This window comes from Corvus hawaiiensis, chromosome 5 (genome assembly GCF_020740725.1).
Source record: "Corvus hawaiiensis isolate bCorHaw1 chromosome 5, bCorHaw1.pri.cur, whole genome shotgun sequence".
NCBI lineage: Eukaryota > Metazoa > Chordata > Aves > Passeriformes > Corvidae > Corvus > Corvus hawaiiensis.
Genome location: NC_063217.1, coordinates 25,630,631 through 25,753,635, shown reverse-complemented (window position 1 = coordinate 25,753,635; position 123,005 = coordinate 25,630,631). Strand labels below are relative to the sequence as shown.

At 37.9% G+C, this 123,005-nt stretch overlaps 1 protein-coding gene across 1 annotated transcript; it reads left to right on the top strand.

Moving 5' to 3' along the window:
• Nucleotides 1-1,425: 1,425 nt before the first annotated feature.
• Nucleotides 1,426-95,616, top strand: KCTD8 (potassium channel tetramerization domain containing 8). Its single transcript, XM_048304882.1, has 2 exons — nucleotides 1,426-2,335; nucleotides 94,297-95,616. The coding sequence occupies exons 1-2, from the start codon at nucleotides 1,492-1,494 to the stop codon at nucleotides 94,755-94,757; spliced, it is 1,305 nt and encodes a 434-aa protein (XP_048160839.1). The 5' UTR covers nucleotides 1,426-1,491; the 3' UTR covers nucleotides 94,758-95,616.
• Nucleotides 95,617-123,005: the final 27,389 nt, after the last annotated feature.

Below are 123,005 nucleotides of genomic sequence, written 5' to 3'. Positions count from 1 at the left end.
CCAAGCTTTGCATGACTGGTCATCTTGATCACAGCACACCAGTGAGGAAGTGACAGACTGCAGCTATCCACCTGCGAACTGATGACTTTTACCCCCAGGCCTGAAGTCACCCTTGTTTAAATGAAGAACAAGTTGGGCTCCTGCCTATGTGGCATAATTAATGGTTGAACTGTTAGCATTTAAAGGATTATAAAAAAACAAAGCTAAAATGTTCCCATGTATGAACTACCCAGCTTAACAGTCACGCTTAGACCTGGCACTGGTAGTCAGAGAAATGCAGTCAGGTTTAGACCTTGGTTTTCACTGGCAAATGCAATTGTACATCTCTCAGCCAATGCATGAGCACAAATCTGGGCTCTAATATATTCCAGCAGCACAGCCTGCAAATACATGCATCAGAAATCTGGATGCAGGTGAGCTGTGGCTCTCGCTAGAAACAAATAAATAAAAACTAAAACCTCTACTGCTTAAATAGAGTACAAATTGAGGTGCTTCACAGCCAAGAATCCAGACACTAATGTGTTCCAAATCAGTGTCTGTCGTCTGGATCCTAAAGGCAGCTGACTTTTTTTCTGCTCTGAATCACCCCAATTCCATAGTCAAGATAGAGAACATGTTTAGCTTCTCTGAAAATCAAGATCCCAGTGTGCCCTGCCACTGTAAAGCCTCACAACATCAAATACAGCATTTGTGTCCCACCAGGACCCATTACATTTGTGCCACCAACACAGCTGAACGCTGGTTTCTTCTGTGCCCTCAATCAAAAGTCCTCTTCACTCATATTAAAAGCATGCTGATAGAAAGAAGATGGGGGAAAATGCTGTCATATGCATCCTGCTGGATGCTACTCTTGGAAGGATGACCATCATTCTAGCACTGCAAGTGTCGACCGGAGCGACAGTGTAAGAGAGGCAGAGGCATTTGCGGGAGGCTCGGAGATTTTCATGGGGGGGAAAAAAAATAATTTCAAACCGAAGCCAGTCAGCCAAAGCGAGGGGAGGAGCCGGGCAGGGGCTTGGCTCTTCCCTGGGCCGAGCCTGGCAGCGCGGCAGCGCTTTGCCAAGTGGCAGCCGGCTCCGGCGGCCGCTCGGCCCCGAGGCCAGCGCGGCTGCGGGCCCCGCGCCCCGCCGGGCGGAGCAGGCAGGGCCGGGGGGCGCTCGGGTCGGGTCGCGCCGGGCCGGGCCAGCCCAGAGCCCAGCCCAGCCCAGCCCGTCCCGCCGCCGGGGCAGCGAGGGGACGCCCGGGCCGGGGTCCTGCCGCCCGCTGCCGCGCCGGAGGGCGGCGGAGCAGCGGCTCCGTCCAGGCGCTTCCGGGCGCGCCGGGCGGCGGGGGAAACAGGAGAAGGAGGAGAAGAAGGAGGAGGAGGAGGAGGAGAAGGAGGAGGAGGAGGAGGAGGAGGAGGAGGGAGGGAGGGAGGGAGGGAAGGAGGGGTGGAGGGAGGCCGGCTTTTTTAGGAGGGAGACCCTCCTTCGCGGCCGCCCGCTCGCAGCCATGGCTTTGAAGGAGGCGGGCGGCAGCATCCTGCCCATCAGCGATATGGTATCGGGGCCGTCGGGCTCGCCGTTCCCCGAGGTGGTGGAGCTGAATGTGGGGGGCCAGGTGTACGTGACGAGGCACTCCACGCTGCTCAGCGTCCCGGACAGCACGCTGGCCACCATGTTCTCCCCGTGCCGGGGCGGCCCGGCAGCGGCCCGGCAGCTGCCCAGGGACAGCCGGGCTCGCTTCTTCATCGACCGCGACGGCTTCCTCTTCAGGTACGTGCTGGATTACCTGCGGGACAAACAGCTGGCGCTGCCCGAGCACTTCCCCGAGAAGGAACGGCTCCTGCGGGAGGCCGAGTACTTCCAGCTGGGCGACCTGGTGAAGCTGCTGTCGCCCAAGGTCACCAAGCAGAGCTCGCTCAACGACGAGGGCTGCCAGAGCGACCTGGAGGATAGCAACTCGCAGGGCAGCAGCGACCGGCTTCAGCGGGCGGCGCTGGACAAGCGCTCGGGCTTCCTCACCGTGGGCTACCGCGGCTCCTACACCACGGTGCGGGACAACCAGGCGGACGCCAAGTTCCGCCGCGTCGCCCGCATCATGGTGTGCGGTAGGATCGCCCTGGCCAAGGAGGTCTTCGGAGAGACCCTCAACGAGAGCCGTGACCCCGACCGGCCCCCCGAGAAGTACACCTCCCGCTTTTACCTCAAATTCACCTACCTGGAACAAGCCTTCGACCGGCTCTCCGAGGCGGGCTTCCACATGGTGGCTTGCAACTCCACCGGCACCGCCGCCTTCATCAATCAGTACAGGGATGACAAGATCTGGAGCAGCTACACCGAATACATCTTCTTCAGTAAGTGCTGCCCGCGCCCCGGTGTCGTCCCCCTCGTCCCCGTCCCCGGCGGGTGCATGGCGGTGTACCCTTAAGTACAGCCGCAACCCTCAGCCCTTGCTGTCCCAAAGCAACATGTAGCTGGAGAGAGTTGGGGGCTGCCCCCTTTCCCCTCACTCCGCTCTGGCACCGCCATAGTTCAAATTTCATTTTGCGCGTTGTGGGGGAGGGACAGGACTGCCTAAAATGCCCCGTCCGGAGCTCGGCGTGGGAGTATTTCCCCACACACACTCCGTGGGGCAGCCTGGGCTGCTCCCCCCTTTCAGTGCCGAGGGGAGAGCCAGCCCCCATGTGTCGGGGTGTCCCGGGGAAAGTGTCGCTGGTTACGGATCGGGGGGCTACGGTCCCGGGGGGTGTCCCTGCCCCGCTGGGCGGGCGCGGTGCGCCGTGCGGGGCGGGCGCGGCTCCGGCTCCCTCGCGGAGGGTCGCGGTGCTCCCCGCTAGCGAGGCGGCGCAGAGATCCCCGAGCAAGGAAGGGCTTTAATATTTTATCGCTGCGTTTCCTTCAAGTGAGCGCACTGCGCCTGGGCACGGTCCCCGTGAGGGAAGGGGCAGCGAGGGCACAGCCAACTTCCCAAGGAGCAAGAAAGAGTCTGGCTCCAAGGCAGACGAAAATTGGAAAAGAGAAAATAAACCACTCCGTAGCCAGTACACAGCTCCTAAGCAACTTCACTGGTCGGCTGTGGGTAGCCTTAAAGGTTTCAGGTCACTCGCAGATAGGGAAACCGAGCGATGACGAATGAGTTTCAATCTGGCAAAGTATGTAGTGCTATGTAGGGCACTGGCTGAGCAGCGGGTTCGGGTCATGAAACCGCAGCTGGATGGAGAACACCATCCCCTGGCAGAGATTTGTCTTTGAAAGGCAGAGGCAGCCTTAAACATTACAGATGTGTTTGAGAGTCGAGCGAGCCGCTGGAAGAGAGAGGTGTTCTGTATTCACTTCTTTCTTCTCCTGCCTCTGTGCGGTCTCGAGCTCCCTGAGCAAAGAAGGGATGAACTGGCAGAGCATCTGCCTGCCTCTGTGGTGAGGTGGGAGATACAGCCTCTAACTAACTTCACTAGTAAGGCAGCTCAACAGAAGCAACCTGTTTGCCCAGCAAAACTGAACTTAGGCACAGTATTTAATAGAGGAGGGAAAGATGAATGGTTTTCTACTGGGAGGAGAAATTCATTAGTTTACATTGATGTGTATTGTATAGGTGGTGACTGCCCTTTGCTGAGCAGACTTGAGTACTCAGATCAATCTTTGAAACTGGATTAAAACAGTGTTTGAAGATTCATTGCATAACTTAACACTGGTCATATTTCAATAGGATATGTGGAAACTGAGCTCTAGAGGAGCTTCACATTCTCCTGGATGGAATTCTATCAAGTATTTTACATAATTATGAAACCTTCTTTCTCAGAAAATTTAGCATAATTATTTTCTAAATAGTAAAAATTCCTTATTGAAATAGTATGTACTGTTTGCTTAGAAATAGATTTGAAAGTGCGTAATTTTTTCTGTGCATTTGTGATGCTCATAATGTTTTGGTTATTTTTTTGTGTATATGTTGTGATGAGGTTGCTGTATAGAACAGTCCTCTAATTCACATCAGTGTTGTAAATTAATCCCCAGTGTAATACCACTGATTTATGTGGAATAATGCCAGGGAGGAACTGGATGTTGTATGTCATGATTTTTGTTTTGGTTTTTAGTCTTCAAGCTTCTGATGTTGTGAAAAGTAAAACAGTTAGTTAATTATTTAAATTGATACAGTTAACTAAAATTTATGGTTTTGCTTAATTTTTTGGGTGAGGTTTTGTTTTGTTTTACTTCTGAATGCAAAACAATGGCTAAGATAAAAGTAGGCTGAAAACATGTTAAGCATATTTTCATTTTGGTTGCTTGTTATGCATTTAGAAACCTTTTCATATAATGACTTTATACATCGTTGTATGATCAGATACATTTCTCTGAAATATAGCAAGATGGAAACAACACTTAAGAAATCACTGAAATGGGAACAGAAACATGTGAAACAGTGCCTGAAGTAAAAAATGCTTTAGATTTTTTGTTGTCTTTTTTTTAGTCTGACTAGATGTCCAATTGATGGAGACTGTTGATAAAATAACACTTTGTTATAATAATAATTATGATATGCCCTGGATGGATTGTGTGTGTGCTGTTGCCTTGCCTGACAGCTGCACAAGAATCCAGCAAAGGGAGAGCAAACCTTCAAAGCCTTAATGCTCTGCACCAGGAGTGGGAAGAGGGATCAGGGCTGGTGGTTGTAGGCTCTCCAACAGCATTAGCAAGGGCCGTGTTCCTTCCTTGCTCACAAGCAGAGCTTAATACACAAAGAAAAGAGCAGTTGCTTTTCAATTTATTCCTTGCCAAATGTCCCATGAACCCCAAAAAGGAAGCAGTTTTAGATGGGAAGTTGCTGATTTCAAGAGCTCATGTCCAACCCAGCACTGTGTCTTACAGGCAAAAAAATATCAAGACAAAAGACTTTAGGGAGCCTATTCCAGTTTTGGACAGTGCCTGAGACTTAATTTGGTGCTGGCAAAGAAGAAACCTAGTTTTATATCCCACTGGAAAAAACTATACCTGAATTTGCATTTGTTATTCACAGCATGAGCATCTGCAACCAACAGCAACTGTATTAAAATCCATAGCAGTCACATAAACTTCTTTTTCACCGTTTCTCCTGAGGACTGTGGACAATTCTGTTTCCTAGTAATGGTAGATAGGAAAATGATTGGAAACATACATGAGGATATATTCATTCTGTCCATTTTTTTAGGTCATAAGTAGTTGAATGAGTTTCTCCCCAGGACCTACTAAAGAAAGACAAAGGTTAATCTGTGGCTTGTGAAATATATTTCAGGTCTGTTTCTAGAATCTTTCAAAATCTGGTAGGTTTTTTGAGTTGAAATGATTATCACTTTTCTAAAAAATTGTAAATTACTTTATATTCTTAAACATTCTGGAAGATCAAATTCACCTGGAATACTGCATACGTATTTAACTCATTTATGAGCTGCTTAATATCTAGGGATGGATGAGTTGTTGCAGACTAATTCTGATTGGAGAACCAGAGGTTGTTTGAAACTGCTTACCAGGAAATAATGCTTCAGCCTTTGGCAACGTGTCATGACAAATACAAAACCAGACTTTCCTTCTTAGTATGTATACATCCTATAAAAGAAATATTAAGTTCTCTGCCCCCAGTAGGGCTATTGAGCTATCATATATGCAATGACAGATTAATTTGTCTACACAGTTAGTACATGGCCAGAATTTAGCCTGTACCTTGCACTGGTGGCTTAGTCCTGAAAAGTGCTCATAGACTTGTTACACATGTCCATTAAAAATCCTGTCTCTGTCTCTTAATGGTCAGTTAAAGGAGTAAACTTCTATGTCGGAGTGAAAAGGCTCTATCAGAGAGTACCACAAACTTTTTTCTTTTTGTTTTTGGTTTTTTTTTTTTGGCTCCATGCTATTAACACTCTCACCTTAGTACACGAGGATGACTTGGTTAGTGTAACATGAAATGCGTTTGCAATTTGGGAAGGATGCTCAAACTCCTCTGCTGCTTAGTTTCTCACTGCCATAGAGGATTAATTAATTACCTGTTGATATGCAATAGGTTATGGCCTTCACAAAAGTTCCTTTTAACTGGAGACAGGAGACCTTGCTTCTTCCTGTGGCTGCAAGCACTGTAACATGTCTTCTGTTAGCTGACATCTTGGAGAGAAAAGGGTGAAATTTACATGTTTAATGTTTTTTGGGGGATTTTTTTTTTGGTGGTTCATGGTATCTCTCAGTACTGTTGTGTAATGCAAGACTGCCTGTGCATGCTATCACTAGTTTTTTTCTTCTGTAGAATCTAATTGGTCCTAATGGATTTTACATTTAACATCTGCTATGCAATGTGACTTAGGGGTGTTGAGAGTATTGTGCTCAACTGAAAGCTTACTGTGCTGAACTGACATCTTTATTATAAGAAGAATACAGTAATATTTCCTGAAAACTTGACATGCTTTCTTATGTTGACACTCCTGTTTCACCTATGACAGTTTCTGTTTTCCTTTTCTCTTGTTTTTGTTTTGTCACAGGTGACATTAGCATGGATTTGTGGTGCTTATTTTCCACTTGAAATCACAGCACTCTGAGATTACATTGGATGCTGTGGAAATTGTCATAATCAAGTGATAATAATTTTGTAATCAGATGGGGAATAAGCAGTTGGAAGCAATGAAGTTTTAGGAGACAATATGGTATTTTGACAAAACAAAACCCCAAACTCAAACAAAATGATACCAGCAACCCCCCCAAAAAACCCCACCCAACAACAACAATGAAACCTAACCAACATTGTTTGTGTCACTGCATGTAAAATACTTTGAGGTGTTAGTTGCTCTGTAAGTGCCAAATCCAGTTCAGTATCCTACTGGGATAGTGAGGGGTTGGGGGGTCAGCAGATAACCCTAATCTGCTCTTTCGAGGGTAGAGTGGTGTGAGAGCCATCCTGCAAGTGGTTACTGTGACCGTGTCAAGCTGTTCTCCATGAATGGCTGCATCTTTCGTAGAGTTTTTAATATATGGAGTGTATTTGTGCTATATTTTTTAATCTGGATTAAATATATGTAAGACATTGAGGAGAAAAAGGAGACCAAGATAAAAAAGAGAACGGTATTACTTCTCCATGACACATGGAGATAAATTTGGACAATTTACTTTGAACCTGAACTAGTGCCTCAAAGAGTACAGGTGGGGCAGGATGATGTGAAGGATTAAATCAGTATCACAAGCACTGTGTAGAAAAGCTTCAGACTTCTAACAATATCACAATCTAGAAATGTTGTTTCTGACAGGACTATTGAGCAAAGCCCTTTAAAGAGATATTTTGTTGGCAGTCCTTTGGCTTTGGAAAACTGATGCAGAACTTTAGGATATTCTTTCTTATGATTCCAGCTCAACTCTTAATGCAGCTTAAAAATAAATAAATAATAGACTGATCCTTATCTTGTCATTCTTCCAAAATATATGTTCCTGAATGCAAAGGGATGAACCAAAGTGTGCAGTCATAATTACTAATATGAGACTATTATTCTTATGCTGCCACTTGATATAACATGTGATAATCTAGTCTATTGAAACTGGTATTCTGATGTTAGTCATTATTTCAACCAATAGACTTTATTTCAGCATTATTTTAAAATATGAGATTAAAAAGAACTTTGAAAAAATTTGACTTTTTAATAAATAATGAAAATAACCTGCGTTCCTCTAAAAATGGTATTAAGACACTGCTGCAGTGAAAAACTATGCCAGGAACCTCTTGATTTTTTTACACTTCAATCAAAATAAGCATAACTCAATACAATGCTTTGTGATCACATTCTATCAATTGTCTCCAGTTTCTGGTCTTACTACAATAAAATCACATTTTTAAGTATTGTGGAGCCTTTTTAATATTTAGAGCTGAGTGTTAAAAATTTTGTGTGGGATTTTAAAAATATAATCAGAGATTAACTAAGAAAATCAAGTATCCTGGATATTATATACTAGGATCAATGCCAGATAAGGAATAAGAATTGATGGAAGCAGCTCTTATTTCTGATGTCAGGAAATGGAAACACATTGGTTTTGATACTATCCCAGATTGCTACTTCTTGTGGATTACTTGGGGAAAAAAGTGACAGTGTTAGAAAAGCTGACTTTGCTGGATCTGTAGTATTTTGCAGGAAAACTGCTCCTTGGTGTCAGATCATTTCATAGATTTTCAAGGATTTATCACAGTAGTTGCAGGGAAATGTTTATTTTTCCACAGTAAGATGAGCAAATCATATTTTATTTTTTCTTTAGTGTCAACATGAAATTCTAGTTATCCACTGTTCAAGCACAGAAGTTATGCATACAAAAGCTTTCCTTTGAATATTGTTCCAGGCAGATGATTTAAAATTAAAATATTACTGCTAATAAAACATATTTTGCAATATGTTTGCTCTCTCACTATGATATGGCTGGTATTTCACTATGGCTGGTCTTCTCCTTTGTTGCAAATACCACATTCATTATACTCTGGTGAGAATTTGTGTGGCAAACAAAAATTCACAAAGTTTTGCACCAAGAGGGAGTTTAGTGATTGTCACATTATCCCATTTCCTGCCATAGTTCCACATTTTAACACAGGTCTCCAGAAAAAACTCCTCAGGCAGTTCTCTTGGAGGTCAAAAGCAAGATTCTGTGGGTGCGAGGAGAGAAGAGGCACAGGAGAGGCTCTTCCTGGTCCACCTGAACACCAGCATGGCCTGGACAACGCGGCCAGAAGCAATCAGTCATCTTCTGGTGTGTTCCCAGTTTAAGGGCAAGCTCTGAATACCCAGATGGGTCGAGAAGGAAAGTGCACGGGGTGGTGTGCATCCATCTCGCCCCGCTGGGGTCCTGAGCAGCTCAAGGCTGCTGTGGTGCTTAGTGGAGCTTGCAGCCAGCTCAGCATTGCCCTACATTGTCTCAGCAACTCGGCAGATCCTGGGTGTCACACACTGCAGGAGAGGCGAACGGCGCAGCTCTGCTCTGCATTTGCTCTCAGATTTTTCTTCAGATTTTCTGTCTCCAGTTTTGGAGTACTTTACTGCTAGAGTCATGTAAGAAGTCTGTAACAGAGTTAAGCTGGCCAGGGTCATGTTTGCACGGCTTTTTCACACTCCAGACTGGTTATTTGGTTGGTGGTTATTTGACTATGATTGAAGAAAGTTGGAGGCACAATACCAGCTAAGATCCTAACCCAACAAACTGATGTTATTTTCATATCTAAGGATGATTTTCTTTCATTTCTCCTTACAAGACCTTTATTTCTTAAAGCGTGTGGAGTACTAATGCCAGTCAAATCATAGCTCTTTTATAAACTGAGCCACTGGAAGTCCAGTGGAAAATTCTTAAAAAAAATTACTAGGCAAATTTCATTTTGCTTTAGCAAATCAAATGCTTCATGATGGATTTCCTGGGGAGGTTGTTCACTCCAGCTTGATCAAACTGCATGTTCTTTTTCAGAAGAAGTAATTTATACTCTACTTAAAACTCATATATTGAATAAACGTTAGGAGAAAAAAGTGCTATGTGTAAAATATTATCAGCAGAGATGAAGTACTTTCATTTAAAATCAAATGTATTATTTTTATTTTTTATTTTTAAGCCAATAATGGCCATTGCAAATTTAGCTTTTACCTCACATAAATTCAAGAATATTCAGTGAATTAATTCCTTTTTCTTTTGTTTTCTTTGACCTAAATGGGACTAATCATGTATATAAGGACTAACAGTGTGTGAAACTCAGAATCAAGTTCCATTCAAAATTGCAACTTCAGTGGGACTGAAGCAACAAATAGTCTTGTGCTAGTCCCTCACATAAAAGTGAAATTCAAACTACATGAGTGGTTATTTGGTTTCATAACTCTTTTTAATACACAAAATCCTGTCAAGAGTTAAGCAGTGATGAGTTGTAATTTTTATGGCAACTTTAGAAACTAATGCCATCTATTTTGGTTGCATTTTATCAGATTGTAGTAGCTAAACTTGTCATGTTTGTTACATTTTGACAGTGTAGCTTCAGAAGACATACTTAAATTAAAGAGTGCATCTTGCTGCAAGGTGCAACGTCATTCATATCATCACATCTCTAAATATTTTGGGAACTTCACCAGTAAAAACCACAGTGGTGTTAATGAGCTTCACGTTTCTAGCAACAAGCATTGAATACAATGCTTTAAAAACTTTTGTTTAAATATTATTTCTTTGTGAAATTACTTATATCTTGTCTTTCCCAGAGTTGCACAAAAGAGGAGATATGGCTTCAAAGATATGGTACACAGTGTTTGCCCATTCTTTGTGCTATGAGGTCTGCCTGGCCTTAAGCAGTGTGAAGACTGCTCTCAGTTACCGCTGGTGCAATGATTCCTTCATCAATATCTTGCAGCTGAGAGTAGCTAGGTCAAAATGTAGTTGTGCCCTTTCTCATTGTTCCCAATATGCCTGAACCCTGTAGCAGAGGCTCTGAGCAAAAGAGGTGCAGAGACAGGAGCTTCTGCCTCTGGGGACTGCCACTGCCTCTGGGTTGGCTTTGTACTGCTCCAGTCACATACCCTGTACCTGACCTGTTTGCTGTCCCAATGACATGCACTTAGCAAATAAAGAAAACTAGAACAGCTTGTAGAATAAAAAATAATAGTACTTTCTTTTGAAGGGAATGGTACAACACTTTTTTAAAAAAATGCTGTGAATAACTCAGTCCAGAGGCAACAATTCAATTACAAGTGCAACTACATGTGGCAACCAGTGCACTGAAATAGGTATTCTGTGCACCTCTTCAGGGGTAGAAGGTGTGGGCTGGGAAACTGAGGGGAAAAATCAACATCATCATTGACTTTTACAAATGAAATTAAATATTCCAAGTTTTCCCCTAGCATACATTCAGTTGTATTGTATTTAATATTTGCAGAGATGTTCTCTTTACATTAGCAGAAAGATATTATTCAGAAACTAAATCAGTCAGTATATTTTATTTTTTAGATAAGCAAACAACAATAACCTTCAGATGCATTTGTATCTTTTCTCTTTCATCCTTGCTGGGTTTTACTCTTTAGTATTAACAAATATTCCCAAAGAGAGAAGTGTTAGTGCTCAGGGACTCCTGTCACATTTTGTTGTAAACATTCTCCTGCAACTTAAGTTAATAGTGAAATTGTTCTATATTTTATTGAGTGTAGATGTATAGAGGTTCTTTTAAGGATTACAACTCTGTCACTGTATTCCACAGAAGTTATTAAAAGTGTACTATCATTCCAAAAGCTTTGTATCAGTGAATATTTTATATATGTCACAGGGATCTGTGAAACTCATTTTATTTAATGATAGGAGCAAAAAGGCCCAGAATTGCATATATTCATGATTACACAAATAATTTTTCTGCAAAAGGGTTACCTTCATAACCTCTTACTAACAGTTTAATTAAATTAGATTCCCCCTCTTTTGTTACTCAAATCATCTTTAAAACCACCATACCTGCAAAACTATGACAGCAATGACAAATGTTCATTTTGTGTATACAGAAGTGTTATTCTTTAACACTCTCGTTCTTATTCCAAGCTTTTTCATTCTCATTGAAACTCATGAATACAAAATAATATGAAAATCAACTACAGAAGGGCTGGAAGGCAGATAAAATATATCAGTAAAATTGAGTGCCAACAATTTAATCAGTGTAATGTGTAGATAATACAGTAGAGAAAGATTAAAACTAAACAACACTTTTTGCTAGTTTTTCTTAGTAAACACATTTTCTTTCCCTTTCTTCTCATAGTCACCCTTTTATAGGCAGTCACTTCTCAGTATTGTCCTTTTCAGACAGCTGTTACTATTTCTGTTGTTAATGCCTGCTGTGGCTTTTGAGCAGATCTGAAACAAAGCAGAGGCATGGCTACTCTTGCCTTTCCATCTATTTTTGTCTCTTTCTAGTGTTTGGTAATAAAAATATCACTCATTCTGTCCTTCTAAAAATACCATTACACAGCTTTATAGAAGTGTGATCAATATTGCTGAAGCCACATGGACTTCAGGGAGAAAAAAGCAAGAACAAAATAATTTAGCTATTTATGATGCAAGATAGAATGTGACTGTTGTTAAAGCAAGGTTGTTTTTGTCCTCTTTTGATTTCAGAATTTTGGCATCAAATCCCACACCTGCCTTTCTGCCTGACTTACCCATTTGAAGTACCCCTTCTTTGGAGCAGGAATTTTCAGAATCTGTATGTGTAGTTAAGCCTTATCATATTTAAAGAGTGAAACAAAACTCTTTAAGGAATGGAGCTAAGACCACTGTAATTAGCAATCCTGCTTGGAATTTTTACTTTCCCAGGACCCACAGACTTTAATTTTCTCTGTTACCAATCCCTCAGAAAGCTGTGCTTGTTCCCCTATCTTAATGTTGTCATAGCTTGCAAACATAAATTTCTCATCTTCACACTGTCAATTTGTTTCTGGGGATGCAGGAAATGAATATAACCTCTCCAAATCTTATAGACAGAGATAGACACAGTCTCTGTGGTTTTGTACCCCACAAAACATATGCAGTAGCAGATAATGATATCCTTTGGCTTCAAAATAACCCTGTAATTCTTTAGGATAGAAGGGACGAACTTTTCAGAAATGCTTATTTAGATATTCGAAGATTATTGGAATTTTTGAAGTTTTACCTCATAACCTGCTAAGTTTATGTCTTCATATGACTTTTAGCTGTCTAGTATTTCAGCCTCTAGTCATAACAACACTCACATTTTTATTCCTCTACTTTCAGTATTTATTTTTCCACCTGTAGCTGAAGTAGTTTGGTGTCTAAATTGGTGGAATTATGCCCCTAAGTAATTGCATCTGTGATCACATTTGATTACAGGAAGCAGAATGTGCTTGTGGCAGAGGAGATTAGGTTAAATGCTGTCTGTCTAATCAGATCCCCAGTGACTGTCTTCTGGCAGCATTTCCTTCCTAAATCCCATTTCTAGGGATGCCATGAATAAAAGCTGCATGGCCTGTGCAAGTCCATATCTTCAGAAGATGGTTTTGCTTTTCTGATTTGAGGGGTCTGACATGGACTTAGGAGCAAGGCTGAACACTGGCACCCTTGCCAAAAGCATGTGTGGGGCTCATGGTGCTTTTGGGTGGGCTTGGCAAGGTGGGTGTAAGGCCATGGGGAACTGGAAAGTGTCTGTGCCTAGGCGTCTGCCATCCCAAGTGGGACATCTGGAATGGCTTCTGGGCGGGTTGGGGAAACCCAGTGGGTCTGTCAGGGCTCATGCAGCCCTGGGGGTGTCCCTGGGGGCCATATCTGCACTCTGTGAATACCAGCAAATAAGCCAAGAGCTGCATCCTCCAAGGACCTCTGGCCAGGCACCATAATCACAGGTCTGCTTCAGTGCCAGAGCAGTGAGTCGGGGTGGGGTATTACACAATTTCAAAAACTTGTTATAATGGAAAACACACAAGAAATAACTCATTGAGTTATTTTTATGCAGGAAAACCAAAGGGTTCTTGGTCAAAGGCACCAGTAAGACCAGTGTTGCATCTAACTAATATTTATGCAGTGGTATGGCACACTGTTTCTGTTCCTGCAACCATGCTGCTGAAGTAGCTTAAATCCTATAGTAACCTCAAACTTAATATAGTTAATCTAAATATTCTTTATTTGTCTGCAAACTATGGAAGGACAAAAGCAGCTGTTATAAGAAATTGATAACCTGGGATAAAAAAAAAATGGAAAAAATTATTTGCTTTTTAGACTATGGCAAAATGTTTCATTTATAATTAATATTAATGATGTATGCAAGACTTAAAGGTATGAAGGAACCTGGGGTGGTTGCTTAGCTGCATTTTCTGAACACAGTAAAAATATTCTGAACTTTGAGAAGATATCCTTTGTTTTTTGAAGATATTTTAGTACGTGATTTTGGAATCAGGATTATCCTTTGTCATCATAGTGAGATTACTAGCAAAAATAGTTAAGCTTTTTAATGAACCATATAATGAATCACATTTGAGAATAATATGAGACTAAAATGACCTCCAAATCAATGCTTTCAATCTTGAATGTATTTTCAGAAAATCCAGTCAAGTTCACTGAAAATTTCCATCTGCACTTTGAGAACTAGGCAAGCAGCAGGGATAGACAAATTTGAATTTAGACTGCTGGTTTGGAAAATTTAGTTTTTCTTATCACCTCTGTGACTGGCAATAAACCTCACTTACTTCTTTCCTTCCTTATCCTGTGGTTATAGCGTAGGTATAGCAATCCAGAAATTGACATTTACCGAAGTTCACCTTGATTTCTAGCAATGGTTAGCTCTCATTCATTAATTTGCTTAATTAAGTCAGTTTGTAACAGTGAAAGCAATACTAGTAAAAGCTATTTGCTCTATTATCAAGCAGTCATATAGCACCAGTGTTGCAAATTACGAGATAATTCCTGCTGGTCCAGAGCATGTTGCCATAATTTCTCTACAAAAAGGTATATGGTTTTAGACTGTGGATCAGGAAATTAAGAGTGTTAAATGTTACATGTGGTAGGCACATAACACTCAGCTTTCAAGCTTCTTAATAGACTTAAAAGTTCCTTGATAAATGGCAAAACATTTCCTCCATCATGGCAGTCAGGTGTTGGAACAGGCTGTGCAGTGATGCTGTGCATGTTGCATCCTTTGAGGCTTTCAGGACTTGTCTGGATCAAGCCCTGCTAAGTGTGGGTGCTTAAGTGACCGTGCTTTTGAGCAGGAGGTTGGACTACTCCTAAGTTATCCCGTAGTTCTCTTCTCTGATGTGATTTACATTGGCATTGGCTATTTGAAAACACTTCTCAGGAAAGGAGAAGTGAACTGCAGCAGGTCAATTAAGTAGATGCTAGAAAGCTATAAATTCTGATTATTCTCAAAGTCAAAAACTTCAAAGCTTTAGCTTTATGTTGTCTTTTCACTTACATCTGTGTGTCCTATCAGAATGGAAACAATTGCTTCAGGATAAAGTTTCTTATAGGATCTTCTGGCCCAAATTCAAAACCACAGAATGTTAATTAGGCCACAGTTAAGAAAGTACCTGAAAAAAATCATCAAACTGCATGTTGAATAGCACTGTGGTTGTTGGTCACACATTGCTTGAAGAAAGGACTCTCACAAATTTAGCAAATCACCACTGTTTAAACCTTTAATCATTTTTATTGTCATTCTTCAGAGGGATTCTGGTGCTATCTCTCACAAAGGTGACAGACTGCCTTGGATTTCTTTGGGTTTCTCTCCATTTTGATGGTTTTAATCAGTGTTGAGTCCCCTTATTGTGACAAATTTTTTGCTGCTGTTTTTCAGCCTCTGTATTTGTCCCCTAGCATAGCTTGAATCAGTTTATGTAGCAACTGCAAAAATGCTGAAGAGGATTATTTTGGTAGCCTGGAAAACTTAAAAAAAAAAAAAAAAAAAGGAAATATGAACAATACAGAATTACTTGTTAGAAATGCATTGCTGAATGGATGCATAGCATGAATACAAGCTAGTAAATTATTAGAATATTTCAACAGTTTGAATTTTTTCCTTCTTGAAATTTTAATGTAAGAATAGAACATGAGGCACTAGTAACTAGGATTATAAAAAAAAATGTTGGATATTCCTCTTCCTTTTCCCCCATTACTGAAGAGATTGGTGAAGTGATGTAGCTGGAGGTTCTTTGTGCTGTTAAAAATTCCCTTATGTCAACAAACTAAAACAGAAGTATTGCTTGCTTTGACTGACACCTCATAGATAAATATAGATACATGGTCATAGAGAAGCAGCATAATAAAAAGATCTTAAGTGAGTTCTTTTGTCAGTTGTAGGTTGTCAAACACTTTAATATGAATGAAATTGTGTCAGTTATGCCTAGTAATATGTTTCCTTCTCAAAAGTTATTCTTCTAGGTGGGACATATGTTGTTAAGGTATAGTGTATTGCCATCACTATTTATTTTGATGGAGGGATTGGGCAGATTGGTACACATGCCCTTGTTACGAGCTCACCTACATCCACTTAGAGAACATTTGGATGTCTTGATGGCATCAGCTAGTCCGTCCCTCTATGTCCACATTAAATATAAGTCAAAACTTAGGTGACACGATATTTAAAGCTCTTTGGCTTGGCTGTGTTTTGCTTGGTGGAGATGGCTTCCCTAGAGAGGCGACGAAGGGATGCTGAGGAACAGCAGCCACAGGGTTTCAGTGTGTCTCTTCTCCTCTTCCTGATTGCTGCAGTGGCCTCTAAGCAGTGGCTTGTGGAGCTTGCTCCCTCAGGGATTTTCATGGGCAGCCTCATTACTTCAGGACTTCTCAGGTTCATCTTTCATCTTTTAATTAGTCTCTTACATTTGCTTATGTCTGCATCATGAGCTACAAACTTTTCATCACAATCTTGAGCACCAGATAACTGCTTTATATTTCTAAAGTTAAAGTCTGAAACTTATACATGATCATGTGAATCAGTAGCCTAGTGTGTACTGTGCTAAGTTTCACTATCTTTTTAGTGCCCTCTTTCCACCCTTACTTGTAGACTAACATTGGAACTATGATAGTAATGCAGCAATAAAGTATTCCCAGATATTTTCTTAAATCTAAGATATCAATCTTAAATCTATGCATCACATATAAATCTCTCTGTATGTAACAGTTTAAATATTTAAAGAAAAGACCACTAGATTGCGATATCCTGGCTAAATATTGTAACTAAGTTATATTATGGGGGCTTAGGAGACATATAACTAAGTTCTTTGTGGAAAGTATAATGTTATATATGTTATTATATAATGTTATTGACAGGCTGAATAATTGGCAGGATACCTTATTTCTTTTTACAACCTGCATGAAATAGAAGGTGTTACCAGTATAGCTCAGAATCACATTGGCATATGATATATAATTGTTGTCAATTTGTAGATTTTACAAAAGTTAAATTAATACCTCCTTGATCCGTGGTGAGTATTAGAATGTTTTTAGTGTTGCAATGTCTGTTTTGCTGTATGGCTTGCTATATGAAAGAATTCCTAAATTATTCTATACAAACTTGTGTTGTGTGAACTTTCAGTCATTGATAGAGCTTGTATTCTAAAGAGGGTTTTGTTCAGGATGATACAGAAGATCTGCACCAGCCAAACATAAAACCGTCTTGCTACAGTTCTGGAAAGAAGTAGACAATAGTGTTAACTCAAGTGTTTAAAATTCTTGATCATCACAGTGGTAATATAGAGATAACAACAAGTTGTAGAAATATTAAATAATACATAGGTGTATATAATCACTGGTCTTTATGAAGGCTCTGCAACTTTTGCAAATTTATCCTATCTAGGCTCCATTGGCTCATGTCGTGTGTACGTAACTTCATCTGTACAAAGCTGGTCCGAGTGAAACAGGTCAAATCCTTTGCATGTTCACTGAACAATTGTAGGTAATTTCACAGGACACAAAACAGAGGAAACTGGGGCTGCATGGACAGGAATGTTTGGAAGGCAAGAGAAAATCTTCAGCTAGTACACAAAGGGGCAAAATCCAGAAATTTCTGATTTTCTGGTCTTGCAGATTGCCATGTTGCAATGATTTCCATATAATGTGATTTAGAGGATCAAGTCTTGAAACTGTAAATTTGCAGTAAAATATGTGGCCATTAAGAAAAAGCTCTTTTTTACCAAGAGATTCCTACCACTGAATACTGTAGAATTTTAGTTTCACAGAGTTACACCAAATGAGGCTACTGGGACTAAGGGCTCTGCTGGGTTTGTCTGACATGACACAGAACCATCTAATGGAATCCATTGCAACCTATCAAGTCAGGGGTTTTCCTTAAAAGGGAGGGATTATGTGATTTTCCGTAAAGTGAAATGATGAATTTTGTGAATATCATGTGTGGGTATTCAAAATTGATGGAAGCCAATAGAATTTCATCTGCCTTTTTGTAAATGCTCTTTATCTGTTTTTTTGGGTTTTTTTCCTTTCTTTGTTATATTGATTTTCCACACTAGATGGCAGTGCCTTAGCACTAGTGCATGACAGGGGAATTGATTTAACTTATCCGGGGGGCGGGGGGGGGGAATCCTTCTGTTTCATGTTTCCTTCTACATACATAGCTTAAAGAATTGCAGGTGGGAGACTGGATTTTGATGAGCCACATATGGATGGGCAAAGAAAAATGCTTTTTTTTCCCCTTTTTCTTTGTACAAATGGAAGTCTATTCAAGCTGATTGAACCAGGCTTGCATTGGCTGGATGTGAGATGAACTGGGGCTGTCTTTCAGTGCTGTCCCCAAGGAACTGCATTCATAGAAACTTCAAGTGAAAAGCTGTATTGAGTTAGAGCTGAGAGTGCAGCCAGACTCTGAGCAGATTGCCTCACAGTTTTGAGCCATATGTTGTCTATACTGAGAAGTCAGTGAGAGAAAACACAGCTTCCTTCTCTTTCCAAGAAAACCAAGTGCTGGAGAGCTGGGAGGTGCTGGGGTGCACTTAGATATTGCTGGTTTAGTGCTGGAATACAGCTGGGGCTCATACATCCACCTATGAGCTGGGAAGCAATCCTGGATTGCATGTGAGTTGAAAGACTGGAAGTTTGCTGACTTGAAGTATTTTAACTAAAAGGTCTGTGGAATGAGGACTGAGGGGAGACCATGATTAGAAACAAATGGGCTCTGGAGGAGTAAATGTGGCAGTAATAGGTGAAAGCTAAAAGCTGGAAGTTTGTAGTTCGAGTTCAACTTAAAATTAGGAAACAATGTTCAATATTTCTGGATGAGGTCCTTGTAAACAGAGGGTTATTAAAACAAGCAGGTGTCTCTGTTGTTCATATTTTCAACCTTCTTGAAAGAAAACCTTCAGTTAATCCTCTGAAAGGAAGAGACAGGAGTTTTTAAAACAATAAATATCAATTGATTCTGCAGTGAAGACGAAAGAAATAGACATGTCATTATTGGGAGAAATTAAATACCTTAAAGTACAAGTAATAGTAGGGAAAAAAAGAAAGAGACCTGACATAAGATTGATTGACTGTATGAGAAATAGCTGAAAGAAAGAAGGTATAAAAGCACCTGGAAAAAACCCCAAAAAATCAGAAAGTCAAGAGTTGTCAAAGACATTTTCTCTTCGTAAAATTTATCAAGAGTATTCTCATTGTGTGGTTTGTTCAAAAATAAGATGGTTTCAAGTTTCAGTCCAACTTATACTTCACAAATGTAAATTTGATGCAATACCTTCACTTTTTCCATTGGAGTTCAACATTTAAGAATCTGTAAGGCTGTCTTGAGGCTGGGAAGCATACTGCCATGAATACATTTTCTTAAAGAAAATTTAACTTAACTTGGTGTCTCCTGGGACCTCGCTGCATGCAGCTTCTGCCTTATTTATTCAGTTTTATTTTTTGCTACATCCCTCCTGAATGAGCTGGATAAAACCAAATTGAAATACAGGAAAACAAATTTTCCCTTACTTTTTTACTGGATCTGCCATAGCAGCTGAAATTTCATTAATACTGCTGGAAGGAAGGCAGGCCAAATAGATGTTTATCTGTCTTCTACTGCAGCATTCACAGAAACAGAGTATTTTTTCAAAATATGCTGCTATTTGCTGTCATTTTTTGCATGTCACAGCAAGTGATAGTCCTTTATAATTTATTACATAACTCTGCCAGAGAAGAAGATGCAGATGGCTTACTATTAAAATGCAATTCAAATTATATTTGATAGTACTGCTTAGACAAGTCCTTACTAGTTAGAGGAAGCAACAAATGGTTCTAAGTTGGAATTCAGTGCTGGAAAAGGAGCCTCAGTCTTGGGGCAGTTATGTGGGAGGTAGAAGTTGCCAGTTCTTTAAATCAGAGAGAACAAATAATTGAGTGCAGACTTCCCACCTCCGAGATGAGTTTTCTAATTGCCAGGTCAGATTGTCAAGGGATGTACCTATTCATTTTGCAACACTAATTTTTTTTCTTTCTGAACTTGAATATAAATATCTTCCCTTAGAGATTTTCATAAAATGGAAACTTGCCTTCCAATTATGCTTCTTCACATCAATGGAAAGAATGACACAGAGTTATTTGAGAAAAAGTTGTTTATATGGACAGTATTACACAGAAATTTGAACTTGGGGATGTTACTTGTTGATTGTTTTTGTGTTCGGTTGTGGTTTGGTTCTCTTTCATCTGGTGATAGATGGTAAAAACATCATTTTCCCTTGGTACAAGGAGTTTCAGTGTTGCAGAGCATGCAGTTTTCCAGACTGGATTATAGAGAGTATTCAGAGATAGGGAGGCTTACTGGATACCTGTAGCCATTCTGTAGCCATTTTCCCTTTTTTTTAATCAGCCATGCCCAGCACTTTGCAAAACTAGAGGAACCCTCTTTTTTTTTGTTCATGCAACCTGAGAGAAGTTCACTATAATAGAAGATTCTTATCTTGCTCATGTGTTCTGATTGAATCTGAAGAACAAATGAATGCCAGGGTACTTCAAACCACCCAAATGATTTTTCTTTACTCATATAGATGATTTAATTGAGAGCAGGAGGTTTGTCTTCAAGAATTGGATTTTGTAAGCATAAGGATTACCCTTGTTTGTTAAATTAAACACCTCTAATTCAAACTTCTATTCCCTAAAAAAACCATTGTGCTCTTCTAGATTGTTTTCTTGGCTTTACTCTGGCTGTGTTCCTGAAAAACACACCCAAACAAAATGCCAAGTCTGTCCAGTTTTGATAATCTAGTGTTCATGAGGTAAACATTCAAGGTGTTACCTTTAGCTAGTGCTGCTTATGGGTTTGTACTGCTGCTTCCCCTCCCCACTATTTTGTTGGCCTCCTGATTCTAAAAATGTAACTTCACCACAGAGGCAAGAGAGCTGCTGCTCTTGCCAAGTTAATGTTAGCACTCCTCATTGCAGCTTTTATGCCATCCTCTTGGTCAAGTTCTGTAGCTTGCACTTGAATTACTCCAACCATTGCCTGGAAGATATCCTTCTGACTCACTGTACTTTGGAAAAGCATCTTAATCATAAATTCAATCTTGAATGGCTTTTCTTGTCAGATATTCTTGTAAAATACTCATTAAGTACTCCACTGTCTTCCTGATTTTGCCTCCTCCCCCTTACTTGGATATATACGGCTTCTATTCTTCTCTTGCCATCACAGAACAATTTGCATTGAAAGTGACCTTAATGGGCAGGGACACCTTTCACTAGACCAGATTGCTCTAAGTCTCATCCAGTCTGGTCTTGAACACCTCCAGTGGTGGGGCATCCACAGCTTCTCTGGGCAGCCTGTTCCAGTGCCTCACCATCCACACAGTGAAAAAATTCTCCTCAGTATCTCACTCTTTTAGTTTAAAGCCATTCCCCCCAGTCCTATCACTACATGTTCTTGTAGAAAGTCCCTCTCCAGCTTTCCTGCTTGAAGTGCTAGAAGGTTCTCCCTGGAGCCTTCTCTTCTCCAGGCTGAACAACCCCAACTTTCTCAGCCTGTCCTCCCAGGAGAGGTGCTCCAGCCCTGTGACCAACTTGGTTCTGGGATTGTTCCAACAGGCAGTAAGGCCACTAAAACCTCACTTGATGAGACACTTAAAAGGGCTTACTTTTCTTTAAGTACTCTTGAGTTAGACTCATGGGAGAAACACCAACAGGATATTCTCAAGAGGTCAAAACATCAACAAAAAAAAACCCTTTACTGGAAACTTAGAAAATCAGAGTCTTTTGACCAACATTCAACCAGCTTAAAACATTCCACAGAGCATTAGATTAGCCCATTCAATTTAGCAAACTCCATGCCCATCTGACTTTAAGTTTCTCAAAATGTTACTCAAAATACTAAGAACAATTTAGAAGAAGAAAGACAGAAAAGATACAAAAAAGAACAAACATTACTACTACTGCTGGTTCCAGTGGTGTTCAGCTGATAGAAATTCCAAGAGGAGGAAGGGTCAAGATGTACTTACCTCATGTCCTGCATTAAATACCATTTGGCTTTCCTGTGCCCCACCCCCAGGTGGGACTTCTGGTCATCTGGCCACTTACAAGCTGGGTTAGGGGCCCCAGAGGTGGGGAGTGGAGCATTGCCTTGCTGGGCCAGTGATTGGCAGCCACTGCTGGGTTGGGATACAGGCTCTAGGGAAGGGGGGTGTAGAGTAGGACTTTGCCTCAGCAAAGGCAAGGCCTAACCTGCTCCTTTCCCTCACACAGACACAGACACAGACATGGACACATGCACACACCTGAAATGTTTTGAGCCAATAATCTCTTTGAGTCTCTCACACAGGCCCACATCCTTCTCATGCTGGAGACCCCAGTGCTGGATGCAGTGTTCCAGGTGGTGTCTCACAAGGGCAGAGTAGGAGGGGAGAGTCTCCTCCCTCAGTCTGCTGACCATGCTGCTTTTGATGCAGCTCAGAATCAGGTTGGCTTTCTGGGCTGTGAATGTGCATTGCTGGATCACGTTGGTCATACTCCTCTTCAGAGGTTTATACATTAATTCATTATGCTTTCCATTGTGATGCTGTTTTTCTTTTACATTTGGGGTTTTTTTGTGTACATTTTGGTGGTTTTGTTACTGTTAATTAAAAAATCTGTTTCCTCATACAATTTCTTCTAACTGGAATACATTGTTCTACCAGCAGTTGAAGACTGTGTACTCATGTGGGATTTTCGCATTGAGTCCATTCTATCACATTCTATTTCATTTATAGCAAAGTTAAAACCTTTAGAAGACATCAGCTTTGGTTGTTTCTTAATTGTCTTTTTTTTCTCATTTCCATCATGCCATGCATATGGAAAACAGCTAGTTCCCTTGTTGGCGTTCCTTAACTGTTACTTCCTATTCCTTAACTGTTACTTCCTTAGTTACACGCTGTTGTAACTAAATGCAAGTTCTTTGGGTGGCACAATAGAAACAAGAGATTGGTATTTTCTTTATAGAAGGCTATGCTTCCTTCTTTTTCTTTCAATTCATAGTTTTTTTTTTTTTAAATAGGGGCTGAATTATGTAATTTCACTGTTTATGCTTTCTTAATTTACTGATTTATGAGTAAAATTCTGCAGCATACTCAAAACCATTTACTACTGTTGTTGGCTGCTGTAGATACAAATCCTCAGTCCAGCTAAAAAAACTGAGTTGTTTGCTAGAGAGAAGGTTCAGATGCAAATGCAGAAGTGCAAAACTTCTGCTATAGTCTGCAGAGCTCTGTGACTGTTCTGCTAGGGGATCTACAACAATAGCCAGACTAGCAGTTTTCAAGCTGTCATTTCAACTGCCCTAGGTTGTTCTTAGTCAGTACACTTGGTTGGCAGCTTGTGCAGGTCCCTCGCTGATGGGTAAGGACAGTTTCTCATTGGATGTAGCCACTTTTCTAAAAAATTTAAAAGGGAGTTTATGGGCAGCAAGATGCCTTGGGATGTCCAAGTTCCCACCAACCCAGCTCTCTGGTGAATGTTTTCCTGCTGTACAGGCAGATGCCTGCACCAGCTACATCAAGGCAAGTATTTGGCCCTCCAGTTTCCCATGAGTGCTGTGGCTACTATTGAAATCTATGTGTAGGGGTCTTTTGGTTATTTAGCAAATGCCTGTTTACTTCAGATGTAGAGCAGTTGTGTCACTTTCTTAATTGAAGACCTGAGGATTGACATGACATACTACTCAAAGGTTGGTGCATGTGTTAAATTGTGGCTGGCCTTGCAGTGCACAAGTAATAAAGCTTTATGCATTTTTATTTTTTAAGACAGACGCACATACGAAAAATAGGCAAATTATTAAATAACAGCTAATAAGATGTTGGAATCTCTATTTTGGTCCATTTTTTTTTGGTTTTTTTTGCAGTTTTTAAACTTTCTGCCTCATTTCAGAAATTCACCAGAATTTATGTAAGTGTAGTGTCTAATGATAAGAGCAAAGGTACTGAGGTAGATGTCCTTCCCACTGTTAGAGGCAATAACTTACAAAACAGAAATGTAATAATATCTGTGCTAATATTGCTACATCATTATGTAGTGAGTTTTCTTATCTTTTAAAAAGTTTCTAAGAAATTAAAGGGAAGATGGCCAATTTTACTTAACTTGAAAGTTATTCTCTTAAAAGAATTTTAAAAGCTATCCTAAAAATTAAATATCCATTGGCTATTTCTGTTACTCGTACTGTATCCTGTGGACTTGGTTTTCCAGTTTTAGGTGTGTAATTTTAGCATTGCCTCATTGTCATTTTAGCTTTGTGAAATTTTATATTGAAGTGAGTGTTTGTGGAAAATACGCTTCTCTACAAAGATGACAAGAGAATCATGAAGCATTAAAATTCAAGAGGAGTTGTCTGACGGGGAAGGGAACATCATATTCAATCATGCTATTTCTTAAGAAGTCAACAACAAAAGACACAGGATATTTAGCTGAAATTATCACAGCAGTGTATACAGACAGAAGGCAAAAACAGATCTGGCATTTTAATTTAAATATCCAAAATGGCTGGTCCTGTGGAATTTGGTTACCACTATTAAAATTATTCCTTTTCTTCCTTTGGAAGCTTGTTACAGTTTGGGATGGTGAATGTTGGCATTGGCTGTGCAGTTCCCCACTTCTCCATTTCTGTCATTTAGATACAGTGGGTAACCTGGGGTGGTGCTGTTTCTCCTGGCACTGGGATGGGCAAAGCAAGCTAGTGTCCAAGGAGGGGATGTGAGATACTTCCTGGAGACAAAAAGTCAGGGCAGACATAGAAGGCAGAAAACAAGAGCAGGGCAAGGTGAGAGAAAGTGTGTTCATTTTCTAAATGGCTAAGAATTATTTCATTGATCAACTGCTGATACAAAACCCAGAACACAGTGGAGTGACAAGTACACTCCTGTTGGACTTTGATGGACCTGCCTAATATTTATCATTTGGGGTCTTAGTGTACTCAGTTTCCTCTTTGACATTCAAAATATCAGTGGAATTAAATCTTATAAAATGAAATATCCACCCTAAAGCATTCTCTTCCATTAGCTCTAATCTATACCTTTTAGTACCAGTCACTATTTATTTACTGTATCAGAGAGAACAATTAAAAATCTTAAAAACAGTGAGAAGATTTGTTCGACACAATGAAGAGACAAAATCCCAATTTCTGCATGTTTTTGCCAAATCACATTATAGATTTCCCTTCATTCTTAAACCACATATCATGTATTTTTCCTCTTTTTTGTTTGCATTTTAAAAATCATTTAAGTTGGGGATGGTGTTAATTTTTATTTGAAGCATTTGCCAAAAATCCTTAGGCACGGGTTGCTGGATTTGTACTCTGAGTAAGTAAATCTCTTTTCCCTGTCTAGAGGGTGGAACTTCTTTCTCAGTATGATGGTTTTTAGGAAAATAAATAATGAATGTTACCTCACGCCTCCTTCCAGCTTACAAAAGATTTTGAATCTTCCTGGAAGACTTGCCTCAGTGGTGGATTTGGCAGTGTCAGGTTAACTTCATGATCTTAAAGGTCTGTTCCAACCTAAATAATCAAGTGTTTTTATGACATTGTTTGATTTTCTAGCAAATGAAAATGTGTGAAAAGAAAAAGGAAGGAAAAAAAGAACTGCTTATTAAGTTTCCATAGTAACATGTATAGAATATTTGCAAAAGTTTGATTTTATTACATGCTTCTGTTGTCTGGTATGAATAGATCAGTCTGGCATAATGAATTTTGCTTCACATTTTACTGGGTTCTGACTCGTCATAGCAATATAGGCAGCAGTCAGTGTGACATGCAGATGAAGGCAATTTAACTTCTCTTTGTCACAGTTTTATTCATCTACTGTATTTATTTAATGGAAGAGCCTAGTGAAGAAAGCTGCAACCTTTAGCTTCATGTTGTTGCAGTTCTCTTATGAAAAACATAGAAAAATATGTAAGGTTTGAAAACCTATTTCTTTACCTTAACTATTGGTGTTGTATAGCTTTGTGTTTCAAAATTGCTAATATTTGTTGCCCATTTGGTGACGTAAGGATGCTCCTTATTCTGTTCTCTGAAAGTGCAATGGGGCTGGTCTCTGGAGCTGGTACAATTCCTGCAAATACAGCAGTGAGCCACAAACCCACACATTCATGATTGCTTGAGTAGCTCTGCTGAGAAGCACTATGAATGATTAGCTCCAAATGAGGTCTGCCAGGGAATCAGTCTCAGTCTGATTGATTTTTTACTTTAAAGAGTATGTAAATTAATGGGATACCGTAATAATTTTATTTCTGTGAGCTAAAATAAAATTGATCATATCATTATAATGTGGTCTGCAAAGATCAGAGATTCTCAGGTCTTTCTAGTGCGGCTTTGTGGGAGTGGAGTGATAGATACTCCTCTTATCACAGGATAGGTCTTCCTTTCTGCAGGTTGGCAGTGAATCTTACTTTTATATATAATACTGCATCTCCTTTTATAGGGAAACAATAAATTATCATACAGAATTGGATGACGTGGATTATTTCCTCTCTCAATCCTCATTTAGGAATACATTCCGTATCTTAAGACGAAGATAAAATAACAGATGTCCTCTAGTAACCCACTGAGAGACCTTTAGCTTTGTCTTTTACTGTTCTCTCTGTGTAACTTCCAGCTTTACTAGGTGGCTTGTAGGAAAGTAGGATGCAAGTGTGGGAGCGATGTTCTAGATGCTAAAGAGCTAATATTTTGCATTAGTAAGTAAATGTACATCATCCTATATCAATTTAAATGTGTATCTGCATGAATTTAAGAACTATCACTTCGTTCCCTATCACTACTTTTGTTGGTTAGAAAAGACTTTAAAATGTCCAGCCTTTGCTTTAGTCAGTCAATTTATTCTTTTTAAGTGCTGCTACTGCTTCAGTTTACATAGGTCTTCTTCCACTAAAAGAACAATCAGATATTTTATGTGTTTTGTTTTGCTAGGATGCACAAGATACGATTTTGTCATGTGCTGCTATTTGATTCCTCTGATCTGTAGTAGATTTATTTTCTGCATCTGATTCTGTTTAACTGTTCATTTTCTGAAGACAGAATTGTTTAGATTACATTTAATGAGTTTTTATTGCTGCTATGGCTTTTACACATTTTAGGATAACATTCATTATTTTCACAAAGCCAAGTCATTCAGACATTATTTAACCTGATAAAGATAGTCATGTCTTTCACATGCCTTGTTTTCTTCAGATGAGAAATTTCTTGTCATTAGTGCAGCAATCAGTTTACTTGGTAGTAGCACTACATTTTATCCCATTACATTTCACACTACTTTGATTCTTTCATGATCTTCTGGTCCTACGTTACTGACTTGTCTGAACCCTCTGTTGTTGGGAAGGTTTTTATTGATCTTTTCTGTTTCTGGGTGTTTTTTCTTGTCTATAAGCTACTGTGTCTTTTTACCACCATGTTGTAACCATGCTGCAGCTCTCACAACCTAGAGAATACAGGACAGTGTGGCCAGAATAAATGCAAGGCTACTCTCCTTGTATTTTAAATATAAAATTCACACAATCACAGCATCATTTAAGTTGTAAAAGACCTCCAAGATCTTTGAATCTAACCTTTGACTGACCACTACTTTATTAACTAGACCATGGCACTAAGTGCCACATCCAGTCATTTCTTGAACACCTGCAGGGATGGTGACTCCACCATGTCCATGGGCAGTCCATTCCGATCCTTAACAACCCTTTTTGTGAAGAAATTTCTCCTGATGTCCAAACTGAACCTCCCCTGGCTCAGCTTGAGGCCATGTCATCTCATCCTGTTGCTGTCTGTGTGGGAGACCAGTTGCCACCTGGCTACAACCTCCTTTCAGGCAGTTGTAGCGAGCGATAAAAAAAGCCTCCTTTTCTCCAGGCCAAAAAACCCCAGCTCCCTCAGCTCACAAGCCTTGTGCTCCTGACCATTCCCCAGCTCCACTGCCCTTCTCTGGACTCTCTGTAGCACCTCAGTGTCCTTCTTGTACTGAGGGGCCCAGAACTGGACACAGGATTTGAGGTGTGGACTCACCAATGCCAAGTATAGCGGGACAGTCACTGCCCTGGTCCTGCTGGCCACACTATTGCTGATACAGGCCAGGTGCCATTGGCCTTCTTGGCCACCTGGGCACAGCTGGCTCATGTTCAGCTGCTGTCACCAGCACCCCCAGGTCCTTTCCTGGTGAATAGCTTTCCAGCCACTCATCCCCCAGCCTGTAGCACTGCAGGGGGTTGCTGTGACCCGTGTGCAGGACCCAGCACTTCCCTTCCTATAAACTATTTTTTTAACACATGGTTTCAGTGGCTACTTGACTGGGGTAGTCCAGATACTTTTTCATATTGCTTTAGATCCACTGTTGTTTGTCATACTGTGCAGGTGTTTTGACAGTCAGTCTTCATTGGGGATTTTTTTCATTATTTTTATAAGAACGTGAACCTGTATTTTTTAAAAAAATATAGGTTTAGTGTTGGGGAACACATTTAAGAATAAATTTTGGACATCATATATATACGTATATATATATACATATATATACGTGTGTGCATGTGTGCGCAGGTATACATATATATATATATCTGATCTCAGCACCTAAGGTTACAAAAGAAATTTGGGAAGAAGGAGTCTGTGAAAGGCAACAGAAAGTCACTGACTGATGTTTTTTGGTTGTGCAGCAAAACATCAATATGTTATAATGCACAGGCTCTACTTTTGGTGTTATGTTTATTCTGTCAGCGTATAACACTGACAGGTGGGACAGCTGACATTCTCATTAATCTCACTTTATTTTATGTAGAATTAAAAGGAAATATAGATAAGAGCTGCTGACTGTGGGATTTCAGAAGTTTCTTTTTGACTGTTCTGGTGCATAAACTGCTGAGCACTCTGTAGTTATAAAATCTCCTTGCTCTTTGAAATTGCCAAAGCTACTATAGGAACAATGTAAGACACTTAGAAAAAAGTGTCTAAATACTAACTAAACTAAATACTATAAACAACTAAATACTATAAAAGAAAATTCCTTACAATGTGATTGTCATAAACATCAAATGCAAAACAAATATTTTTCAAATTTTGAGTGCAGTTTTGTTTTTCCGTGGGAAACATAGTTTTCTACTTTGATTTTTTTTTCATTAGACCAAACCCCTCAAGTGTTAACAGAAGGTACAAGAAGCCATGATGAATGCCAGAATGAACTGTGGGTAAGATTAAGCTGAGAATAAGGAACAGCAGAACACTTACTGTCATTTATCACAACTTCCTAATTGGCAGTTATGTTAGTTATGGAAATCTTATGATAAGTATAGTTTTGTGGGGGTTTTTTTCGAGATAATTCCTTGGTTGTACAATTTGGAATAATCTCTTAACTGAGCACAGTGTCCTACTATGCATCTGTGTTATATTTGATTTTTTGAGTCTGTTACCAAATAATGTGTTTTTTGTCAAAAAGAAAGCCTCTTGTCTTTGTGCATACCAAAAGGTGTCGAATGGTTATGTTGGGATTAGTGGTGCTCAAAGTGGAAGAGATAGCTGTGTCAGGCTTTTGCCCTTTTCTAGTCAAAACAGTGGTTTTTGTGTTCTAAGACTCTAGAAAGTGCTTAATAATGTCACTGATACTTTTTTTTTAAAGAGGCATCTCTTTTTTTTTTTTTTTTTTTAAAAAGGATGGATTATAGAATCATAGAATAGTTTGGGTTGGAAAGGATCTTTTAAAGGACATCTGCTCCAACCCACTTGCAATGAGCAGGGACATCTTCAACCAAATCAGGTTACTCAGAGCCTGTCCAACCAGACCTTGAGTGTTTCCAGGGAACTGAGCATCTACCACCTCTCTGGGCAACCTCTTCCAGTGTTTCACCACCCTCATTGTAAAAAAACCTCTTTCTTATCTCTAATCTAATTTGACCCTTCTTCAGTGTAAAACAATTACACCCTGTCCTATCAAAACAGGCCCTCCTTCAAGTTTATCTATGACGCCATAAGAAATCATGTAGTTTGACTTGGAATCTCAATATAACCTGAACACAGACGCAAGGGTTTCCCCAGATATTTGGGTTTTTTCAATTTTTAGATGCTTATTTTTCTATTATTGGTAACTAAGAGTCTTTAATCATACCATTAAAACGTGGCTTGAATAATTTGTAGCATTCATGCTTTTCATGATTTAATATTTGCTGCTCTGTGGATTATTTTGTCCCTTTGCTTAATATGAAATTACTTTAATTATATCTTGAACTCTACTTGTTCCTCTTACTTGGTGCTAAAGATATCCATTAGAAAGGGATGCTACAATTCTGACAAAAATTAAGCAACAAATTTGATACCTGCTGTGAGCGTTCAGAGAACTGCTCCCAGCTGTGATATTAATATTGCATTGTTTATCAGGAAGGTAACTTGCAGAATTATTTCAAGTTAAAGGCCAGGGTTATCTCCCACTGAGATAACAGCAGCATATTTCTTTGTACAAAATTATTGGTCTAATTATGTTTTTAACTGTGCTTTTAACTATGGTAGCCATATAGCTACATGCATTAGGGTTAAAATGACCCTAAATTTTCCTGGATTGAAAATATATTTTTAAGTTTTTACATAGTAGCCTGTTGCCTTGGTTTTGGATATTGTTGTTACTGAAAGTACTGAATGTTACTTTAATGTTGTGATTCAGGAAAATTAACTGCATAGAATTCTTGAACATTTGAATGTTTTAAAAGCAAAGTATGCTTTTTTGGTGGATTAAAGAATGGTACTAATTATATTATTTTTTAAACATTAGAAATTTTAAGGGGAAGTTATAAATTTAGCATGTGTTAGAGGGAAGTGAGCACTCTAGGTTGTAGTCTGTCAGAATTCTAAATTTCCCAGGAGTAAATAAAAACAACATTAAAAGAATATTTAGTCAAATTGGCAGAAACTTCAGCAGCAGTCTTCAGTCATATTGTGTGTTTTCATAGTGGCTCCCAAAGTTTGTAGTAAAAATGTTTCTAGACCCTTTGACTGAAGCTAAACAGGTAGGCTGACAGCAGCATCTGTCACCAGAGGCAATGGTATGAGAAGGTAAAAGCCATCAATGTCTTATTTCTCTTGGTGAGTATTAGTAATAATATTTTCAGACATGTTTAGTCTCTCACAGTTGAAGATTTTAATGCACTTTCAATATATAATTTAGTGCTCATGTCATCTCCAGAACGTGTGGGATTACCATTTCCTTTAAATAAAGTGTAATAATGCAATCAGAGAATAAAATACAAATCTGCAAGGCATTTTTAAGGGCTACACTAAGCATGTGAGAAACTGGAAACTGTACTGCTTTTCAGAATCAAAACACAGATGAGGAATTACATGAATAAATTTAAGTGTTTGAAATAGAAAGAAAAGGAAAGAAGAAAAATACTTTTAGTCTTTTCAGTGCAAATTAGTTCTCCATTCTGAGCTTATGTAAAAAATCAAAAACTAACAGTAGCGAGATGACAGGCTAAAGCAACATCCATAATACTGGGTAAAGTCATTATGAGAAGTGTTATCTCAGCTGAATAAGCAGCTAATGCACTGAAGATTTCGAGCATTTGAACCTCATTCAGTAAACAGCATATGGCAAGACATAACTTCCCTTTGCTTGCTGTAGCCACTGTTACAGGTGACGTGTTTAATAAATGGACTCAGCTCATCCAGATACAGTCAACTCTTGATTATCCAAGGATAAACCTTTCACACTCAGGGTTCAGTGTGCCGTTGATGCAGAGACACCAGAGCTGGCTCTGCATGAGCTGGTTTCATTTCAGGAGGAGTGCAGGCATGCCCAGGCTGAGTGCACAATGTGTTCTTGGCTGCTTGCCGGGTGCCAGCTGGGGGATTTCCCCGCTCCACACTCATCAGCAACGCTGACCTTTCCCCACTGCACCGTTGCAGTGTGTTCTTATGACCAAGTTTTACATTTGTCTTGTGTCATATGTGAGCTTAAGTTATCCAGGTTATCCGGCCCCTTCAGAGTCTGAGAGTGTATAATGAGGACCTGATGGTTGCCTGCTGTTTTCTCTTTACATTTTTTATGTACCAATATTCCTACCAAAAGTAGGAATGAAATAAAAAATGCTAATTTCAAAGTTATAACTTACATGTGACTTCAAAATTAGGCTTGCTGCTGTGTTTTAGTAATAGAATTCATTTTCTCTTCTGGAGTCAAAAAGACATTCCTACTACTATTTACTTAGACCTTTTTTTGCCTTGGGCTTTTGGTACACAGTGAATTTAAAGCATTCCTGCAATGTAGTTCTTCTGCACAAAATTCATGACTGTCCACTTCAAAACTTTGAGTGGAATAGATGCACTCTGAAATAAATAGGAAGTAGTGTGAGATTTAAATTTCATATGGTTTTATTTCAGCTCTTTTTCACAACAAGTATTAAGTTCCATTTTATGGTATTTCTACATCTATATTCAGGATTTAAAAATTCTCATCAGTTGTTTTCAGTGCTTCACCATAACATGACATGCATTTTGGAGTGCCAATTGTACACCTACATTCAAATATGTAATTTTTGGCTGTGAACTATATTTATTTCTAACAGAAGGCATCATTGGCACTGTCAGACCAATTGATTCTCAACCACAAAATCCAGTCTGTGTCTTGTGAGTTGGCTTTCTATTTATAGATTATAATAGAAACAATCATTTGGGAGTAGTCTAATGGAAATCTATTTATGAGAGGCACTTATGTTGCTATTAAATGAAATTGTATATTTTACCAATAATATGTAGGTTTTGAACTACCTTTTTTCTAAGGCAAACTCTTCAAATGCTTAGCATGAGCATTTACGTTTGAGTTATAGTACAGCATGTAAGATCTAACCAACTTTATCTAAAAAGCTTTTGATTACTTTCATGATGGAAAGTGTGTCAAAACAATGCACAGGATGACTTTACCTACAAGGTTAAAACTTTGGAGTCATTGATACTCTTTCTGTGAAATGTCTATAACAGAATTCTTGGTCAATCAAAGACATGATATCTCTAATCATACGATGCCATTTGTTTCATCAATACCATCAACTGCCTCACGGAGAAATATGAAAGTGTAGTATTACAATCAGTGAAATCATGTGAAGTACATATCTGAAAGGTTAAAATCTACATTTTCACTATTTCTTCCAGGGAGTAGCTGAGCAAGGAAAAAAAAAAAGACTGAGCATTTTGAAAAGTAATCTTTTCCTCTGGCCTTTCGTTCCTCACAATATGCTAAAATGATAGCTGCTTTTGAAATACCAAGCACATTTTTCTTTGAAAGATTTCCAACTTTTTCATCTAATATGTAATATCAAGCTCCTGTTGAAATGGAAATGAGCTGGTATCAGTATTTTTGCTTATTAGTCCACCTGTACTTCAACCCACCTGCATATGTCCCTCTGGAATTGGCTATAATATGCAAGCTGGTCATTTTGTTACAAGGCCAGGGCATTTTCTTATTAATTTATGTAACTGTACTTGTGATATATTCCCAAAGGCTTTTAAAAGCCTTCCTCTGTGTCTTTGAGCCAAATGGAAAATGTAATACTTCCAGAAAAATTTCAAAAGCTTTGATGTTGCTAATAGCACCATAGGTAGGATTTGTTTTTGAAACATACGACAATAAAGATAAGTAGGTGTTTCATATTTAAATCGTCAGTTTTCAAGATTCCTCATTAGCAGCACACAACCACCAATAAAGTTTCTGCCTTTATAATGAACTATTTGTCTTTGATTTCCTAGATATTTCAGTCACAATCTTTAGCAAATTACTATATATAAAAAGGAGAATTGAGTGAAGATACAGATACTTCTGTTGTGAGAGCACTTCCCTGGTAATTCTCACTCATACAACTGCTCAGATTTTAGTCTTCTGACTGCTTCACAGCAGAATGTGCTCTGCTCATTTTTCCCGTGCTACTTTAGGCTGTTGCAGTTGTGACCTATTTTCACACTTGTTTCAAGCAACTTTGGCATAAATAATAAGTTCACTTTGGCTATGTGTTCACAAAGATTGTCTCTTGCTGAGTAGGACTGAGTTATTGAATCATCATCCTTCCCAGGGACAACCAGCTGCCTTTTATCTATGCCCATTTATTTAATCCGCCTTTTCTCTTCCATCCCTATTTACAGTCTGTCAGCATTAGTGACTACTCTTCTAGCTTCAGCCTTTCCATTCCCATGTGTTGTTGGTAAAAATTATTTTGCTATGTTTTGCACCTTCCTGTGCTCTTCCCTCCTGTTGAGATCAATTTCCAAGCACTGTCCTCAACAGTACCCATCCAGCATGAGTATTTGCAACTTTTTGTTGTCTGTATACGTCTCTATGTCGTAAGATGGAAAATGAGATGTCTAAGATGCAATTAAACGCCACACAAGCTAAGTGCTACATTTGATCATCATGCAGCTGCTTCAGACCAGGCCAGACAGGCTAATTTCACTGTACACAAGATGTACTTGAGAGACCAAGGCATCCATCTCGAGTAATACCTCATCCTTTAGGAGCACCAAAATGCAGAAGCTGCTAGGAGCCTGTAAAGTGGGCACAAAACACATGGAAAGCAAGGGTGCAGCTCTCTGTCTCAGCAATTATGTAGTGAGGGTTGGGCTGTGTTCTCACTGATAAAGCTTCACCTTACAGACACTGCCCTAGCAGACTGGTGAGCTCCACAGCACGAAGATGTCACCAGAAGTGTACAAAATATGGCCAAGCTGATAGGAATAGGAGAAACAGAAAGAGGAGGACAGAGAAAGAGGAGGGACAAGGCAGGGTTGGAATAAGAGCTCTAAGGACCATGAACTGTTTTCCCAGTCTTTAGAAGCAGCCCATATAGAATTAATGGAGATATAAATTTTACCAAAAGCTGCCATCAGTGGCAAACCTTCCAAACAATACTTTTGTTCCTTATTTCTTGTGCTCACTCTCTGTACTCATATCTTCACCTTTAGTTGCAACTCCTCAAGCCTGCTACAGGGTTCTGCACAGATGACTTGATTTGTGATTGCTGTTTCCGTCTACTTAGGCGTGCAATAATCCTCTGCCTGCCAACAGCTGGTGAAGAGGGATGCATTCAACTCTGCTCATCCCTCCCGGCTCTGAAACTATATGGGGCTGAAAACTGTATTTCTCACCAGAGCATGTTTGGCAGAGGCCCCTTACTGAAAGAAAAGCGTGTGGAACTAGGAAGAGACAACATTCTCTCCATCCTTGCTTCAAGTATTCCCACACTCGACGCAAATACAGAAGAAGAAGGATACAAATCATCTGGACAGTGTTTCATTCCTCTAAACCAAATTATGTGCAGAAATAAAGTTTCCTAAAATTCTTGCCCTGTGCTCCCAGATTCTTTGAAACTTGCAGTGCGCATGCTGATAGGTTTCCTGCAGTAGTGAGAATAAAATCTCCCCATCTCTAGCCTGTCCCTCTTAGCCAGGACCTTGTCCATTGATGACAGAGTGTCTCCGCAGCAGATCCATAGAGCTGTTTTACTAGAGCAGCTTGATGGTTAACCCACACGCAGTGAAGCTCAAATATCTACACAGGGTAATTCCATGCTCTCCACCACCACTGCAATTACCAATTACTCACAGCATGAAAAAATATACATACCAGGTATATATAACTTCCCATTTCCTGCCTCTACTGCCTGGTCTATCTTTGAGGTTTCTGGGACAATCTTTAAATCCAGATTTTACTCTTTCATCTGTATTTTTATTACCTCCCTACAAGCTGTGTAAACTTTCATTTTATTCACCAAAATTGTAGTCTCTCTTGTAAATACACATTTTTTCTCTTTATATGAAATACTCATTTCTTCAACATGCACATGTAGCACATATCTGCAATACATCTACCTCCCTCAGCTGGGCAAGTTTTCTGGGAGTCTGCAAGTCCCCCTGTACTGCAAGCACAGCAGCACTGTGTCTTTCTGAGTAACAAGAGTAAGGAGAGTTGGGCTGTGAATCAGGACTGCTTGGTGGTGGAATAAAATCCCACACATTCAACAGAGACATAGGTGCAGTCTGTGTTCTCGTACTGCTGCTCAGAGATTGTCTTTGCCCAGCTGTGGATGTGACCTGCTACTTGTCAGGGATCTGACAAGTCTCATTGGCTGGTCTCCCTTGGCAGTTCTTTATAAGGCACTTTTAACTGTCTGCATCATTTATTCAGCCTGATCATTTGATGGTGTTAGCTTAAATGAGTAAGATTCCTAGCAAAGTCCTCAGATTCATTAGAAATGACGGTCTGTTGCTAGATATGACAGGACCTGGTAACTCATTAGTCACACCAGACAAAGAGCAGAAATTGCTGCAGTAGTTGTTTGTGATCTTGACTCATTTCAAGTAAGAGTCTGCCACAGTCTGGGTGTTTTTTTTTGAAAAACACGGAAGCATCAATAAAGATTCGAAACAACAGCTTCTTGGATAGCATCTCACGTGTCACACAGAGTAATCAGTGAGTGATTCACTCATTTAATACTTTCCCCTGGATATGCTTTGAAATGCAGAATTTTTGGGGTATGCTGTAACATGGCTAATGTTGCTCAACAACTGTCTCTTCAAGAATATAGTGACATGATTTTTCTTCCAAATAATTTTTCAAACAGTTTTTTTCTCTTAATATTCAGGAAGAACCTGTTCTGGTGGTGGCTATGTGGTGGTCATTTCTAGGACTTGACTAGCCAAGGAGGGAAATGCATATCCAGACTTGCTACAGGGGGAATGGCAAAATCCTGCAGCATTTTGCAGTGGCAAATCACAAGGATGGTGATTGAAGCACTGCACAGAGGAAGTGCAGAACCACAACATGTGGTTGAAGGAATGGCCAATGTTGCAGCATTCAGAGATTCCTCAGACCTCAGCAGTGGAGGCAGAAGTACCTTTATCAGTTTGCTGAATTTTTGGAACTGAAATATCCAGTCAATGACAGAGGATGTAGGCAGAAATGTCTCAACGGAAAACTGGCTATGATTTCATCTTATATCTTCTTCCATACATCAGGTGCAATAAGTGCCTATAATGGCAAACATGGCCAGTTGAAAGAACAGCATGTTTTGTTTTGGGAACAATCTCTCTTGTTTCAAAATTATTCTTGAATTCAGAGAATTCTGAAATCAAATTCCATGATGCATAAGGACTTACATTGAGTTGCTCAATGCATCTCAGGTGTGCTGATCCAATTTCCAAGCACTCTATTTCAGTGACTGGAGCAGCTCTTTATGCTATGAGTGCTTGCTGCATGTTCTCAGGATGACTGCTGCTTCCTTGTCCAAGGAGCAGTGCCACACTCCTGCTGGTTCTGCTCATTCTTCTGCAGGATTACACACTTCCTATCAGAGCCCCAGAGCTGTCTGTGGAGTGGGACATGTCTTGGTGAAGAAGCAAGCAGCAAACAAGCGTGACTTCTGGTGGTTTGTAGTATGGACAAAGTTGCCTTCACAGGGAGGAGCTGTGTGTGATAGAGTGTCTTCATGGGCCAGAAACAATATTTTGCGGATGCAGTAATGGCATCTTACCTGGATGTTTATACCCCATATAATTTATGCATACATAAATTTTTCTGCCTCCTGCTTTCATTTCCATGATTGTGTAGGAGTCTGGTGTCTTTTTCAGAGAGAAAATCAACAAGTCCAACATGACCACTATTGCTGTTGCCTCTTTCTTTGCATTTGTCAATATCAAGATTTTTGTTAAGCTTGCTTTCTTTATTCATTGCATCTCTTTAGAAACCAAACTGACAGCCTGACATGGCAAGTGCTGACTTAGATTGTTATTTGCTCTTCAATTACCTTGTTGCCAGCTATCAGCCTGTCTGTTTTTATGACCATATGTAATTTCTTTGCAGTTTTGGCATTTCTGGCACTGAAGAGAGAGATTGTTTGCAATAGATAAATTGGCTGCTTACTAATTGCCTCTTGTAATTCTTGAAACTTTACAATATGTTTATAAATTAATGAAAAAACATTAATATTAATGTAATTGCTTTTTTTAGATGCTTATCTAAAAACACCAGTAGGTCATTGCTATAGCTGGACACATGCTCTGCATGAAAAGTAACACTACAGAATTAAACAATATACAAAATACACCTAAGGTAGTACACGTCACCTTAAGTATATCACAAACAGTGATCCTTATAATAAATTATGCAGATGTCAAGTCTTGCCGTTTGTGTTTCAAAACCATCACTGCTCCTAAACTTCCTATAAGATGAACTACTCTGTTCCTAAATAACAGTATTTTGGGAAGACATTGCACATGCTTTGTTGTATTGTTGCTACAGAAAGCTGATTATTCCACCTGGGGATCACGTATTTGTGAAATAAATTTATCACGTATTTGGAAATGCTCCGAAATAAACTCAGTGGCCTTTTCCTTTTAGAAGACTAATTTCAAGGTACTTGACTGATTTTACTTGTTTTTATATGAAATGACAGTCCTAGTTGGGAATAGCTAATGGTTTTTGTTTCCAAGAGGTCTATAATAAATAAAAACGTTCTTGTATGGAAAGTATGAGATACCTAGGGGAAATTTGAAAAACATCAGGGCTCAGATGACTCAAAAATTAATTTAACTGATGGTTTAGAAAACTTGAATAACAAGGCTGTTCAGTACTATAGTAGCTTCAGGTTTGAGATGTAAGTTCTAGTGATAATAGTGTCACTAAAAACCAGTTTACTAAATTGTTTTAGCAAGAGTTTCTGTTGCCTTCATAAATGATGTTTATAAAGATTTACTTTTAATTCTATTTATTTCAATACTGTATTGTTTTAGTGCTGCTATGGCTCTCTTTTTCACTTGTGACCATTTTTGCTATATTTTTCAAAATGTAAGTGTGAACCAGCAGAATAGGGAGAGAAATAGAAAGTACAAAGGAAATCTAAAGTTCAAAGCTTTCACTGGATGCCTTAAGGTTCTTGAAGTCTTTCAAGTAGAAAAGTATGAGGAAAATTAATTACTTTCTGGTAACAAAACATAATTAAGAAATAATAATGCATAGCACAATATTCAAAATATAAACAAAAGTCATAATATATTATTAATATCTAAAATATTTATCTAGAAGCAATTTTTCAACCACACCCCAATAGTTTGTTTTTTAGGCACACAGATACAATTTTAATGAATCAAAAAAAAGGTTTCCAAGTGAAAATTGATGTCTTTGGAGCTATGATATTCTTGCATTTAGATCACATTTCACATAAGACCTTCTTCACTTGTAATTTAAAGCCATCTCCAGGAGCAAATGGCTTCCTCACACATAATGGTAACTTGAGAAGACAAATGCTATCACTCCAAACATCCCCCTTCCTCCTCCTTCCCCCCACTTTATACAGTGAGCATGATGTCACATGGTCTGGAATATCCCTTTGGTTGGTTCTGGTCACCTGTCCTGGCTGTGTCTCCTCCCAGCCTCCCACATACCCCCAGTTCCCTCACTGGTGTGGCTGTATGAAAAGCAGAAAAGGCCTTGGCTCTGTGTAAGCCCTGCTCAGCAGTAACAAAAACATCTCTGTGTTATCAACCCTGTGTTCAGCACAAACCTAAAACACAGGGCCCACACCAGTCACTGTGAGGAAAATTAACTCTACCCCAGCCAAAACCAGCCCAATCTATTTTAAGATAATGACATGACCTCCTTTAGTGTTAACTTGATTTCAGCTGGGGCTAAATTCATGCTCCCAAAATTAAAACTTCATCTGAATAAAGCTGTAATTTTTTAACGGGTCTAAAATTTTTTTTAAGAGGTGATACAAAGCTAATTATAATGTTGCAATACCAAATGAGATGTTTAACCATTCCTAAGAAACAGAGTTTGAAAGTATCAAAATTAAAATCTGCTGGCAGAAGGTGTCCTGTAGTAAAGTGAAGTATACATGGCCTTAAGGCTTATGCTACGAAAGAGAGAGTCATGAGGAATAGGTAAGACCAATGTCAAATAGCAAATGCCCAGAAAGGTGTATGAATTCTGATGACCCCATAGTGGTACTTCCTCTACTTGTATATAAAGGTGTAAAAATATTTGGCTGTTAATATTTGAAATGTAGATGCTGGTGCACCAAAACATGAGACCTGAAAATAGATGTCTGGATACACTTTGGGAAATAATTTTGCTAACTATGTATTTTCCTTAGAACTTAATACATCTTGCCCAAAAGAAACTTGACCAGGAAAAGGTAGACAATTTTGTTGGCAAATGATAAAACTATTCATTTTAAAGTCAACATTAAATTTTACCTATCTAAAATACTTTTGAAATAACTATTATTCACAGATCCTTTGTAATATCTTTATGACTTGATCATTAAATTTTAAAATATGATAATGTTTTATGTCTAAAGCAGAGGAAACTTGGAGACACCAAAGAACGTCACTTGGTGTCCTGAAAAAGAGCTGAGAAAATAATTCATAATTTATCTGCAGGATTTCATCTTTTTTTTCTCTCCTTCATGAATACTTCACATAGAACACTTTCTGAGTATCAAAATTCAGGTGTTGGTAATTGGGTTAGGTTTAAGTTCATAATTTTGAGCCAGTATGCTTTTCTTTTGTTAACCATTTTTGAATTTACAAATGCTTGACATGTTTGGACTGAGAGGATATTTTTGGCCCTTAGTTGTGACTCTCTACACCCCTCTTCTAGAAGAAATAAGAATAAATAACAATTTTTTTTTGTGGATGTTAGCATCTCAGTCTTCAGTTGTCTCTGTAATTTTCTGTCTGGAGTTCTAAGGACCCCTGATACTGAAATTCTTTCATTGGAGAATGCTCATGTAAAATAGAATATATTATTGTTTCCCTTAAAAATGAAATACTATAAGGTTTGTGACAATGAAAAGAAGTGTTAAGTGTACACGTTTATAAACTTAGAATAAGTTTGTTTATTGGTGAATTACAACATGAAAAGTAGAAGAGAAAAAATAATACTCAAAGGATGGAGATAGAAATGCTTTTATAGAATGCAGGAGAGATGGAATTTTCCACCCTTAGGTTTTCTTCATCTTATGAAAGATAATCCATTGTCTAAGATATTTATTCTTGAAGAGCAATGGTGCTGATTAAAGTCTTGGTTGTAGGTAAGCATCTGACCCTGAAAATGAGAAATAGTCTCCAAGTTCTAGTGTTGCTATGTAGTTCAGGTTTTAAATGGCACTAAGATGGTGAAGGACATTAACATAATTTTCAATAAAAAAAATTTATAACCCTTTCTGCATTTGATTGTAGAAATATTTATCTAGTCTTATATATGTAGTTATGTAAATCTCTTTTCAGACACCTACTTTTACTTAGAAATCTAGGCATAGTGTTTGCTCGTGTCCTGTGTTTCCACTAGCACCGAGTATCTCTTTCTTCACTCCCAATCAAAGATTGTTTTTTATTTGTTTGATTCTTTGATTTATTTGTTTGCTCAGGGGCAAAGTGGAAAATAATTTTATCTTGCTCCAGCTAGCTGAAAATCCCTGCCTTCAGGGAAAGCTCATCTGTGCTGGAAGGCTTGCCCAGACCAGTAGTTTGCACTTTATGCTTTAATGATGATTGCAGCAGCAGCTCTTGCAAGGACCATTGTAATGTAATCTAACCCTAGCGTTCTTCAACATGTTGACCTTAAAACATAAAATATGCTATACCACTGGTAATCTGAAATAATAGTAACATGCAGGGCATTTCCTCCTTTGTGAAATACCCTTCACTGAAAACAAAATCTTTTTTAAAAAAGCCAGCTCTGGAAATAGAAGACAAAGTGACTTTTGCTGTATGAAGCAAATAAAGCAAGGTTTCCCCTCTCACAGTTTAAAAGACATTTGCCTGTGAAAAGTGTATACCTTGGCAACTGGATTCAAATGAGAAGATACTAAAATGCAGAATCATAGAATGTTAAGGTGTTGGAATGAGCCTTAAGGATCATCCACTCTCTTCCTCCCTTTGCAGATACAGGTAAAGAAGTTAAGTTACTTTTGGGTAGATAGCTGAAAAAGCTGAAGTAGCTCTTTCTGCTATTTATTCTTGCTATGGTTGTGCTTAAGAGAGTGTGATGAAGATGGTACCAGTGTTTTATCCCAGCTCTCTGGTTACCAGCAGTTCCTTTGGGATCTCGGAGTTCTCTTGTGCTACAGCCAGCTGTGGAGTGGTATCACGCAAACATTAGTATGAGGTGCTTCAACTGACTGTCAGAAACGTCTCTGAGCTCTCATTCAGTACTGAGCACAGTTAGTTTCACAGCTGGTTTAAATGAACAAAAGAAATAAAAACTTATGATTGAAGTTTACAGGTTTGAAATATGCCTGATATTACTATAGTAGAGTATTTACCAAGCTGCTGTGCATGCATATTTGCCCTGCTATTGAAAATTTGTTGTCTCTGAATACTTAGCTCATGAGATTGCATGCAAAAGCCCCATTTATGACTCTGATTCTTTTGTTCTTTGCACCACTGTAACTTTACATTTGTTTTGTTTATTTCTTTGTTTGCATGAGGTGCTTAATATTGTCAGAACAATGCATTTTTTACCCAAATATTTTCTTTGATGTAGGTGACAGATTATTCCATCACTTATATACCTTCTGTTTTCAGCTGCCTGTTTTTGCTATGCCTGCTGTAACTAAAATCATAATGTTGTCAGCCTAATTATTCCATATACCTTTTTCCATTTGCTCTAATTTTTAAATTAAAGCACACGAAAACTTTGCTTTTCTAGGATTTCGCGACACCTCATTTCTTGTCCTGAGAGCCAAATTCTCACTGTGAATAAGCTTATCTGCCAATAATGAATTGCCTGTCTTTCTGTCTTGACTGTTTTCTGGCTTAATTGCTGTGAGTCAGCAGTAGGAAATTAGAAACATGCTCCATAATGAATGGAAGCTGTTTATGAATATAGCCTTTTTCCAGTTCAGAGTCTTTGCAAGTATAAGCTAATTTTTATGCTTTATTTTATAGGACCATGCTTCCTTTCAATTTTTTTTTTCATTTTCAAAACTTAATGGCTTGTCATATGTGAGAGGTCAAAACTAGGCAAGAGTTGTAATCTTTAAATAATCAACCAAATGATCTTATATTTTGAAGTCTTTAAGATTTGTAAACATGAGCTGTAATTCTGAAAATTCTGATTATTTTCATGTCCAGCTTTTCCCAAGTGAAGTGTTCTGGTGCAGTTTTGGAAATGTTGCCTTGTTAGCCCATGTAGTCAGAGTGAGCTTCCCAGGCAAAGTTCCTATTCCAAAAATAATGAGAGCGATACATTTCTTTATATGGTGACACACTGTTTTATATCACAAGGATTAAATGGATGACTCAGACGTGATCCTGAAGATTTATGCCCACAGTAAACTTTAAGCATTGTAGTAAATTTAAGTTTGCACATAAGTCTTCCCAGGATTAAATCATAAAATTTAGGAGCTGATTGCCAAATATTTGCACTAAATAGTGACAAAAGTGTTCTACTTGGTAAACCATGTCTAATGATATACTACTCCTTGATTTTTTCCCATCGTTAGGGCAAAGACAGTGTTATTACCTTGAAATCATCCTTTCTTCTTTCCTCTTTTTGTACTTTGCCTTTACTTAATTTTTTGGATGTCAGAGAGTCAAAGCAATTAGAATTTATTTGGTGTGTTTTCACTCTAATTGAAGACCTGGAAGCTTTACATATTCAGAAAGACAATATGAACAGGTATTTATATTTAGATCAGATCTGAAGCTTGCAGGAAATGGTTCTTATCATGTGGTTATGCTAAGCATAGAAACAAGATTTTTAGAAAAAAATGGATGAGAAAATTGCACAATACTACACAATAAGCTGCATTTTGTTCAGCTTGGACATTTTATTGTCTACAAGTAAAATGTGTAAATGTAGAAATGCCTCTTTTGGGATATTGTTGGGTAAGGATACTTCTGATTTTTGAGCTATAAGGTCAATACAAGGAGTTTTCTGGCGGCTCCCTTTGTCTGATGGTTTCAGTCCTTTGTGTCACAGTTTTTCCATCTGTAAAGTAGCTGTTTCACCGGATAATTCAGAATTGAAGCTTTGTTTGTTGCTGTTGTTGTTATTACTATTATTACTATTATTATTTTTTAAAGTGGTTACTGGCTTTTGTAAATTAGAAATAAATGATTGACAAGTGTACCTTGGTAGCATGAAATGAAGACAACAAATCCTTTTCTGCTCTTCCTTTCAAGACTTTAAAGCCAATGTCAAGATTGTGGGCTTATCTTTTGTATTTAAATGCTTGGAATGAGTATTATTTGTTTAAAAATTCTTTGTCTCCCTAGAATAGCCATTAATTACAGTTCACCCTTGTGGACTTATGTCCCCTTATGTTTCACAAATGAGACAGAGCCAGAAAGTTCAGCTATTAAGTCCATCTGTTAAAATATATTAGAATAGCTAAATCATTTATGGAGACTGTATGGAGAATTGAAATATTCCATAATGTTTTCATAACCCACAATGGCCGAACCGCCATGGAAGAACAGTAGTTATTAGGAAGTAGATACACCTTTAGGGAGAAACTCTTCCAGTTTACTAGAACAGATGAGGAGGCACGTGTTCAGTGATGTGTCTCATTCTGCAGAATTGGCAAACTCTGTCTTAAGTTGCAAGAAAAGTAGTAAAAATTCAGAGCTGTTTCTTGTTTCTGAAGAGTTATCAGGTTATTAACCTTTCTTAGTGCTACAGTTTTGTGGCTTTCAGCCTTCCCCCTGCTTTTTTGGCCATGTAGTGAGCTGTGAGTGATACCAGCTACTTGTCACCCACTGAAAACCTTGGTGAAATTATGCTAAGTTGCTTGAAAGCAACAAGAGGTAAAATTTAGCTGCAGGCATCCTTTTCTCTTTTATGTCTCTGTTGTCTCTTTTTGCTTCTGGCTCTCCCCACTAAGGGGGTGGAGAACCTACCTGTAGTTTAGTATTTATCCAAGACGCCAGCACTGGAAAGTTCAAGCAGCCTGCCCCAAGCTGAAACAGTAAAACCTGCTGTGAATTTTTAAAATTTTTATTGAACTGAAAAGTACTTGAAAAGCAACCATGTCCATAAGGCTTCTGCAACATAGGGGTTTCAGGAAGGCCTGCATGCACGTGGAAACAGAATTGGATATAGAGAGAGAAGAGAATGGTATAAAGAAGAGTTCTTGGAAAGGAAATCTAAAACTTAAAAAATGGCATTCCAGAAACCCTACTCAAAATCAAGGCCATTACACACAATCCTGTAAAAGAGCACAGAGGAACTCAAGTTGTCACAAACTCCTGTGATGGGTGAAAAATGCAGAAAAACAATCAGGTTCTGAAGTCAAAATAGGACTTTTCCAAATTAATTAAAATTTTTTTTAATGTTCTGTTAATGTCACAGGATCAGCTCATTTTATTCCAGAAACAGATGTGAAAATAAACCGGAATCTCCAACTGACACAATGGTGATCCTCCCATTTTTACCAAGGTGAATGGAAGCCAGTCGCCTTCTCTTGGCAACTTTATTACCAGATTCAGCGCATTGTAAGGAGGTCTCGTAATATGTATCCTCTTACTCCAGCTGAGCTTCAGATCAGAGCATTTACTCTTTCACTGTTTGTCCTTGCCTATGACAAAATGTGTCCATCTGGTTTTCCTGCTCTTAATTGGTTCCTTTAACCTTCGGTTGCCTGCAAGTTCCACAAATTCAGCCTTTTATGGTGAACATGCAGAAGACCGAGGCATTAAAAGAAAAAGCTGGTTTCATTTGCTAGCAATTAATATTAGGTTATTCATGCATGTAATAAATTGCTCTTTTTTTCTTTTTCTGACTAATTATAAAGGTCTATTTTAGCTTCAAAGTCTAGAGCGTCTTCGTAGTCACTGGGTTCCATCCTCACAGGCAGTGTTCAGCAGTGCTGAAGGAATGGTCTCAGGGCTTGCCTTGAACCTCTTGGAAGAGTAAATCTTTACTAGAAAGAGATTGTATATTCAGTTCCATTTCTGTGTAGGTATGTTTCTAACTTGAGAAGTAGTCAGCATACATCAGAGCTGAGTGATGAATACATGAATGAGAAATATATTAGTTTGGAAAGTTTTGCAGCCACTAAAAAGAATAAAGTTCCATCTGCTGTCTGCAGATAGCAGGCCTTTGGGAGTTATTTCAGAATAAAATACTAACATAATGGACAACAAAAATACAGCGTGTGTATCTAATGTATCGTAAAGAAGCATCATTCACTTCTTTAGAAAAATTATAGCAAAAGGAAATGGCTTTATTATAAAACTGTTAATAATAACAGTAAGTGTAGTAAGATTAAATGGGATATAAGATTTTTCATTTTTATTAATGAAATGTTTGGCTTGTGTTGAGGAGCTCTGCAGTAAGGTTGCTGTCATTGGGACATGATATAATAGGCATTACTGGCTGGTACTATTACATATAGTTTTTTTAATTTTGTTGTAATGTGCAAGTTTTCAGCCTGGTGGTTGCTGCTAAACTTTGCATCTTACAAATGGAACAGAAATCTATTTCAATATAATGATTCATGTATAGGAAAATGTATGTTCTTTTTACAATCTTTCTCTGATGCATACTTGTAATTCAAGATCTGTGGAAATACTGCGAAGAACTTGTAACAACCCTTATTGAAAAGGGTGATTTTTGTAGCCATTTTAGATAGTCAAGGTATCCTACATATTAAGCTAAGGGTTCTCCTTAACAGAAATTCCCAATCTTATGGCAAGTTACAGTACAGGTAAAATTAAATTAAAAAATTGAATCTCAATTACAATAAAAAAGAGTTACCTGTAAAATCATGTACTTCTTTCCTTGGTCATCACTTTTTTAGAATGCACTGCAAATTTTTTTTACAAGAGACTGCAAACAATCCTGTGTGCACGTACTTTTATGTCTTTTTAATTCAGCAGGTGTTTCCGCATGGATGTGGAGATGAGGAGGAACCAAGAAAAAGCTGATTTTGCAGTTTACTTTTCAGCATGGCCCACAGTCATTTTATCTTTCTTCACATAGTGAGTTCACTTGTTTTTTTAGGTTGTAGTGAATTTGTAGTGTCTTGTATTCAGAATACTTTACTGTACCATTTCAGGGGAACAGAAAAATTGTAGAAAATCACCATTTCTGGGAAGGGAAGAAGGGAAAAGGTGGGAAAAATCCTACAGGAATGCTCAAATACTGGGATACAGCAGATGATTGAGACACTGTTCACTGAAGGTTGCACACAGGGACCAGACAATTATCATAGTATCTTCAGAGTCTTGTGTTACAGTACAAAGCTTGTACATTAATTGAGATCACTAAATCTGCAGCCCAGATCCATGGTTGGACATTATCTCCAGTAGATGATATGACACATAAGGCATTTGTTACCTGAGCACTCATGTCTAGCACTGACATGAGCACTTTCTTTTCTGCTATGGATGTCTAGATGTCTTGTTAGCATCCTGAAATCCAGAAGATTGAACTGATTGAATTAAACGTGGATAGGTCAGTCAAAATATATGAATGATTATGCTTTTTAAACCAGTTTTGGTAGGAAACCAAATAGTTTTATTTGAAATTAATTGGAACAATGGTATTTGCTTGTTATATAACACACTATAAAACACACTCATACCTACTCTGGAACCTTGTAAACAAAATCTACTGATAAATGAATTACTGGGAAGTTACAGGTGCTCAGTAGCAGTATAACTGAGGCCAGAAAGTGGTCATTTTTTAAAAGATTGGGTATAATAATCTGTTAGTTTATCAGAGTAATAGAGTGTTGTCTTTGTAGCAGGAACTATTTCCACTTCACTGTTTACAGGACTCTCAGAAGAGTATGGCCTGAACTCGGGGGTTCAGAGCCATTACTCTTCAGTGCTGTGGCGGCATATTATCAGTTTAAGGCTGTTTTAGTGGCCATACAGGCATCATGCCTTCACAGCTGACATAGTACCAGTCTAACACCACATCTGTACTTCTAACCTCAGGAGTGCTGAGGGCTTTCCTATACCTCATTAGCTGTGAATAATTTAAAGTTGCTGACAGCTATCATAATTTAGAGGGATGAACCCCATTCACACCAAAGCAAACACTGGGAGAGTTCATGGAAACCTTTGCAGATGCTCTGTAAAAGTTTAATTGAATTTCATGTATAGAATGAGAGACAAAATTTTATATTTGGTATTAGCTTCATGTCATTCTGTTGTAATTATGCAAAAGCTCTTTTGTATCAAAACATCGTTAAACTTTTAATCAGATGTAATAAGGTGTTCAAAACAAATCATGCTAGGAATGGAAGATGTTTCATCTGTATGGAAAAAAAAATCTATAGAGAAAGCTTGATTGGATGGGAGAACATTGTACATAGTTACAAGCTGCTTGCGTGAATAATTTTTAAGTCAGACTATATTTTGTTCTGCATCTCTGTGAATTCTGCATGAGAGCTCACGGGAGGCTTTTTGATTATAGAGTTTTCCTGTGGCAGAAGCAGCTCAGAAGCATTTTGTTTCGAGCAGTGCTGGCCTGTTGGGCAAACACACTGATGATATATCTGGGCACAGCCTCTCCTGAGACTTGGCAGTGTGCTTGTATCTGCTTCCCAGCATCTGTGGGCCCAGGGTGGATGATGAGTTTATTATGATTTAGTGAGATGGGAAAAAGGAAATACAGAAAGAATGTAATAAGAAGAAATATAAATACGTACGAGAACCTCCTTATCTTTTACTTTTTTGCCTTCGTAGCTTCAAGTCACAGTATTTGATAACCTGCTGTGACATACACCATGGATTGGAGAAATGTTGAGCTGCTACAGAAAAGGAGACATACGCCAAGGGACATGTAAACACCTAGCCAGAGAAGGAAGTATTCAGCTGAAGGAAGTGTTCAGAAGGAAGTATTCATTGTCTGCTGCAATGATTGCTTTTAATGGAATGTAAAACTAGTATTTCTTTATCCTGAAAAACAAAAAATAAGCCTTACTTTTAGGGACAAAGTGCACACAAAATATTTCATTTAAATGTCATTCAATTAAGTATGTTGATAGCAGAATTGCACATTAGCATCATAGTTTTAATTCCTCAGGTGCAATTAAGGGAAATTCATCTGCTCTGTATTTGACGGCAAGACAAATAAAACAACTTCGCTTTTAATAATTGATTTGGTATTGTTAAGGAAACGTTTTTCCCCATGTTTTGATCTCCAATTTGATCTCTTATTAGAAGATAAAGAGAATATAAATACAAAACAACTGTTCTTAACAGGCAGAAAGGGAAAGAGAAGCCAGTTGAGCAGTCCCGTTCACCACTGTATCACAATGGATTTAGTCCATGGAAGTAGGAGTTTTCCTGGTCATAGCCACATAGCAGTTACTCAGATTTAGAGATCCTTCACTAGAACTCTCTTTTAAGAATGCATTGCAGCTTTTCAGTTCATTATCTTCTTCATTCAACAATGGTGCTATGTATTTTTAATGGTACAGTATCAACCCATGTTGATCCAACTGACATGTGGAAATCCATCCAACTGACAGTGGAAATCTGTCTGGCACTGCACTGTGAATGCAAACGCACCAAAGCAATGTGGCCAGGGACTCAGCTGAAGGAAATTACTAAAATCACTGCCTATTCTTGAAAAAGAAGTGCACAGAATATGAAAGGGCAGCATTAACCTTTTTTGTAGTTCTTAGTAAATGAGAAGTGATTAAAAGGTGCTACATAGGTACCCTTGGGATGCACGGGGAATAGTTATGTGGTTAGAGATATAAGTAAATTTTAAAACACCACCATAAATTAAAACTTTACTGTTGTGATTTTTGTGTCAAAATATTCTTTATCTATGATTACACTGAAGATTTTCAGTCACATGAAAATTCCTGGGACTTAAGAATATTTTTTAGAATATTTGTTGTTTAAAATTCATATAAAAATAACATTACTTGTATCTGTTATTCACTATGCAAGGTCTATAGAGGGGAATATGCACATCTTAAACCTTAATTTCAGGGTGCGTTTTGGTAGGTACTTCTTGAAAACCATTCTCTGCTTTCTGCTCCTTTATTTCATTATTGAAAAATAATTTCAAGAATTATGCCAAAAATAAGGAGCAAAAACAGTCCAGGCAGGCTGTTCTTGATTTTTTCCAGCAGAAGTTTATCCAGCTAAACTGTCTGAATCATGAAAAAATGCACACATTTGGAAAACATGCACCTGCAAATGGTTCATTGTTTCCAAAGAGGCTTACCTGCATTTGTAATGCATGTCTTTTCTAATGAGTATTTAGCTCTGTGGTTTCAGCCACCCGAAGTGTCAGGCTGCTCTGCCCATGACAATAAAAGCACAAGGTAGTATTTTTCCCTTGTCTCAGCCAGATGTGGCTGTGTTCATTCCCAACACAGGGTGTATGAACACATTTAGTTTGTTCGTTGTATGATTCAACCTACTATTGTTCTGAGGGCCTAAAGGAGATAATTTTGTAATCAGCTTATTATGCATTATTTTTTTCTCCATAGTACAATCTTCATTCATTCTTCCTTAACGTTTTTCCATAGCTGACAGATGCTATGTGATTGTGAGATTAATTAATAAAAACATTACCCTAAAATAGCATCCCAAAGTGCCTTGCTCTCCCTTTCCTGGCCGTATTACACTTCGCTTTATTTTCTCCTCCTCTTTAAATTCTTTCTATTCATTGTAAAAATTCATATAATCAAATTATTTTTGACATATGAAGATGATACAAATGCAAGAGTCCATTCAAAAGTAAATGAACATACATTGTTGCCTTTCTTAGAAAGGTTTGAATATTTTTGGGTTTTCACTCTAGTCCTGTATCAGGAGAAAAGCTGCCTATTACCAGCATCAGTAAATTTTTGATGAATCTTTTGTGTAGGCAGTCCCAGAACCTCTGTCCTAAAAATGCCAAACCTGTTTTTACTGGTTGCTGTTGGAGGGTTTTTTTGTCAATCTGAGCTGTCTCATTTGCCTTGAGGGTAAATACTATGCTAATATTTAGAAGTGGTGAATTCTCCTTTATTTCAGTTAGTCAAAAACCAAACAATTGCCTCTTTCCTCATCTTCCAAATTTCCTTTCCCTGTTTCAGTGTACCTGGGAATTTATTTTTCTCTCTGATTCCTTTACAGAGAAACCAGCTAAAGGGGAAGGTCAGGCATATTTACACTTGACTGTTACAAGAAACAGTATTTTAACAAACCAAGCGTACCAGTTTACTTCCCTTTTTTTCTTTAGATGCCTTCGGAAAAATCCATGTCCTTTCAGTGACCTCAGAAAGGCACAGTGTGCAGATAATATGCACCTTAAGGAACATCTGTTGAAAGAGATCAGAAAATTCACTTCCTTCTGCCTTCCCAAGTATTTTCCGAGCAGTCCAGAAACTTCTCTCAGGGCAAAAATGCATAAAGAACAGCTGTGTTATTCAGTGTCAGAGCTGCTGTTCTTCCCAGGTGGGTGCCCAAGAGAATCTAGGAGGATTTATTCCCTTCTGCAGCTCTATGCAGCTAGGCACCATCTGACCCATAACTGCTTTTTGAAACATATATCTAATGCAAATTTCTAAGCTGCCACATTTTTATTTGAAATGTTCATGTGTGTCTCCTGAAAGATTTGAAAGCAACAGGCAATACAAGCCTGCACTAAAAGAAAAGAAAAATCTAGAAGCATTAAAATGGTGTCATCATCAATGCATCTTTCCCCCACTAATTTTCTGATGACTTGTAATGACTAGCAGGTCAGTCAGGCAGACTTGGCCCCCGATTGTTCACAGTTCTTAGAAAAGGAGGAATCTTTCTTACCTATATATATAAAATTATTCACTTGATAAATAATTTCTTGAATGCACTTTCCATTTTATCTCACCACAGATAATAGTCATATTTTCTGCTTCAGAAGTAGGGAGAAGGTTGTAGAATTGAACAGAGGAGACCTTGCCAGATTAAAAATGTAGAATACACCCAATAGGTGGCTACGGTTTTAAAAATTAGTGGAGTTACAGGTATTTATTATTTAAATAAATACTGTAAACAGCATGACAAAGCTGTTTCTTAAGTAGGCATCAGTATGGTAGCATCACTATAGCTGCAAATAATTTTATCCTGTCATCTTAACTTCCTGGCATTTCACATGCTCCCAACCCTCTCCAAATACCTATTTGTTAATCCATTCAAGAAGAACAGGGAAACTTTGTTACTTTACAGCATTTTAGAAGGGCTGGCAAAACATAAATTCATAAAAATTATAAAGATTGCTTTGAGGTGAGCTTTCCTAGGTGTTTGTGACAAATATTGGCAGGGACAAAACGTGACTATGAATAACTATATAATTCACAGGTTCCAAAAATAGCTTTATGTGAAGAATTACTATAGCTTAAAGGTTTCTTTTTTGTCTCTACTTTATGAGTACTTCTACCCTATTAGGAATTGTAGTTTGCATAAACAGAGTAATCATAGCTACTTTCTTCTATTATATCATTGGCATATTAAAAGTCCATGAACATCCAATCAATCTCAGACATTATGACATTGAAATCTAACTTTCCAAAATTTGGGATGTTACATAATTACACATCAATTTCTAGTGGGTATGAGGTATTTATTGGCAGTTTTATTTATGGAAAGAGAATAGTTTCAGAGATTCTTTTGACAGTACTTGTTTTGTAAAGAATTTTCTAAGTAGATAACAGAAAAGGATATTAGTAGATTTAAATCAAGCGAATTGTAGGCAAAAGCATCCCTTGCAGACTTGATGTGTGATCATGTTTCTGAAGATTTCCTTCCTGACTAATATTGTACCATACATTTTTGACTCTTCTCTTGAACAAAGATTTCTGTAAGAGCTACAGAAGAGATAATCCTTTGTTATTTAAATTCAAGTAGTTGTTCCTTGAATAGATTCTGAATTTTCTACAAGTTCAGGTCTCTGAAGTGGCATAAAATAGTAATTTTTGTAGCTCTGCTGTTAGGTTCCTTCCTGTCCCATAAGACTATGATATGACTTGAATGTTTCTTCCATTTTTATTTTTAAATCAATAGGACAGTCAGAACAGTGGTTTATAATTGATGCTTATGTCCTGAAGACTTCACTCTATCCAAAATCAGGACTGGTATTTTAATATTTAAAAAAACTCTCCAACAAACTGATTGATCAAAATGGCAGAACTAAGGTTTAAATATAACTACACCAGAAATACCAATACTGTAAACAAATACATTTAAATGCCTGTCAGGGTAATTTCGAAACCAAGTTCAAACTTAAAATGTAATTGAAGTTGCATCTTTTGGCTATATATTAATTTTTAAATTAGTTTTAAATGACTTTTCTTATTATTACAATGTTTATTCCTAAGAATTATTTTCATGAAAAAAAAGTTTAAGCTTATATATTACTGTTTAAATCTTTTAATACTTTTCCTATATATATGAGGTGAAAGAATTTTTTATTTTAATTCTCATTTATGTTGCTAGATATGTAATATGGTTCAGGCATGACATTTTACTCATCTGATAGAACATAAGATTTACATTTCATTAAAATATTATTCATAAGCAAATTGACTGAATCCCTTATTGGCCTTCCCTTTAATTTTGAGATTTCAGAAGCTTTAAGAGTTGCAGCTCATTCTTATTTTTCAAGGTCAGATATATCTGACCTTTATTCTGTTTCACATCACTTTTAATTCTTTGATTCAAAGAATCCCTTATAGTGAAATACTGCTTTAACTTTTACATCCCATCAGTCAAAGGTAATATCTGCGAACTATATTGATAAGAAAGCAAGGTCATTCCACAAAATTAATTTGTTCATTTTCATATTGTTAATATGTTAAGATGCTCCAGTGCAGTGCTTCTATATTCTGCTTATGCAGAATGAAGTGGGGTTTGAAATAACTGTGTCCTGAAATAACCTGAGATCTAAGAGTTGCTTTATCATACTTTATGTTGCTAAGACAGTCCAACATCAGATTACTGATGTTATTTTTTCAAATTACTACCCACAGTTAAATTCCTTGATTTTTTTCTAGAGCATGATGAGTTCTGACACAGTATTTTGATAAATCCTCATTTGAAAACTATGATTTACTGCATTACAGCAAAGCCCATTCCAAAGTCTTCCATTTCCTCTGTAGCTTTTGACGAGAACCAAGTCGTCCAATTTTGTGTAAGTATTTGCTCTTCTACCTTTCCTTGTTAGCAGTAAAAAAGTGGGTAATACAGAGTGAATAAAAGAAATTGGGATGCATTAATTTCACTGCAGGTACCACTTCTGCTGTTGTCTGTTGCACTAACTTTGAGTGAATCTGCACTTACTTGTACCTCTGATAAGCCTTTATTCTTAGCAACTCCTTGTTATTCCTAGTGGTTAGCATTAGTTCAGTTCTCATTCTGCATTACAATTTTTTTCCATGCACAGAGCAAAATTTTGGTTCCAGGTTAGAAAAAAAAGTATCTTTTCAAACTCCTCTCCTCTGACTGTGTATCTCTAACCACTCATTCAAAGCATTCTAGCAGGACAATCACATCATTATTGTTACTGTCTTTTGATGAAATACAAAACCCATTTCCTTATGGCTGCTTGCTCTTCCTCAGGCATCTTCAATCTGTCACAGCTATGTGTTACTGAGAAGGGGAAGTGGAAAACCAGTCTGCTGCAGGGCATTGAGCCTAAAATCCAGCAGATAAAGTCTTCTAGGGTGCTAAAATAAAACATAGTCCAATTCAGTATTTAGTTATTGTGACAGGTATTTAGTTCAGCCTCGTTCAGTTTTGTGCATGACAAGAGGCAGTCTTACTTGGGTCTTGAGTCTGAACTCAGAATAGTGACCTTAGGAATATTCAGTTGCCAGAGAGAATTTTTGGGGTGAAGCTTTGGGTGGAAATACTTCTACTCTGCTCAAGTCCCATTCTAGATGTCCATTTTCATGGGATAGAAAAACTCCTGAAGCCAGTCCAGCTCAATCATTGTGCATGTATAAACACACATTAAAACATTCTATTTGCAAGTGAGAAACAAGTATAAACAATTGGCAGCTCACTGGAAACATGGAAATGGCAAACAGCAGAACCAGGTATATTAGGGATTTCTGAGAGTGGTCATTGGGATTGTCCTGCAAACCTACACATCTGAATGTATTTCTAGAATATAGAGCAGCAGTGTCATCAGGTTTGTTCCTGAACATCCTGAAGGTGTACCTTGGTATTGCTATTTCTGCAGGTGAGATTGGATCCCTCCTAACTTCTTGCAGAAGCTAACTTGCTGTGGTAGATGAAGTTTGTCTAGGTAGTGGCCATTTGTGATGGTAGCCCAAATGAATCTGATTATGGGCTGCCTTCTCAACATGCCCTTACCATACTGTCTGTTTCTAGAGATTGTTGATTCTAGTATCCATTTAGCTACACATCAAATCAGGAGTGGGAAAGGATTAACTCTGGAAAGCCATTTCAGTTCACATGTAACCTTATTTCAGCAGCGGCGCTTTTGGGACCTAGCCCTTGCAGACATACGTTTAAAAATTACTCAAGGGAAAGCCATGGAATTGTTTATAAAACAGATATCTGCAAATCATCTGCTTTGTTTTAGGAGCAGAGTTGCTGATTTTTTTTAATTCTTTGAAATTCAGCCTGATGGTTCCTGGAATTACTTGCAAATGAATTCCACTGTGGTTTAGTATCATCAGTGGGAAGAAGAGTGTGAAGCTGAGCAAATCTCTTGCCATCTGGAATGTAACCCAAGCACCTGATAGTTCCATTCTGAGTCCCCTCAGGAAGCTTACAATTATATAAAATGTTTAATCAAAGCTGTTATGCCAAGTATAACTGCAAAGCTGACATCAACATAGGAAAAGAAAAGTTAAATGGCTCCATATGAGCTGTTCTTTTCACTAGAATTTTTAAAAGACAGGAAGAAAAGATAATGCCAACTTAGCTTCCTTTATCTGTGAGTTACCAAAACCGCCCTTTTAGTAAATAGTATCCTTTGACTCTACAATGTTATTGTCACTTTTTTTAATTACAGAATTAATGACAGTAGATACATGGCTTTGTGTCATAAAAACTGAATGTTTTTTCAGTTGCTTAAGACATGCTAATTTCTCTATTCTAGCAGTTAATCAGGCAAAGGTGCCTTAAACCCAACTGGCTTAATGTGCATATTTTGATTTTTTATTTCAATTCTTTAACAGAAAAGATTGACTCATTAGAAGCAGTGATTAAAAAATGAACACATCTGATGAGCAATCTTCATGTAATCTGTATTTTAATAGAAAAATGATGCTCGGGTATTAGAAATATTGTATCAGATTTGGGAGATGAGAAAAAATCCGATTTGATAAAAAAGTTCTAGGTAAAACATACTTTAAAAGTATTTTGTAAAAATTTTTTTTTTAATTTTTGTCCGTGTAAGGTGAATTTGCATTTATAAAACTGTTGGAATGTAGGTCTCGGGAACATCATTTTTTTCATAACAACAAGTGATATTTTCAATAAACTTGGTTGGAAAATTGTTTGCATAAACAGCCTTTCAATAAAGCTCAGTTTGAAAATTACTCATTCAAAAGAATAAACTATAAAATATTTTTGAACTTCACTTTTTTTTCAAAAAAAAGAAGTAATTGTAGATTTCCAAAGCAAAATATAAATTAGTGAAGAAAAATACCACCGTAAGAGATTTTGGGGCTTATTGTTCTTTATGAAATGGAATTTTATGAAACATTTAACTTCACATCATATTAGCTACTTCAGGATATTTTAAAAATACTACCGCTTAAAATGCTTCAAGAAAAATCTGAATCTTTTAAATACTTGCTGAAATAATTGTGAAATATAGTATATGTTTTCTGCATTTTCCTTATTTTTGTGTTTGCAATGTATGTCACAAAATCTTATGGTGTTGAAGACTTGATCCACCAGAGCAAGACTGAAAGTGCTGAAAAGCTTTAATGTTCAGTAATATAGATAAATTTCAGCTAGGCTAGTCAAAGAACTTATTATTTATATAGCTGTTAATTGCCTTTATGCAAATTTAAAATAGTGATAAATATTCTGTCAAATGGTGGTGTTGTGTTATCAGCTGAGGCTTTGGCTGCTGTATTACCTCAAGTAATTGTTAAAATATGGATATGAGAAATTCCAATTCAGGATAATGAAGCTTCTCTGGTACTTTTTTGCACTGTAACATTGGCATTGGCAATGGTTTTAAAAATGTGAGAATGGAGTATAGATCTCATGTTCTCAAAGTCACTAAAGAAGCTACAGATTCCTTAAAGCTAAAGCTTTATTATGCTAACAAAGTTAATAGACCATTTTGACTGTCTGAAGAATATCAGGACATGCTTAAAGGACCTAGTTAGAGATAAATTCATCATCCCACAGGTCCCACAGATAAAGAGCAGATTCAAATACCTCTGTACCATCTGACAGTTCTACAGATACAGTTCTTGTTGCCTGAAGGCATCCAGCTTGGCCTTTATAAGTGTACAGTGCTCACTGAATGCTGTAAGGTTGGCAGGAACCTCCCAAGGTCATAGAGTTCAACCTGCTGCCTGAAGCTGGACAGTCGCTGACCTCACAGAAGGTCAGCCAGCTTTGTTTAGCTGTCTTGAACACTGTAAAGGAAATTGCTTCACAGCTTCTCTGAGCGGTGTGTGCGGTGTAAATATTTCTCCCAATGTCCAGCCTGAATCTCCCAACGTGTTGCTGTGAGATTACATCATGTTATTATGTTATCTATCTCTATCAAGGAAGAGTTTAGTTCCATCACATGGATACCTAACCACCAACTCACTCTGGGGTTAATTAATCTCTACAGGTGTTGGACGAGATGGCAGGTATTGCTAAAATCCTTTCTCTCCACTAACTAACAGTAAAGGCATAGCACCATGACTGACTTTTACAATTTCTCATAGGAAGGCAGGGAAAGAATCCATACAGAATGAGGAGGAGATGCAGTAGTGACTCAGTGACTCTGGTTTGTGGAATGTCCTTTTTTTTTTGTATCAGGAAAGCTTCACTTGTCCTGGGCAGCAAGGAAATCTTCACCTTTGTCGAGAGGCACTTTGGTTCAAGGGGGAAGGAGCTTGGCTAGATCCCCACCATGTGGTGGGTGAGGTGTACCATCTCAGCTAATTTTGAACAGGAGGTTGACTTGAAATTTTCTAATCCTCTGCAGCTCCCTGGGTAATTACATTGGCCTAATTAGAGGTATACCAGATCTTCAGTTACCACTACGTCTTTTTACCTACCCCCATTTCTTTAATAAGGAGGCTGAAATTGCTGTTAAGCTAGTGTAATAGCAGGCTTATCCTGCTGCTTTAAGGGTTACTTGTATTTCAGTCAGTGTGAACTCTGAAGACAAATGAACAACTTTCAGAGCACCTGAAGAAAGTACATTAGGTACATCTGTGCTAAAAAGGAAAAGGGCTGCATTAACAGTCTTTCAAAGAAGCCTATACACACTGAAGGTATGTAAGCACTCACCTTCATGAAGCTATATTTGAGAGGTACCAGTATTAATAGAAGCTTTTAACTGCTAAGAATTTGAAACATTAAACTAGTTAATCAGAAAAAACAGAACAAAACAAAAAATCCGTGTGAAAGCTTGTGCAGGAAAAGTGAAATATCTCAAAAAACTTGAGTGGTGCTCTCTGTTATTTTCTTAAATGTAAAGCACCTGATTGCCATGCCAGTAAACATCTATTAAATTATGCAGAGAGTAAATGCTATTATTTCTCCCTTTCAAGTCTCTATGCCCTTTCAAAAAGCCTCCAAAGACTTGTGAAGTGACCCATTCATCTTAATGAGATACTGCCAGGCAATGAGAGCATTTCAGGGATGTGGATACAGATAGAAACCATCCCTGGGATGTCTCATTGCTTCATTTCAGTGGGTCTTCTCATTTTCCCTACTTTAATTTCATCTCTTATGAAGCTTGCTGGTAATTAGAGCATAAAGCTTTATATTTAGATAAACAATTTTGCAGTAACACATTATTTCTTCTGCTTTTTTAATCTTTTATAAGACTTCTCTATGTGCATGCATTGGAGACAGGAAAAAGAATTTGATTTATTTACCATTAAAAAATCAAATAAAACACCTGAGACAATGTTCCTCAGTATTGCACAAAAAATCCTAAGATTAGTGGGAAATTCAGACTTTGAGCTACTCCCTTCTCAGTTGCATGGTATCTTTATACATCTTTTTGCTGACATTTACACAAGACTATGTGAGCTGTGTAAGATCATCTAAATGTTTTCATTAGAAAGAAAACTTCAATCACTAAAAGCACCTCAACTTACGACTGAAGTATGTTTGCAGGCTGCCCTATCTTATTTACTAAGTGTTATGGTTCTTCAAGTTTCTGTCTTTCCTTTCTCTTTTGTTTTATGCTGTTAATAACTATTTAATTGCCTAATTGGCAATTATTTTTTATTTGTAAAGTACTAGAAATATGCTAGGCAATCACTAAAGTGATTTTACATCTGTCTCTAACTGCTTTCATTTCCAGTGCCCTTTCTTTTAACTATGATTTTAATCTTTCTCATTTAGCTCTACCACCTGCAATTGATTCCTTGAATTCTATTCAATTTACTTCATAGCCTTGTCATATTCATTGACGGTCCTTTGTATAAAACATGCTGTCATTTAAATTATGAATGCGTCTATTGCTTCTTTGTAGCACTTTTCTGAGTTTTACAGGGTACACCTTCAGGTAAAATAAGTTTGACCTTGTTTCATGTGATCAAAGAGCAAGCAAGACTTTAACTGGAATTAAGATCAGCTTCATCTCTAGTGCTGCCAACAGCAAGGTTACACTGTCTGGATTGTTCCTTACAAAATAAGGTCAAAGAAGTCAGCTTCTGAGCCCAACATTGAAACCTCCTATTTTCTAAAGAGCAGAGGTGATCGTAGCAATTATAAATAATTATTTTGTTTTTTATATATGTTTAAGGAAATAATATCAAACAAACTAAACATCTCTGCCAGGCATTCATTTTCACCTAATCCCACTGATTGATGGTGGCAGGAGTTGAATCAGCTTTTTTAGACATGCTGGATTCAGTCCTGCAAAGACCCATAACTGAGGTCATAGATCAGTTCAGGTTTTTAAGCACTTAAACCCTCTCATTATCTGAATTGGTCATGTACCTATTTGATTCATGATTAGCACACCACAGCCATTTGTTTCAAGAGATGCAGGGACTTGATACAGCAGTTCCTAGCTAAGCAAGCAGTTGTTAATTGCTATTCACTTTATTTGGTTAGTATAACAGGACTTGTAAATTTGGGTTTATTTATGAGGATTTTGCTGTCATGAACTTCAGACCCTGATAAGAACTTGAATCCATCTAAAACTTCCTTGGAAGTTTTTGGAAATCCAGAGCCATATGGTATGGATTAAAAACCTTGAAAATCTTTAGACCATGATTTTCAAGCAATATATAGCTTTCTTTAAAAAAATTACAGTTCTATTCCATTATATTAAAGATCAATTACCTCTCCCAAGCTTGTTCCAAGCTGGACATAGAAAACAGTGGTCCTGTTTTATCTTTTGTCTCCATCCATTGTGTACATTTGTCAGGGAAAATCCCAAATTTCTGAGAATGCATCATGAAATAGTTTGCAATTTTAATATGACATCACCAAATGGAAGAGGTTAAAAAGAAATTATATAGGAAATCTTACCAAAAAGGAAATGCAGTTTTAACAAAGGCTATCAGAGGTGGGGCTTTTTAAATACAATTAAGTATTGTTAGACCTCATATTGCAGAGAAAATATTTTAAGTATTCTCCCACTTTAGAATACAAATATTTGAAAATACATTACAGCCTACACTGAACACTGTGTAAAGAAAAACATCAGAAATAGTTAACACGTTAAAAATATAACTCTTTAGTCCAAAAACTAAAGAAACTCTGGGTTTTTTTCTATTTTAAGGATTAAGAGATTTTTCATTGCATGGAAAAATCTTATTTCAGGCCTTCTGCCCCTATTGCTTTTTTGGGTTTGATTTGGCATTAGACTAGTATCTGCTCCTGTAATTAGGATTTGAAAATCTACTGGTTCCAGTAGATAAAGATAGAATTTTTCTGAAAATGACACTATTTTTTCAAGGGTGCTCATAAATCTTATAAAATTAAGAGAAGAATATTAAGACTTTAGTGAAATAAAGCATATGAAGAATTTAGGGTTAGCCTCTTGGTCTCCATCTATAGCTTTTGCTGCTGTTCAGTTGGACTTTTTCTTAACCTTCTTTGAAGAAATACTCACATAACTGCTCTGACAGAAAAATCTTTACCACTGTGTATTTTGGTTTTGAAAATTGTACAGGTAGAGGTGCTGATTTTCAGAAGCTGTTCAAAGGCAGATGGTGGTGACTCTGGGCTACTTGAGGTGAGTAGGAGCTTGAGGCCCCTGCAAGATGCATTAAAGCACCTCTAGTCTGCACATCCTATCGCAGGTGGTCTCTCTACCAGGGTAATTTCCTCTCTGAGGCCAGAGGTGGTAGATTTCAGGCTAACGCAGATGAAACCAGCCCAAGTTTTGAGCAAGCTCTGATCCAAACATTGCTCAGAGTTTGGCATTTCAACACGTGCTGAGCCTGGTTTGACAGGAATGCACACTCTCAGCAAAACTCATTGTCTGGGACATGTGTTCCTCTCATGTCACAGTTTCCCACCTGGTTTTGTCTCAAATTCAGGTGACAAGTGCTCTGTGTGCATGTGTGTGTATCAGTAGGAAAATTCTGTCTATATTTAGTCGTTCTTGATCTCTTACAGGGAGGCTTCACATGAGAAAATTGGCAAAGTCATATAGTGCATTGGAAATCAATATCTAATGGTGTATTTCTGTATTTGGTGAATTGAGAGTGCTTTGTCTTTGCTGGAGGCCTGCTTACTATACGTCGTTCAAGTTTAGCCAACAATTTAATGAGATACCAATAGATTTTTTTTTTTTTTGCCTTCTTTACAGGCAATGAACTCCAGAATCATCCATTGAAGAGTTATGAATATAATCCTGTCTAAGTTTCACTTAATGCCTGTTTTATTTTCGTGGTTTGAGGCTTTTGTTGGAGTTTTTGTTCTTTCTCTTTGGGAAATTCTTTCCTTGTGTGTATGTATTACTCCTTTAAAATGTTTTTGCATCTCATGCTACAGCAGAGGATGTGGAATATTTCTCATTCCGCTTACAATAAAAATCGTTTTCAGACAGAATTTATAGACCCACTGGTTCTAACAAAATCATGCATTCTGTTAATCTTCCTCCTTAGAATGAAGTTCCTAAAAAATTAACAGAGTATTATTTGGTGAGAGATAAAAAGAGCTATTATTAATTGAGCTCTATGATTACAGTACCTGTAACCATCGGGGCTTTTAGCTGTATAAATAAAAAACGGCAACCCTTTCTGAAGTTTGCCCCTTAATTCCTTTTTCTATACCTTCTTTAAAGAAAATTATGATAATAATAAAAATAATAATAATATAGAAAGAAATAAAATACATTTCTTGAGCTGGAAAATAACATAACTGCTTGATTATGTGAATATTCTGACTTAGAATTCAGATTATTTTTATATAGTTTGAATATGTATTGACTGTATTCTTAAAGTGGAAGTGACAGCAGCAGTCATTCATGAAGACTGGCTTAGGAGAGAAAATGTGTTGGTGACCTGAAAGACTGTTCTGTGTTTGGGATTGAGGTACAGTGAAGATCAGGAAAATGAAGTTGAGAGAGACCCTGGAAACACTGTTTCAGAGCTGTCTGCCAAGTACTTGATCATTTGGTCTATAAATTATATGTAATAATTTCCTTATTTAGAATATTATGTAGAAAAAAAATATTCAATTTGTCATTTGCTCTTCAAAACCTGCCCATACAAACTGAAACTAATGAATTTTTTTTTTTTTTTCAAAAGAAAGTTGATTGTACTGCCTGATCTGAGAGGATGCTTCCTTATTGCTTGAATAATAAGAGCCAATTTCAGCAGTACTGGGTTGGAGTGGACAAATAACTATTCTTCCTGAATGAATTCTCAGGAGAAAGACGGCCTGAAGCATTAGTGAAAGTGAATTATTCAACTTTTATGGTTTTTATTTACTTATGATAATTTAAGCATTCTTTATCTATCAGTTTTCATCCCTAAAGTGTAAATCTGTTTTGAATTAGTGTGTTTTGATAAGAACATAAAACTTAATGTACCATCCTACCAAACACTGCTTCTTGAGAGTTAAATCTCTCTGACAGCTCTTTTGCTTCTGACTGCAATACAAGTTGGAATTTACTTCAGAAAGTATAATTTCTGAGACTTCAACCAAACTACTCCTTCATTTATCATCTCTCTTAAGTCAATGGCTGTCCATTCTGTCTCTTACACACCAAAAAGAGGAATAGGATGAAATTCGGGGTGAATTAATTTTTTTTTCCTGCCTCCCAAACTGAAGATGTTGAGATGATGCTGCAAGATTTATATCTCTCTTCATTGCTCTAGTAAACTTAACACCTTCATTGCCTTCTTCCAGGAATAGGATTCATTTCTTTTGCAGTCTTTGCTGTTGCTTGCCCTGGCTGCAAGACAGGTTTGTAGCTGTGTTCACAGCATTGTTCAAGGAACACTTTGGTGTGAGATTTGGCTCAGCTCTACTAATGTAGTTAAATGTCTAGTGGAATAGGATCTTGGTAGCTTTAGGTTAACTAAGCTAAATTGTGCTTCTACACCACAGTGCAGTCATCACTGACTTTGGTATTGATCTCTAATAGTGGCTTTCCCATAACCCTGCAGTGTTTAGCATCAGCTGCTGTATGTTAGGTGAAATTGCCTGGGTCAGCCTGACAGCTCAGTCTGTAGGTCACATTTGCTATTAGGTTACATCAGGTAGAAAGGTGGGGATTTTTTTGTTTGGTTGGTTTTTTTGTTCACATGGATGTATGTTTGCAAATATAGCTAGAGAAGCATGTGTTCTCCTGTTCTGGAGAGATTGTTCCATTACTGGAGCCCATGGGATTCAAAGAATATGGAATTTAGAATCTGAAGCTACATGCAGAAAATTCAAACTCTCTTTTAGGTACTGCATTAGTAACCTGATTTTGAGGAAGGCAAAGTACCTTTTACTCTCACTTGCAGGAACTCTTCAGAAGAGATTCAGTACTTGTTTTCCTATTTGTATTCTTTTTTTTTTTTTTTGACAGCTTACTTGCGGAGTGGACTCTGGCAACTGGTAGAATAGTGGGGAGAAATGGAACTAAGCATTTCGGTGACTCCAAAAAGCATAAGATTATTGAGCTTAATTTCCCCATCACTGCAGTGGTCTAGAAAGTGACTGATGTTCTCTGACTCTTCATTAATAAAACATGTTGTGTCCATGTGCTATCAAGGACAAGCATATGGACAATTGTATTTCTTTTTCTTGAGAGGTTGATAAAGCTTCACCTCTGTTGGGATGACATGGTTGTCAGGTGAGGAAAGGGTTGTATTTCACACAATCTCATCATATAGGCTGAAAATACTTCTGCATCTAAACGGAAACAGAAAAAATCTGATTGCTGCTGCTGATTACTGGCACAATATAGTGGCAGGAATGAAATAGGTAAGTGTATATAAGTGAGATCATTTGAAAAGAATTTTTAATTGCTTTGTTTTATATGAAAGTGAAATAATTATTTCCAAAATATGCCTTTAGGATATGCTGGTGCTTCTCATGCTACTGAGTTCAGCTGTTACAATAAAGGACTTAGCATTTTTGCCCTTCAGTCCAATTAAATGTTATTATTTTGCTATTTTCAGCATCCAGAATATAACTGTAGTAACTGTAAAATTCATGAGGAGGAGGGAAAATTATTATTACTAGACACTAGATTTTTTTGTCATAGATAGTATCCACTGTAAAGTTCAGTAATTTAAGCTCACTAGGATTCATTCTATAAGTCTTATTATCAGATGGTTTATCAGCCCCTTACAGGAGATTTAGTTATTAAGTATTGGTTTTTCTTGGTCTGTGCTGTGGGGAATGGAGATTTCTTATTTCTTCCACTTAGCAGCTTTCTAAGCAAAGACTGTAGCAGAGATCTAAGGACTACCTCTGGGGTATGGCCCTACTCATCACAATTGGGAAGGACTTCATCTGGCTCAATAAACAATTATAATTAATTTTCTGGAAGTATCTATAAGCATTATTTGTGTAATACATTTTCAGTTTTCAAAAGTTAGGATGTTTAGGCAGAACATAGCCTATACAATTTTATTGATAGAGCAAATCTTTTAGCTGTTTGACTTTGGATAATCAAAAGAGGTTTATCCATAGCAGAGAAATTGCAGCTTACTTTCTTTCCACACAATTGAGTAAATAATGAACCAACCTGTCTATGGATAATTAGTAAAGTAGAAATAAACACCCATTTCACCAAAAATTTACTCATTTTGTGGTGTTTATCCTGCACTAGTTGTTGATAAAACTTGAATTGAAACTAGAAATCTAAATATTTTGCATGTGCAGTGAAGGGCAAAGAATCTGGTGAAGGGTCTGGAGCACAAGTCTTAGGAGCTGGAGTTGTTAAGTCTGGAGAAAATGGAGGGTCAGGGGGAACCTTATTTCTCTCTAGAACTACCTGAAAGGAAGTTGTAGCCAGGTGTGGGTTGGTCTCTTCTCCCAGGAACAAGTGATGAGACCAGAGAAAGTGATCTCCACTTGTGCCAGGGGAGGTTTAGATTGGATATTGGAAAAAATTTCTTCATCAAAAGGGTGAGCAAGCACTAAAATGGGCTACCCAGAGATGTATAAAAGATGTGTAGATGTGGCACTTAGGGATATGGTTTTGTGGACTTGGCAGTGCTGGGTTTATGGGTGTACTTCATCAATTTAAGAGGTCTTTTGCAACCTAAGTGATTCTATGAAATTATTTTATCATTAACCTTGTTGCTCTTTTTTCCTGTAACTTTCTTGATAAAATTCAGTCTACTACATCTAGGAAAATATATCTTGATTGCATGTTTGTTCTTAAATGTTTTCTCATTTATTTAAAAGACATGAGAAATCAAGACTTTTGTATTTGATGAACAGATTAAATGAAAATAGCCCCAAATTATAATGATTTATCATCAAAGAATATAGCTATCAACTTTTTTTGCTCATATGATTTGCATGACTCAAAATGTTTAAAAGATTGAAAGCAGAAAAGCGAATCTCAAGGATTTCAAAATATTACTCTGTATCTTTTTTATGACTTGATTAGTGAGAGTTGCCTCTGCCCAAATTAAGGTGCAAATGAGACCATATGCTGAAGTCAGTAATATAGGTTTATTTAATGGTAACTGTGAAGTAGCGAGATGGAAGGAAATGTGGGTGGGGAGGGACAGAGGGCAGAAGATAGTCACCACCAGCAGACCCATTGGTCCTTCCTCACCCTGGGCTTGTCAGTGGTGGGGGTCCCAAAGTTGTTCTTTGGGGGGTACCGCCTTTATACAGTCCAAGTTCTGGGTGTCCATGCATGAGGCGGTTGCTGGTGTTTCCATAGCTTGGGGTGGCATGTGTGTAAGCAGTTGCTTTCTTTCCCACAGTTCTCCACTGTGGGAATTTTTTGACTGGATGCATTAACCAGGATGTGCTAACCAGACCTCACAACTGTTAGGCCTGGAATTAGCGCCTTCCTGCTGAAAATTTCTCCCATCTGTGCTTATCTCAAGTTCCTGCTGTCGTGGCTTATCTTATGGCAAGTTCCTCTTGTGGCCTTGGCAGTGTTTTGAGACAGGCAACTGTGATTTTTAAGTACTTACAACTTTGTATAAAGAACTTTGAAGTCATGGTCCGCAGCCTGATTAATATCATCCAGCCTAAAAAAACTCCTTCAGGTTTCCTGTGCCCTACCATTTTTTAAAAACAATTTCTTTAAGCTTTAAAATCTTCTGAACTTCAGAAAGTACTAACCTTCACAATTCTTTAGCTTCTTGTAGAAGGATCACTGCGGGGAAATTGATGTCCCATATCTGCAAAACTCACTTCAGTATTCAGTCACAAATCACAAACTTTATACCACACATGATTAGTATCAATTTCTCATCATGGAATTTGTCTGGATGCTGATACTAGTTAGGTAGAACAAATGAATGAGTATACACCCCAAAGGAAAAGCATTTTCCTTCTGAACACTTACAGGTATTAAATTTAGCTTCATTAGAACATATTCATATTATCTGGCTGAATAGTCAGTGAATAAAAGAAATTAACTGCTGTGTGTAACATTCAAAATATTTCCAATAGGCACTAAATTCAGAGTCACTTATTTTCCATTTTCTAAATAGATGTTTATTCCCCACATTCCTCTGTTAGTAAATAAACCACTTTTCTTCACAGTCTAGTAGTAATGTCATATAGGCAGTGATGCAGTGACGCATGGTATGATACATAGCAAAAAAGATACCTAAACCAGGGATACTTTGAATTCTTTTCTGAAGCACAAATTTCTGATGAAACACAGAAATGTAGGGGTAGGAAAATACAGAATCTTCCTCATCTTTGTATTTATCAGGCATGGCTGTTACAAATGGTTTAATATTTTGATAGAAGTGACAATTCGAAAGAAGTTTTCCTTCTTTATAACTATTAGTTATTAGAAGTATCAATGCATTTTACTTCTTTATCTGAAGGAAAGTTTAAGGAAAGATGATGGGGAGTATACTAATAGAAGTACAGAAAACTTTGAAGTAGACGCAGCAACTCTGACCCAATATATGAAGTTGTAAAATTCTTGAGGTAAAAAATGTAATAACCTATTAGAACACTTCTATATCTTCTGCCCTTTCCCATGTTCTGTACTAGAAATAGAGACTAAAATAACCTGCTTCTCCCTGGTCTCTCCAAAAGTAACATACATTATTTGTAAATTTTGATAAATGTCCAGCCGCCCAGCAAATGGTAGGAAGCAGCTGTGTTCGTGGCCAACTATGTTGTGAATCTCCAGGAGAAAGTAGTCAGTAAAGCTCTTTTTTCTTTCCCCTGTCCAAGCTCTTACGCTGATGCCAGCTTTGGGTGCATCTTCTGCACTGGAAATGCAAAGGCTCTGTGTCTATGCGCAGTTGCTTTCTTTCTGTCTGTGAAGGGTGGCCCTGATCCGATGCTGACTGGAAGCCAGTATATGCCACTAGATTTCACTGCAAGCCTGTAGCAAGGCTAGAGCTGAGGCAGTAATCCTCACTGGTCCAGAAGGTGAGGCTAGACACAGGGGCACTGTGCACCCTCTGCTCACAGAGCTCTTTCTAAAAAGAAACTCAATAAGTCTCATTCTAACCCAGGAGGTGATTAGGAGGCATTAACTCTGATTATGTGACTCAGGTGTTACCTGGGTGGCTTTGACAGCTCTTCCTTGAGGAAGTGCTTTAGTACTGCCAGAAGGCTATGCTCTAACAAGTAAATTACATTCTAAAAGGTAATAATAATAAAAAAAAATCCAACAAATAAACTTACATGGAGATTTAAACCTTTCTCAAATATTTATCCAATAGGGAAACCTCACCAATTTTACCAGGAAATTTATTGAAAAATAGACGTTTAGGTGACCTTACTTATCAGAAAATGGCAGGGAAAGGCTCGAGTCTTCCAAAACCCACACAATACCAAAGAAATCATTCAGCAAATTTCCCCTTGCTGTGTGGACTCATTGGATGTTGTCATACTAATAGTGCATTTAAACACGGGAAACGTGCAGAGGTCACATGGGTATGCTACCATTTCTGAAAATTGAAAATAAAGAGGACATCTCCAAATTAATAAAAACAAAATTAAGAAGAATGAGCTGCTGAAGGCATACTGGAGCTTGGATGCTCTTTACCTCCCACAGGACAGGTCTACACAGAGCAGTAGAGCACATCTCCAGCAAGTGCTGATGAAGCTTGTCTGATGCCAGAAGTGATACACTTGATGCATGTTAGTACTGCCCTGGTGCTCAGGTGTAGCGTTGAAAATATGCCGTGGATAATTCTTGATGTAATGTGTTATCTGTCAGTAACTTAGTCTCAAACTGAAGAGTAGCACAGAGCCAGTGAGTGTTTTGTACCTAAATTAAGAAAATAAATCCCTACTCCTGGCTACCTACCTCCCTACCACTGAGCTTATTTCATAGAATATTAATATACAGTTAAAAATGGCAAACACAAAGTAATGGTTAAATCTAGAAACGCTTGGAGAACTTTGCCTCTCTCTTCCTTTCCACTGTGAAATTTCACAAGGACAGATTAGGAGCAGAAGTTTAAAAAAATATGGAATTTTTTTCTTGAAATCCAAAAATCGTAGAAACTTGGTCTTCAACCTTCCCTTCTCATGACACTCATTCTATTTGTCATATGCAAACTAAATGCCTGTCTCAGGACATAATGCAAACTGTCATAGCATCACTTTTGAATAAAAGAAGACTATTTATTGCTCTTTACACATGACTAGAGGAAGTCTGTCCTGTGGGAAATGGCACTTTGTGTCAGTTCTATCCAAGTTTCTTCAGATCCATTTTAAATAAGCTGAATTGACAACTATTGTGATTAGGTTGCAAAAAACAAAACAAAACAATTTAAAAAATCACTTTTTACTTTCTGAGAAAATCTGAAAATATGTTTTCTTGTATCCTCTTACTCCTATTACACCTTGGCGTCCACCAAAAAGTAACCTTTCTTTTGCTTCATGTGCTCTGTATTTCACGTGTTTTTAAAGTTTTTTAAAATGTCACATACTCTTTGCAGACATCTTTTTAATGAAGAACTGAGAAGAGCCATGGAAAAAAATAAAATTCTATTGTTGATCTCAGCAAAAAACCATAGTTTTAATTCTGGCAGATGCATTAAATTCTGTTGTATTTTTGCTCTTCAGTGCTACAAGAACTACTGTTTGTATTTTCTCATCATCATCTCCCCGTTTTCTGTTTGGTTTTGTGTGCTCAGCCAGCACGTGTTGGACTTGCTGCTCTTCTGCTCTGATTCTGCAAATGTGACCACCAATTCATTTGCATTTCATTTTCCATGCACACCCTGTGAACTGTAGGTTTTAATCCAGTTGATAAAATGTAGAGGCAGCTCCATGGTGCCCTGCTGAATACAGGGTGAAGCTGCAGTGTCCACCTGCTGCACAATAATCATCACCAGTTTTCAGAATAGGGCTCTGTGTAAGCGGCCCAGTTTTCCGGTCTAGTGCTTCCCTTCATTTGAGTCTTTCTTAATACTTTTTTATGATATCAATAAATGAGATCATAATTTAAACTTGAGTAGATCAACAGTGCCTTTGTGTGATCTCTTAATCCTGTACTAATATTAGACATTGCTCTTTTTTTCAAATCTTCTGTTTAATGTGTCTGGGCTAGTTATTAATTTATTCTATAGATTAGCCTTGGTACACCAACCTATGAGTGTTTCCCAGCAGTCAGTTGACTTTCTCAATTCGTCTTTTACATGATTTATTGCTTGCTGAGAGAGCCTAATTAAATCTAATGGACTGCTGGTATACATCTATTGGAATATTGACATTTTACCACCAATTAGGCTGTATTCCTTATCTTACTGTGCTCTTAGCTGGCTTTATATCACTTTATAGGATTAGGAAATTCTTCTTCCTCTGTTTTTCAACATATTTGTTTTCAATTAAGGTGTTGAGGTGTTTTATTTGGAAAATAGAAGCTTTACATGTCAGAAGATAAGTACAGGGCATAAAGATGTATGTAATTGGAAGGCATAATCATCTTAAATATGCTTCTCCTTTGCTTCGTTTGTATTCTCTCTTTTTCCAAAATACATCCCACAGTTTGATAAATTAAGCTCCTGTATGCAAATCTGCTTTCAAACTAGAATTGCTTTCTTTGTTCTAAACCATTTTTCAACAAGCAACTCCTAATCATTTGAACTGTAATATCTTGCTAAACTTTAATGCACATGTGTTTCATTTGGAGATACCGCTGGAGAAATGACTGTCCCCTCACTTCATGTCCTGAGTGTCTTGTACCAGTGGGTATCTTTAGACTTCAGAACAGTGACTCTGCAGCTCACTGCAGCACTGAAGGTGTGGGGGGCTGTTGTGGAAAGCTTAACCCAGTGTCAGAGCTACTGTGGGCTTACATAATGCCTGTTAGCTCTCCATCTCTGCAGCTGGTCATTAGAGAAGAACAGCGGCAAAACAGATACAAGCAGATGTGCTTGTACAACATCAGTTAGATTATTGTATGTTTTGGATCCCTTGTGAACTGTTTCTTAGGCTTCTCAGCAAAGGAATAGAAGAAAGCTAAGCAGAAGTGAGTGCTAAGTCAATTTTGGCCATCTGTACTGTGTTCTTTGTACCAACTTAAAAAAACCCAAACTGTTTCTGAGACAAAAGGTCCCCATTTATACACTAAACATCTCTTCACCCGAAACAGTGTGGCCGTGTGCAACTGACCTTGTGAGAACAGACCCTGACCCACACTCTTTAAAGCTGTGCCCAAACACTGTCTGAAAAAGAGCTTGTTGGTGTTGTATATCACTGTTCAGGGAAGACTGCCAAAAGATACACTATCTGGCCAATCCTTGACCGGTAGAGTTTTCCATGAGTTTTCTTATATTTATTAATATATATTTATCTGTAGAGGTTTTCTTTGCACAGGTCTACAATTCAAAGATTTCACTGTATTCCATTAATTTAGGTTGTAGGGTGAAGAAAATCACCACTGGAATGTCTATGCAGAGTAGTGAAAGTGGGACTGGGCTGCATAAAATTCTGAAAAAGAAAAATAAGTTCAAATTGATATTTTCAACAGTTATAACTTTACAGATATCAGTAAAATCAATGAAAACTGTTTTACGTGGGCACCATCTTGTATACTATATCTAGTGTCCTTATACAAGTCATCATAGATAATCTTCACAATAGCTTTCCATAGTATATGGTATGCTGCATTTACACAGTGTTTTTTGCACACACTGTCATGCTAATTAATTAGGAGCTATACCTATCTACATTTTCTCTTAATTTTCAGTAAGTGTTAATGATGAAATTATAAAGAATATAAAGTCATAATAGTAAATATATTCTGTTATGGGTAGCGTATTTGCTACACATCAGAAAACCTGCTCACCAAGAATATTATCTATGGACTACAGGATTATTGAGCAAAACAGCTTCTAAAATATAAATTAAAAGTCTGCACTGTTGTTTACATTAGAAGTACATGGTATCTCAGTGATAAAAGGAACATCCCTGATCTACAATGTCAGAACCAAACAAAAGTGATATTTTTTAATGCAACACTGAAATATTATTTTATTAATATTTTTTTTATTATTATTTTTTTATTAATAGATTTGGTTGTCTGGCTGTCAATTGAGGCACCAGAGGTGCAAGCATATTATTTTCTTTACTGTTTCAGGGGGCAATAACCTCTTCCAAAGGTGCAAAGAGAACAAGAGAGAAAGAGAGTTTAAACTTTAGATCTCTTGTCCCCCTTCAGCAAAATCCATGAGAAGATGTCTGCCCTTGCTGCTTATATATGTCCCTTGATTTCTACTTTTGTTGACAACCACTTGGTTGGTGTATGCCAGGTATCTGCCTTATAAATATATTACAAAAAAGATAAATTTCTTTGGCTTCCAACGGGATTTTAAGTCTTAAGTTTCCCCCCTGGAATCATAGCACAGGTGTATAAATATAAATGTAGGTTTTTCAAGATGAATATGGAAGGAACCTTAAAGGTTCCTCTTCCATGGACTGATATTTAGGGTCCAGTGGCAGCTAATATTCTATTCAGTTGCTGCTGAGACCTTCAAAGGAGAAAAGTATGTTACATGTTGTCCCAAAAGTAAATATAGTATACTATTTTTTCTAAACACAGTAATTGATCCTTAATGCAGATAAACTAAGGAAACAGGTTATTAACATAACCCCAAAAGACCTACCTTTCTGAAACAAGAAAGGTTTTCATATGTGTATGAATTTACTTCATAACCTATAGCACTAATGACTCCAGATTACAATTATTTGTTTTTGTTCAAGACTTATAGGCAGCTCTATGCAAATTGTAGTGATGATGGAAATTAAATATACATTAAAAATACCATTACTGAATAATTCTAGCATAATAAGTAGCCTGCTTCATAATACATTATTATTCTCATAATGGTTGAGCAACTTGTATCACAGATGCATTCAACGAAGTAGCAACAGCAGTGGAGATAGCAGCATAAACATCATGCTCCACTGCCTGCCCTGTGCTAAAGAAATTACAGTGTGGGAGGAAGGAACATAACACTGCAATTGCTGAGACTGACAGCCAAGAAAGTGGTGAAGTCTTATGAAATCAACAGCATGTTGGGTATATACTCTCCAATTATGATGACAGGGTTTCACTAAAAGGTGGACCTGCTATCATTACACACAAACAGAGCTGTTAAGACAGTTTCCAAAATATCAAGAGCAGCATATATAGTTTTAAATAGATAGTAAAAGTTGTTTGAATCCAGCAGATCTTCTAACACAGTCTCATCCTGTCTCCTACCAGTATAAAGTTTGTGAAATATCCTTTTTAGTTTGGATTATTATTCTCATCTGCCTTCAAAATATTTTGCAGCCCTTTCTTGTCAGAATGGCATGCTGTCTTGATTCCACACGCTCTGCTGAGAGCTTGGCTGTTAACCACCATGTTCATAGCACCGTGTGTACAATGCATGTGCTACTTCCAACTGTAGAGCAAATTCCTGGAAACACCTGTTGGGTAGGGGTTTCTTGTTTGTTTTTCTGGGCAGAATGCAGGATTTATAAAATTTTGGGGTTTGTATGACTGACCAGCTTCATTGTGAGGCATGACAGAAAGCAGGTTGCATTTATTTTTCTGTAAGCTGGTGTGCTGCACTGCTATGCAGGCTGGGCAAAGGGAGGAAAGACTGCTTCTGCTGGGTGCCCTCACTGGGTGTACTGAGAGTGGACATGAGCTGCAAAGCTGCTAAGGGTGCAACTCCCAGAAAAATTTTTGTTGGTCTACAGCACAAGCAATTCAAGGAAAACATGTTTTTTATTTTGTTCTTCATTTTCACCTTAATTTATCAAAAACCATTGAGAAGTACCTATAAGGAAATTGTCTATGCAGATCCAACCCAAAGGTGTAGCTAATTTGGGGATCTCATCATAGATGTGGCTGGAAGGCAATTCCCAGTTTACTGAATTTATACTTTCACAAGCAACCACATGTGTATAAACTTATCAAACTGAAAAACCTTCTTGTTCTGGCTTCTTAGAAAGCTTCTGAACTCATAATTGGTTAAAATCAACCTATTTTGTACCAACAGTCTGTTTGCATTGCTTTTTCTTCTTTTGGGCTTTCAAATAAAAAAAAATATATTAAAAGAAGAAAGAAGAAAAAAGCTAGAAGCACTTTCTTTAATTTGAATTGTCTTTCACAAGCGTGGGAAGGCATAATTAAACACAGTATTCTGGGTCAGGTTTTACCTGTACTTTGCAGAGTGGTACAGTATTTCCTTCTGGGTATTCCTCACTTGTTATGTTCTGGAATTGCATATGACTTCTTCTTTAATGACTGCATTACTTTGTTCGGAGGAACTATGATCAATTAGCACAACCAATTCTTTGCTCTCCTTTTGTTTCCACTCAGACACTTGAAGAAGAAGTTTTTGTTGATAATGTCCAGGATGCATTTTTGTACCATTATCTTTCATCCTGTTTCTGGTATTTAGGTCTTCAGCATCACCTCATTTTTCCAGTATGATATTTCCTCAGTAATATCTTAGAACTTTTTGTTGCCACATTTTTGAAGCATGCTTCTTTGAGAAGGTCATTACTACAGATATTAAATGAGACTCACCTCAAGTATCATTCTGAACAAAAGAACCCAAGTTTCTCTAGTTCAATGATTCAATTTTCAGTGCATCTTCACCTCCCATGTAGTCAAGTCTGTGGCCACCTTTGTATTCCTGTATCAGTCCTCTACTTGTCTGGCTTTTTGCAGGTCATTACTGCACGTGTTTCACAATACTTTTCAAATGAGTGACAACTTGTACTGATATGCTAGAAAAATATTTATTGCTCAAAATTCATCTTTTCATGCAGCTGCAGATTCTATTCCTATCAAAGTATTTATAGCACATCCATCACCAAAGTCCAAGAAACTGGTGGCCAGCAGAAAAATACACATTTACGTATAAACCCCTTTAGAGGACTACTGCATTTAAACACTGAATGTTTTTCCTTCATGTATGTAGTTTTGCAAAGCACTTACGGATTCTTCATACAAAAATGCCCAGAAATGTAAGTGATTATTTATATTAAGTCTTGCATAAAACAGAAAGAAAATGCAATTAAATAATGGAATATCTCAAGTAGTTTTGTTTAATGCTTGTTTATACCAAGCCACACGTAGGGTAGTATTCATTTTATGACCGGAGTTGAAATAAGTTCTTTAGAAGAACATTTCAATAATAACATAAAAGCAAAATGAAGAGCGTTTAAATTTTTTGGTCTAGCTAGAATTTTTAGGCTCCATGACAAAATCTGCTGTACCCTTTTACAACATAGATAATAACTCTGCACTGTACAGTGTTTTCTGTACAGTCCCAACTGAGAAGCAGCTTTTTTCTCCTTTACATGGTGACATCTTCTTTTTGATTATTAAAAATAGAAAAGGACAGCTGCATACTTAGATGTGCATTAACTTCATAAATTGTTAATCCTGAAAAGACATGCTGCTCACAGAGGGGATGAATTTAATGCTGCAGACAGCTCTTCAGTGACTATCACTGTTTCTTACAGTTGAAGTCATGCACATCAGAAAATACTTGCTTTTCTGTAAGTTGAGCTCATTCTCAGGGTGCCCCTTAATACAAGCAAGAATTTCATTTATTTCTGAAAAAATGCTCAAGTAAAAACAGTAAGCTTAACTGACATGGTTGTCTAGCTTGTGTCCCTGAGCAGAAGGGAGTGGGAAGCAGGTTTGCAGCATGTCTTGAAGTTCAGCACGGATGCTTCTCTGTAGAGAGCATTAGCTCCCCTCTTTTCCCTGAGGGCTCTTGCCGTGAGTGAGGCTGTCCTGACACATCCAGCCATGTGTCGAACATGAGCAGGATGTCTGGCCCCACCACCCTCGTGGTCAGCACTGCAGTTGATCTCTTTGCAGGAAGCAGGTGCCCATTCTCCTACATGGATGCTCATCAAAGCAGGGTTGGACAGGCACCCCCCAGTGGCATTAGGAGCCTGCAGTGGCAGGCAGGGCAGAAAAGGAGCTTGGCACATTCTTGTGGATACTTATGTCCCAGTTAAAGAAGGATCTTTGTATGGATTTCATCCAGTGTTATTTTTGTTAGCTTTGTCTCTGATCAGCTACTGCATATACCGTTTCCAAACCTCTTTCACTTCCCAGCCATAAGCTTTTGCTCGTACTTTATCATTAAACTGAAATGTTTGATGTGCTTAGTAAAGCCTTTATCAAAGAAACATGAGGGGGATAAACCTTGAAATTTTCATTGCTTACACGACAGGAGAGTGGCAAATATCTCTAAGCTGTATTCCAGCTAAGGTAAAACTGAAATCCACATCAGAAAGAGAAGATTTAGGTATATGTGGTTGAACTTAGATAGCTAAGTGCAGCATGTCATCCAAAGAAACTCAGCTCGGCTATCACTTCACTCTGGAAACACTTGAAATCACTAGCAGAGTTTCCCAGTTTCCAGGCTTTTAGCTGTCCATATGTGTGTGCCTGGACTGCCTACTGAGGTTGTTCCACAAGGCAGAAAATAATTCATCATCTAAAAATGATGAATCCTTTTCTAACAGCTATGTTTTAAAAACCCATATCTAAATAAAGAAACTATAAAAAATTAACTGCAAAGGTAACACAATAGTTAGAATACAGCATATAATCCTAATAGAATTTTTCAATGATGACCGTGAAAACATTTCCAAGTTTTTGGAAAGCAGGAGGCTTTAGCAGATGCTAAGAGGGAGCTGAAAACCTGCAGGTCCAGCTGTAACATTGCTGAATAAAGGAGCATGTCTGTCTTGCACATATTCAGGTTAATGTATAGGAATAGAAGAGACAACAGAACCTGACTTCTGTCCTTATGTGAGCACCGTGAAAGACCAGAGCTCCTTCATCTGAACCACTGGTGTGAAGCTGGATTCACAGCAGTGTAACTGTGTTCAGAATCTGAGCCATGATATAAGAAGTGTAACCATATGAATACCAGAATTGAAATTCTCATTACTGAGTGCAACAATAGCAGTAGGAAGCAAAGGAGGTGATGACTGTGAAATAATTGCCTGACTCTACCTGCTGAGGAAATAAGTGTCATTTTTTTGTTATATGGATATATTATATAATGTTTTGCCGTTAGTAGAAATGTATTTCTGTATCTGTATTTCTAGTACTGCATCTGTATTAACCATAGATGCTGCATAATCTGGAGATTTCCTTATTCTAACTACCTTACCATACACATTAAAATTACTCCAATTTTTTGTCCCTTTCTGCCTTCCTTTCTTTCATATAAAGACATTAAAATATCATAAAAGGGATCTGTGTAATTACTGGTTCAGTTGTGTCACAGGCTACTGTAAAGTGATATAAGATGTGGAAAATATATTTAAAGCACTGGCCATGTTCACAAAAAAATGCTGAAATATTTTTTCAGTGAAAAACGTGTTTCATCAAAAGCTAAAATATTTTAAATACATAGATTTATTTTTTTTTCTTAAAAAAGAAAGGTAGTTTTAAGAAAAACAGGTGATTTCCAAAAGTGTTGGAAGTTATTACATAACTGATTCTTGTTTTTTCTTTTAACTTATGTGGATTTCCCCACTTATTTTACATTATTTTATAAAAATACAAGCATCTCACTACTATAATTAGGAAGAACACACACAGGTAGAGCAACAGAATAGCAACATAGTGCAGGCACCATTCCCACTTAGTGGATCCCTTCAGCTTGGTTGTGGGAAAATAAAAGGATATATCAATGTTTTTCTTCTGTCACTAAAAGTCCCTGCCATTGTGAATCTCCCACCTGTGACCTTGCCTGGAATACAGGCAGCTCTAGAGCTCTGCCATTTGTGCACACTAAGCATGACACAAAAGCTAGGTCTGAAACGTGCCAGTTACAGTATCTTGTGAGAAGAATGTAGGACTCTATATCAGCATATTTTTTTTTCCTTTTATCGACATTTGTTTACACATTTTACGGCTAATTTAAAAAAAGATAGGACGGGACAATTTAATAATTGACTGTAGAGTGAAAATCAGACAAAATCAATCAGAAGCATCCTAAAGAACTGAACGTGTAACCCTGGGTTTTCATTCATCTTTTCCACTAGAGGCTTTGATTTCCTTTGTTCTCCTGAATTTGTCAATCCATATGTGACATACCACACACATTAGCAGACCAGAAATAGTAGTAAGAATATAAAAGAGGGATGTCTTCTACAGTCACATGAGATAAAACTGTTACCTAGTTTATGATTTGGATTTTAATTTCTCTTGGCCCAGCTGTACTTTAATCTGTAACCCCAAAATAAATTTGGAATTTATTTTGTAAGAAATCAGTGCAATTTAATCTAATAAATTATTAGTATCCAGTTGTTATATAGTATTTTCAGCAGCAGGTCTTGAAGCTTCTTACAGAAGGGACAATATACATTTTACAGATGGACAAACTCGGGCACTGAGACGGAAGAACCCTGACTTTAATATTGACATTGAAAAGCAAAAGAAAATTACATTTTCAGGCAAAAAACCAATTTGTTCAGCGTAACTGCCTTGAATTTGAAAACTCAATGTACAGCTGAATAGGAAAGATACACTATCATTGGTAAAGCTTGGTTAAATTAATTTAGCTTATAAGGGAATCAAAATAGAGGGAAAAAAAGTATGTAGGAAGCAAAATATTACACTGCAGGAAACCTGAGGACAGTGTAGCAAGAGAGGAGTATTTTGATCCTGGGTTCCTTTCTGGGGAATACTAAAAATGAGAAGGGCTCAGATAGCCGTCTCCCTGATTAATCACTGTACAGATTGCACTTGGAAATCTGTCACTGAAGTTACATTGTTCGCCCCTGCCAATCCTAATGCACATACAGTGGTCTTTTTGGTCACCTCTGGATGGTGACAGAAAAGAAGCACCACCTCAACTGTTATCACAAACAGATTTCAGTTTGGTTGGCTGTGTTGTTTCACTGTTTTTCAAGGAGAATTCATTTAATTAATTCAGCCTCTAGAATTTTTATCTGTTCCTGGGTTTATGTCATATAGTCACAATACTATATGTATGCATATATAATATTTCACCATACAAATGATTTAGAATCTATTTTGCTTTTTGCAGAGGAAAAATGAGGTGTTTTGTGCAGAGTGAATTCATTACCCCTTACATATTGAGTAATTTTTTAAAATTTAAATATATACCATATAAATAATTTTTGTTTTTTGCATGTATGTTCATATTTTCTGTAGCTATTTACTTTGAGTGAATGCTTTGAATTATTCCATTAGGGTGATCTAGGAATTTGAATCTAAAAAAAGTGAGTTGTTGTTATTATTGGCATGTGTTTACATGGTTTAGAATGGAATGCCCCATACATTTAATTTTGCATTACTTTATTTTTCATGTACCACACCATAATGATAAAATAGGTGAATGACACTGCTATAGTTGAAATGTAAGTCTGAAATATGCTTCATGCTGCACACACTGAAGTGAGAAAGATCTCACTGATAACCAGCATTGTTACTTACAAGTAAGAAAGCTTTCAGCGAACGTTTCTGGTCTTTTCACAGAATTCTTGCAGATTGAGAACTTTCTGTTATCCCAGGGACCAGCAAGGAAAGGCATAAACTATACAAATATGATCTTGAGTATATTCTGAATTGCTTTGCTTTTAGTGCTTGAACCCTTAGGGTAGTTGACTTTGGACTCTTGCCCAGTTCATATATTCACTGCTAGTTCTTGGTAACCGAAGGTTACTGAGTATGCATTTGCCATTGTTTTGCACTTGCTTATTGCCTGTTATCATTCAGTATCAGGTAAGCCTTCCAAGGTGGCTGATGTCTGAAATATTTCTTTAACATGAGACTTTCTCTAAGGCCAAAGCCAGTGCATGGTATTTTGACAACTTTCTACAAGCATGTCGTATACACATTATGTAAAGTCACATTAACATTAATTTATTTTGTATGCCAGTAGGAAAGAAGAAATTTGAAAGAGCTGGAAGGAAGAAATTAAAATTTCCTATTTTCTTTAAAGCAACTGGCAGACTTTTTAATTGACAAAGAAAAGTCATCTGAGATGATACTAGACAAAAGCAAAGAAAAATTATCGAGGACAAATGTTAGTGTAGTATTTGAAATTGAATGGGGAAGCAAGCCACAAAGGTGATGGTTGATCCTGTCTTTTTTTATTGTTTGTTTTTTTTCCTCTTGCTCATGCTGTTAGAACAAAGCAACTGAGCCCACTGACAATCCCCAAAGAGGAGAGTTTTTACCAATAATTTATGAATAAACTGTCCTTCAAAGAAACTATCAAAGCAAATATTCCTGAAGCTCCATGTTAGTCACTCTCCCTCTGCTTTAACTCATGCTGGAGCTTGTAAGAGAGAAGCAGTGATTTTGGAAGTGACTGAATTCCTGAAGTTCCACTGAAATATGTTTCTGACTGGTAGACCTTATTTGAGATGGCAATTTTTACATTCCATGTATCCTTTTATTGAAAGTAAACTGTATTTGATGAGGGCATTATTAAGTCAATATATTTAACGTGTGTGTGTGTCAGAAGAAGGCGAGTAAGTGCTTCATGCATGTTTCAAATTGCCGTAAGCCATCACTGAGAAGTGCACTCCTTTCCCTTGAATACGTTTTCCCATCCCTCACTCCAGTGTCTGCTGTTCTGGCATAAACATTTATGTGGCCACATAGGGAGCCACATCTGACAGCTGAGAATTTAAAATGGATTTAGGAAAAAAGAAATGTGAGTGTTTCAAAGAAGGGTGTTGCTTATCTGAGTGGAAAGTGATTCAGCTTCACGTTGCCTAGAAGTCTGATAAGGGCTTTGCCAAACACAGACCTGGTGGCTAAAAGACTATTTCACACTTGAGCAGATGCCCAACCAATATTAATATTTACAAAGCAGAATGCAGCAGCCAGTAATGTGGTTGACTGCAGACTGAAATGCCTGATTGACTAACAGATAAATATGTTCTTAGAAGAAAGGGGAAGGTGAGAAAGGGGAATGATAATAATGGGCAACCTCAGAGGGACCCCCAGGGAATGGGGGGCTGTATCAGGGATAAACAGGGATATAGAAGTCGGTATCCTTCCCCAGCCCAGCAGCTACTTTCTCTGAATGTTATCTGAGGATACCAAATAGAATAGGAAATAGAACTGAGACTTAACCCACAGGTTAAGCATTTATAGTCTGTCCTGTGAATCATGGTAGGGAGATGCATTTGGGATGTGTTTCTGTAATGTGAAGATGGAGTGATTGTCTCTTTTTTGTCACTTCTGCCCTTATAGAGCTTTTGCAAGTATGCTATTAGCTTTTAATCTTTTTTTTTTTTTTTTCATTTTTATAACACAAGCCTGCATTTGAGGTGATTTCAAGAAAATGTTTAAGAAAGAACAGCTTAAAAACACTGAACGTTCTGGACATTTTGATTCTCTGGTACTGTCCAGTGTCCTGGATGTTGAAAGACTATGAAGGTACCTCTGCTTTTAGCTACAAGGGCTAGAGTAGAAGCTGGAAGATGGATCTGTGATAAGGAACTCTCTTCCAGTGCTCAGCATTAATGAAGTAAACTTTCTGCCAGCACTAGTTAGGGGAAAGAAGCACCATAGTCTTGAGGGAGTTTCCAAGGGCAATATGATCAAATATCCTGCCTTTGATCATTCCCCTAACTCCTTTTTGGGATATATTGAGAGTATCACTAGGTAAGTCTTACTGACTTTCAAAGGCCAAATTTATAATTTGGTGGAGTTTAATATCAATTAACTATTTCTTTTAGGGAAAATACTGCATCTAATAGGTAACTAATAAGCATTTTTCATGGTCAGAACAAAATATTTTAGCTCTTAATTGAGAACCACTCAAAAATAATGAGTCAAAAAAGACAAGATCAGAGCTGAGCATGAACCGACTCTACAGTTTATAAATGAATGACAAGCACATCTGCCAGATGTTGCCAAGATGTTACTGAAATAAAGCAGTTGGGGCTATTCACTGTAACAAGTAAAGTTATGAAAGAAGCATGCTTTTTATAAAAGCTGTACTCATTTGTCATGTATACAAATGCATTCAGTTCTGAGATTCCCCTTCAAGCATCAAAATTATTTTAAGTACCTACATTTTCAGATTTTGAGCAAGGTAAAAATATTTCTATAGGTGGAGAGAGAAAATAATCAACCATTCTACATGTAAAATATTTTTAGATCAAATTACTTTCATTTTGAAATGACAAAATCACTCAGTCATACTGCTACAAGTATAATGTTTTTATTTTATTGCTATTACTCTGCTGTTAGAGGAGAATGATATAGCACATGACTACCACTGAAGAATGTGATGATTTACCGAGAACTTAACATGGAGAGTGTGAAGCATCTGGTTGATTCTGGAAGTTTGTGTTGCCTGCTGGGAAATTGTCAGGTGACTTTACAGTATTCCTTTAGCTGGGATAGACTTTTAAATGTTTCTTCTAGGATTTTGCAGAAGATTGTGCAATCTGATTGTTAAACAGTGCTCTCTTCAGGGGTAAACAGGAGCTTTGACATCTTTGGCTGCAAAATATTGACCTAGTGATATAACCCAGAAATGGATAAATCTGTCATGCATAATACTTGGTGGGTGGATATTGGCAGTATTGGTGGTTTTCTGACTGAATCTTTTGCTACAGATTCAGCTTGTATCTTATCTATTCCAAACTTTTCTATGCCAAACTTTTCATTTTCTTCTATGTCCAGCAGTGCATTAATGTCATAGCCATCTCTAACTTCACAAAGAAAAATACCATCTTCAGTATTGGACTCTGCAGTTGGATATGAAAAGTAGTGGTCCTTCCTGTCATCTTTAGCTTATCTGCCTAGAAAAGACCAGAATTTTCAGATTAATATATTTAATAAAAAGCTGTGGTCACTTCATTGGTTTTACTGGAATCCAATTGCCTATGTCAGAATTTCCCTGTCTCTCTCCTATTTAAGTACTGTTTGGCCTAGCACAAAACTCAACTGGAAAAGTAACATATGAAAGAATGTGGGTTGGTAATTTGTTCAAAACAAGATTCAGGTGAAATATCAAATGAATTCAAGCTGGGCACAGATGATTTATTATTCACAGATGATTATATGTCATTCCATATAACAAAAATAGTTCCCTATGTATATATATAAATTAGTCTTTTAATGTCATGAATAATGTTAGTATTTAAAATACAGCTTGACTGGAAAAGAGCAATGAAATTTTCCTCATTGATTTATGTCACTCATTCTACTGCACCCTTTCTAGAAGTTAGTTTAACATCAGGTGGAAGTAAATGTGACAGTAAAATATTTTTATGTTGTTGTGTTCTTTTTTGTCTTTTGAGACAAAGCACTTCTCACTTACAAGCATGTGGCCCTAATCTGAAAGATGAATTGGTTCATTCACTTCAAGTACCACATAACCATTCACACACCATCAAGCTTAACACCATTAAAGGGTAATTTCCCCTGTGGGAACTATGCCCAATACAGATGCCATCACTACACAGTGTCTTTTTATCTTTCCATGGCAGGTAAGGAGATTTAAATAAGTCTTCATCAAGAGTGCAATCACAGACATATTCTTCCTATTGAAATATCCATGAAATAGAAAATAAACACTCCTAATAATCTTAGTACTCCAAAACATTGCCAAGAAGACTTCAGTGTACAGTTCACACTTTGAAATTTTGTGTTGAAATCAAAGCATGTGAGATGCCTCATGGGCTTGGCAGTAGAGGGCAGGAAATATTGTGGGATAATTTGCATGTCCTATTAAATTCTGAATGTAGTAAAACAGTTCCAAGTAATCAAGGAGTATATTTTGCCTTCATCTCTTATAATCATCATTTCTTTTTCATTTTCTCATAATTTCTTTAGTTTATTATTATGGGTTCTATATTCTATCAAACTTGATAATTAAGTCTGTGGTGAGATTTTCTTTAGAACATAATATTCAAGTGTTTTTCCTCAAATATTTGGGGACTAAAGTTTTATCTGCAGTAATTTTGCCTGGTTTCATCTAAAGATGAATTGTCTAGGGATGCCAATAAAAATATGCTTTCTGGGTAAAGTACTGAAAAGTTATCGAAATCTTTTTTTAAATTTTTTCTTTAAGAACAGACGGTATTTTTTAACCTTATTTTCACCATTAAATTGCTTTTCCTCTTAGGTCTTATTTTCATTCTGACTAGAATGAACAGGATTTATTTTTTAATTAATTTTGTGTAACTTAAGGTCACAGACCATGTTGTCTTTGACTTAAATGGGGTCAACATTTATGTCTAAAACTTTTAAAAAAATTGTTTTCAGGTTTGGACTCACAGCTCAGAATCATCTTATTAGTGAAGCCAAACCAATTTACGTGCCCTGTAGATATGAAGTTTTTCCAGAGCATAGGGCATGTTTACAAAAGTGTTTTGATAAAATATGAGTAACCTAAGTGCCATTCATGTCAGGGAAGCCCTGCTGAGATTTGCAAGCCCCTCTGTGGCAGTCACGTTTGCAAGCCAACATGCTTGGCTTTCTTAAATCACATAAAATTCAGGTTCTGCTCAAAGTATGGAAGTTGACATGTCAACAATGCTGGCCTTTTACCCCAGAGTTCAGGACTTAGCACAGTAATAAGTCAAAGCCTCACAGATACTAATTCTCCCTTATGCCTGCGGGAAGTTAGGTTACTTCTTCCAAATGAATATTTTACCCTGAAGAAATTGAAAGTGAAAGGGACATTTTTTGGGGGGTTTTTGAAGCTATTCTAATTTGCATTGACTATGGTCAAGGCTCAGCTGGGTCAAAAAACATGAAAGTGTGAGCATTTGGCTATCCATAGCAATGCATTACTCATCCCAAAGGAGGAAGAAAATAGGAAAGGCTGAATTTCAGTCCTCCTTTCTCAAAAATACTCTGCTATTATATACTAAGCATTCTTTGGATCAAGACTTTAATTCAAGAGGTGGTTTGAAATTTTGTACCAGATGAAACCCAAATTGGAAACTGAATGTTTTTTTTTTTTTTTTACTTGAAGCAATTTGAAGCCACATAGCACAAGGACTCCTACACAAAATTTTATTCCACAGAAATTTCTGTGCTGAACTCTTCAGTTTTTCCCATAAGTGCAAGCTGTCTAGAGCAGAGCTTGTCAAGAGCACTTAGATATTTCTCACATTATATACTCAGTTATTAGTGTTGTTTGTTTGGTACGTTCATAATGGAAGAAATTCATCCATGGCCAGAGGGACAGCCATGGACTTCACTCCACTTAATTCACGTGTAGGCCTGCATATTAGCCTTAAAATTGACATTTAATGGGACATGACCTTCCTTCTCCCCTCCTCTTCCATCCCCCAGAACTAATTTAGATGTAAATTTTGATAACTAAAATTAGTAGTAAAGTTTCCTTGACAAACTGTATGGAGTTAAATCCGCATAAACTCTCACTGCTAGGTCCAAGCAATTGATTTTGTACTGCATTAAATAGGACGGAGTGCAGCAGTCAGGAAGCACCTTGTGAATTTGCCAGCCATAAAGGTACAGTTTTAAGCCACAGCTCTAGTGGTAAGAGTCAAGCTGAATCCTGTGCAGGTATTGAAGTGAATTCATGTGTCAAGCTGAGCTCTTAAGAACAGGATTTTCTTCTAAAACTGGAAATACCATTAATATGCCACTGAAAATGTCAGGGGTTTAGAGCTATCCTTTCAGATCTCTTAAAAGTAATCTTTTTTATAAATAAAGTGAAATTAGACATAAAAGGTAATCATTTACCGTTGAAGTGTGATATTAAGTACTCAAACTTATGGTAATGAAAGTGTTCCCACAGTAGCCGTAATCTGTCATCAGATTTCACAGGTGACTTTTCTCTAAGATTTCAGTTTAGTGTAACACTTCCAGTCTTGGTGAAAGGTAATAAAAAACCTAGATATATTAGACGAGTAAGTCATCAGTGTGAGATTTGATGAGTACTTTTTTCTGTGATTGTATATTAATTATAGTTAATTTTACTTAGATTCTAAAGATTAAATCATAAAACACAATATGTTTCATCTTACTTTCACTCTGTCTTTGAGGTAATTTTGAGATAGCAGGTGGAGGAGAAGTTCATTCAGGATTTTAACCTATCTGTGTTCCAGACTAAAGGTCCTGTGTAGCCCCTAAAAATAAGGACTTTTCACTATGTGAAAGAGTGTGGAAAAAATTGCTTTTAAGTAAAGTCAAGGACAAATCACAAATTGCAAAAATTATGAATCAAACTGCAAATAATATTGTTGAATTAGATGTAATTCTTTGTGCAGATACAAATAAAAATAACTTTTGTTCTCATTGCTGTTATGTTCCTGAGCCATCCAATATAGTATCAGTTTAAAACCCTCCTGTTTTCATTTTATATTAAATCAACTAGAAAAATGAAATTTATTTAGTTTCAGTACTTGACATCATAATTTTGTTAACAAATTTGCTTCAATTTTTTGAAGATGTTTTTGAAAGAAAAAATGTTTTTAAAGATGTTTGTTGAAGTTCTCAATAAATATAAAGTATTTACAAAAAGTTTTTGTTTATGCAAGAGTTAGTTTTGTTTATGGCTATATAATTTCAAAGGAATTGATTTAATTAATTGCGTTATTTCATTAATTCAATAGACTGTATCAAGAAGATCTGAGTTTAAGTACATTTGAAGAAATAGGAAAGTGTGAAGATAAAATACCCTGAAGAACTTTGTTTTCACTAAAATTACATCACCGAAAGACTCAAGATTTTGGGTTTGTTGGCTTGATATTTTAATTGGTTTAGGTTTTTACTTAAATCAGCAAACAGGCTTTATTTTATAGTGCTAGCAAGGGAATTGATAAAACTCAAATCAGTTCACTTCTTTTATGCATATGTTATGAAACAACAGTACAAGATAGCATCTTTTCAGCAGATTTCATCTTTCTTGATTGAGATGGTACATACTGAACACATATAAAGTGTTGGTTATGGTTTTTTCCCAAATGCCTGTTTTTATATCAGCTTCAACTCTTATCTACATGTGTTGCATCCAGCTATAGCCATTGTACTCCAGAGCTAAGATTTTCCATTATTCATTTCAACACAGTAGTTACTAAAATAGCTAACTGCAGCAATCTATGCATATGTTCACAACTTCTTTTACATTCTGCAGTAAAAATAAACTGAATTATAAACAAAAAAAATTATCTTTGAAATGCTGTAGGAAAAAAGTAGCTGAGTGAGGAAGTTAATTCATGCATCTCACATGTGCATACAGGAAACCAGGTATTTGACCGAAGAAAGAGGAGAATCATAAAGAATGATTTGGGTTGAGAGGGACCTTTAAAGGCCATCTAGTCCAAGCCCACCCTGCAATGAGCAGTGACATCTTCAACTACATAAAATTGCTCAGAGTCCCATCCAGCCTGACCTTGAATGTTTCCAGGGATGGGGCATGGAGAGGTGGTGCAATTCAAAATTATACAAGGTAGAAAAGGGTTACAACCATCGCAGGTCACTGGGCCTGATGGTGTTCCTGTAAAAGGCAGTATATATGCAAAAAATCATAGTCATGTTAGACAATATCTCCATTGTAAGCCCCCCCTACAGTCTCCCTTTCCTAATCCCACCTTTCCCTTTTACCCTATGTCCTATTACCCCCAGTGTATTCCCAATCCGTTTTTTCATCCATGGTTTCCCTCACAAAACCATGCTTTTGCCAATTGTTTCCCCAAAAATCCCTTTCCAATGCCGAGTGGGGGATGAAAAGGGGGAGGGAAGAAGTTAAACCCTCTCCTGCCTCAGTTTCCCCACAAAGCATGCTCAGAGAATTCTGTCTCCCTTCTGTCAGCCCTAAGATGTTCCACAGAATCTGTTTAGACATTTAAAGGCTCAGGAGGGTGGCTTGTTTTGTTTTGAAACTGTTCTTGTTATGTTTATCCAGTTGTTTTCATTCTCCTTTTATTAAAATAAAACGGGTGAGGTGTTGGGGTCCCTCCCCCGCCGTGTAGCCCTGGGAGAGGGGCCCTGAGGGCACAGACACGGGGTTTCCCTGCCCCTGCTCAGCCTCGTTCCCATTGGTTGGTTTGTGTTCCCTGCGCGGGCAGAAGGACCCTTGGTCCCGTGACTGGAACAGTTCCTGGGCAGAGCTCCGGCCATGCGGCTGGAGAAATAAACATCTCTGAAACATCTAGCAAGAATCTGTCTGTCCATACATATTTCCTTTCCACGGGACTCCTGGTTTGATATATGCGTGTTGCAGTATCCCCACTGCAACAGGGGCATCCACCACCTCTCTGGGCAACCTGTTCCAGTGCCGTATCACCCTCATTGCAAAAAACTTTCTTCCTTATATCTAGTCTAAATTTACCCTCTTTTAGTTTAAAATAGTTATTCCTTGTCCTATTGCAACAGGCCCTGCTAAAAAGCCTCTCCTCATCTTTCTTGTAGTTCCTTTTGGACTGGAAGGCTGCAGAACCTTCAGTTCTCTAGGCTGAACTAACTCCCTCAGCCTGACTTCCTAGGAGAGGTGCTCCATCCCTCTGATCATCCTTGAGCCCTCCTCTGGACTTGCTCTAACAGGTCAATGTTCTTCCTGTGCTGGGGACCCCAGAGCTGGGTGCAGCACTGCAGGTGGGGTCTCACCAGAGCAGAGCAGAGGGGCAGAATCCCCTCCCTGGCCTTGCTGCCCATGGTGCTCTGGATGCAGCCCAGGATACGATTGACTTTCTGAGCTACAAGCATGTTAAGATCCAATGAGAGATGCCTCTGCCTGAATTAAGATGCACATGAGTCCATACCAAAGTCAATAATACAGATTTTATTTAACAGTAAATGTGAGGTAGAGAGATAGAAATAAATAGAAAAGAGACGGGGAGGAGAGAGAGAGATCAAGCAGAAGATAGTCACCACCCATGGATCCAGCATCATCCTGTTGGTCCTTCTTCAACCTGGACTTCTTGGTGGTGAGGGTCCCAAGGTGGTTAAAAACTTTTTAGTGTCACAGCAGCAGGAACAGTAACACAAGTAATCATACAGCATCCAGTAGCTATCCCAACCCGTAAAATGTAAATCCAATTGCAATCAGAGCGCACATTGCCAGGTCATGTCCAGCCTCTCATCCACCAGCATCCCCAAGTCCTTCTCAGCAGAGCTGGTTGTGATCTGTTCATCCTCCATCCTGTGTTGGTACTGGAGGTTGCCCAGACCCAGGTGGAGTACCTTGCACTTGACCTTGTTAAACTTCATGGGATTTCCATGGGCCCTCCTCTAGGACTTGTCCAGGTCCCTCAGGATGGTGTCCCATCCCTCAGGCATGTCAGCTGCAGCACTCAGCTTGGTGCCATCTGCAAATTTGCTGAGAGTGCACTCGATTAATCTATGAATCTTCTATTTCATCTTCATCTGTGTCATTGATGAAGACATTAAACAGGTCTGGTCCCAGTAGACCCTAGAGGGACACCACTTGTCACTGATGCCCATCTGAATATTGAACAATTGACCCCCACCTCTTCACCCTCTGGATGGAACCATCCAACCAATGCCTTATCCATCAAACAGTCCACCCATCAAATCCATCTCTCTCCAATTTAGAGGGAAGGATGCTGTGAAAAACCACGTCAAAGGCCTAAGAGAACTCCAGATAGGTGACATCCATGGCTCTTACCATGTCCACTGATATAGTCACTGCACCATAAAAGGCCCCTAGGTTTGTGAGGCAGGATTTGCTCTTGGTGCAGCCAAGTTATGGAGCACTCAGGTTAATTGGATTTGAATATGATTTCTTTTGTTTTAAGGCTGTTGTACTAATATTTAAGAAAATAAGTGTATACAAAAATTCAAATATAGACAAGTAGAATATCATTATTTTTTGCTTTTAATGTTTCCAGTGTAGTATTTTTCTCTGATGCAGGAGGTAGAGCTAAAAGAATCTTCAAATAGTTATTCAGACTGTGCTTTATGAATATCTGCAGCAATTTATGTAAATACATGGTTACAATTTTCAGCCAACAGTTTGTGGTCACTGGATGGTTTGCCGTGGTGTTTGGCATGTTCTTTTGCTGACTGGAGCTCTGTTGCTTTGTTATTGTTTGATCAGGAATTCAGAGAGAATTTGTTCTGGTTTCTGTTTTGGTTGTCATGACTGATAAAAGCAATTTTCACTTCAGAGAATTAAGTTTATAAGTTTCTAGATAATTTTCCATGCATATTTTCTACTGATTGAAAGGGATTCTTTTAGTTGTCGGTTCTCTCCTGTTGGGTAAAATCTGTGCCAAGAGCAACACAGATGAGGAATAAGTACAGTCAAAGTAAATGTAATATGCCTTCCTGATTAGAGAAATATCTTTGACATATTCTTTCGAGTCTACTAGACTTGGGAGTCTAGTAGGTACCTGTGCTGGTTTTGGCTGGGGTAGAGCTAATTTTCCTCTCAGTGGCTTGAACTGTGTTTTGGATTTGTGCTTTGTTATCAACAGGGTTGATAACACAGAGATGTTTTTGTTATTGCTGAGCAGGGCTTACACAGAGCCAAGGCCTTTTCTGCTTTTCATGCAGCCAGGCTGCTGAGGAACTTGGGTTGCATAGGAGACTAGGAGGAGACACAGCCAAGACAGGTGACCCCAACTGACCAAACAGATATTCCAGACCATGTGACATCATGCTCTGTATATAAAGTGGGTGGAAGAAGGAGGAAGAGGGGGGACATTGGGAGTGATGGTATTTGTCTTCCCAAGTCACTGTTACATGCAATGGGGTCCTGCTTTCCTGGAGATTCTTGAACACCTGCCTGCCCATAGGGAACAGGGAATTAATTCCTTGTTTTGCTTCACTTGTGTGTGCAGCTTTTGCTTTCCCTATTAAACTGCCTTTATCTCAACCCATGAGTTCTCTGGCTTTTTCCTTTCTGATTCTCTCCCGGATCCTGCTTGTGGGGGAGTGAGCAAGTGGCTTCGTGGTACTTGATTGCTGGCTGGGGTTAAACCATGACACCACCATACTTAAGGTGATGAGTAAGCCCAGGTAAAGGGCTAGCTCACTTTCTATATTTCTATGAGAGTTGCAGCCACATAAGAGCATTAAAGGAAAAAGAATTTGGAAGTTCAATGTCTACTGGAACTGCCTGGAGGAGAAGTGCTACCTGGGGGCTATTTGGAGAGCTGGGCAGTGGAGAAGGCAACTGGCCATATCTTTGCAGAGGAAAATAATTTGGATAGGACCAAAATGCAGTGACTCACTTCAGCCTCTCTGAGCTGGGGAATCAGCAGGTGATGGAGGTCCTGGAGCAGGCACGAGCATGAGAGACCGGTTGTAAGTCAGTGATGTTTTTTAGTGTTACATGTGGACTTGGCAGTGTCAGGTTAACAATTAGACTTGATGATCTTAAAGGTTTTTTCCAACCTAAATATGATTCTATGTGCACAGTGGAGCAAATATACTTTCTCTGAGTTTTTAAGAACTATTCTGCACTCCTGGAAAATAAGTAGTTTCATGTAGACTGAACTACTTAAATGTCTTTAAGGTATTCTGGAATGGCTGAGGAGGTACAGTGGAGAGTGTGGCAGCACAGAGGGCAATAAGGAGATGTTTTCTGAATTAGAAATTTAGCTAAATTTGTCTGATAATCCCTGATGTTGAAAATTAAACAAATATTTTGTAGATCTTTTTCTATATATTTTAAAATTCTACTGGGTTTCAGCAGGCAGAAAATACTGTAAGGAAAACCTCTCCTGTAGCAGAACTGTTGCATCTGTTAATAACATACTACTGAGAAAGCAGTGCAGAGGCATATAAAGAATTCTTTGTGAGGGAGGATTTGTTAATTTGTAAAAGGAAAGGTGTGGGAGAAACTTGTGTTTCGATTAAAGTCATTGTGAATTTAGGCAATTCAGTGGAGCATACAGAACTCAGTGCTGTGAAGTACTGAACCTCAGGGCTGTAATCCAAAAAAGCATTTAATATCTGCCTATTGTCATGCTCCTGAATAATCTTATAGCAGGAAATGGATCTTTTTATATTCTTGAAGGTGTATTTCAGTGGGATTTTTTGAAATAGATCCTTAGTACATTGCGGGTTTGAGCCCATGAGAAGCAAGGAGTACCAATAAAGAGCTAAGTACAAAGTAACCAACAAGAAATAACATCTTGATATATGAAGTTGCAGCAAAAAAAATGGGCAGGAAAGAGACTTGAAGACTACTGAGTATTGCTAACAATAAGCTTTAGTTTCTTAGTCTTAGAGTGAGTTGTTATATTTGAAGAAGCCAAGATTGTAAACTAGATTAGATATTGATGTTAATCATGTTACTGAAAATCAGAGTAACAATACTGAAATCACTGTCTGATTAACTACTCAGTTTTCTAATTGCATGCTGCAAGGCCAGAGTAGTTCCATAATGCCAGCTGACTCTCAATTTAGCATATTCATATAATCATTTGAGGTATGAAATGAAATGCCAGATACAACAATAGAAGGAAGGCATGTAAATTTATTTAAGAAGGTGATCATATTTCTGAAAGAGAAAGAGGAGGGAAATCGCTGCAGCCATGTGTTAAATATTTGGGTTGAATATAATGAAGTAGAAAATTGCTTGTGTTTTTCACTCCGCATAATGTAAGTACAAGCCTGTAGGATTGTTGTCTCTCTTTGGCTCTTGATTATTCATGGGTTTCTCTAGATGGACTATAGAAATAGGACACAGCATCCTGGGATGCTGGCTAAAACAAAAGCAAAGCATTGTTGAATGCTGCTTTTGTTAGACTAATCTTTATTTTCCTCTGTGTATTGCTTTGGTTTCCCCCCTCCCCCATCTCATAAAATATTGTAATCTTCTTAGGTTCCTTTGAGTCAAAGAACTGCACTGTCAAAAAGACCACTGGAGTGTTCATATTCCTTCTGCATTCTTTGTAATTGTAATTGCATTTCTAATTTGTAATTCTGAACAACACAATGCTAAGTGAATCAAAAATCTTACAACTCTGTCCCAATGACTCAAGGTAGAGCTGTCATACCCTGAGTTTTGTTACTGGCAAAGGCTGTTAACTGATGCTGGTGGTGTCTGGATAAACTGTAAAGATAATCTAGTTTTCATAAGATATTTAGATACCTAACCTGTTTGAACACTTTCAGGATTTGTAGCAAACACACAACTGCCACTGAATCCCCACTTTACATTTTCATTGAGATCCTTAAATATCGTTGAAATTTTTCCCTTTGGTCCAATCCAACATCCCTTGAGCTCCGTAGATATTTCTGTCATCTTTAGATAGTGTCCTAAATTAAGATTGTGGTGTTTGTATGATGTCAGCATAGTATCATTTCACTTCACAGCTGGAGTTTTGAAATAAGGCTTCAAAACTGAAAATGTTTGTACAGATTTAGTGGCTACCACTTAATTTTCACATTCATATTCTGCTTAAGACTTCAAAGCAAAAATGATATATGGAGGGAATAAGAGCCTAGATCTGATTTTCAGGCGTGTGAATTGCTGAGCAGTGCCTGCCAAGAGGCTGGTGGGCCTCTCCCCCTGCAATGGCAGAATGCCTCTTTACCCATAACTTCATAACCTCCTTTTCCCTGCCAGCCTGTGTGGTAGGAGGTGTACAGCTGAATTCTGAGCCTGCATCAAGGCAAGTCTGGGGTAACAACTGACAGTAAGAAGGGTGGTGAAATCACTACAGGATAAAAAAACCCAAAACTGTAAAGACTCTGTAGTGAGAAATCTCTCTGTTATCCTAGGTTTAATACTCCTTTTTCTGTCCAGGGCTTCTGCAGAATTGACATCTGCAGATGCCAATATCAGTAGACTGTTCAGGGAAGGTGAATTAAGAGCTTCCAAAAAAATTAAAATCTAAGCCCTGAAATATTTTTATTCAAGTGGAGAGCTTTCAAATTGTACAGTAGTATTTCCTTTATACAACAAAATCTTATTTATCATAATAAACTTCTTGCAGTGTAATAGCAAGCTAGCTCATTTAAACTTGCGTGCAAGGATTTGCAGTGCAGCTAATCTGTGAGCATTATGCATGTTTCCTTACCTGGATTCTCAGGCAGGCAGTGAAGTTACTCTTGCTGTAAACATATTTAGGAGTGGGAATTCTGAGGACCAGACCTTCAATTTGTGTACCAGTTGTGTATAGCTTTTTTGCCTACAAGGAAATGACACCAACTTTTGTCAGCTGAGACTATGAATCACATTTTTCTAATGGTGTCTGATCAGTTTTCTGTGTAAAGCAGTGCTTGCTTAATACTTTTTCTCTCCTGCCTTATATTAGGGCCCCCCCAGCGAACTGTTTCCCCCAAACAAGACCATGAAGAAAGGAAGCACGACAAAGTCTTGGACAAGGGCAGTGAAAGTGGGACTTCCTGTAACGAGTTGTCCACCTCAAGCTGTGACAGCCACTCGGAAGCGAGCACCCCTCAAGAAAATGCCACCAGCACTCAGCCATCCACAGCTCACCAGCCAAATACTCTGACTTTGGATCGTCCGTCTAAGAAGGCCCCAGTGCAGTGGATGCCACCACCAGACAAACGCAGGAACAGTGAACTCTTTCAAACTCTCATTAGCAAGTCCAGAGAAACAAATCTTTCCAAAAAGAAGGTGTGTGAGAAGCTGAGTGTTGAGGAAGAAATGAGAAAATGTATTCAAGATTTTAAAAAAATCCACATTCCAGATTACTTTCCAGAGCGCAAACGTCCCTGGCAGTCTGAACTGTTACAGAAATATGGGTTATAGTAATCAACTCTTTCCTGACATATCTCTGGAGCATTTGATGTTTATTACATTGCCGCTAACTTACTGATGTCCTCCTCCTGGCCGACTCTGCCACCAGAGCTATTCCTGCTGCTTATTTCTTTCTGTGAACAGTGGATGTTGGATAGTACATGTTTTTCTTTAAAAAATATATATAAAAAGATAGAAACTTAAAAAATGCAAAAAGTGTCTCATCTAAACCACTTCATAATAGCAAAGAAAATAAGTGCATGGTCAAGAAAGATGGTTTTCAAACCTTAGTCAGTTGAGCTTCATTATTGTTTTGGAACTTAACAGATAAAAATCTCAATCATCAGTTAACACCTCATTTTATGTCACCATTAAAAATGACTCAGACTTGCTAAGGACAAAGAGAAACAGGGTTTAAAATTCAGTTGAACTGGTTTTGGAACTAATTCCCAACATTCTCTCAATGTTAATGCAATAAAGCAAATACCTATTTTGCATGAGCACAATGTTACAAATAAATCACACAAGAACAAGAGGTTGTCTGTTGCTTGGAGAATTACTTGTTTGATACCGAGCCTATAAACGTAAAATGTCTAAGGGATTGAATTTACTTTGTTCTGGATCTGTGATTTTTTTGTGTGTACAGTGTTCTGTATGTAAGGATGGTGTAAATATGCCTTATATAGTTTTATTATTGCACCAACAACGTTCATCTATTAGTGCTTGTCAGGATTATTTCTGTGAAATGCAAATTTATGGCAGATTGTGAAAACTGGTTTGATGGTCTGAAAGTTTTTGTTATGTTAGTAGCTAAAAATGGAGAAAAATAAAAGAGACTTTAATGTATTTATTAAAAGAACCATCTGGTAGATTTTCTTGGCTGTTGTTATCTCCTCTCCTTTTTAAATAGAATCAAGCAAGTTTTTACTTTTTGTTCAATATTTTCATAACTACTCTGCTGGAAAACAAAACAAAACAAAACAAAAAACATATTTGAAGAGTGGGAAGAAATATTCAGGGTAGTGCCATTTAATTGGAACTGCCATACAGACTCTAAGAGAAAGAGACTTACACTAGGAAGCAGCAGGGGATGAACTAAAAAATTGAGTGGTTTTACAAACAGAGCGGAAAGCAGTTCCAATTTGACAAGTTCACAAAAAGCAGCTTAGAAATAGAAGATTTAAAATACCACAGCAGAGTGTGCTACATTTACAAATGAAAAGTTTCTGTGAATAGTCAGCTCTGTATGGCAAACCTGTTAGCCCAGATACGGGAAAATAAATTCCTTTCTCATAACAGGAACACCAAGAAGACAACTGTGGTTCAGACAGCTATAGCTGAAATGGGTAAGGCCTGCTGGCATTCACAAAAGAGCTGCTGAGTTCTTACAGACTTGAAATTATTGCTGTGAGCACACAAATGCACACGTACACTGTTGGGGAAGATGAAACAGGAAAGCCTTGGAAATATGATTGCCTGACAAAAGATTTTGGGAATATGAAAACTACAGGCAACATCGAAATGAAAGCCACTTTTGAAATACCAGGTCTTAGTTACTGAACAACTAGAAAACAATGGTATGGCCGACTGAAGTAATCCCCTCTTGATGGAACAATACCCTCTGCTTGCAAACAGGTCCAAGGGTCAGAGCAGACCCTACTAGCTCAGCAGAAGGGGTCCAAAGAGTAGTTTTTAGAAGTTAAGATGTAACACTCTATGGTAATATAAGAACTCTTATAGGCTGTATGTAAATGCTATAGGATTTGTATCTTGTATTAGATTGGTTAGTGACAATTAGAATATTCAGTGCAGAAGATGATTTATTGTATTGTAACCAGGACTTCAGACATTCTCATTCTCATTCTCATTCTCATTCTCTCTTCCATTCTATTCTCCTGCTCTCTCTTCCACTCTTGCTCTTACACTCTCTCTCTCACCCGTTCACTCTCTTGCTCTCTTGGGCCTGCTCAGAGCTGAGTCTACCAGCTCTGAGCAGTGCCCCAATACCCACGCCCTTTACAATAAACCGGCTGTGTCCCAAGACCTGCCTATAGAGATCTCTCATCTCCATCCGTCACCGTCTACGTCCGGCCGTCCCGACTGGACCCCCCAGAACACCCGTAACCTACAGTCTGGTGCCCACCGTGATTGCCGAACCCACACCCGTAACCTACAGTACACATTTAGAAGGGTTAATCTCCATACATGTTCTGTAGCACTAACTGCACAGTTGTGTCAGACGAGATGTTTTACATTTTATGGTAGTTTTAACTGGTTTAGCTAAAGAGGACTTCTTGTATTATAATTTCCAGGGTGATTCCTGATACCTGTATTACTTTTTAGTCCTCTACAAAGCCACTTTAAAAAACTTGTAATAGTAGCTCAGCAACTTCATTCACCAATTTTTTTCTTAACCTATCTAGAACTGGTTGTTCTCCTATTCAGTTAATCACCTGGCTTCAACATCTTTTTACAACATTTTAATAACCTGAAAGAGTGTTCCCTGGATAAGTCTAGTCTGAAGTGATGCAGACCAGTATGAAATCACTTGGCTTCTCAGGTTTGCCTTTATGTTCCTTGCTTGCTTTTTCCTGGTCCAAAAGATCTGTTCTTTCTTTTGAAAGTTTAATGCTTCTTAGACGAGTTTAGTATTTACTTTCTATCTTTTCTAATGTTTGGCTTCCTAGTCTTTACCTGATGAAATTCCGACTGTTTAACCATTAATCCTCTGGTGGGTACAATTCTAGTTTTACTTAGTCCAAAGTTAGACTAGTACTGAGAGCTTTGTTTCCATCTGGGATTATACATTTTAGATGCAGATAGCATCTTGAGTGTTCCCAGTAAACCTTTCTGTTGAGCTTGGAGGTTTGTTTTGCCTTCCTAGTTATTCTCAGTACTCCAGGAAGTAACTGCCTGAGGTATGCTTAGGTGATTTTTTGACCTGTCTATTGGTTTTAATTTGTCAGTATATAAATATTTTTATGAGCTTTTTTTATCTTTTATTATACTGCCTAAAATTCCTCAAAACATATTGATTTGTTCTTGAGGAGACCAGAGTATTGTGATAATATGTATCTTGATACATGTGTAACATAAGATTTTTGATAACCTTAACCACTTTCCATGTGTTCATGAGGCATGTGAGTGATGTGGCAGATGAATGACATTACTGTTACTTGGTAACCACAGTGGCATCTGAAGACAAAGTGTTTTGGTTTTGGAATTACACTCTCCTTCTTTCAGAGTGAAAAATTCCAGTGTGTTGTAGTCAGAGAGAGAGGGGACCAGCCACAGGTCACGTGAATCCCTCAGTCATATTCTAATTCCATCACATTTTGCTTCCAGTTCACCCAGTTAGAGCTCCAACCCTATCTGTACAGTTATTATCTTACAGTTTTCAGACAACTAGGGAGAACACAAGCTGAGACATTCAGTGGAACGGGGAAGCTTGTGGGTGTTTAGGTGGCTACGGTTGGTTGGAAGCTCGCAGGTGTTACAAGAGAATTGTATATCAGAAGTCCTTATCTTACTCGTAACTAGTCTGAATCTGCCCTCTTATTTTAAAACCATTAACACTTTCCCTTTCACAACAGGTCCTACTAAATGTTTGTTTGCGTCTTTCTTATAATCTTATATTTTCTTATTATCATATCTGTGTCTCTCCAGTTCAGAGGGGAGGATGTTGTGGGGACTGTGTCAAAGGCCTTACATAAGTACAGATAGATCTGTAGCTTGTCCCTTGTCCACTGATGCAGTCACTCCATCATAGAAGGACACTGGATTGTTCAGGCAGGACTTTCCCTTGGTGAAGCTGTGCTGCCTGTCTGCCATAGCACAGTTTCTAAGAGGATCTGTTCCATGACCTTCCCAGACACAGAGGTGAGGCTGACAGGCTGGTAGTTCCCAGGGTCCTCCTTTCCCTCCTTTTCAAAGATGGGTGCAAATTCCATTTAATGTAATTAAAGACTAGGTAGGTTTTAGTCATCATTATTATAATAAAACATAAGTGATAATTTCTTTGATAAAATTTATTTTTAAAATTAAATAAGGAAAAAATACAAAGATAATTTAACATGTAAATTAAGTCTATTTCTGGAAGGAAAGCAATTCTTAAAATATGGAATTCTTGCTTTTGCAGATTTTCTTTCTAAATCAACACAATTCCTTACATTACAGTCTTATTGGGAATTCAACATGAAATACATATCCCATTATGTTTTTCCAATGAGTTTAATTCTTAATATTAACATGTTCAGAAATATAGAATGGCATAGTCTAGATTAAAGATTTGAAACTGATAAGAATAAAATCTTCCTTTTTAAGTAATCTCCCAGTTAAGCTAATATTTCATGAGAGTAATTAATTAGAATCCGTTGCCAAAGTAATGTTATTATTGCCCATGTTTATTCACTAGAGAAGTGAATTTTAAGCCCTCATCATAAATGTTACATGCACTAGTTTTTATGGTTCTAACTGAATGTTGGGGAACGGAGTTTTGCCATACAGTGATGTTTACACTTTAAAATGTGTTAACAAAGATCAGAATGACATGTTGGAGAAGTCTATTACTGAAGGATTATTCCATTAACAAGAATTTTTAAGTCTTAGAATAACTGAAATGAATTTTATTAAAATAGAATTTTAGAATTAAATTAATTAAAATAAAAATTATTGAAATAGAATTTTAGAATTCACTTTGATTTCCTTTGAATGAATAAAAAAATGATAAATTGCATAAAATGAATAATTTTATGGCCTCCTGTAAAAAAAATAGTGCTTATGCAAAATTGTTTGACTTGCTAATGCTGTCTTTGTTCAAGTAATGGTATTTAAAAATACACTTCCTGCTGGAGGTGGAAAACCCAAATTAGTAACAAAAGGGCAATGTTGGGTTTCTTTTACAAGTGACTCATGTCCTGAACCAGGCTCTTTGTAATGCCCAGAAATTATCAAGAAATCTTTAGGTTTTTGCAGGATTGCACCACTTGTGTGGCTCATCATAAAAATAGCATTCACACATTACTTCAGCTTATATATTACAGGCCAGCAAGTAGTTTCTTCTTTTCCAGGATCTGTTATCTAGAAGAGGTTTTCAGCCTGCTTCATATTTTCCGCTCTGCCCCTCTCTTTTTCATTATTATTATGGACATCCATACAGTAACTTTTATTTAAGAGCTTATCCTTTCCTTTTCTGAGGACATATATTTAAATTCAGAAGAGACTAAACTACACTGGAAAGCAATGGGGGAAGCTGGACACACTGGCAGTGTTACTGGTTTGAATAACTTCAGCACTGCTGGCACGTAGATGCCATAAAGCTGGAAGGCAAAGTCACATTGTCCTACAGCTTGTGCTCTGTTTCAGACTGTCAGGTGTTACATCCCTTTAGCAAAGACTAGTCCTCCAGTGAAACAAGCCACAAAGACATTATTTGCTGATAAATGAACCACTGATGCTGTCAGCACCCTGTTGGCCACCTACAGCTGCTGTGTGTTGGAACTGCAGCTAAATCAGACACCCCAGTTCAGAGATGATGGTGCTGGGCTGCACGAGGCTGGTTCAGGTAAGAGCTGTGAGAGCTCCTCCTCACACCCTACACCCTTTCGTGGGGATACACAACTTGTTGCAGGCTGCTGCAGTGGGTACTTGCCTTCATACCAGAACACCTCGCATCACTATCTGAACTGGGGTTCTTGTTTTATTCTGCTGGATCATTACTGTTTGCACAGAAAACAGCCCTTCAGCGGGACCAAATCCCAGCACTCTTATGTGTAGAACCATAGCAGAAGATGGCAATCTCTTCCTTCTTTGAAATGGGGCTTGTGATAGTATGAAATGGGGTGCTGAGGAAACAGAGTAAAAATGGTGCCCCGAAGAGAAACTCAGCAGCGACTGTGTTCCCATCTGTTTGGAGCCTGGCACCCTGGCAATCCTCAGCTGCAGGTATTAAATTGTGTAAGGCACATTGGGGAAAAGCACAAATGGACTCAATACAGTTAGTGATGAATATAACAGAAGTATTTGAGAATTTTCTCCTCCCGTAAGGACTCTTCCTCTTCTTACTGGGCCATCTCTTCTCCTCAGATAATAAGGAAAAGGAATTGTGAAAAACAATAACAGACCAGATGGATATAGTGGGAATATCCATGTCTCTATGTTGTATTGCCTTTTAAAATTTCTCTGTTTTTTCACGATGTTAATGTTGTTTTATGTTCCTTCATATACTTTATATTTCCTTTATAAAAAGGAAATGTAGAAATAGCTTGATGGAATTAGTTCTAAGACCCTAGTTCATATAATCCTTCATAGACATATTAGATGAAGTTCTATCACTGAGCATGTTAAGTATTTCAATTACAGTGCAGGGTAATTTTTAGCAAGCAGTCACCCCAGAACAGATGAGTACCAGGAACAAGAAGTTAATTAAATTTATGTAAAAGGAATGGAAATCATAAATAGGCAATAAATAATCTTTACAGATTCCAAAGCAACATTTAATTCTGAAATACTATCACTTTGCCTGTTATCTGCTTAATATGCATGCGATTCATTAATTTAATACCAATCAATTGATAATGTGCTCCAAACTTAGATTCCTCTGGATACATTGCTGAAAAATTATTTTCTTCATAAATATATACTGTACATAGTAAATGTAAAGTTTTGACTGCAGGCAACACCTAATAGAATATTTTTCATCCCTACTGGATTGCTAGTTTGGCCTAGGAGGACTAGTGAAAACTATCAATCAATAACCCTTAAAAACTTTTTTCCCTGTTTCTCTTCCTGTTTAGGTGAATTGTGTGTTTCATATGGTGTCATTTTTCGGTTGAAGGTAGCCTTTGATTCAATGCAGCACAAAATAGTCACTGGCACTGTGGCCCTGAATTGTTCTGATTTATACCTACCCCTGATTTAAATTACATTAGTAAGCTTCTGACATGAGCAGTTTAGGTGACTGCTGAGTGATTGAACACCTGCCATACAGTCAAGAATGAGCTTAAACAAGACAGGGATAAAAGTAGTCCTCCGTCCTCCATGCCACTGTGGATTTGGAGGCATCCCAAAGGATTGAAAGCCCCAGCCCCTCCAGGACATCATGTGATGCTTCCATCTCTGGACAGGGAGGGATGAGGAGCCCTTGTGTATCCTTTGCCAAGGGCAAGCTTGCTTTCACCATCTTGCAGAACTAAGACCAGTCTTCGGGAAAAAAGTTGCTCTTTCACAGGTTTTATGATGCCAGTCCTGAATGTCCTCATGGAAAAATTAAAAAGCACCTTCTTGGTCTCTGATAAAAAAGTAGGCTTGACTTCTATTTTCGTTACTACAGTCACTAAATTTATGTGAACAATTACCTGAAGCTTCCCTGGCAATTTAAGGACTGTTGTTTCAAATACATCTCATGACTCTTCTTGAACTTCTTCCAGCTGTTCAATGGTGTTTTGGGAAAGAAAATGCACATATTCTAGTTTTGGTCAGTAACAGAACGACAGAGATATGAAAAAAAGATTTCCTTCCTGCACTGTGATGGGATATTTCCATTTGCAGAATTAATTATTAATTGTTTTTATATCGCAAATTATGTCAATTTTTTCTTTCTTTTTTTTCCCCGCCAATACTTTTTCCTGTGAATATATAGCCCAGATTTTCAATTATTTCTAACCAGGCCGCTTTCTTCAAATGTTCGTAAAATATTTTACTTTTCTCTATATTTCTAATTACTTTTGAATCTATCTTTGTTTTGTTGGGTTTTTTTTTTAAATTGAATTTCTTGAACATTCCACTTACTTTAACTTTGAGAAGATGCCAAACAAAATATGTAAAAGAGACCTTCACAAGCACACAGAGGTCCCAAATTCCCTGTGGCATTTACTGAGACTTGGGCATGTAACTCTTTTTTTCTTTACTGTTTCTGGAAAATTCATGTTATCTCTGCAGTGATCCCTATGCCCTTCCCCTCATCTCAGTAAGACCTATCATCACGTTTAACAACAGATTCCTACTTCCACTCCAAATCAATTTGAATTAATTTTACAAGTAAGGTTTCTTGACATTGAAATCAGGAATTATTATGCTGTCCCATTCCTTTCATCCGCTAATTCTGTAGTGCGTTTGAAAGGAATAATCAATCAAGTTTGTCTGACAAGAGCTGTTTTTTAGTACTCGTCGTGAGTCTGTCTTATTCCCACACAGTGGTAAACAGCAATTGTCTGAGCCAATCTGTGATAGGCATCTCAGCAGGAGGCAAGTAATGACGCTGCTCTGTTGGATACAGAAATGAGAAGAACTATTACACATACAAGCTTTCAATAAATTAGCTCTGCATCAGTGTTTCTGAAAAGCTGCAGAAGTTTTCCAAAGTCTTCTGTGTCCTGCTGTAAGTCTTCACACACAGTGAAACTGTCATGGGGGAAAGAGAGGGAAAATGAGAAGGAACAGGACAAAAAAAGTTCTCCATGGCTTTGATGAAAGTGATTTGAGTGGTTTCCTCCCATCTTCAAGTACCTGGGGAGCAATGCAATCTTTATGTGCTTTAAATGCATCATCCCCACATGACTACCTTGATGATCTGCCGATGGACATCCTGTGGACTGAGGCTCCCAGATCACTGAATAGTTCCCAGCTGGTGCTCAGGAGCTGACATCCTGCTTGCATTCATAGCAGCCATCAAGGGCCTCATCTCCTGAATGCCCCACCGTGTCAATGCCAATCTTAGGAAGCATAGATGTAAGTTCCTAGATTATGCCTTAACAATGATGCAAGTGCAATATATTATTCCCACAAATATGTTTTTTGGGTATGTGCTACATCCCATCATGGTCTTGACTGCAGAAAATTTCAGCAAAATTGCAATATTATGCAGGACCAGTGTCCAGAATTATCATATCTTGTATTTACTGTAACCATTAAATGGTCAAAGGATTCTTTTCAGCTGGTAAGATACAAGGGTCTTGAGCTGTCACATGCTTACACGATTATCTGGTTGATGCTTTCTCACAGGTTTGAAGATGTGTCATTTTCTTCAGGTTCCCCCGTCACCCACAGATATTCAATGACTATTTATGCAGTAGGTGTGTGCTGATTTACTTAATATCCCAGAATGCCTGTCATGCTTCACTTCTATATTTATTTTGCATGAGCTGCATGTTTAATGCTGTACAGTTAAGCATAAAGACTTGTCTCCTGCCCCAAGACAATTGAAAATGGCAAAACAAGAACTGAGACCATTGAAATGAATGTAACTTAAATGCAAAGAGATTGTAATTCTTGTTAGTATTCCTTAAAATGGTTCTTTTTAAATTTTATTAGAGTGTGGGGTATAATCACAATCTCTTCATATTCTTTTGTTTTTACATCAATGAAACCCCCTGTGAATTAAATCAAGTCATGTCTAGAGCATGCTTCTTCTTCACAAATCCTCCTAGTTACCCATCTTCCTTTTTGACACCTTCATATTTGTAAGACTTACCAAATTACTAGGCACTATTGTTTGCTCATCAACTGTGTGATCAACTAACTTAGAAATCATATCATGAGAATGCAAAATAGAAAAAAAATGTCCTCATGTATGACCTATTCCCCTACTGAAGGTTCTGGTTGGTGTGTGATAGCTGAGAAGTTTTATCACGCGCCACTAAGCAGGAAAGCTCCTGAATGGCTGAGGGTGTTTCCGCATAGGCCTTGGCCCTGCGGCCTAATGTTTAAGTAAGACCCTCTGCTTTGTCAAATGTCTGTTCATATGAATGGGGTTCTTGTCCATGGGTATCCAGTTACAGGATTAATGCCTTAAAACTGACTCCTTACGTTTACCACCTGTTCAAGTGCTAGCAGTGCAGAGCAATATTCTGATGCAGCTGGTAGCCAGGGAATCTTACCTCATGGAAGACGGGTAGATGGAAGAGCACCATGTTCCTCAGAAAGACTGGTTAAACAATTTTAAAAAGGAGCACAAAAGCTCAGCTACCTGTAATAATGGAGATCCAGACCTTTCCAGAGGTTCAAGGCAGAGTCTCTCTATCTCAATACCACATAGCTGAATTTTCCAAGTCCATCCACCAGGCAGAGGTACTGGGGTGGGTGTCTGAAGGTGCACTTTTCTGCTCTTTGCGGCAGATGTTCCACCCAAAATTTCTCAAAGGAAAACTTGAAAAGGGGCTGCCCAGACTCTGTAGAAGGCACTTGTCTGAAACAATTTGTTGACCCATCACTGCCCTGAATTGTTTCAACACTTAACATTGCAAGTCCACTTAACATTACCCAAGGGCAATGCTGCATGGTAGAAAAGGTGCATTCTCCTCTTTGGAGAATAACCCTGTCTGTACCTTCTGTGCTGTGCTGTTCAGTATGCAATTCAGGTGGGAAAACAAGCTACGTTTTTTGAAAGTTTTTTGAAAGAAAGAACCATTTCTGGCAGTAGGGATATTTTCTGTCAGTGGCAAAGTGTATTTTCTCTAAGCCATCACAGCAAATTCCTATTTTCTTTCTCCTTTGCCAGGCTCTAACTCCTGCAATGCACAGCATTGCTAAAGGCATTGCTCCCACCTGGGATTCTCAGTGTATTGGCCACTACTGGAGGAGAGAGAGCAACTACTGCTGCTCTCCCCATCATAGGAGAAAGTACTTACAGCCTTTACCTCCCCTCAGTCTCCAATGTCTTATAAGGCTGAATGAAGCCAACTGCATAGTCTTCAGATTCAGCACAGAATTTGGGTTATTTGTTTACTGGTTTGTGGTTTTTTTCCCTCTGTAAGCTTTCTTCTAGAGACACCAGCTGCAAATCTGGGCTAGAAGCCAACTTTGTCTCTCCTTGAATAAAAATAAGACAGAGCTAGTGGTAAGTGTGGAGAGGGAAGCGGAAGAGCACACAGGAACTTATGTCAACCATGCGGTGAACCCCCGAGATGCAGCAAGCTGCGAGGTGCTGCCCCAGAGGAGGAGCCTGAAACAACACCCATGCAGTCACATGCACCTGCAGATGTGCTGGCCCTTACCAAGCAGAGCCCACGTGGTGATGGCAGTAAACTGATCTTGGCTTTTCCTGAACTTGCAGGGAACAGAGCTGCAGGACGAGAGGGCTTACAGCCCCTACCCCAGCTGGGTCTGGGCTCTCCCTGCCTGCCACAATGCCTGCATGACACAGTGGCTGAGGAGGATCCTGGAGGGAGCAGAAACAGGCACAATGTGCTCAGACACCATGATTTTTCTAGGCTGAGGTGGCGATCATCAGTATATTCACCATGGGGAAGCCGGAAGCACCTCTGAGCCATTTGTGAGAGGTTGTGAAAAGGAGCTTGAGACTGGAGTCAAGGCCATGAAAATAAGCAGTGACTGCTCAGTAAGGCGATGATAAGAGTGGAATGGGAAACAGTGATTTCTTCCCTTACATGCTGTGGAGGATAGAAATATGCCTTCCAAGTGAAATAATATTGAATAGTAGGGAAAGGAAGAGAGGCATTTCTGAGTTCTGCCAGCCTTGTCTGGTCCAGAAAACTTCCTCCCTTATTAATCCACCCTTTCACAGAACTGATAGCTGCTTCCCAGCACAGACCTTGCCTTTCCCCTCCTTTCCCAGATGCTCATGATGCTTTCTTCACCAGCTGCCTTTTGGCCAATTGCATTGTAATTGGACACAGATTCATGATGGGGAATGGCTGCTCAGCTCTAGCATCACTAACTGAGCCATCCCTGGCAGCAAGATAGCTCTGTCACTCACCTCATTAAAAAGAAAAATAGAAAAATTAGGCTTTCAGGGAAATCCAGAGCAGCAAAATAGTTCCAGGACATGACAGATGTGACTTTCCAGATGTTCTGCTGGATGAGCTGAGGACTGTTCCCGTCTACAGGACCTGGGATGTAGCTTTGGTGTGTACTTAGGTTGCAACATTTGGGTAGGTAGGTGATGATGGATGGACCTGAAGGTTTAGGCAGCAGGTGAGTTACAGTTTAACAGAAGTTTAGGATGCCTGGATTGTAAGCAAAGCTGACAGTCTGTCCCTTTATAAATCCCCCTCCATGGGCTGATGTCCTGGCCTATGTCCATCTTCATCCCCAGAGAGGTACTCACTCCTCAGGGCTGGGGCCCTGTGCCCTGGTTGCTCTGCTCTCTGGCTGGGATTCTGGGACAAGTCCTGGCTGCCCATTCCTGCACTGCTGTTCCCCAGGGAGCCACCATGGTTCCTGACAATGGATATGCATACAGCAGCTGTTCAACTAGATATATTCTTAGGAAGGAAAATAAGATTGGAATACTAAGACAGTAAAAAATTATAAAGGAGTATTCACAAAAATGCAGGGAACAGCAATGATGTCTCTGTCATTACAGTTGTGGCCGATTTAAAGTAATCCCTTTCCTGTAAGTTTTCTATATTTTTCAGGTGAAGGAACAGAAACTGTGCAAATGCCTGCCTTGGACAGTTCTGCTTACTGCTCATTTCTACTTCCTTGCATTTGAAACAGCTCATAATAATTTCATTTGGGACAAAAAGGTTAAACTAATACAGGACAGCAATGAAGCTCTAACTCTGTGTATTGGAAGCAGTCACCCACAAAATATAGCCCTTCTTCGAGAATACAATTGTCCAGAGGATGATGAAATGTCAGCATGCTTCTGGAAATACCTGTTTGTCAGAGAAACAAAAAAAAACCCACTTCTCTTCCCCCTCCCCTTCAATTTGTGTAACTGCTAAGACTGACTTTTAAAAGCAATGGAGCTGGTAGAAGAAAAAATACAGGCCTTAAAAAGTCTTATCAACAGGGAGAGCATTAGGCATGTCCCTAGGGTTATGGAGAGAAAACTTATTCTTATTGTAATAAATGAACAGTTTAGCAAACAAAAAATAGTGTATATGTATATGTGATGAGTTCTAAATCCTAGAACTAGCATTTGTCTTTCATTGCCCATTTGCTTTTCTACTGACAAAATCTTAGATCTTTGCTCATTTAGACACTGTCAGAACAGCTGTCCATTCTATCAGTAGAGAGAGGTTTTTAAAACTGGAGACAAAGCATCTTACACACCTATTAGGCATCTTTTACTGTCATTCCTTGTGAAGAGCCTTAGTGCAAATGAGAATCTGGCACCTTTCTCTTCATAAACACTGACATTTATTAGCAGGTTAAGATAGGAGAAGAGGAGTCCTTTTGATGAGTAGCATAGAAGATAATTAATTAGAGTTGTAATTCAGCAGAAAAGTGTTAAATTTAAACTTCAGAAGAATTATAAAACTTAATGAATTGACCTGGAATGTGCTGAAATTTCTAGCAACTTCCTAATTGCCCTAAATTAAATGACCTAAAATCATGATCAGACTTTTAAAAACTTGAATTTGTTGACCTGACCTGTGAGCAGGCAGTAAATAACAAACTGTGGAAGGATTGATAATAGATGTGTATTCTGAGTGAAAGAATATGCCTATCTGTGGAAAATATAAATAACTTATTTAATAATTCCTAGCTAATGAAGATTAACATTTTAAATCTATTTCCATTCATTTGTAGGAAGACCCAGGGGCTTCAACAGGGGATCATCAAATAACATTTTGAATGAAGGAGTTCCCAATATAAGCTTATAAATCAGGAGATGCCAAATGGGCAGCTTTCTTTCTGCTGCTCTGCTTTCCTGCCTCACTTAACTCCTGTCTCCTTTGTGCTGCGTGTGCTGGCCTAACAAGCAGTCAGTCAGCTGTCACAGGTGTTTAAAGACATGGACTGATGAACATGCTCCATGTAGAGTGTTTCTGATCCTCAGATTTTAATACATTTTCTAGATACTCATCAGAGTTCCCTAACCTTACACCACATCTATAAAAGCAGGGACATTTGGCATAATGGACTATGAAGCTGGTATAGCTGAACTTGAGAGCACACACAGAAGTCTTATGCAAGGTTCTTAAAACCAAAGAAATTCCCTAAATTAAAAAAAGCTTATTAAAACAGAACCACAAACAGAAAGAAAAAGGTGTTCTGCAGCTCAGCTTTGAGCCCAACTTCACTCCCCATTTACAGCTATAAACTCTGACAGATACCACTGGGCAGCAGAAGGGAATTTGGAACAGAGTGTTAAGTGCTGTGGAAGGCTTAACCATTCCATATGTTTGCTCATTTTATCAATTCCTCACCCACATATGGCTAAAGCACAATATTCAGGCTTTACAGGAGGCAAAAAGAGCTGCATCCACAGCATCCCTGTAGCTGCCATTCACACTGGATATAATGCAAGATGTTGGTTTAAACACCGTCCCCAATACCCACACAAGGTGTCCTGTAGCCAGTCATGAACTATTCTGGGAAGGTTCTCAACCTTTTCTACCTGAAACTTTAGACGATATCTGAAACTTTAGAGGATATGCTGAAATAATTTTCATTAGTGTCTAAAACATCGTGTTTCCTCACACTGATTGAAAGTAAGTGGGCTGCTCCCAAAATGCCAGCATTTTTCTTTTTCATTGCCATTCTCACTCTGCTGAAATCATGACGTGTTCACCACAGCAGTGAGTGCTGCCAAATGGCATAAGATCACGGACACTACAGGAATAAAACTGTACACAAATCTAAGGGATTGAAAAAGATGCTCAGAGGCTCAAGTGGCTTTATTCAATAAAAGCTAAAGCAAACAGATCCTGCAATACTGCTTGGTAGGGACCTGGGCATCCTAGGGCAGAAATGCTGCAGACACTCTGAGTCAGTGCTGAAGTTCTGGGCAAGTATCAGTATTTGTCAGAATCAGAAAGTCATCTGCCTAATTAAGAATTGATTCTAAACTTTTACTTCCCCTTCATTATTATGCACTGCCAGAGCATACTACAAACATTAGCATCCTGTTATTGGTTCCTAATGTGGTGCCATTACTTGTCCCAGCTGAAATTACCACTGAAATGGCTGTTGGCTTCCAATAACCTACCCCAATGTGAGATTCCACAAGGGAGACACAGTTTATGTGAGGTACCACTAAAAATGTCCCGTAATATGCATAAAAGACCAAATTGTGCATAAAAGATTGAACACCATCCGAATTCAGAGCCTTTGTGCTCTCTGCAACAGATGTTTTCTTTTATGCTGCCCAGAAAGGATATGTCTTGGGGATTGTTTTAACACAAATATATATAATTTTCTCTATAAACATTTGTTGGTGCCACGTGTGGTCTCTACTTCCACATTGACTTCTCTTTAGTTTAGTCTGGGATCTGAATACATGGAAAAATACAGGACTCACCCTTTAGAATGCAAAGACATGTAGATATCGTCTGTGGAGCTGCTTCCAACTCTCCTGTCACATGCTATTGATCAGTATGATCTCAGTTACCTGTATGCAATTAAATTCAGTACCTGTTGCCTGCAGTGTCTTCTCAGTCTGACACCAACATATTGGAGTTCCCTCCTGTCCAGTGGTCACATCAGTCCTTACAACAGATATGCTAAATAAACACCACACACACTCCATTTCCCATCCAGCTCCTCTAAGGCTATCATTATTTATTTGGAACTTGGCCTTTTTTTGAAGTGTTTTAATTATAATTCTCTGTTCCTATTTTTCTCTCTTTGCAGTTGTCATCATGCTTTAACTAAACTTTGATTGAATAATCCTAAAATATATCCTGAGGAGTAAGCTGCATTTTAAAGCAAAAGATAACATATCGCTCTAACAGGGACATGCAATTCAGACTAACACTTCTTTTCACACACTATTTATTTATTCATATGTAGAATATAGGCAAGTAGCCAATCTATCAGGGGAAAATCTCAATTTATTTTTTCTTTTATCCCTCTCCCTCAGTGATCTGCATCTCACAGTCAATAACTCTTTTACTCCTGCCTCATATGGCCTGTCAGCTTTCTTTCCTATGATTTTTAATGAAAAGGCTGACTTCTTTTTTAAATCCATGCATGATTTTTCATATTTGTTGATGCAAAAACCTACAGCATTTTTTATTTTGCTTTTCAGAAAACTACTTCCTTCTCATGAAAAATCCACTTCTTTGCCATTCGTCATATAAAAAAACTTGCATACTTCGTAGCATTAAGTAATACCTTTTCCATTAACAGCAGTAACCTGCAGGCAGAAGTTCTCTGCTTTTTGTTGCTCATTCCTATATGAGGAAAGATTGAAAATTACGCTACCAAAAAGCTCTGATAATGATTGGGGATCCTTCCACTAATACCCTGATGATAAAGTTCTAACCTTTGACTAAAAGTTAGGCTGTGGACACATGAATTAAGGAGTATAAAGAGCCTACTAATGCAAATTGTGTTCTCCCTTTCTTAAAGGAGTATTAAGAACTTCCTATGAGCGCATTCTGACACACTGACATTAGCAAGTACTTTAACAATTACTCTTCTTGAGTTTTAATTACCATGGAGACTCTAGCAGATAGACATATCTAAGATATTTGTGTGGAAGTTATTGGTTTTCCCTTCTTTAGCAATAATATCTGAATTTGGTGATGCTCTTACTTGCCAGTTTTAACATTATCAAAATTACATGTCCTTATTTCTTTGGCAGATTTCTAATAATGTGATATGAAAAATTGCTATGAAGTAAAGATTTTTTTTATTGCATTCAGGAAGTGCTGGGGAAAGGGAGATGCCTATTTCCACAAAGTATTTAAAAGGTTTTAATTTTTTCATACATAGGGCAAGTGGGCTCTCTGACTGGAATAGTGATTTGTGTTTCAGTGAACAATCAGCTAGCTTGTGCCATAGTAAAATCAGAAGAAAATAAATGGAATATGAATGTAGCAGAATCACAAGCTATTTACCGTAGCAAAATCATGTCATTGTCTTACAGGAACTTTGATCTCAAATCATATTAAGTTAGAATTCAATTATATTTCTTATGAGCTTGAACAGATTTATGTTAGAAATTACTTAACTTTCAAAGGGTCTCTGGAAGAAAGAAAAATGGTTGAGGAAATATATTTCTTTTTTCTTGCTTTGTGATTAACAGTTATTAATAACATAGAATCAATCTGATTAATGAGGCATTGTCTTTGCAAATTTGTTTTTTGTCCTATAAGGAAAAGACTGAGGAAGAAAGGTTATTAAGACAGCACAAGCTTCAATAATGAGACTAAGCAAACTCTATGTAAACTTCTGATACAACAAATGAACAAGAGGCATAACAACTCTTTGTAAAGACAATTTACCAAAAAAAAAGGCTGTAGACTAAAATTTCAAACTAAGACCTTTAGGAATGAAGTCTCACCTTAAGGTATCATATGTGACTCAGAGATCCCAAGATTAATGATCTGTACCTTTCAAATTACAAGTTTAGCCAAATGGTTTCTAAGTTCAATTTTTTTTGCAGCCGATTGAAATTAGTGGGGAAAAGCACAGTAACCTTAGTATGTTTTATATCAGATCTTTGCCTTCTAATAAGACTTTGCTGATTTAGATAACAAGTACTGGTGAAACAACTATAGCTTTAGATGGGAACAACCTATCTTCTACTTTGAAAAAATAACTTGCAACACAAAGCTAGCTGAGCTTCTCTCTTTATTAATTCGTACTAAGGCCGATAGAAACTAGCATCCTGATTTGATATGACAGTATTTGAGCTCTCATTTTCTCTGCAGGACTCAGAATACTCTGAAATCAAAATAAAGGAATCATTAGTACAGAGGATCTGCATGGTACTGGTAGCTCCAATTAGCTGGAAAATTAGCTGGGTCTTCACAGCTAAGACTGTGACCAGGGCCCCGTTAACTCTACCGATTTCCATTTACTTGAGGTTTGAAAAGTCAGTTACTGAAACTGGGCATCTTCAAGAATGGAGTCTGTTATCAGCTTTTTGAAATTCTTTATCTTCTGCCCAAGCCCTCCTTTTCTGTTCTAGGACCAATTTTATTTCATAAGAAGCATTTTATTATAATCTGTTATTTCTGAGAGATGCATAAGAATATATATTTCACCTCAGCTGGCCCTACTGAATTTTATCTAAAATTATTCACCTGCCATGATATAAGAAAAACTTGACTTCAAGTGTTCTACTGCACATGATGAACATCTTCTCTGTTGTCAGCCATTTCCTGTATTAGATACTCAAATACATTTAAATTCAAGATAGTAATTTTTTTGATTGTTAATACTGGCAAAAGCTATGAAGTGCTGGGGTTTTTTAAACACTGGAAAAGAATTAAACTGAAAGTAAAAAATATAATGATTTTAAGACACATTAAATTCTACTGACTAAACAATGCAGGAACTAAACAATAGGAAAATTAGCACAAACAAGCAGGAATTCTGTAGACGAAAGCAATTATAGACCTGGCTGTTTTGTGTTTTGCCACAAGAGATTCTTCCCCAACCTTCCATAAACCATTTGCCTAGGATGTCAGAAAGTTGCTTAGATTGCATCACTGAGCATTCAAAACTCAAGTATTTCTGCAAGACTTGAAAACCCCATGTGTTCTTTCTATTCTTTTTATTTTTTCCTATCTTATAAAAGATTACAATAAAATCCTTACTTATCTAGGGAGCCTACAGTGCATTAGGAAAATTCATCTGCAGGTAAAAGCCTCTCTTTTCTTAACCTGAATGAGAGTTAAGATAGCATTACTAAAAAAAAAAAGGGGGAGGGGGGAAGAAATAAACACATTAGATGTGTCATTCTTAATGCTTTGAACTTTTTCTGATGTAAACTCGCATGCTTTTGAGCCAAAACTAGAAACTGTTTATGTTCCTGGTTTTATGAGGTCAACCTATAATGGTTTCAGCATGGATATGTGAGCAAAATGAGCTGATCATAAGCCAACAGCAAAAAAGTTTCAGTTTCATGATCTGTCAGTGGAAGAAAAACTTCACCTATTCAAGTTTAAAGCCAGAGAAAATAATTCAAAATAGAACATTTTAGGTAATGCTGTTAAGGTAAAGAAAAATAGCATGAAGCCGCTAAAATTAAAGTATATAAAACAAGATGCAACTTTTTTGCTTAAAGGTATAAGGCTGATCTTATTCTAGATTAGTTTGCCTATAATACTCTATTGTATTATTTTATTATTATTCTTTAATTTACAGTAGAGAGCTCTCAGTTTGAACAGCTGGTGAATTCTACAATATAAATATTTTTCAATTACAATTTTTCTAATATGGATATTTTATCTTAGCATAAAAGGATTTATTTGTGAAATTCCTTTTTTGAAGCATTTAGTTGCATATTTTGTTGGTTTTAATTCTTTGGTGTATCTAATACTATACTTAACTCTTACCCAAAGAAGAGGAAAGAAAGTGAGAAATGCAACAATAATATTGGAAGAAAATTGAGATGGTGGTTTGTGTAAAAACTTGTCTTTCTTATGCAATCAATTCACTCAACAACTCTGGGAGTAGACTTTAGTAAAAGCAATTATAAGGTAAATAAATAATATCAAAATAAAATAAACTAAAAAATGAACCCAAAATATTATAAAAATGTAGGCTTAAAATTCTGTTCTAGAAGCCTATTGAGAACATACCACAGAACTCACCTATTACATTATCTATCAAAGTGGTTACATTGGAAGAATGTTATTGAAAATTTCAAAGTCAGTCAGTGCAAAGCTAGCAATTTTCAGTTACACCTGGCATTTAAAAAATGTATAAACACCTTTGATAGTCTTATCTGTATGCTTACTGGTTTTTCTTGGGATTGGCATCACATCCAGGTCATTAAATAAATTTTTTTAAACTTGCATTTTTTTAGTAAATATTCATTATGGCTGAAGTTTTGAAATTTTGAACAGAAAATCTTTTTTTAGATAGGAGCTTTCTTGCTTTTGAGCTGAGAATGTGGGTCCCAGAAATATCTGTCTTTTCCCCGTCTTCCCAACTCCCTCTTCATCATGCACACATACATGCACTAGTTCTCTCACAAAACAGCAGTAGAACTACACCCGACATTAGATTTTCTTTTTATACCTCCTGAAAAAACATTTGAAATGTACTATATATAAATTTCTGAATGCTTTTCATTGTCACTTGAATTCACCCTGATAGCTATGTTTTTAATTATTATTATTTATGTCTTCAGAAGTAATAACAGAAGCTAAATCACTTCCAAGAGCTCTGAGTTCCCTGGTGCAGAATGTAATGTACTGCTTAAATACTGTTTTAAAGCAAATGCTTTGACCACATAACATTTAGGAAAACAGGCTGAAACCATCCAAAACTAAGATTGATTAAGAGCTTGAGGACATGAAACGGTGGTCTAAACAAAGAAAAGGGTTTCCAAGGTCTCAAGGTGATGACCACAGGCAAAGTCATCCACATCCGTGCTGACACACCTGAAGTTGCTCTCAGTCCCCAAGAAGCAAGGCATTTTTTGTGGGAGATGCTTTAGGAGCCCGTGGAAGGACTGGATACCGTTAATTTGCAGGTACCCATTTGAGTGCACTCGTTATTCATACTGAGATGCTGGCCTGTTTGAATCAGGAATGCTTCCAACTGGAAGGATTGCTCAAGACATGGGGTGCAGTCCACAAATGATATTGTGGTAGGGATGCAGAGCAACCAGGAAACTGTCACCAGCCTTTGTGCTCCACCCAAGTGAGCAACAGAGAGCAAGCCTTGCTCCCTCAGAAGTGTCAAAACAGAGGAAGGGGCAAGAGGATGCATTCTCTCCTGTGGCATTTTCTGAATGCTCATCAGCTCTGAACTGAGAGAAAAACCTTTCTGATTATACTTGTAGAAGCTGACATGCAGAGTTAATTTGCTGTTATTCTTTTGCTTCTCTGCACCTAACTGAGAAATCAACACTGATGCAGATGCTGGCAGATGTACAAGGGTCAGCAGGTTTTCAGCAGAGGAATGTTCTGGTTGAAGTTGAAGTACCTTTATTACCTCAGGTCTTTCCTAGGAAATGAAGGAGCAGGTATAGTGATCTGCTTGAGTCAAGAGCTCCTGGAAGCAACTGCATGCTTTTTTGAACCCACAAAACCTAAGGTGGGGTATAAGACATTCTGAGGAATAAATAATCTTGTTATAATTGGCCAGCCCTTTCTATGGGTAAGATAGAGGCTTTCCAGAAAGAGTTCTGTTGAAACCTTCTTTGAAGGACAGTTTTGGGCTTTGGCTGCTCGTGACATCAGTGGATCTCTTCAGGACAGTGCCTTGTCATTTGGGGACACCTTTGCACACCCCTGCAGAGATTAGAAAACCTCTCTACTGAAAATCCTGGTTTAGAGCTATTCCAAGAAAGACACAAGAGAATAAATTTGAATTTTATATATACATCTGTTGTTTATTTATTTATATTAAACCATATACGTCAGTTTTGTGTCAGCCATATGCCTCAGTCATTCACAGTGCTATTCTTTGATATCAGGACCCCCAAAATATCCCTCTTTTTGTGCCATTCTCCTCTAGAATGACCACCATGTGCCAACCCATGCACTTGGACCTCCTCCTTGCCATGCCCTCACCTGCTTGCTGAAAAGGGAAAGGGAAATATCTATTTGGGAGCTGGAAGAGAGGTGCTCTCAGCCGGGTAGTGAAGGCTTCCTTAACCATATGTAACCTTTTGTTTTAGACAGTTAATGTGTTACTAGAGGTCTCTTAAATTCTGTGTGTCTGTGTCTGCCCTGCCAAAAGTGGTTTTTTGGAAATCTTCCTGGGGATGACTCTCCTCCAGTACATAGATTTTTGAAAGATGAAACACATCTTTGTGAATCTGGGGATTTTTTTCCCCATTTCTGTTACTAGTTTGAAAAAATCTTGTATTCTGGGACTCAAGAGGTCAACCAGAACAAGAACACTCCCTGATCACTATTGCTGCAACATATTTATTTTAAAAACAGCAGCCTAGCATTTGCGAGCAATGAGATACATGGCTATTGGGAATGCCCTCATTTTTGGAATGGCTCTGACATTATAACAACAATAATATGGTGTGAACCAGAACCATTAAGATGTCAAGAAACTAACTGTCTTTGGAGGGCTGTGAGGGTAGATTTATTTTATAGGTTTTCCACACAACAGATCAGAGGAAACAAAAATCCACCAGCTCTAGGAAGATTCATGGGACAAACATGGCTCAGAGTACTTGCAGAATTCCTAGTATTGTCAAAAAAATTTAAAGCCTTTAAAGAGTATTTTTTGGGGGGCATAAATATTTAAAACCTTAATATCCACAGTTCATGGCTTAATATTTGTAGTTAAAATGTGCAGAAATACACACACGTACACATATATGTTAAACATGCATATGTTTAACTTTAGTGACCATTATTGTAGATTTCTGATATAACTAATCTAAGCTTTTTAATGTACAGTTCACTGAGATAGAAAAGATTATATTAAGTCCTAAAAAAATCTGTTAAATAAAAAATTTGTTATCTAAAAAATTGCTGTTAATTGTGCCCTTTGCTCCAGGACAGTATTTATGACAAAAATATAATATCCTCAGTGCTGACAATTTTCCTTTTAGATATATATTATTATAACTTCTTTTTAACATATTCTGGCACCTTGAGTATCTTAAATCAAGAGGTGTCTTAGTCTAAACCATGTATGAAGAGCTCAGCAGGATCACAACTAAAGCTATCCAGCCTGATGCCCAGTGCTGGAAAGTGGTTAGAAATTGGTGCCTCAGGAAACAATGCAGGAAACAGAGCATCCTCATCCTCACACCCCTTGGCCACTCTGGGATTCCCTGGCCTAAGTGAGGGATCATTATAGGCGCTCATACATCTATTCTCCAAGACAGCCCATTAACCAGCTCATATATATGTAGTGCTGCAGCATCCTATAGCAACACACTTCCAAACATCGAAAAGTTAATTTGTCATCTAGAAGCTGGATCCATGGCCCTGATTTAGGCACCTTGGCTCCCTTTTGCAAAATGAAAAAAAGTTTAAGGGATAGGCCCTCTTTTGCATGCAGGATTTCTATGCACTTCTTTGCCTTCTATCAAATGGGAAGGTTGCAATTCCTCTCCCGAGCCCTGAGGACTTAGGAGAACAGGAAGGGAGAAGCATCTAAACACCTTAGGCTAGTAGGTGGCTAATATCCTTCCAGATTTACAAGATTATGAGGGGTCTCGTGACAGTTTTGTTACAATAGACAACTCTCTGAGGCCCTAGCACCAAACCACTGGCATCTGGAACGAGCAGAGGCAGAAAGAAGATGCCTGTAAAAAAAGGGAGCATGCTGTGACCATAAAAAACCAAGAAGACCATGCTGTGTGGAAAGGGCCAAGCCATGGAGCAAGTCCAGAGAAGTGCCACCAAGATGATTAGAGGGATGGAGCTCCTCTCCTACCAGGAAAGGCTGAGAGAATTGGGATTGTTCATCCTGGAGAAGAGAAGGCTCCAGGGTGACTTAATGGCAGCCTTGCCTACAAGGAAGATGGAGAGGGACTATTTACAAAAATATGTAGTGACAGGCCAAGGGGGAATGGATTCAAACTGAAAGACAGTAGGTTTAGATTAGGTATTAGGAAAAAATTCTTTATTGTGAGTGTAGTAAGGCACCAGAACAGGTTGCCCATAGAAGCTGTGAATGCCTCATCCCTGGAAATGTTCAAGACCAGGTTGGAAGGAACTCTGAGCAACCTGGTCTAGTGCAAGGTGTCCCTGCTCACCACAGGTGGGTTGGATATTTAAAGTCCTTCCAGGACAAACCATTCTATGATTCTATGTAACAGATTTGACTATTGGAGACAGCATGCAGTTGGAGAACATTATCAGCACTAAGTGGATGAAGGCATTTATCTAGGCAAGTCAGGGCAGAAAAGAGGCTTCTCGAGTCTGGGGCAACAGAAACATACACTAGAGCAGCTCGAATTCTTTGACAGCAAAAGTGAGGTCTATGCACAGGTCTTTCTCTTTCTAAAAGCTGAGAAAGATTGGTTCACTGTCCCTTATTTCTTATAAATTCAAAGAATTGGTTAAATGAGGAATATGACCATATATTCTGGTGGACCACTTGCACAGCTGATACAGTATTGTACTCAAAATGGCTGTGTGCAAATTGGTTTATATAATCTGAACAAGAGATAGATAAAGGCACAATTAGGTAGGTGATATAAAGTATGAATGAAAGTGGGCAAAACTAAGAGTTAGATGTGCAGCATTGTGTTAGTAAAGAAAGAAAACAAATCTATGCAAGTCATGAAAAGGTATAATAATTTTGCAAATTCATTAGACTGCACTGGGGGAAGGGATTGCTCCAGTAATGGGGGGTTTGGCTGCTTTTTTTTTTGTCTTTTTTTTCAGAAGTTGATACATCTGTTTTAGTTCATGACTTGCTTTGAAATTTGTATTTATAGTAAGCCTTTTCCATTCAGTTTTTTGGGGTTTTCTTTTGCTTTTTTTAGTCTATAATTTTAATTGGACATGCAATAGTATAAAATACAACATAAATTATTGCAAAAGGTGTGAAGGGCTAAAGTAGAACCAGCTAAAATACGCGGTAGCTTCAATACTTCCCTAAAAGCAGTGGGGTGTATTCTCTATAATGAGTCTTCCAGTATCAGTGACAAGTCTGCATCTCAACTAGAAAGTAAAAATAGATCACTTAGTGTTCATCTTTCTTCTCATCATTTCACATAAACAAACAACAAAACAACAGTTGAATCCATTGTAAATCTTATATAGAATCTGAACCTTTTTTAAGCATGCTACAAAGGAAAATAATTAAATTTAAGATAAGTTTAAGGAAAGTAATTAATTTGAAGATGCAGCTTCTAATTAGGATGTATAGTATATTAGTGACTTAATTTCTCAGGTTATTAATTGCTATAAAATAAATGTCTATATGACTCAACCTTTCAAGCTTCTGGTTTTAATGGCAATTCAAAGCCCTTGACATTTCTATAATGTGCTCAGTGCTACGAAGGATCAAGTTCCTAAAAGAAAAGGAAGCATTTTTTCCATTTTACTTAAGGTCAAAGTAATAAACATCCAACTTCTCAGAGACATGTCAAATGTACATATGGATGCATAAAACCATAATATGATCTTCCACTACAATTAAACCAATGATGGCAAAAAAAATCCCTGTAGATTCCTACTGCTTTGGATTCAGTTTTGTGTCCATTAGTCTATGTAAGTAATCCTGCAGAAATTAGAATGTTTGTTTTGAAGACCAAGAAGTACTGAATCAGGTAATGCTCCATGTGAGTGTTTTATATCTTAGTTTTAATCTAATTTTAGTGGACCCAAACTGGTTTTATATATCAATGTAATTGGGAGCAGCTCCAATGATGTTGACAGTTACACCTTTAAAAATTTGGCATAAAAGATACTGGAATCTGGACTACGTATCTTTATGCTGTATGACTTTCTCTCTGAATTTCTTGCGGCTAAAACTTGCCTCTGAAAATTAATGTACACTTTCAAATTACTTCAGCTGGAGCAGGATTGGACCATTGAAAAACTGTGTTAGTACACTCCCCAATGATGTTCATACTCCAGTAAACTCCGTTAGTAAAACTAATTTTATTCTAAACACTTATAACACAGCATTTAGGTAGGAAAAAGCACCATCAATCACTTGGTGTTATCCCACAGACAACACTACACACATCAGTGATGTGCTCAGAAGGCAAGAAGACCCAGATGAATTGGTAGTTTGTCGGGTTTTTTCACTTTATAAACTAAAGTGTTGCAGAGTTTTAAAACGCTGTGTAGCTATCATTTCTACTGTTAAACTCAGGCATATAAAATGACCTTTAATTAAAACAGCAAGATTAAACAACAAAGGAAAAATTTCAATAATTGTACAGGAAAATGTATGCAACCAGCCTTAAAAGAATAAAAGTTTAGTGTGATAGATTTATGATTAACAGCCAGGCATTAAACCTGAATTTACGTGTTCTGTCTATAGACTGATGTTGGTAATGAATTTTTTCTTGTATAAAATAGAAAGAACTCTATTTACCTCATCACAAGATTTGGGTTTTTAGTAACAGAAATGGAGTGACTCAAGGTTCTAAAAGAAACATGCTAAAGGGAATATAATTGATACTACCTCTTAATATATTGACTCTCCTGAGAAGGGTGAGTAGCCTTGGCTACCTAATTTTCTGAATTCATAAGACATATCTAACAATCAAGAACCATCTTTAAAATATCTGAAAATTATCAGAAAACAATTATTTTCTGAATTATTCTCAGCAAACAGAATGGCCATTGGCCATTCAGATACCATCTGTCAAGTAATACAGATTATGAGAAGTTCTGAAGAAATGGCTGAAAATGGAAATCATGCAAGATAGTGTATAATAATAAACATAACAAAATTTACTGAATGAAAACCACATTTTAGAAGTTAAAAATCACAGCAAAAGGTTCAGTTTAGTATGTTAATTGTTTTCTTCCTAGCTTCTGAAATAATTAAAATTATATTTCTTCTATTTCACATTATTTATCTTGACATGGTAGGCTGACTGAACTGTTTATTAATATAATGTCCTGAGAGGTAATATTATTAGATACTAAAGCTAGAAGAGATGGGTACATCTTTTTTTGTAACCAATGCCATAGAATTTTAACAAGCAGTTCTTGCATCCAGCTCAAGAAGTTGCTATTATTATCTACAGAAAGACTTAACACCAGTTTAGGAACTCAAAGTAATAATAAAGCCATGTTATTCCTTGCAACAATGTTATTAGTTAGGGTAGGAGAAAGTTTTTTTTTTTTAATGAAAGAGAAAAAATTCTTATTAATATGTATGCAGCTGAGGGCTATTTAAGCCATTCTTATAAGCAGAGACATTTAAAGACTAGAGATGATCATTATTGTTGAACTTGTTGAACAGAATGTAGTAATTTTCATTTTCTCTTATAATAGCATCAAGTCTAAATAGGTCTGCTGTCTATATTACATTGCATTACTCTGGAAATTATTCTCATTTGTGCCCAGTGAACTTGATAAGGTAATATGGACAGAATTTCATTCTGTTCAGTTGGCATTCATGTCATAAAAGAGAATCAATCCACCAGAATCAGTTCACCTACATTTTTTCCTTCAGAGCAGTAAGTCTTGCTGAGGCAGGTGTAGGTAAAAGGAAATTAAGGTCTTCTTTCACTTCAGTCTTTTAAAATACTTTTTCCAACATGTTTTTGTTACATTCAGCCACAGCCAATGAGAATTTTCTTCAGCAGCTCTGAAGAAAACAACAGAAATGTCTTTATGACTCCAGCAAAATTATTCTTTTTATGCAATAAAATAGCACCCCACTTCCTTTCTTCTCTTCAGGCCTTGTTTATTTACAATTTAATGTCAGTAACTGCAATAACTTAACCTTTGGCGGGGCTCTAATGGACTTGAAATTAAACAGCAAGGTTTTAATTGGCCTCTGAGAGGAGTAGTGCTGGGTGCTGCACAGCTGAGCTGCTGGGCAGCGTGTGTAGGAGAAAGGCATGCCATTTGGATGTTCGCAACAACCCACTGCGGGCTGCGCGTCTGCAATGCATTATTGATCAAACAGTTGTCATAAATAGAAGCATCGAGTTGTGCTACCAGCACCAGCTCTGAGATCTCTGAAAGCTAAGATGCCATTAATGTATTCAGATAGAAAACATAAACTAAGAGTAGGAAACTGCCCAGAAAAAACAGTGTAAGAAAAAAATAAAAATCACCAAGATAAAACTCATTAAGAATTATAGTATGTATTAGATTAGATAGCTTTCATGACCTGTGTGCTTCTCCCCAACTTGCCCTTCTTCTGTCAGCATTCAAAACCGCATTACAATTTTGCCAAAACAAGTCAGTTCTCAGTTTGATTAGAGAAAGAAAATCATATGATTCCACTAAATCTTCTGACAGTTCTGCTGTCATGGCCATCAGGCTGGGTTACATACTTTACAGTAAATGAAGCAGAATATAGTAGTATAGAAGGGCCTGTAAGGGTGTCTTCACAACAATTATTTATTTTTTTTATGCTTTAAGTATGCATTTGAGCTGTCAGATGATGCAAGGTTATTGCTGTTTCTTATTATTTTTTCCTGGTAGTATTACCATCATGCCTTGAAGTAGCCATGGACTATGATCTAATTGTTCTTGCTGCCACACACACTATTCTGCCAAGGAACCTATAACTGAGACTATGTTTAGAGGGCTATCAAAGGCAGGGCTGCAGCACTTTACTCACTCTCGTGTGGGTGCCAGGAGCAGTGAAATCACCATAACCAGCACTGTGGCTGCCTCAGTCCATTCCCCATAGGATCTTAGGATCTTATTCCTTTTCAGTCTTATGCTGCTCCCACTTCAGTCCGTGCTACAATAGTGATGGGTGTGCTGGCCAAGACAGGCAGTTTGATGATTGCACAGCAACGTGACAGAGATG

What these genes read in the sequence shown, in the direction of transcription:
- KCTD8 (XM_048304882.1), top strand. Translation starts at nt 1,492, where the DNA reads ATGGCTTTGAAGGAGGCGGGCGGCAGCATCCTGCCCATCAGCGATATG. An exon ending in CACCGAATACATCTTCTTCA is followed by an intron (nt 2,336 to 94,296) that starts GTAAGTGCTGCC and finishes GCCTTATATTAG; the next exon opens with GGCCCCCCCAGCGAACTGTT.